The sequence below is a fragment of the Jatropha curcas genome, chromosome 2 (assembly GCF_041381405.1).
Source record: "Jatropha curcas cultivar XTBG-Jc1 chromosome 2, XTBG_Jcur_1.0, whole genome shotgun sequence".
NCBI classification, from domain to species: Eukaryota; Viridiplantae; Streptophyta; class Magnoliopsida; order Malpighiales; family Euphorbiaceae; genus Jatropha; species Jatropha curcas.
In genome coordinates, this window is record NC_143152.1 from 26,754,099 (window position 1) to 26,888,508 (window position 134,410).

At 31.9% G+C, this 134,410-nt stretch overlaps 16 protein-coding genes and 1 non-coding gene across 28 annotated transcripts; 7 read left to right on the forward strand and 10 right to left on the reverse strand.

Annotated features, from left to right (window-relative positions):
- Positions 1-3,916: 3,916 nt before the first annotated feature.
- On the reverse strand, positions 3,917-13,524 carry CPK13 (calcium-dependent protein kinase 13). The gene is made up of 7 exons (XM_012232452.4): positions 12,475-13,524; positions 11,087-11,230; positions 10,676-10,828; positions 7,527-7,642; positions 7,274-7,441; positions 4,503-4,733; positions 3,917-4,423 (listed from the first exon to the last, which is right to left on the reverse strand). The coding sequence occupies exons 1-7, from the start codon at positions 13,094-13,096 to the stop codon at positions 4,274-4,276; spliced, it is 1,584 nt and encodes a 527-aa protein (XP_012087842.1). The 5' UTR covers positions 13,097-13,524; the 3' UTR covers positions 3,917-4,273.
- A 13,511-nt stretch (positions 13,525-27,035) lies between these two features.
- Positions 27,036-29,560, forward strand: LOC149498497 (uncharacterized). The gene is made up of 3 exons (XM_089718347.1): positions 27,036-27,381; positions 28,576-29,397; positions 29,505-29,560. Exons 1-3 carry the CDS (start codon positions 27,375-27,377, stop codon positions 29,531-29,533), a joined length of 858 nt encoding a protein of 285 aa, XP_089574473.1. The 5' UTR covers positions 27,036-27,374; the 3' UTR covers positions 29,534-29,560.
- A 6,389-nt stretch (positions 29,561-35,949) lies between these two features.
- LOC105646582 (trihelix transcription factor GT-3b) lies at positions 35,950-39,266 on the forward strand. 4 transcript variants are annotated; one of them, XR_005176969.2, is made up of 3 exons: positions 35,950-36,563; positions 36,720-37,335; positions 38,280-39,266. XR_005176969.2 is itself a non-coding variant. In XM_037635519.2 (2 exons), exons 1-2 carry the CDS (start codon positions 36,288-36,290, stop codon positions 37,266-37,268), a joined length of 825 nt encoding a protein of 274 aa, XP_037491447.1. In that variant the 5' UTR covers positions 35,950-36,287; the 3' UTR covers positions 37,269-37,383. The 4 variants fall into 4 exon arrangements, 1 of the variants encoding a protein (XP_037491447.1); XR_005176967.2 differs by having other exon boundaries at positions 38,982-39,257; XR_005176966.2 differs by having other exon boundaries at positions 38,988-39,256.
- An 8,647-nt stretch (positions 39,267-47,913) lies between these two features.
- ACI1 (ALC-interacting protein 1) lies at positions 47,914-49,769 on the reverse strand. Its single transcript, XM_012232449.4, has 2 exons — positions 48,511-49,769; positions 47,914-48,413 (listed from the first exon to the last, which is right to left on the reverse strand). The coding sequence occupies exons 1-2, from the start codon at positions 49,448-49,450 to the stop codon at positions 48,106-48,108; spliced, it is 1,248 nt and encodes a 415-aa protein (XP_012087839.1). The 5' UTR covers positions 49,451-49,769; the 3' UTR covers positions 47,914-48,105.
- Positions 49,770-53,851: 4,082 nt separating this feature from the next.
- On the reverse strand, positions 53,852-56,091 carry LOC105646580 (omega-3 fatty acid desaturase, chloroplastic-like). Its single transcript, NM_001308817.1, is given in 8 exon segments — positions 53,852-54,034; positions 54,157-54,294; positions 54,528-54,608; positions 54,699-54,884; positions 55,060-55,152; positions 55,244-55,310; positions 55,394-55,483; positions 55,589-56,091. Coding segments are annotated over 8 exon segments (1,341 nt in total).
- Positions 56,092-57,807: 1,716 nt separating this feature from the next.
- Positions 57,808-62,144, forward strand: LOC105646579 (uncharacterized). The gene is made up of 6 exons (XM_089717800.1): positions 57,808-57,941; positions 58,183-58,857; positions 59,626-59,901; positions 59,994-60,082; positions 60,903-61,221; positions 61,708-62,144. Exons 1-6 carry the CDS (start codon positions 57,837-57,839, stop codon positions 61,816-61,818), a joined length of 1,575 nt encoding a protein of 524 aa, XP_089573926.1. The 5' UTR covers positions 57,808-57,836; the 3' UTR covers positions 61,819-62,144.
- Positions 62,145-62,897: 753 nt separating this feature from the next.
- LOC105646578 (uncharacterized) lies at positions 62,898-72,799 on the reverse strand. 3 transcript variants are annotated; one of them, XM_012232446.4, is made up of 24 exons: positions 72,449-72,799; positions 72,144-72,274; positions 71,963-72,047; positions 71,812-71,865; positions 71,560-71,651; positions 71,339-71,442; positions 70,659-70,734; positions 69,235-69,694; positions 67,674-68,012; positions 67,371-67,577; positions 67,192-67,290; positions 67,018-67,090; positions 66,159-66,289; positions 65,751-66,042; positions 65,400-65,641; positions 65,198-65,322; positions 64,928-65,042; positions 64,778-64,833; positions 64,596-64,689; positions 64,297-64,486; positions 64,147-64,218; positions 63,971-64,071; positions 63,813-63,875; positions 62,898-63,417 (listed from the first exon to the last, which is right to left on the reverse strand). In XM_012232446.4, the coding sequence occupies exons 1-24, from the start codon at positions 72,506-72,508 to the stop codon at positions 63,310-63,312; spliced, it is 3,369 nt and encodes a 1,122-aa protein (XP_012087836.1). In that variant the 5' UTR covers positions 72,509-72,799; the 3' UTR covers positions 62,898-63,309. The 3 variants fall into 3 exon arrangements, with proteins under 3 accessions (XP_012087836.1, XP_037491450.1, XP_037491449.1); XM_037635522.2 differs by having other exon boundaries at positions 71,537-71,651; positions 71,812-71,878; positions 72,449-72,798; XM_037635521.2 differs by lacking the exon at positions 72,449-72,799 and having other exon boundaries at positions 71,812-71,878; positions 72,144-72,179.
- Positions 72,800-74,389: 1,590 nt separating this feature from the next.
- Positions 74,390-81,579, forward strand: ACX4 (acyl-CoA oxidase 4). Of its 2 annotated transcripts, none has more exons than XM_020684328.3 (13): positions 74,390-74,408; positions 75,486-75,590; positions 75,842-75,948; positions 76,123-76,200; positions 76,313-76,436; positions 76,577-76,650; positions 76,746-76,805; positions 76,945-77,054; positions 78,594-78,753; positions 80,469-80,545; positions 80,633-80,804; positions 80,884-80,976; positions 81,232-81,579. In XM_020684328.3, exons 3-13 carry the CDS (start codon positions 75,898-75,900, stop codon positions 81,361-81,363), a joined length of 1,131 nt encoding a protein of 376 aa, XP_020539987.1. In that variant the 5' UTR covers positions 74,390-74,408; positions 75,486-75,590; positions 75,842-75,897; the 3' UTR covers positions 81,364-81,579. The 2 variants fall into 2 exon arrangements, with proteins under 2 accessions (XP_020539987.1, XP_012087835.1); XM_012232445.4 differs by lacking the exon at positions 74,390-74,408 and adding an exon at positions 74,565-74,739.
- Positions 81,580-81,853: 274 nt separating this feature from the next.
- LOC105646576 (protein RESPONSE TO ABA AND SALT 1) lies at positions 81,854-82,998 on the reverse strand. The gene has a single exon (XM_012232444.4). The coding sequence runs from the start codon at positions 82,846-82,848 to the stop codon at positions 82,150-82,152; it is 699 nt and encodes a 232-aa protein (XP_012087834.1). The 5' UTR covers positions 82,849-82,998; the 3' UTR covers positions 81,854-82,149.
- A 3,151-nt stretch (positions 82,999-86,149) lies between these two features.
- LOC105646575 (PHD finger-like domain-containing protein 5A) lies at positions 86,150-87,784 on the reverse strand. The gene is made up of 2 exons (XM_089718605.1): positions 87,632-87,784; positions 86,150-86,879 (listed from the first exon to the last, which is right to left on the reverse strand). Exon 2 carries the CDS (start codon positions 86,848-86,850, stop codon positions 86,518-86,520), a length of 333 nt encoding a protein of 110 aa, XP_089574731.1. The 5' UTR covers positions 86,851-86,879; positions 87,632-87,784; the 3' UTR covers positions 86,150-86,517.
- A 1,221-nt stretch (positions 87,785-89,005) lies between these two features.
- Positions 89,006-96,774, reverse strand: SAC8 (SAC domain-containing protein 8). Of its 3 annotated transcripts, none has more exons than XM_089718607.1 (20): positions 96,409-96,773; positions 96,098-96,172; positions 95,781-95,908; positions 95,577-95,668; positions 94,987-95,044; positions 94,335-94,391; positions 94,101-94,134; positions 93,865-93,945; positions 93,666-93,772; positions 93,052-93,138; positions 92,876-92,953; positions 92,566-92,630; positions 90,860-90,958; positions 90,646-90,745; positions 90,408-90,516; positions 90,245-90,312; positions 90,053-90,172; positions 89,856-89,942; positions 89,349-89,415; positions 89,006-89,256 (listed from the first exon to the last, which is right to left on the reverse strand). In XM_089718607.1, the coding sequence occupies exons 1-20, from the start codon at positions 96,563-96,565 to the stop codon at positions 89,129-89,131; spliced, it is 1,797 nt and encodes a 598-aa protein (XP_089574733.1). In that variant the 5' UTR covers positions 96,566-96,773; the 3' UTR covers positions 89,006-89,128. The 3 variants fall into 3 exon arrangements, 2 of the variants coding, with proteins under 2 accessions (XP_089574733.1, XP_089574732.1); XM_089718606.1 differs by having other exon boundaries at positions 90,053-90,146; positions 90,240-90,312; XR_016319798.1 differs by lacking the exons at positions 89,006-89,256; positions 89,349-89,415 and having other exon boundaries at positions 90,240-90,312; positions 96,409-96,774.
- Positions 96,775-98,817: 2,043 nt separating this feature from the next.
- TRNAV-UAC (transfer RNA valine (anticodon UAC)) lies at positions 98,818-98,890 on the reverse strand. The gene has a single exon. It is a non-coding gene; the product is annotated as a tRNA-Val (tRNA).
- A 1,546-nt stretch (positions 98,891-100,436) lies between these two features.
- Positions 100,437-102,631, reverse strand: CXIP2 (CAX-interacting protein 2). The gene is made up of 2 exons (XM_012232440.4): positions 102,170-102,631; positions 100,437-101,140 (listed from the first exon to the last, which is right to left on the reverse strand). Exons 1-2 carry the CDS (start codon positions 102,554-102,556, stop codon positions 100,637-100,639), a joined length of 891 nt encoding a protein of 296 aa, XP_012087830.1. The 5' UTR covers positions 102,557-102,631; the 3' UTR covers positions 100,437-100,636.
- Positions 102,632-107,169: 4,538 nt separating this feature from the next.
- On the forward strand, positions 107,170-110,056 carry TBL3 (trichome birefringence-like protein (DUF828)). Its single transcript, XM_012232439.4, has 6 exons — positions 107,170-107,440; positions 107,528-107,765; positions 108,208-108,379; positions 108,589-108,788; positions 108,867-109,025; positions 109,544-110,056. The coding sequence occupies exons 1-6, from the start codon at positions 107,263-107,265 to the stop codon at positions 109,875-109,877; spliced, it is 1,281 nt and encodes a 426-aa protein (XP_012087829.1). The 5' UTR covers positions 107,170-107,262; the 3' UTR covers positions 109,878-110,056.
- Positions 110,057-110,526: 470 nt separating this feature from the next.
- On the forward strand, positions 110,527-113,569 carry LOC105646570 (UvrABC system C protein). Of its 2 annotated transcripts, none has more exons than XM_012232437.4 (5): positions 110,527-110,679; positions 110,986-111,086; positions 112,938-112,999; positions 113,081-113,139; positions 113,222-113,569. In XM_012232437.4, exons 2-5 carry the CDS (start codon positions 111,010-111,012, stop codon positions 113,237-113,239), a joined length of 216 nt encoding a protein of 71 aa, XP_012087827.1. In that variant the 5' UTR covers positions 110,527-110,679; positions 110,986-111,009; the 3' UTR covers positions 113,240-113,569. The 2 variants fall into 2 exon arrangements, with proteins under 2 accessions (XP_012087827.1, XP_012087828.1); XM_012232438.4 differs by having other exon boundaries at positions 110,600-110,731.
- Positions 113,570-114,371: 802 nt separating this feature from the next.
- On the forward strand, positions 114,372-117,979 carry HCC1 (electron transport SCO1/SenC family protein). 3 transcript variants are annotated; one of them, XM_020684309.3, is made up of 7 exons: positions 114,372-114,576; positions 114,717-114,899; positions 115,005-115,095; positions 115,524-115,736; positions 116,362-116,451; positions 116,554-116,686; positions 117,639-117,979. In XM_020684309.3, the coding sequence occupies exons 1-7, from the start codon at positions 114,469-114,471 to the stop codon at positions 117,751-117,753; spliced, it is 933 nt and encodes a 310-aa protein (XP_020539968.1). In that variant the 5' UTR covers positions 114,372-114,468; the 3' UTR covers positions 117,754-117,979. The 3 variants fall into 3 exon arrangements, with proteins under 3 accessions (XP_020539968.1, XP_012087826.1, XP_020539969.1); XM_012232436.4 differs by having other exon boundaries at positions 114,378-114,612; XM_020684310.3 differs by having other exon boundaries at positions 114,416-114,576; positions 114,730-114,899.
- Positions 117,980-118,666: 687 nt separating this feature from the next.
- On the reverse strand, positions 118,667-128,066 carry FAC1 (AMP deaminase, putative / myoadenylate deaminase). Its single transcript, XM_012232435.4, has 20 exons — positions 127,511-128,066; positions 126,332-126,504; positions 125,890-126,097; positions 125,161-125,339; positions 125,021-125,072; positions 124,794-124,921; positions 124,516-124,695; positions 124,246-124,313; positions 124,001-124,143; positions 123,604-123,665; positions 122,838-122,951; positions 122,215-122,355; positions 121,391-121,543; positions 120,954-121,007; positions 120,767-120,877; positions 120,458-120,631; positions 120,298-120,378; positions 119,460-119,558; positions 119,202-119,327; positions 118,667-119,120 (listed from the first exon to the last, which is right to left on the reverse strand). The coding sequence occupies exons 1-19, from the start codon at positions 127,878-127,880 to the stop codon at positions 119,259-119,261; spliced, it is 2,559 nt and encodes an 852-aa protein (XP_012087825.1). The 5' UTR covers positions 127,881-128,066; the 3' UTR covers positions 118,667-119,120; positions 119,202-119,258.
- Positions 128,067-134,410: the final 6,344 nt, after the last annotated feature.

The following is a 134,410-nucleotide window of genomic DNA, read 5'->3' on the forward strand; positions in this document are numbered from 1 at the left end:
AATTTTTTTTTTTTTAACTCTCTCAAAAGGTTTTTTAACCGAGAGATTATCTGATTCAGGGGATATACATATATAAAGAAAAAATTAGATGAAAAATCGATTCCAGTAATCATATACGTGTTAAAATAAATTTTTACGAACTAAATATATCGTCTTTCCATTATTAAAATTTGTGAATTGATGTTAGATTTTTATAAGCATACCAATTAATATTTTTCTTTGATAAGAACGGAGAATTAGGCAGTCAAATATGTTGCTGTGATGAGGCTTTACCAATGCTTTTGGCGTTGGGTTGGCATTTGGTATTTTAAATTCCAAGATTTTGATTGTTTGGTTTGTTTTGTCTAAACTTCAAAGTTTTCCTCTTTTTTCAGATACAAGTTCGTGTTTGGTCAATTCTGTCTAATTGAAAAGCCAAACAAGCCCGTACCACACCCCGTGTTTCACTTGCTTTTTCCCAATTTCCTTCTCTTTACAGCACGTGCAGGGTTCACTATATCACATGCATTATTACTAAAAAAAAAAAGTATAGCTAGAAGTTTAATATCTTTCGCACCCTCAACGCAGAAATTTTTAGTTGTCCCACTCCATTACACGTTTCGCTTTTAAGATTGAATTTGTATTCTCATATTTACCGTAACATTAATATTTCTCAACAGAATTGATTGTTCAAAAATATAAATGTAAATTACATTTTAGTCAATTTGCAGGAAACTGAATAACATATAAAAGATTAATTACATTTTAGTCAATTACATTTTAATTATGGCATAGTAGGAAAATTAAAATAACATATAAAAGATTAATTATATTATTGAAGAAATTATTAAGGCTATTCTTGAAATAATTTCTAAAACCATAAGGCTATATTTAATAATGTCATAATATAATGTAATATTATCAAATGCACTTTTAATATAAATTTACACTAAAAATTTTTTTAATTACATTACCTTTTATTTAATTATAACTTATCAAACATATCATAAGGTTATAAAATCAAATTTCACAAGATTTAATTAAAAAAAAAAAGAAATAAAATCAATATAAATCTAGTCATGTTCCATTTGCGTGCTGAAATTTCATGTTGATGCCCCACCGACCAAACCCATTGGGATTTTTTTTTTTTTTTTTTTTTTTTTTTTTTTACTTTTCTTTTTCTTTTACCCCACAAAATGGCTTGCTTGTTTTCAATTAGCATATGAACAATGAGACATTGACCTTCCCACCATGGAAAGAATCATTTTTTGCCCTTTTGACCATATCTTCCATACAATGAGAACAAGGAGATTACTTTACTATTTACTAATACAAGTTTAATCAAAGTGGAAATCACCAAAAAAAAAGTCTCAATTGGTAAGTAATTAATTAATTAATTAATTTCACATGGGCTAAAGTATATATTTTGATTGAAGGTCAAAATTTATATCATACTAATTCAAATTTTAACTCAAAATAAGAATGAATGTTTCTAATTGAATTTTTCATCTATGATATGTTAAACTTAAAATATATAATTAGATCAATTGGGTTCCACCTAATCGTATTTGGAATAAATTATGAATATGACATTTACTTGTTTTTATTTTCCTAAAATACCTTTAGCATAATAATTTTTTAAGGTTAAGAGAATGAATTTTTATCATAAAATTTTAGAATTATTAATAATTTTATGAAATTTATTTGAAAAATCTAATAAAATTTTCACTCATTTTAGTAGCATTTGGCTTAGTTTTATTCCATTTCATATAATTAAATTCATAAAATTACCCTTGATGGGTGAGATGGAATGACAGAGATTTTTTCTTCTTTTAACTAGAGGTCTCGAGTTCGAATTTGTTCTGTTTCTCTTTTATGAAACTATCCGGCTAATAAGCTTTTGGACACCAGACAGTTAAAAAAAATCATAAAATTTTAATTTTTTTTTTCCATTTTAAATATAATAATTTTAATTTATAAGTAAATCCATATAATTTTGTGGAGTTTATTTATTCTAAACAAGGAGTTAATATCAAAATATATTAGGATATTTTTGCTAGAATAACTATTCTAAAGTGAAAATATGTGGTCGTGAGTCCTGTAAGATTCAACTTGTTGTCGGACTACTCTAAAAGCGGGGCTCACGTTGGCTGCGGTGTGCAAACAGGGCGGTTAGATTATGAATGAAATCGAACCATAAAACTGAATTTGTCTTCTCTTTAAACTGAAAATACACTTAAATTTTGTTTGAAATCGAAATGAACCATTTAGTTTGGTTCGATTATAGTTGTTCAGTTAATTCTAATCGATTTTAAGCGAAAATAATTTATTTTATATTGTCAAATGGGCAACCGAACTCAAAATTGTCTAAAATTTAAACCGAAACTAATCGAGTAATAAAAGAGGAAAAGGCCTAATAGCGGCGCCTAATAAGACGAACTCAAAAATTAGTGCAATGAGAGTGAAAGAGGGAAAGGCCTTCCTTTCAATTCAATCAATCAAATGACAAAAAATGCTCCTCTTCCTTCAAAATTAAGTGGCTTTAATGAAATGGAATTTGGGAAATCATCCCTAATTTTAGAAAATGCTAATCCGTCATCACGTGAGCACACACGCCAAACACAACAATGACATATTTATATATATATATACATATATATAATTGTTCAAAATAATGATAAAATGATGTGAAAATGCTAATCCATCGTCTCTATTTTTGTCTCCGTTGTGTTATTATATCTTTTTGTACTTTTTTCTGTCAATATATTACTATTTCATCCATGTATTTTGTCAAAATTAGGTAAAATGTCATTGTATTTATTGAATATTTTGCAAAAGGCAATGTTGTATATCATGGCAAAACACATATACAAAATCATAATTTTTCCTATTTTTAATAAAAATTATAGAAAAATGATCCTTATAACTCTAATAAACATAATTCTAAGCATTTCTTATAAATTCATGAGTATTATCCTAAACTAAAACATACAAAAGATTTGCATTTCAGGATTTTTGTATTTTAAAAAAAAAAAAATTAACACATAATGTGTTTCAAAGCTGAGTTATCACGTCATATTGGAAAAAATTATTTTTGGTGCGAATATATAGCTTTGAGACAACGTAAGGAAGTACGTGAGCAGTTCCCACATGGAAGTGGAAATCGTTGAGAGGCCGACATCGGAAGGTAATAATTGATGTTGGAGAGAGAGAACACAGACCTGTACTGTTGCCAAGGATTTGAACACGGATAATTGAGTTGAGGTGAAAGAAAGAAAGAAAATGAAGTTACATAACAGCAACTGGCCAACCTGTAATCGACTTGTGTGTCCCATCACTTTTTCTTTTTATTATTAATTCCGCAACCGATTGAATAGTAGACAACGTAGCTTCCTTAAAATATATGGCCAAGAGGAGTTGCAATCTTTTACTTCATCTTAAACTTAATAATTTGAACTTTATTTCATTATTTTAAGATAAAGAAAAATAATATATATTATTTTGGTACTATAGATTCTAAATTTCTGCAGTGTCACATAAAGGACAAATGGATTTTTCAATTAAAATAATTCGATACATGCTAAAACGACAAATAGTCATCTTTCGATTAAGTTTATTTAATTCATTCTTTTACATATTTAATCACCTAAAAAACATACATCAATTCAGTTACTTAAAATATCACATCCTGAAATTGAAAAAAATAATAATAATAATAATAATTTAAGCACTGAAGAGTTGAGCGAAAAAGAAAAAAAGAAAACAAATGTTGCAGATGTGCTAGTAGCGAACCCAATAACAAGTTAGACCCAACCCATGTACAAGCTATGGAAGCAAGACTTGTTCAGGTAAAACATCTACTCTATTTTGATTCAGAGTTTTGTTCATTCATTTATTTACTGAGAAGTGTGCGTTGGTTGAGGATGAGAGCGTCGAATTTGCAGCACAAAATGGAGCAATATGGCATTACTTCTTTCTTTGACGAGAATATACTACAGCCCTCCTATGGAGTTCAAAAACTCACATTGTCAACTGGAAACAATCATCTCACAAAAGGCTACAAAGACACTATTTTTACATAAATCAACATTTAGAGAAAGTGAGAGAGAGAGAGAGAGAGAGACAAGATGTTATCAGCCTCCAGAATGACGTAAGCTCTCACGCCAAAGGGATCCCACATAATCAAGAACCCCATCAAATAATCACAGAAGAAAGCAAGTCTAAGATGGACATTGACGGCTTAATACTTTCTTTTCATGGATAAATTAATGATTGCGAGCTCGTGTTTAGGCGTTTACTCACTCCCCAAGTTTAGCGAACCATCCTTCATTAACTTCATGCTTAGACTGTTAAATCTCCCTCTAGAGTAATGACGAGACGCCTTTCTCCAATCTGTTCCAGTTTTCATCATAGCAACAAATTCGTCGTAGCTGATTTTTCCGTCCTGCATGCATTCAAACAAGAATAATGTCAGATTTCAATCTGGCTGAATCAAAAGCCCGTGTATGCTATGGAAACTTCACCTTGTCTGTATCCACTTCATGGAAGATGTCATTTGCTACATCTGTACAATCATCTGCACCATCTTCCATCAAGGCATCTCGAAGCTCATCTGGTTCTATATAACCATTGCCATCCTTGTCAAAATAGGAAAATGCCTTGTGAATATGCTCATCATTGGCCATCCTTTGTAGATGAAGGGATATAGCAATGAATTCCCCAGAGTCTATCATACCTTTACCATTAGTATCTACCTGTTGTGAAACAATTTGACTATTCAAAACCAAAAGAAACTGACACTGAAATGATAAAAGATATTTTATTATTACCTTCCAAGACAAGACAAATGCACAGACAAGTGAACACATTTGTCACTGTAATTATATTTAGGCTTAACCACAAATTTATACACTAGATAAATTAGGCATGTAAATGAGCCGAGCTTTGGCTAGCTGTTGGCTCATCAAATAAGCTGAGCTGGGTGAGCTGGGCGAGCCCAAAATCATCAGGCTCCTAAAGAATATAGATATTTTATTATTATCTTTCAAGGCAAACACAAATATGAGCCAAGCTTGGACTAGCTCAGGCTCAGTCCATTAACAAATGAGCCAAACCGATTATCATCAGGGTTATGTAAAATTCACGAGTCTAAATGAGATTAATTAAGCTCAAAATTAATTTTAGATTGATTTACGTAATAAATTTAATAATTTAGACAGTATTAGATAGATTTTCATAATAAATTTAATAATTTACACATTATCCAAAAATTAAAATATATATGGAAAAAAATCAACTATTACTTAAAATTTTTTATAATAAATATGCAAACTTTAAATTATTTTTTTAACAAATCATTTTTGACCTGTATATTATTTATGCATAAAATTATAAGCAAAAATATCCATCATATACTTCAAATTAAATTATATGCCAGCTAGCTCATTATCTTATAAAACTAGCTGCTATCAACTATCAAGCCTACATGACCTAAATTTTGCTTAGCTCAGGCTTTAGTCATCTATTAAACGAGCTCAAGGGAGCTTTATTGAGCCAAGCTCCAAGTAGCTCATAACTAGCTTGAATCATTTGCAACCCCAGTCAGATTTCAGTTTTGACATGAATGTTTAAAATTATGGTCTCACATAATATAGAGTCTGATCCTTACTGTCCCTAAATTAACAATTGTTGTCCCTTTGGTTTGCTTAGAGGTGAGAACACATTGGCTAAAACTGAAAAATCGAACCAATCTAATTTGGTTTTTCAATTCAATTATTTGGGCTAACCAATTCGTTTCAATTTATGATTTGCAGCAACTTTAGTTACCAATTTTTGTTCAGTTGTAGAAAAAAAAAAAGCCGATTTTGCTAAGAAGGAACGAACCAGTTTGGTTTTAAAAATGTAATTCATTTTCAGTTTTATCGGTTTGGTTCAGTTAAGAAACTTCAGCAGCTTAAAGTTTTGCATGTGGGTGTAGCAATTAGACTTGCTAACTTTAAAATATTGGGGACCAAAGAGTATTTTAATGTAAACATCAAATATTTACAGCCACTGTTAGCCGAATAACAAAAAAACCCATGAGACAGCAACTTCTTTATTTTCTACCCTATTTTTCTTTTCCCTTCAAAAATATTTTTTCAGAAAGTATTTCAAAATCTTTTTCTGACTTGTATTTTGCTTTGCATTGATGTTAATCCGATTGGAGCGGATATTTGAAACAAAGGATTCATGTAGCCGACTCCAACTAATTCAAAATTAAAGCTTGGTTGTTGTATTTTTCTTCTCCACAAAAGAACATTAATTTCCTCCCCACTCCAGAAATAGAAAATAATAATAACAATAAACCACTTCCTTCCCAGCCCCCCTCTCTCTCTCTTGGAACTTATCCATACCTAACCACAAAGCTTACAAGCACATTGGTGAGTTGACAGAACTCTGCTGCATCCTAATCGAATCTCTAGAAAAATCTTAAAACGGGCACATAGTACCATCTTATTGCTGTTATATGCGGAGAGACAGAGAGGTTGGGTGAGGTGTGGCAAATGAACAAGTGAAAGTAAAGCAAGTTTACATGGGAAGAGTGTCAAACAGATATATTATCATCCAGGAGGAAAAATACAAAGGCCCATCAGGTGAAGCAATGACATTAAGGAAGTCTAGAAGTGGACTAAAAGGGTGGAAGTGGTTACATACAATTCTCACTTTTGAGAGTTCCCTATGTGATGATTTACAAGAAGATAGCACTAAGCAATCTTTACATAAATGCAAAAAGAATTCAGACAGGTTGAGAAGGGCAACAGAGCAATTTATATTGTTTTTCATTTTTACTGATGCTATTGAAGATTGATTGTTTTGTGAAAAAAAATAAAAATAAAAAACAGCTATTGCCACATGGATTCTTGTTCCTTAGACGTGACAAAAAATTAACAAAGAGCATCTATTCAAGCACATTTAAAGCTATGAGATTTCAGCTGCAACATTCTTGATATAATTTCTTAAGCCATTGGGTTAACTTGTAGAGTTGAATAGAGCATTTTGGGGAGGGATATCTGCAAGGAAAGACTGGTAGATGAATTGTTTCTAGGGCTACCGACCAAGAAAGAATTTAACTGGTTAGATAGTCAAGCTTTTGGTGCTCACATCATGTTTAAATTGTCAATGTCCAATGCCTAAGGTGTAGCTCTCAGTTACTTGCATAAACATCACAAATGGTCCAACAAAAACTTAAGATGTACTTGTTGCAACTATCCTTGTATTGTTGATTATAGTGAAAGCATAAAGCAAATCTACTCACAGATTCAATAAGCATTTGAACTTCAGATTCTGCAAGCTGCGAGTTAAAATTCCGGAGTCCAGCTTTCAATTCTTCAATTGAAACAATACCATCATTGTCAGTGTCCATCTTCCTGAACATCTCTTTGATATCTTCAACTTCTTCAATGGACAAGAAATCAGCAATAACCTACATGAAAGAGCCAACTGATTCATTTCTGAACATAAATATAACACGGAAATGAAGAGATGTAGTTTTTGGTTGAAAAACAAACCCTAAGGGCTTTTCTTTTGAATCTGTTCATCATTGAAAATTGCTTTAGTCTTGACTTGACAACATCACCAAGAGGAACATTTGGAGCCTTTTTAGCATTTTGGAGCCACGGGTGCTCTGCAGATGGAGTAATGAACATAATTAGCATTTATCATTCAAAAATAACCAAATTCATGACATACAGAGAACTTCAAAAGACCGAGCCTAGTGTTACGGTTTGTATGGCAAACTTGACATTTGCTATAATTTTCATTTCACAGGGTGAAAAGTTGAAAATTCACCTCGGAAATAAATTAGCAAGGAGTTTGACTAAGCTCCAAAATACAAGCCTGGATAGCATAACTAATAATTATGCACCGCACCACCTGTGGAACCTATGTTATCAGTAGTTATGTTTAAAACCAGTAAGCTTAATGAAACTTAAGCATTCACCTATGTTTCGTTTATATTCTAAAAACTCGTGACATAGTTGCTTGAAACACGTATAGGTCTGGGGTATATCATTTAGCTTATACAGAAGTATAATCTGACCTCACTAATGTATTAAATGAGAGACTTCTCTCCTTAAGCCATTAGGTTTCATTACCATTCATTTAAAAAGGTGTCTCACAAGGTCACATCCTAGATCCTCCATAAATAGTCCACAACTCCATATCTCTATAATACACATTCATTGTGGACCCAAAATACTGTTACAGGCCTCCATCTAATCTCTGACTGCCCTGTCAGAAGGCAATTTAATGTCCATAAATCTAGACATCTACACCTCAAGGTTGGCCCAAGCAGCAATTTTAACAATTTAGCCCTACCCATGTAACAAACTATCTTCCTTCATCCACTGAGCCTCATCATGTTTCCCTTAGAATGATGTTAATAAGTACTCTAAATCTTTCATATATAGCCATTATCTATGTCCAATGAAGTGAACAAAAATCCTATGACGAGGTGCAAGCTTAGTCAGTACACTAGTTAGGTTTGCAGCACAAATAAGTAAACCTAGGAGGACTTCTATTTTTCCAAGAGATTCCGTCTTTTAAGATCACTTGTATTTGATAGATGTTGAAAGACTACACCATCTAACTGAAACATTAGCATTTCCCAATCTATATACCAAATCATGCCCACAATTCTAAAACCATAATATTAGCAAATTTGTAGAGCAACTCTGTAATGTCACTTACCCATCAGAGCATATTGAAAATAAAAGTTTCATATAGCGAACTCCAACTAGTTTGGGACTAAGCCGTAGTTGTTGTTTGTTGTTGTCTCTAGTATCTATCATATGGGCACGACTCTTAGCAAAACAGTAAGGTTATTTTGATCTTTGAAATTGAAAGGTCTTGTTTCAAATCATAAAACAGTCTCTCTGCAAAATAGCAAGTGGAGGATTGCAAACTGGGAGCCTTGTCATCAAGGACAACCCAGAGTCTAGACATCTTTAGGCTTATTTCCTCCTAATAAAATTAGATCTATTGAGTGTTTACAAATTAATCAACTATATAGCATTCCTATGGCTAGTAATACAAGAAAATGTTCTCTATAATACATGTAATCTTTCTACTTTTAACAAAAAGAACATATAACACTTTTCTTTAGATAGAAGGTGAAATTTATCAAGAAAAAGGAAGATGAAATAAAATGAGGATAAAATGTCCTCCATGTAAAGGACGAAGGGAAACAGAAAAACTAGAGGGAAAGCCCAAGAAAACACTTAGTAGAGAACTGTTTTTATTGGTCACTTTAATACTGAAAAATAAGAGGAAAAAACTAGAAGATTAACGTAGCTTGAATCTCGAGTCCCCATTATATAAGAATTTTTTATACAAATTTGTTTTGTTGAAAAAAAAGGGACAAAGGAAAAGAAGGTTCTATGAAGAAAATGATAAAAAATTAAAAAGTGGGTTGGTAATCACATAAATCCTAAAATTTGCACCGAAGATTTAAACTTATGCCATTCTTTTAATTTATGCATTTTAATCGGGGATAGGATTTAAAATCATGTCACACGTTTCTATATTCAGTTGACACTAAATTGGTTAGTAACTGGATGAACAAGATAAATAGGATTTCAAGTATCCCACCTGAAGCTCTTGAAACCAATTCAATCCTCTCTCTCTCTCTTCCCCCCCCCCCCCCCCTCTCTTTTTCTCTCTCTTTTTTGTCTTCTCAAATTGCAAAACTTGTAGCCTGTTAAGGGGTTACGCAGATTCGAGCTGTCTCTGACCAAATAGTTAAAATCCTACTTAGACAACTTAGCCATAGCTATGCTAGCAAGCCAATTTAGTGTCAGCCAAACTAGATACACAACTAGTGACATGAGTTATACCCTTCGATGCAATTGTCAGCAGCAATTATTAAGAGTGGAATAAAACTGAAATTTTGTGAAAGTTCAGCACTTTGATCGGCCCGTATCTTCAATCACTTTGAATTATCCGTATCATATTCAGAATGTGCATTGCATGTTTTTCATGAGAATTTAAGTAAAAAACTTTTCCACATACGAGACCAAAAAGTATTCTTCAGTAACTTCCATCATGATAGGAGGATATCAGAAAAATTGACAAAAATGAAATACTGACATCTGAAAGATATCTGATTCTGAATATTGCTAACTGCTAAACTCTCAAACTCTGTGCGTGCAGCAAAGCTGCTATCCAAAAAATGCTGACTTCTCTCCACTTCAAAGAATAATATTATGAAAACATGTTTCACCAATTGTTAAAAAAAGAAAAAGCAAGATAATAAAGCAGTTCAATATATACAACATTTATCACAGACTAGATTCTCCAAAAAACAGAAAGAGTACTCACTAGAATCAGCCTTGTACGACTAATATGCTGGGTTAATGGGTTAGAAACTAAAAACATTTAACAGGATACTTACAAGAGTTCAGATATGTAATTTATCTTTTATTGCAAATTCACAATCACATGGCAGTATCTCAATCAGACTAAAAAATATACCAAAAAGGCAAGTCTTGAGACAATACCCAAAGACAGAATATATCCAATCAAAAACCACCTACCTATCAATAAGTACCCTGAAAGAAAAATGTAGCAGCAAAAGAAAAGGACGATTCCCAATTTTCTAACATGCAACTTGTTCATATTAAAAGATGATATCAAAGCAACATCAAACAGATGCAAGTACCTAGCACTTGCTTTGCAGTTAGTCGAAGCTTTGGATCTGGCTCCAACATTTGCTTGACTAGACTCTTAGCACTCTCAGAAATGTTTGGCCATGGATCCCGCTTGAAGTCTATAATCCCACGAAGAATGGCCTGTGCAACCCCTTGCTCTGACTCTGTAATTAAAATGCAGCTTAGCTAAATTGAAAGCAACTTAAGTTTCGAGAAAAAACTCACAAAATACATAATAAGTACAAAACAAAAAGGAAGAGTGGCAGGAAATACAATGACATAAGAGCGAAAAAGAATTTTTTAGAGAACAAATGTTGCAGGTAGACATGCCAGCACCCTTCTTTGCCCAATACACACACACACACACACACACACACACACACACACACACAACAAAAAAAAGGCATGAAGGATATAATTACCGGCCCAGAATGGGGGAACTCCACACAACAAAATGTAGAGAATGACCCCTGCGCTCCATATGTCAATTTCTGGTCCATAATTTCGCTTGAGCACCTCTGGAGCCATGTAATATGGACTACCAACAATTTCAGAGAACCTCTCACCTACAATATTCAGAAGACAGTAGGCTTGATCAGAATAACATTGTGAATATTCATACAAACAACCATAATCAATGAAAAATTATCAATGACTTAGACCACATGATCAATGCTTCATAACTTACTGACATTACAACTGAATTCTCGGAGTCCTGTTTCTTTCACATGAAACATTTTTCCAAAACTAATTAGGACAAGGAAAAGGTTCTACCCGGAACTGAGAGAAATAAGCCTTCATTTCCACAAGGATGTGGTAATTTTTTTTTACATGATTTCCGACATGAAATCATTTATGAGCTATGCAAAATGAGCTCCATATCCTGAATAACTTTAACATTGTATTTCGTAACATTTGAACTTTAGGCTCCATAGTGGCAACCTGCTCTCATCTCACACAGAATAATTAATCTGGTTGTTCATGGGAAATTTCAATAATATGCCTCAAACACTCTAACCAGACCTGGTGTCAAAAAGAATTGCAATCTAACAGTAATTATATTTCACATCTTTGAAGGAACTGCAGATTCATACATCTATGCCTATTGTAATGGAGTAGGTCAATTCAGAGTTTAAGTGCTTTGGGGCACTTTAATGTTAACGTCCATTGAGTCTTCAGAGTGCACTCACACTATCCTTTTTATGTAAGAACTAGTCAACCAATATTCAAAATGCTGCGGCATGGAAGCTGGATTTGTTTTTTCTTGATGATTTTTCTTCTATCTTCGCATATAATTTTGCAATTCAATTCATCAAAAAGCTAATTTGACATGTCTATGAGGTTCTACACCAACATACCTACGAACCCAATATTCTGAATAGAATAAAAGGTAGCATTTTCTTGGCATTGCAAAGGATATATAATGTATCGGTTTTCTTTTACTCCAATAACTTAACGAGGCAATTTCGTTAAAATCAAATAACTTCAGTATCTTACTTCTGTATACTTGTAACGTCAACTAATAACACAATCTTTATTTTTAGTTACCGTTCATCTACCGCACAGCCATCTTAACCCAATTTAATTATCCACGATTGCTCACAGATCTCAGTATATTGCTCATAAAAATTTTCCAGGTCAAAAAGTAAAGTTGAAAATGGAAATTTATCCATTTATCCACAAAAAGGAGAGTTGGAGGTAAACACATTACTTATCCTCCTTTTCTAGTACCAGACTCAGCAATTCTAATATTAAACATATCATCCCCCGATACTATCCAAAACTAAAACCTTAAAATTGGAGTTCTCACCTGGCTTGAAAAAAATAGACAAGCCAAAATCAATGGCCTTCAAAGGCGAATTCTCCTTCTTATTTGCAAACAGAAAATTCTCCGGCTTCAAATCTCTATGAATCACTCCGTGCTTGTGGCAGAGCTGCACAACCTCCACAATCGTCCGTGTGACTGCCGCAGCTGCTCTCTCCGTATAATGCCCTCTAGCCACAATCCTATCAAACAACTCACCTCCTTCACACAACTCCATCACCAAATGCACCGCATTGTCGTCCTCACAAGCTTCCTTCAAGCTCACAATGCTAGAATTCCTCGGCAAATGCTTCATTATCGCCACTTCGCGTCTCACATCTTCAATATCCACAGCAGTTCTCAGTTTCCGCTTCGAGATACTCTTACAAGCCAGTAACTCTCTACTATCCCTATCAATACAAAGATAAGTAACCCCAAACTCACCACGGCCAAGCTCCCGATCGACAAGATACTTCTCTTCAATATTCTCTTTAGGAACACCAGTAAGAACAGTAATCGGCGCCTTCTTAGCAGCTGCAGCATCTTTCTTGCTATGATCATGACTAGAGAAGTTGGATTTCACATCTTCTCTAGCAACGGCGGCCGGAGATCTACAGCAATTCCCCATTAACAAAAGCTATTTAGTAACAAAAAGCTCCGATTCAGTACGGATCTTGTAGAGAACGAAGGTTGAGTTTCACTTTCACATTCTACAAGCGAAACCAGAGGCCCTACCCCTAATTGTAGAGATAGAGAGAGAGAGAGAGAATGAAAAAAGGGTAATGCTGTGATATTAGTGAGGTGAGTACGGTGGCTTTTGCGAAAGAGTTCGTCTTTTGATATTTTTTAGTATTATATTTTATTATTTATTTAATTTTTTAAACAATTATAAATTTATCGTCGTCTTTGGTTCTGTGACTTTTGTCGGCTATTCGAGGTCGGAACGGGACGGTGCCACGGTGGTGTGGTGGGTAGCAACAGAGAGGATGGGTTATGGCTTCATACTACAGTGTAGACAGAGAGAGAGAGAGAGAGAGAGAGAGAGAGGATTTGTTTAATTGTTTGGAATTAGCATTTCCAAATCTTTATTTTAAGTTTTTAACGAGGTCCAGAATAAGCATAAATAATTAATTAATTAATAGTTTTTTCAGAACAAATGAGTATAATATTAAATTTTAAGTTTTCAATAAAGCCCCTCATTTTCTGTATATTTTATTTATTTTTTGATTGCTTGTTTTTCATTTAAATTAGGTCCTAAATGAAGATCAGAAGCTTATAATGTCAAAGTAACGACGTTTTATATGAAATTTACTTAACTAGTCTATGAATTTGAAAAATATATTCGTAAATAAAATTTTAATTAATAATCAAATCATATTATAAAATTTATTTTATTTCAAAAATTTATAAATTTCATTTTAAATATATTTTCCCTTACTAATTTATACTTACTCCTGCTAAGTTTATGGTTAGTTCACAAATTCTATTAATTTTACTATAGTTTAACCTCTAGATATCTAATTGATAATATTGAAAAGGTAAAATTTTTATCAATTGCGTTACCATAATATTTAGCAAACAGACCCAATTTAGATTTATAGTACAAAACAATATTTATATCAAGTGTAAACTTTCGAATTAATAAATAAATCTCAAATTTTTTTAAGAAAATCAATTATATCAACCAACCCGACAGGTGTTAGGCAGATGCTATTATTAATTGTATCTACATGAAAACATTATATATTAATAGTGTAGCAATAAGCTTATTCGATATTTTCTCTTTTCCAAAAAAAAAAAAAAATTACTTTCTATTTTCATGCAGATTAAAAAATAACAATTATTATAATTAAAGAACAATTTAATTTATATAACTTTTCTATTATGCCCATTTTAAATAATACCTGAGCAATTATTATATTGAAATAATAAATAAGAATTAATGATGATTAATGAAAATAAGATAAAATTTAATAAGGGTATGGTAAACAATTTAATAATTAATTATAATGCAAAAAAGAAAAGTGGACTATATTTTGAAACAAACCAAAAAGTAATGATGAATTATTTTTTTGGTACGGAACGAGTATATTTAATAGTATAATAATTAAGTTAATTTATTCTACTAGGAAATTTTATATATCATATATATATATATATATATATATATATATATATATATATATATGTATATATGTATAACCCAAATTAATAGTTTGCAATTAGATAATTTTTGTTTTACCATTAAAGTAAATTACAAGAGGAAAAATTGCATCATATTAATGGGTCACTCCTAATTTTTGTATTTTTTTTTGGCTAAATACCTTAACAAACGCTGTTGGTGGTATTTCTCAAATCGCATGATCATATTGTAAGTTTTTTTAATATTAAAATTTTAATATTTCTTCTTTTACATTTATTTTTCTATTAACTTGACGAAAAAAATATAAAAACTAGATAGAAAAAACCTAAAAGTATAATGAAGGTAAAACATAAGAAAAATTAATATATTTTAAAAAATACATATACCGATTAGTTGTATTTTATAAAGTATAGATATTATATTGTAATGTTTCCATTACATGCTTATGCAGCGAATTCCTATATACAATTGTCGAATCCTAATAAAGATAAACGGTAGAGATGTGAATGATTTGAATAATAGTAGAAAAAATATAAGTTTCGGAGAAATTTTTTAAAATTGATTAAGAATGGCGAGAACAAGAAATATATTTAAAAAATAGAAGAAAAGTGGAAAGAAATATAAAAAAGAAGGGTTTGCGAGAATTAAGAAGAGAAGATGCTACTTGTTGTCTCTTTTATTTGCAAGTATTTGAATTTAAGGTAGTCTTGTTGTTTGTCTCCTTTTGTGTTCGTTAGTTTAAACTTTAAAAGGCTAAGTGGGTCTCATTTGACACTCTACCAACCGTCTTCTTTTATTCTTTCTCTTCTATGTTGCTTGGATCAATTGAATTCTTGAGTAGTATTTGATTGGAGTGGGAATAATAATATCAACAACTTAAATATCATTTCTTTTGATAATTACTTATAAAAATAAATAGTGTTTTTCTTTTTTCTTTTTATTAGCAAACAGCGAAATAAATTATAAATTAGCCAGATTTTTATATTGAATAAAATTATCTAAATGATTTGTAAGATTGACGTTCAATAAATAATTTGCTATTCTAATGAGAATTTTTTTTGCTTCTTTTAAGAATTGTTCAGTAAAATTAGTTATTTTCCTAGCGTTTTATCTTATTTTACTAAGATTTTATAAAAAACATTAGAGGGAATAACATTTCATAATTCACTCAACATAGCCTAAAATTTTTAATTGTGTTTTAAATTTTGTGTGTTTTATGGTTGATGGTCACAAATAGCCAGCTTAAGGTTGGCTCAAAACACACTTAGAAAGGACAAAAGAGGAAAATAACATATTTTTATTATGTAGATAGTAGTTTCGAGTGTAGAATATCTTCCCAAGATCTTTGTCCCAATAAAATTATTAGGATCAAAGTATAGATCACATGTATTTACAATTTAAAACCATTTTGGTCATATAATTAATTGCAAGAAATCGATCACTGCCGTTTTTCTTTGATTGGCTGCTGCTTCAATTTATTACTTGCAAGGAATATATGGTTGGAGGATAATTTTTTTTTTTTTTAAAGTAGGTTGGAGGATAATTAATTGTACAAAAAAACATTTGCGGGGTTAATCACTTTATGTTATGGATTTGATTTTCCGTAATGTAAATTCTCCCAAACCAATCAATTTGCCTCTGAAGACAATTTGAGATTAATCAAGTTTGTAAACTGTTAAAAACGGACACGGACCTTGATATCTTATGCAAATATAAAAAAAATAATAAGGAAAATTAATAAAGAAATAATAAAAAAAAAACTTATTTCATTGTTCATTATTTTTAGAATAATTTAGTATAATCCCATTCTTATGAATAGAAGCTTTTTAGAATGATAATATTAGGATTTGGATGATTTTTGTAGTGCAAACAATTTAAATTTATTATTAATTTGAAAAAGTTTAACACAAGTCATTTATTTTGATAAGTATAGTTAGATTGTGTATCTAAAGCATTATGAATTATAAACTTGAACAATCAACTGGGCCGAATTTGGGCTTAGGTTCAAATATCTGAGCCTGGCCCATCATGTATAGTCGCAATTAAAATTAAAGTAAAATATTATTCATCATTCCTGAACTGACTTCAAGATTAAGATTTGGACACTAGGAAAAAAAATCCCCCAATTCGTTGCCAAATATTGATCGATTACTAATAAGTATAGTTAGAATGCGTATGATGATAAAACTTGACGGTAATTTATGAAAAAAAATTTTACTTGACTAGTAATTTTAACCAAAGAGCCAATCACCCTGAACCTGAATGGCTAAGGAGAGGAAAATGTTATGAGTTTTATCCTCCTTCCCAACATTAGGTTTAGGTTTTAATGTAATTTATATTTGAAATTATAATTTTATAAGTCTGCTTCAGCTACTGGATTATTTTAAGATTGCATTAGTAAAAAAAGAAAAAAAAATTACCCAAAGTAAAAAACACAATCCTAGAGGAATCATATAATTGTTAGCAGTTATGAGGCCAGGTAGGCTCCACTGAGGCCATGGGCCTTGTTGGCAGGCAATTTGTAGAACAAAAAGGTAAAGCAGGTGATGGGTATTCAGTTCCACTGAAATCAACCACATTATCATTGCCCTGTTGAAAATTATTTATTATCCATACAGAACCTGTATGAATGAACCATATCTCTTTTATAAGGATCAAAATTTTTCTGTTTTTAAATTTTTGTTTATTAATTTATTAGACAATTTTAAAGTTTATTTTGTTTGAATTGTCTAGAAAAATCTTGCTCTTATGTTTCAAATGTTGATGTTTCATTTGATTGTTTCTATTTCTTGAAATGATGCAGAGTGTAGAACAAAAAGTCCACTTGACCAACAACCTTATTTTTATGTCAAATCATTTGTTTTTATAAGATGTTTCAACCTTATAAAATTATTTTCAGCAATGTTTACTATTCTGCAAGACAATTAAAATTTTTATTATTTAGTAAGAAAACTTTTTTTTTTTTTTTTTTTTTTTGTCATCAAGATAAACTCACATCCACAAATTAAAATACAAGTTTAAAATATTCTATTTTTCTTTTCATTATTATTATTATTAAAAAAATGGGATATAAAAAAAAAAAAAAGAAAAAAGAAAGATGGAGGTGAAACTTTATTCCAGCTAGTGCCTTATGATAAAAAAACTCCAGGAAACAATTTCAACTTAATCCAATTTTAAAATCCCACTCCAATTCCCAAACAATAAGGGTAATTAAGCAAACGGTTAGTATGGTTGAAACTGAATCGGATCAAGATGAAAGATAAAAGTAAAAGTTGGTATCTGAATCGACTCGATTTGAATCGGTCGGTTAATTTGATCAATTTTGATCGGTATTTATCATATATCATTTCTATTTTAATTTTAGCCAATTAAATTCTATAAAACTGACTTGAACCAATAGTAACTTCAGTTCAAACTGATTAACCTGATAAAATTTGACTGAAATGAACTGTGAATCGTTTCATCAGTTTGGTCGATGGTTTTGCACACGCCTACTAAACATTCTAATTAAAATAAATAGTTGGAAATTCAAATTCTAAATACCTACTTTTAACTTTCATCCAAACAAAAATAGGTTTCAAAAACTTCTTTCCTTTCCTTTCAAAAAAATTCAAAGATGCACATCAAAGATGAATTTGGTATGCTTTGAGTCAAAGCAATGAGTTAAACCTAATTTTTGATTTTTTTTTTTTTTAATAATAACAACTTTGAAATAATAGATGGAAGCTTAAAATGTAAGATTGTATGGAAAAATGAGGATGAAATCAATTACATTTTGTTTTATTACTCAATGAAAACCATGTAAATAGGTGTAATATTATATTTATCTTCATCATTGAAAGACTGAATGGATTTCTATAATTCATTGATGCCTTGTCGAGAGAGAAATCCCTTCATAAGTGAATCATGTGGGTTAGTGTTTGACTCTTTGCTTTCCATAATTTTACTCTTATCAAATATCATATCATGTTTGCTATTTAGGTCATTGCTATTGGTTTTAGTTTGTACACTCCGTCGTCCCATGTGCTTGCCATCAAATTTTACTGTAACATCAAAAAATTAAAAAAAAAAAAAAATTACTATTTAACTTTTCAATTATATTTAAACACATTAGTCATATGTTTATTTTCAAATTTTAATTATATAATTTTCAATTTTTTTTTCTTCTGAGTACTGGGGAAAGGAATTTATTGAATTTGCAAAATGCAAAATATCAAAAGTTTACTGGCTCGATTAATTTAAATTTATACAGATATATCCGGTAAAAAAGGTAAAACACTATATTTTGAGTGTTTAAAGGGATTCTACGTATATTTGTTTGAAAAGTTCTGTTTGAGGCTCCTTTGCTACCCTAAGGCCCAGTTTTGGTAGCTCTTCTTGGGCTTATGTTTTGCATGGATATTCTTATTTGATTTTTCATTTTGACTGTACTGCTCCTAGCAATGCTGTAATCTTCTTGGCTGTATTTATTTATGAAGAATAACTTTTCTTAAAATATTTTTAAAGGAAATTTTACAGGCAAATTATTTTTGATTTTTATTGTCACATTGAAAGTTAATTTAAAAATATTAAAATTTAAATTTATAAAAGTATATAAATGTTTAGAATTCTATAGAAATTTTTATATTTTAAGAATTTATTGTTGGATGTGGCAAATAATACATAAAAATAACAAATTATAGTAATTGATGGTGACCAATGACATACCTGACTGTGATCGGCAACGATATTGATTAGCAGTGATTAGTAATAATAATTAGGGTTGCGCGAACTGAATCAAATCGATAAGACTGAAAATCAGATTATAAAGTTTTTTTGAACCGAACCAAAATTAAATTATGTATTGAATCAAATCAAAATTGACTTGTTGTTTGAGTGTGTGCTTTTTCCCATAATTTTAACTCTTACAAATTAAGTTTGCAATTTGGGCCTTGCTATTGGTTAGAAGCACAAAAGAAAAGTAATGTGCTTATTATCTTCAATTTGTACAGTAAATTGAAACGGCTTCTTCAAGGTTTGTTTGCTAACATCAAAGGCCCAGCTTTGGTTTTCCTAAGAAGAAAATAGAACTTAAAGAAGCCCATTTTCTTACTGACTTTATGGCCCTGTTAGACACAAGTGTTTGAAGTAGAATTTAGTGTTTTGATATGGTTGAAATACTATATTTTTAGTGTTTTGATATAGTTGAAACACTATATTAATTAATAATTATAGCGTTTGGTAATACAATATCTACCGTTTAGAGTTTGAAACAATATTTTATGGAAGGTTATCTTCATTAACGTTTAGCGTTTTATAATTTATTTATGACATCTATACACATCACTTATCTTTACTTTGTTTCCCGCTTTTATACTCTTTTTTATCATTTTATATTAAACTGTTATTTGAATACTATTGTTCTAAACCGCTATATAATCGTTAACCATTAATAATTAACCACTAATAAAACAGCTGACAGATGTGAAAATAACTGATAACTACTAGAACAGATAAATTTTTCGATCGGACCCTGTACGGTAAACAACAATCCTAGTACACATGCCAGTGGGTCAGAAGGTAATAAGAAATTGAAGATGCTAGTTTTAAAAAATTGTTAATTAATAATATTTTTTACTTAGTTAACAAATCAAAATATCTTCAAACCTTAATAAAATAAACTAGCTCTTTTTATTTTTTATTAGTACCGATTAAAGATTTTATATTGGTGAAATTTGAACTTTTTCTTTATTGATCAACAACCTTTGACCTCATTTAGAGAAGATAAATTAACTAATAATAATATGTCAAATGTCTAAAAAAGAAAAGTCAAGACAAAAAAAGAGTTGGGCAGCGAGAAGTGTCAAAGTGAAATGGTTATAAATTTTAATTGAAAAAAAAATTTATCTATCAAATATAATTTTTCTCCACTATTGTATTCGCTTTACTGCAAAACCAATATTTTTATAATCAGGTTTATTGGAAAAATAAATAAATAAATTATATCCTTAGTATGCTTCGTTGGCTTCATTATTCATTAATCTCAAACGAATTCATACTAAATCAAATTTAATTCTAAAATGTATTTTTGAATAAGTCGTATTTTGGAAATTTTGATAATTAAAAAAATTGGTTCAACTTATATTTCGTTTTCAAAATCACAATATATTTTAATGTCTGTTTGATATAAATTTATTTCTTTTTATTTTTAAAAATAGTCAATGACAAAAATTTTTAGAAAAATAAAAGAATGGATAGTTTTATGATGAAATTTTGATTTTTATTTTAATCCCTCCATCTCTTCATGTCATGCTAATACTTTTAACAGATAACCAATGGCTTAATAAGTAATTTTGCCCTGAACTTATGCGTTCAATTTTGTGGCATCATTAAATTTGCAGGGACCTGCTTGAAATTATCTATTTTAATAATAATTGTCTCTTGCTATGTTGATAAAACACGTGCACAAAAGTTTCAAACGTCTTATCAAGAGTGAGACTGTAAATATTGTCTACATGAACCGCAGAAAAAGAAAGGTTATTTATGTCTTTTGATGGCATTCTTGAAAAGACCAAAAATCCACAAAAAGTGAAACAAATTGTGCTTGTTGTCTATGGATAAAAGCGTCAAATCTGATTATTTGCCAGCAATTAGCTACTATGCTTGTTCTTTTGAGAATTTGTTTGTTTCCGAGAAAATATAGAGCAGGAAAAGCAAATGCAATGTTTATTTTCTAAAATATATCTCTAAACCAATTTTAAGAAGATAAAAATGTTCAAACAAAATCAAAAATTTCATTTAGAATTGTATCATTTTAAGTACATAATCAAATCTCAGAGTTAAGGTTACCACTTCAACCTCCATTATTATCGTTGCCGTTTCCATAAATACTGTTGTTGTCATTACCTCTGTTGTCTCAAGCTTGAAAAGCTTTGGATGAATGAGTAAAAAAAAGAAAGTTAAAAGAATGATTTTAGGGATTTAAAAAAGGAAAAGGGACAATAGCGAAATAATTGGGATTAAAGATACGAGAATTCTTTGGATATTGACTTGTAAAAGCAAAGCAATGAAGATGTGTCACAGTAGCCATTTTTTTGGGATCAAAACTCAACTCCTAAAACAAATAAATAAATAATCTTTGGTATTTTTTTTTTTCTCTGGTACTTAATATATCTTGAGTGATATGATATCATTTTATTCTTATTTGACACTTCGTCAACGCGCGTGTTTGAATTTCTTTTTTGTGCTGAACAAAAGGCATAATATTAACAAAAAATATAACTTCAATAATATTATAAATCCTCGCAAAATTAAAAGTATCACAAAATTAAATACGTAAACTTAAAAAGCAAATTCATCGATGCGCGTCTTTGAATTTCTTTATTGGCAATTTCCTCGGTCATAAGCCGCAACCATATGAAATGAACACAGAATAGACATCACATAAAAATTTTAATTGGGGTAATGAAAACATAGACAAAAACGCTGAATAGCAGTGTAAATCTATAATGATGATTATGGCCATGTGTCAAGTCTCTTGTTTAGGTAGCGTTCACGGTTCAACCTCCAAAGCGATCATGAATTTGCGATCACCAAGCAATTTGGGTCAATTTGGCATGGAAAATACATAATAATAATTGGTTGCAGGACTAAAGACAGAGTGATGGGTCATAAGTCATAAACGAGATCGGTCAAGGACAAAATGTTGACAATAATGTCAAGCCAGACAGTTCGTCTGCACATTTTGTCCGAGGAAACGGAAAACCGAAAACCTTTTCCGTTTTCACATATTTAGGCACATGATGCTTGTGTATGGCTTGGCATGGATTAAAACCGCAAGTAACCCCCCTTTTTTTTTTTTTTTTCTTTTTAAATTCTTTTACAAGTATTCTCACTCTTTTTTTTTTTTTTAAATACGCAACAACTTTTTAAAATCATAATTATGACCATAAATAATTCAAATTGAGTCAAGCTCAAATTTGTCTTGTTTAAAAGTAGTTAGACTCAAACTTAGCTCGATAACTATAAACTAATTGAGCTTGAATTGGTGAAATCAAAATAACATCGTTTCTTAATATAGGTTTAATTAATTTTGGCTAATTGAGGTAATTTGCAAGTTGGATGAGTTGAGCTTGAGCTCAGGTCATTTATCAAACGTGCTTGATAACTCAACTCGAGCTCGACTTGATAAGCTTATCAAACTAGTTCGAGCAATTCATGAACAGTTTGAATTATTTACAACTCTATTCATAACTGTGCTTTTCTATTTATGAATTCTTAACTTTGCACAAATCGTCATTTTCTTTTTTAATTGTAATAGTTTGAATATGTAATATATAGAATTTTGTGCTATTTTCAAATTAATTTTGTCAAACGTTTTTTTTTTTTCTATGTCAGAATTGAAATCAGCAAAATAGAAGGTACCTCTTATTATTGTTTTTTATGGATATTTTTTTTTATATATAGAATTTGAAGTTTTGAACCTAACTTTAGTATGGAAATTTCAAATCTTAACCATTAGGATGTTTCCCTAGAATTTCTATAACTTTAACGTAAGTTAAATAAATTTAAACGTCAGATATTATTAGGATTTATTTCCTATTTTGCTGAACGTAATATTATCTATAGTCAAACCATAAATGGTATACGTTTTGTCCTTATAAATTAACATTAAATGATTTATTTTGTTCTAAGGCACAACACAAAATTACTAATGATTGAATAAACTAAACAAAGAAAAAAAAATTGTACATATATAGCTACCTATTAAAAGATTATCTATCAAAAAAAAAAAAAAAATAATGAATAGGGTTTTAGTCTAGTAGTAAAGAGACTCTCGAAATTAAAAAAATAAGAGGTCTCAAATTTAATTTATCCTTTTATTAGATTATATTTCAATCATTTTTAATTATTATTATTTGATGAATTTATATATTATTTGAAAATTTTCAGTTTTTTTTTTATCGATAGACTAATTATTGATAAAAGAATTAAGTGTTACTTAGCTATTTCAAAATATATAACGCTTAGTCAAAAATTAGCATTGATTGTACATTTAAATTTCAAGATTTTCGTTCAGTAATCATTTATTCATTCCTTGTTCGGACAATGATAGTTATATCTTTTTATATCTAAAAATGTGTACATAAATACAAAGGGATATACAATTTACAATTTCTTATACTCTAATCTAGTCTTATACCTAATTTTCTGCTTCCACTTTAATAAATTGCAATTAGTTATATAAATTGCATTACTGTAATAATGTAAGACGTATATATTATATATCACTAGCAAGAAAGAAAGAAAAAAATGAATTTGATAAACAGCTTGAACTCATTTCATTCAATATCGAACCGACCTTTATAAGTCAAATCTCAATTAACTACAATTTGACTCATTTATTATTTATTTAAAAAAAAAAAAAGAAAAGAAAGATAACTCTTTGCTTATGATTCACGTGCTCATTTTCAAAAATTGATAAAAAATTAAGTTAATACATTAATTTTTTTTAATAAAGTCGTCATATTTTAGTCTATACAATCCATAGTTTAACCATACATCTAGATGAAAACGGGAAAATGCACACCCATGAGCATGGATATTTATACATAAATTTCCCAATTTAGCCTGTTGGTCTAATATTTTTACCATGCGAAGAAAAAACTTCAAAAAATTTTCCATCGTTTGGCGCCGTATCTTTGACATGTAGCATTTCTTTTATCATATGTCTTAATTCTGATGTCATTCCATAAAAAGTTAGGCGTTATGGTTTAATTGATTTTTTTTATTAATGTAAAAGATATAAAATTTTAAATTTAAATTCTCTCGACTTTAAATATTTTCACTAATTTACAACTACTTCATATTATGTAGCCAACAATATTATATCAATCCATTAGCCCTACTCATGAATAAAAAAGAGATAAACAATTTGACTACGATAAAAATATAATTATATAGTTAAATAGTTTATGTTATTATATATTACCAAAATTTCTTATCAACATTGTTAATATTTAGATTAAATCACTAAAAAAAATTCTAAACTTTCACAATTTTAGCAAATTTACCCAATATTTTTTATTTTATTAGTTATTACTTATTTTCCTTATCAATTATGACCTCTATCGAGAAACCTTTAGTTTGTTGCTTATTTGATCGTTAGTTGATCCCACAGTATGTTAGCTCACATCCACATAGTTATTATTTGGTCTTTCATCCTTATTTTTAGAATCTATAAGTTGGAAGATTGCGTTGTTAGAAAAAATATTCTCCTCATCCCCACCACAAGCTTGAAAGTAGTTTGGTATATGGTTTACAATAACAGAATCTTGATGGATCATCGATGAGTAACTCACATTGTTGCAATCTCAAGATTTGCCAAGCAGGTTTCTTAGTTCATGGAACGGTATCACTCAACTGCATCAAACCGGATTCTGAATGGGAACCATAATTGAAAATAAAAAATAAATATAGGATATAAAATTAAAAATATCGGCCAAATTTAAAAGAGACTCAAAATTTCATATCCTTGGACTTTCAGAAACGATTTTATCACGAGAAGCGTGCAACATGGCCTTTGTATAACCTAGCTGTGTTTTCTTCTCCCTCTCTCTTTTCTTTTCACATATTCTAGTGATTTCTAATTCATGCGGGAAGGGGCATCATCGGTATTCTCAATGAAATATAATTTTCTCCGTTGTAAAAAATTTATGTGCGAAAATTTCAATTTTATTTTATCCTATCAAAGAATTAATTAAATTAAATTTCTCAGTAAGAATAATTTAAAATATCATGTAAATTAACAATAAATTTATTTTATTTTATTTTCTTAAGAATTATTTTTATTAGAAACAACTAATAATAACATATATTCGTGTGATTTGACTATGAGACATAAATTCAATCTAATAAAAATTAAAATAATAAAATTATGTTCAATTGAATTTTTATAAAAAAAAAAAAAAATTCTGAAACAAAGAAAATTTGGAAATCTTTCCATCATAAGGTACACGCAATAGCGTGTTCGGCAGAAATAGTTAGGGGCCAAAAAATCATTTTACTTAATTATGGGGTAAAACTAAAATATATCAAACAAAGAAAGCATATAAATAGCAGCAAAGTGATATAATGATTTCAGGTGTTAATAATAATAATAATAATAATAATAATTTCAGGTGTCAATTGCGGATCTTGCTTTACTTCCAATGGAAACAAAGAATTCCCCCACAAGGTCAATGCCTTTTACCACTTTTCTTTCACATCGATTAAGGATTTTTCAATTTTTTTAAAATCAAGTCGGTTGATATTCTGGTTTATTTAGTTTTTAATAAATAAATAAAATTAGTAATTTTTTTCTTCTAAATGATACTTCTAGGGCACCCATAAAGGTGATGATATTGTTTTTTTAAGGCAAAATTGTTAAATTACACAATAGACAACTTCATATCATTTTTGGATTCATTCAAAATAATTATATATTGTACACAGATAATTGTTACATTTGCAATAATATCCTTATTGATTGTAAATGGCCAATAAGGGAAAGCGCACGTAAGGATCGAATACTCGAGCTCTTATTCAAAGGATTTAATCCCTTTCTACTCAGACTAATTATGTTTGTTATCCTTATTAATTGTTACAACATCATTATTTGTCTTTGTCAGATTAAAAAAAATATTTGTCTTTGTTATAATCTTATTTATACGAGAAAATCTTTCTTTTTTTTTTTTTTTACTTGATGTTATTAATGATCCTTTAAAGTAAAATTGCCTCAGCCAAAGAAATATAAAATATATAATTCACATGTGAATAGCTAAATTCACTCGATAATATCCACAATTCTATTTATAAAGTGCTTATGTACATGCAGCTTAATCCCATAGAATGGATATAGGTAATAACAATAACTTTTGTGGTCAAAATAGAGTAATCATTGACCGAAAACAAATTAGGATCACTTGTTTTATACGGTAAACCAAATCAATAAAATTCAATGAATCACCACTTATTGATCATAATTAATTAATTAATTAATGGGTATTATGTGATAATCAAATCAATTAATTGAACATGGATTGCATTGATGATGGAATAGATTAGGTATTAGGTAGAAAGGAAATTTTGGCATTTATTCAGGATGAAATTTTTTTGCACTCTAATTCTATAGAAATAAAAGTTTTAATTTTTAATTTCACCCGAACTTTTCGAGTAGTTGTAATTTCGTTCTAAATCGATTTTTGTACTATTGGCACCTTAAACTTATTAATTAGTTGCAATTACATCCTGATTTGAATTAATATCTAACTCATTATTTTTGCATCTGAAAATTGATTCAATTTTAAATTCAAATACTCAATCTTGATTTTATTTATTATATGAATATTTGGGTTTGAATTTATTATTTATTGTTTAAATACTTGGGTATGAAGTTCATGTTGGATTTAATTTTCTATTGTGGGCTTAATATGTAAAATTAAATATGTACAGCAGTCCAATTGTAAAGTCAATTTCAAATGTGGTCTTGATTGTGAATAATTGACTATTGAGGTATCAACTAATTATAGATATTAAGTGTAGAGACCATTATATAATTCCTATTTCGTTAAAGGACCGAAATAGGAATTGTACTAACCCTACAGGTATATAAAGGTCGTGGTCCCCAGAGGAGTTGAATACGATTCAGTTTTACGTTCCTTTCGTATTGCTTCCGCTAAATCGATTCTTCAATTCTCTGGAAGGCTGCAAACCTAATTCTATACATCAAGATCGACGAACAACGATGTCAGGTACGCAACCTTTTCTTATTCAATCTATTTTGTTGAATCTAGTGGTTTGCACGATCTAGGTTATTATTGTGGAATTATTTGAGATTAATTCTTAACAAGTGGTATCAGAGCCTTGTGCATAATTGCTAGATTTTAGATTGATTTTCGTATGTTTATTATTATTATTATTATTATTATTTGTTTACCCTACTGTTTACGGATTGAGGGTTTTGTTTAATAAAAAAAAAAAAATAAAAAAAAAGAAGTCGGCGGCACCTGTTATTTTCCTCCTTAATCGTTTTTGGTTTTTAGGGTTAGGGATGGAAAATAACGGTTAGGTCCCTGAAAAATTTTAGATTAGGTCCTTAATTTTTTATTTTTTCAGATTAGGCCCCTAATTTTTCTGTAACTTCAGATTAGGCCCCTAATTTCTGTAACTTCAGATTAGGCCCCCTAATTTTCTGTTTTTTTTTTCGTATAGACCCATAAACATATATTTAATTAAATTAGACCTCCGAACTTTATTTATTCAAATTTATTTAGTCCAATTTTATAACTTAGTCTCTAATTTAGTGACTTAAAGACTAGATTATATATATATATATATATATATATATATATATATATATATATATTTTTGGGCTAAATAATTTTAGATTATTAAATATTTAGACAATCAATTCATTTAATTGCAATTGTTTTGTTTTAATTACAATTAAATGATTTGATTTGTCGACTTGAGATTAAATTTTGGGAGTGATTAAGTCCCTATTGTGTTTGATATTTGTTAAAATAAATTGATTTGATCCATAAGTCACCAAAGTGACCTCTATTGCTTGAATTGATTTATTTTAGAATATTAGACAGGTGTATTAGAATTCGTTGCGGATAGTTAATCGGCCCAAAGGAAGGTTACTATCTGGTTGAGTTTTGAATACATGTTTGGCAATAAGTATGTGATAATTGTTTGATTATTTTCCATGACAATAATATATCGGCCCAAAGGAAGATTTATTATTTGTCAGGACTATGTTATCAATATTTGATTGCTGCGTTGAGATACTTATTACAAGTTAATGTTTTACATCCAAAGATGAGAATGTTAATGTTGTGTCTGTATCTTATTTCCATTTTTTGATCTCTACTTATGTGAATTGTTTCATTTGTGGATTGTGAGCTTATACTTGTCTATTTGTTTATTTTCTCTGATGTCAGCTAACATGTCATTTAATCCTGATTGTGTCCCTAAACTTGAGGGATCAAATTTTGAGTCTTGGAAATCAGACATTATGATCTTTCTGGGCTGTATGGATTTGGATCTTGCATTCAGGATGGACGAACCTGCTCCTCTTACTGATACGAGCACTGATGTTCAAAGGGTTCAGTATGAGAAGTGGGAGCGTTCTAATCGCTTAGGTCTGATGATCATGCAGAAAGGAGTCCCAGAACATGTTCGAGACTCTGTCTCAGCTGAAAAGAACAATGCTCAAAACTATCTTGCCGAGCTGGAGAGGGCTTATGTCAAGAATGACAAAGCCGAAGTGGGAACACTTTTAGGAAAATTAACCTCCATGAAGTTTGCTGGCAATGGTGGTGTTCGGGAGCATATTCTTAGCATGTCTCAGATTTCAAAGAGACTGAAGGCGCTGGGTATGGCTTTACCAGATGACCTTTTAGTCCATATGGTTATGAATTCTCTTCCTTCTCAGTATGGACAAATTAGGACTTCCTATAATTGTCAATCGAATAAATGGACTCTTAACGAGCTCATTTCTCATTGTGTTGATGAGGAGGAAAAGATGAATTCTAACAAAAGAGAGAGTGCTCATTTTGTTTCTTCAGCTGGGAAGGGCAAGAACAAGAAAAGAAAGAGGCCTTTTGCAAAGACTGTTGAAAAGGCTATTGAGAAACCTGCTGCTGCTACTGCTGTAGATCCAGTACAAAAGAAGCCTTATGTGCCAAAATGCTTCTTTTGTGGAAAGACGGATCACTTGAGAAAGGACTGTCCTAAATTTGCTATTTGGCTTGCAAAGAAGGGTAAGTGCCTTGTTTTAGTCTGTTGTGAAGTTAATTTAACTTTAGCTCCTAAAAACACTTATTGGATGGATTCTGGTGCTACCGCTCATATAAGTGTTTCATTGCAGGGCTGCCTCAACTACAGAAAGCCAACTGACGGTGAAAGATACGTCTATGTGGGAAATGGTGATCTGGTTGAAGTAGAGGCAATTGGACATTTTAGATTATGTTTAAGTACTGGTTATTTTTTGAATCTTATAGATACTTTTGTTATTCCCTCTTTTAGAAGGAATTTGATTTCTGTTTCCTTTTTGGACAAATCTGGTTTTCATTGTTCTTTTGGAGACAGTGTATTTACTTTATCTATGAATTCAAAAGTTTTGGGTACTGGTTGCTTGAATGAATGTGATAATCTATATATGTTAGACATTGATACTAGTTATCATGAATCCCTGCATGTTACTACAAGAGGTACCAAAAGAAAGTTGAATATTGATAACTCAACTGTACTTTGGCATAGACGTTTGGGTCATGTATCCAAATCAAGAATTGAGCGTCTTGTTTCTGATGGTATCTTAGATACACTTGATTACACAGGTTTGGATTCTTGTATTGAGTGTATTAAAGGAAAACAGACTAAACAAAAGAGACTAGATGCCATTCGGTCATCCAATGTTTTAGAACTGATTCATACAGATATTTGCGGTCCATTCCATATTGTAGCTAGAAATGGCCAAAGATATTTTATATCATTCATTGATGACTATTCTCGTTATGGTTACTTATATCTCATTCATGAAAAATCTGAGTCTTTGGACGTGTTCAAATCTTATAAAGCCGAAGTTGAAAATCAACTAGGAAAGAAGATTAAATCTGTTTGATCTGACCGTGGTGGTGAATATTATGGTAAATATGACGGTTCAGGCGAACAACGTCCAGGACCTTTTGCGCTCTTCCTACAGGAATGTGGAATTGTCCCTCAATATACAATGCCTGGTACACCCAACATGAATGGTGTATTTGAGAGACGTAATAGGACTCTTATGGATATGGTAAGGAGTATGATTAGTCATTCTACTTTACCAAAGTCTCTATGGGGTGAAGCATTAAAGACAGCAGCTTATCTTCTCAATAGGATTCCATCTAAAGCAGTTGCTAAAACACCTTATGAACTTTGGACTGGACGTAAGCCTAGTCTAAAGCATCTTCATGTTTGGGGATGTCCAGCTGAAGCAAGGCCTTACAAGCCGAATGAAACAAAACTGGACTCCAAAACTATCAGCAGCTACTTTGTTGGATATTCTGAGCGGTCTAGGGGTTACAAGTTTTATAATCCTACTTCCAGAACTTTTTTTGAAACGAGAATTGCAACATTTTTTGAGGATGTTGATTTTGGAGGGAGAAATAAAGAAAGAAACATTGTCTTTGAAGAGGAACCAAGTAAGGATGATTCGGTTCTCATTCCTTTTGTTGTTTCTGATAGCGTATAGACTCCAGTTGCTCCTATAGCTATTCAAGATCCAATTCAAGATAATACTATTCTTCCTCAAGAACAAATTCAACAACCTCAAGAATTAGAGCCTGTTCAAATGCCTTTGAGGAGATCTACTAGGGAGAGAAGAAGTGCTATTCCAGATGATTATATAGTGTTTCTTCAAGAACATGAGGATACTGTAGACATGATAGATGATGATCCAGTTAGTTTCTATCATGCCATGCAGAGTTCTGACTCTCATAAGTGGATTGAGGCAATGAACGAAGAGTATAAGTCTATGCAAGACAATCAAGTTTGGGATCTTGTTCAATTACCTGAAGGAAAGAAACCCATTGGTTGCAAATGGATATTTAAAACCAAAAGGGATTCTCAAGGTAATGTGGAAAGATATAAAGCACGTCTTGTAGCAAAAGGCTTTACTCAAAAGGAAGGGATTGACTATAAAGAAACCTTCTCTCCAGTTTCTTCGAAGGATTCTTTTAGGACAATCATGGCCTTAGTTGCAAATCTTGATCTTGAGCTTCATCAAATGGATGTTAAGACTGCGTTTCTCAATGGCGACATTGATGAAACAATATATATGGTGCAACCAGAAAATTTTGTAATTGGAGATCCAAAACATCTGGTATGCAAATTAAAGAAATCCATTTATGGACTCAAGCAAGCTTCTCGTCAATGGTACTTTAAGTTCAACCAAGTAATTGTCTCGTTTGACTTTGAGGCAAATGCTGTTGAAAATTGTGTGTACCATAAGTTCAGTGGGAGTAGGTTTATCTTTTTGGTCTTATATGTGGATGACATACTTCTTGCTACTAATTGTAAAGTCTTGCTGCATGAAACCAAAGTTTTTCTTTCAAAGCATTTTGAGATGAAAGATTTAGGTGAAGCTTCTTTTGTTTTAGGGATTCAGATACATCGAGACCGTTCTTGAGGTATTCTTGGATTATCACAAAAGAGCTATATTGATAAAGTGCTCAAGAGATTTAGTATGCAGAATTCTAGACCATTGGATACCCCTATTGCAAAAGGTGATAAATTTAGTAATCAACAGTGTCCAAAGAGTGAACTTGAAATTCAGGAAATGCAAAAGGTTCCTTATGCGTCAGCTGTAGGAAGTCTTATGTATGTTCAAGTTTGTACTCGTCCAGACATTTCTTTTATAGTTGGCATGTTAGGTAGATATCTCAGCAATCCAGGAATGGATCATTGGAAAGCAGCCAAAAGAGTCATGAGATATCTTCAGAGGACTAAGGGACATATGCTCACATATAGGAGATCAGATCAGCTTGAGATCATTGGGTATACTGATTCTGATTTCGCTGGATGCCAAGACAGTAGAAAATCCACATCTGGCTACATTTTTCTATTGGCTGGTGGTGCTATTTCTTGGAAGAGTGTGAAACAAACTCTAGTAGCAACCTCCACCATGGAAGCTGAATTTGTAGCATCTTATGAGGCATCCAATCAAGCTATTTGGTTGAGAAACCTTGTCACTGGGCTGCGTGTAGTAGGTGGAATAGAAAGACCACTGAAGTTGTATTGTGACAGCAGGTCAGCCGTTTTATTCTCCAACAACAACAGGAGCTCTTCTCGATCAAAACACATTGAGATTAAGTTCTTGGCTGTGAAGGAGAGGGTACAGAGTGGACAGATATCCTTAGAGCATATTGGAACAAACTCTATGATTGCGGATCCGCTTACAAAGGCAGTGATACCGAAAGTTTTCCATGAGCACACCGCTCATATGGGTATCGTTTTGTTTGAGACTGTCTAGTTTTAGTGGGAGTTTGCTCTTTATGTATACATTATGTTTTTTGAATGCTCTATTTTGTTTTGGATATGTTTTATTATGAAATTTTGTTGAGTACTCATTTTGGTTGATGGTTACACTCTGTATTATTATTATTGTTTTGTTTGATCTCACTTTTGTTGGTGACCAGTTGGAAACAGACATGATGATCACATTGCATGTAGTTTTCATGCTACACTTCTATAATGAATCTATGTCATTTAGGGATATTGGTAATGTAATTGATGATGAACTTAGTCATGAGATATATGGCGAATGTTTCTTCAGCTCTTTATCAATATAACTAATGGACGAGATTGTTTTTGGATACCTTGTATGACTGCGTTTGTTGAGCTCATTTTGGTGTATGTATTTTATTTAACATATGTTCGCCCAAGTGGGAGATTGTTGGATTTAATTTTCTATTGTGGGCTTAATATGTAAAATTAAATATGTACAGCAGTCCAATTGTAAAGTCAATTTCAAATGTGGTCTTGATTGTGAATAATTGACTATTGAGGTATCAACTAATTATAGATATTAAGTGTAGAGACCATTATATAATTCCTATTTCGTTAAAGGACCGAAATAGGAATTGTACTAACCCTACAGGTATATAAAGGTCGTGGTCCCCAGAGGAGTTGAATACGATTCAGTTTTACGTTCCTTTCGTATTGCTTCCGCTAAATCGATTCTTCAATTCTCTGGAAGGCTGCAAACCTAATTCTATACATCAAGATCGACGAACAACGATGTCAGGTACGCAACCTTTTCTTATTCAATCTATTTTGTTGAATCTAGTGGTTTGCACGATCTAGGTTATTATTGTGGAATTATTTGAGATTAATTGAATTGTACTAACCCTACAGGTATATAAAGGTCGTGGTCCCCAGAGGAGTTGAATACGATTCAGTTTTACGTTCCTTTCGTATTGCTTCCGCTAAATCGATTCTTCAATTCTCTGGAAGGCTGCAAACCTAATTCTATACATCAAGATCGACGAACAACGATGTCAGGTACGCAACCTTTTCTTATTCAATCTATTTTGTTGAATCTAGTGGTTTGCACGATCTAGGTTATTATTGTGGAATTATTTGAGATTAATTCTTAACAGTTCATTCTTTTATATTGTTTTAATCAAAATTCCAACTTTAATTTACTTCTAGGATGCAATTGCAATAAATTGACAAGTTTAAGGTGTTATAATTAACTTTTAGAATGCAATTGCACTCTAAAAATAAATTAGGGTGTAATTGTAAATAGGGATAATTGACAAGAGAGTCCGTTGAATAATAAAATTAACATTCAATATGGTAAGTACATATAAAATGAGAAATTAGAAACAAATTTTATTTTCTGTATCTAGAGGTGCGTTACGGGGTCAATTCTTTGGGCCAATAATGGGTCATAACAGATGGTGTGAACACAAAGAGAAGTGGGCCCATACATTATCAAACCGATCCTATCATCTACTTGTAATCTAATCTGCATGTATGCCACGTGGACTATGACTGCGGGCTTCCACACGTGGGACACCGCGTACACGGATTTCTTTTTTTTTTTTTATTGAACGTATTGTGGGGTGGTGGGGTTAAAAAATAAAAGAAAAGAATAGAAAGGAAATCTATCAGCCCACAGAAAGATAAATTAATTAATTAATTTAATTACTTAAAAAAAAGAAAAAAAAATAATCAGGTAAATCCAGTTTTTAGATTTTGGGAAATCCAAACCTTTATTTTTACTTTGCTTTGCAACGTACAGACTCGATTTGAGCTTTCTCCTGTTTTGTTTGTCCCGTCTACACGGTTCAAAAGGTACAACTCCACAAACAAAGTTGACATATCCCTTAATTACTAGATCCACCCTTCCACAAAAAATTAATAAAAAAAAAAAAGTTGACAATGACTGAACAAACAAATTTATATTATTCACATCATATATTAATTATGATATTTTAATTAATGCTAAGATTTATTTCGTTATTTTTAAAAGTTCAAAATCGGATAATTTTACATTTTTTTAAATACTAAAAAAGCACTTAAAAGAAAATGTTATCTCATTTTAAAATTCATAAATTATATTGGGAATCTATAGGACCTCATTATTGTAATTTTATTAATAAATACTACTCAATTTCTTAAAATATAAATTGTTTAGTTTAAGATTTTTGCATGGGTATAAAAAAAAAATAAATTCTCGTAAATTATAATAAAATTAAAAATAATTTAATCAAATTATCTTTTATCTCAAAATTAATTTATAAAGATAGATATTTTATCTAAGATAATAAAAATAACATTGAAATAATATTATTTATTACTCTTTAAAATACACAAAACAATAATCACCCTAAAACGAATATGGAGGGAATAGATTAGCTAAAAACTAATAAAATTTAGCTTATTTCATAGGATAAAGAGCTTCTTTTCTAATCAATCATGTGTGGTCTGGTTAGCATTCTCGTTTGTGTTGAGACCTTGAGACCTATTAATCACTAGAGATTTTATCAATTTGGTATTAAAAATTTAATATTTTTTTTAAATTAAAAAAAAAAACCTATAAGTATTGATATTGCAAATGGTAGATTTTGAGCCAAAATTAGAAATAAATTTAGTTTACGTAATATATAGATATACTGGGTGATAAAATTATACTTCCAATTAAAATTTAAAATCTACTCCATGCAATAATATAAAATGACAGCTCAGTCTCAGCATGCTTACATTAAATAAAGAATATCTATAAATTATTTTAAAACTACATATTTAATATTTTCAATTTTATTAAAAAATATTAATTTATTCCTGAATTACATTGGTCATTTATTATAATTCCAAAATTTAAATCATAATAAGATTAGGACACTTCAAAATAAAATAATTTTATATGTTTATTCAATATTTATTGGAGGTATAATAAACAGGGAGGATACGCAATAGACCTTTCACTTATATTTACTGAATTCTCCATATTTTTTACAATATGAAAATCAATCAGATCACACGAATTTATATTTCGATAACAAATAATAAAAAAAATAAACATTAATAAATGTAGCTTGCAGTGCAAGTTTTATATAACTGATTGCAGAGAATAAAGCCCCACCACTTCATAGATTTCCCGTAAGCCTGACGACAAGAGAACGCAATGGTAATGTGAACAAATAGAGACGACGCATAAAAAAAAAATAAAATAAAGGAAAATAAAAAAGAATTCTAGAGATAGAGAGAGAGAGAAGGAAATGAGTTTCCGCGTAGACAGATAAAGACTGGAAGGGACTGTACAGAAGAAAGAAAAAAAGAAAGAATGAGCGAAAGAAAGAAAGAAAGCTCTATTTTGATTTCGTTTTCTTCTACATCTGAAAGAATAACAAAAACGCTCTCTTTAACACCTCAGCTTCATAAAATATACCATAATATTACTTTTTTTTCTTTTTCGTTTCTTTAATTTCTTTCATATTGACGATTCACACTTCCTTTTCTGTTCACACCACCTTCGTATAAATCTTTCCTCTTCTTTCTCTCTCTATCTTTTTCCTTTCCCTTCTTCTGATCTGTTGATCGATCCCTTCTTTTTCTTATCTCTCTTTGCCTTACCTCAATTATTTCTCTTGTTGGTTGTATTTAAATGGAAGGACATCATCATCATCATCAACAACACCATCAACTTCAACATCAGCATCACATCAGTGTTAACGTTGACACTGATAGGTTTCCTCAATGGAGTGTTCAAGAAACAAAGGAGTTCTTGATGATCCGTGCAGAACTCGATCGAACTTTCATGGAGACTAAAAGAAATAAGCTCCTTTGGGAAGTAATTTCTAATAAAATGAAAGAAAAGGGTTATAATCGCAGCGCAGAGCAGTGCAAGTGCAAATGGAAAAACCTCGTTACTCGATACAAGGTAATTATTCGGTTTTAATTAATGATTTTCTTATAATTTCAAGAATCCTTTTCTCTTTATATAATATATATTATTGATTGAACTATGCATAATAAACAAAAGTAAAAAACCCTATATGTATTTTTTTTTTTAATTTGAAACTAAACTGTTTTTAAGGGATGTGAAACGATGGAACCTGAATCTTTACGACAACAATTTCCATTTTATAACGAGCTGCAAGCGATTTTCACTGCAAGAATGCAAAGAATGCTTTGGGTGGAATCAGAAGTAGGAGGAGCAGGTGGGTCTAAAAAGAAAGCGGTGCAGTTATCGTCAGACGAAGAGGATGATAACGAAGAAAGTGAGGGAGAGAAGGGAAGCATTAGAAAGAAGAAGAAGGGAAAAAGCATGGCAAATATTGGCAGTGGTAGTAGTAGTAGTGGAAATAGTAAAAATTTGAAGGAGATTTTAGAGGATTTCATGAAACAGCAAATGCAAATGGAAATGCAATGGAGAGAAGCATTTGAAGCGAGAGAAAACGAGAGGAGGATGAAAGAGATGGAGTGGAGACAAACTATGGAAGCATTAGAGAACGAGAGGATAATGATGGATAGGAGATGGAGAGAAAGAGAAGAGCAAAGAAGGATAAGAGAAGAAGCTAGGGCAGAGAAGAGAGATGCACTAATCACAGCACTTCTAAATAAGCTTAGAAGAGAAGAAATTTAAACATGTGTACGTTTTTTTAATTGTTTTGGAAGAAGAAAGAGGGGAAAGCTAGCTTTTGATAGAGGAGGTTTGTCTCTAGAACTCTCATTTTGGATATGTTAATGTTCTTTAATTATATATATATATATATATATGCTTTCATTATCATCTCTTTCTTTTCTTTTTTGCCCACTGGAAGAAATCATATATATTTCTTTATTTTGCTCTTGCTTTCACTATATGATCTTTCAATCATGAAATTTCTTTCATGATTATAAGCTAAAAGATAACTTTCTTATATAAATCATGAACAAACAATAGGGATTTTATTACTTATCAGAGTGGGAAGCAATAAGGTCATTGTGGTGCATACAGTTTTTTTTTTTAATGCTCCATTCTCCTTAATGGCTCTCAACTCCATTAGGATGGTGCATGTGTTGCAACTTTCACTTTGTCTCACATTTATATGCTTATAATAGTGTGCAGTAATTAATATGTAAATCAAACTCAACGAACTTCTAATTATTTCAAAATTGCTTTGTATATGTTGCTCGATGTTCAAAAATTCTTGTTTAGGCAGTTCATACCATCCATTATCACTTAATCAATGGGTGTTTTAGTTAAATAATGGTGTAATTAACAGCCCACAAGTACCACATGCATATCTTTTTGACCAAGAGATTAACCATTTCTTTAGAAATATTAATCTACGATGATGATAAATAATAATATCTTGTTTCTTGGTAAGGAAGTTTTCAAACCAAGACTGTGGTAAAAGTCAAAAAATGTGCATGACTAATGTGCTTCTGGAGATGGAGTGTCAGAGTTAGATATAGAATTGGTAGGCCATATATAGAAATATTGTTGGTGTTAAGTCTTTTTTTTTTTTTTTCCTTATTTTTGGTTCATCTTGATAGGTAGGAGGATATTCAAACCATTAATTAAGAAGTTGCATGGAAGATTAATTTGATATAATGGTGTAAAAAGTGTAGCCGTTGTTGAGCTAATGAGCTGCATTAATTTCTTAATTAGGTCAATATAATTTAAGATTTCCAACAACGTTGAATAGTATATATGTCGGTGACACAGCTTCAGAGGTGTGTATAGCTGCCAGAGGTTCCGTAAGAGGAAGATAAATGTTTGTTGATAGAACTGTTGCTTCAAACATATGATTTGTTTACTATAAGTTTGTTTTTTTTTTTTTTTTTTTTTTTTTGAGCATTACTATAAGTTTATTAATTGATGAACTATAAATTTTATACGTATATGATTATGTAACTCGTTGTTTATATTTTATTGAGTAATGTATGATTATTTCTTTTTTTGTTATTTTTTAAACAGTTACATTAAAGAAAAAGTGAGAAATGAAAAATTAGGAATATCTTAATTATATTGTAAGTTGAGGCAAGATACTATAGGTTATGACCAAAATAATATCTTGTAAGAAGGTATTTATCTTTGTAATGTAATTTATGAACATTTTAGAAAACTAATACAGGATATAAATAGATAGTTTTCAATGTATTGAAACCGTTAATCTGATTGTGAGTTTGAATATGGTATCTTTTTATACTATTGTTCAATGCAACGTTACTTTTTGACTTCTACTGAAACCACAGATCTGACTTGTAATTTCAATTTATTAGAAACTATGCACTTTGAGAACATTGTAGGATGTAATGCATTATTTTGAGAAATTGTTTTATTTCTATTATTCTGATACTAAACCTACAGCTACAGGGAGATGATTTTTTGTAGGAGAAGATGGAGATTGAGAAATGATTTTCTGTCCCCGACTTCACCTATGTCCCATTGCCACTCATCCTCCTCCATTTTCTTTTTATGCAATGTAATCAATGAAGTTAATCAGCCTCTTTCACTTGTTAAGACTAGCTAATTAACTTGTAACATGAAAAATTTTTGAAGTATTCAATACTCGTATTTAGTTGAGACTTTCTTAACCATGTATACTTTTTTTATCTACTGGAAAGTATATGTTTATATATTTTGTTCAGTTACCACAAAGTCTAATTTTATTATTGTTATTATTTGATTTATTTATCCATGAAATAGTATATGTGCTAGTTTATAAAAATTTATTTTAGCATATTGTTCAATTGTAATTATTTTAGCATATGTATGCTTATTGGAACTAAATATATTTTTTTCAGAAGCATTGATTTTTTTTTTTTTTTTTGGTATTTTTGGTATGTAAATTATTCATACATCAAACTATTTTAGTAAATATATTTGGAATAAATAAAGTTTTTATAGCATCTTTTTACTAAGGAAAAAGAGATAAAATAGTAATTAAACTAATAACTAACATGCAGTTCCATTAGCAGAATTGCATGAGTAATTATAGCATCGGGATTCAGGTGAGTTTTACATATATTATCAGGAGTTCAATGATTAAAGATTGAGGAGTCGTTACAATTGGGAGGACTAAATACGTACTATCTTAGGCTTGAGTATAGAAATACGTATCTAAAATAATAATAGTAATAAAGGTATGATAATTTCTTAAAATGACATCAAAAGTAGCTAAGCTTTTTCCTGAATTATTGCCCTAAATCCATATATCTTTGAATTGTTTTACACTGTTATATCATAAAACAGCTGGTTCAATTTCGAAACCATCCAAATGAGATCAGAGAATGAGTTGGCTATTTGTTGTCGTTGGATACCATTGGCTTCATCGCTTACCTCACCTTGATGCATTTTAAGTATCTACAAGTTCTTTCCTTTCATTTTTTTTTTTTATTATTTTCATTTTAAAATTAAATCTCAAATGTCTAAAAAAAATAGCTAAAAAAGATAAATCTACATATTTTTTTTCCTTTAACCACGAGGTGTGCATTTTTAATAAAGAGAATTAGTGAAAATAAAAATAAAGAGAAATAATTTTTAAATAATGATTGACGAACATGTGAGTAATGAATAGATTGAGATAAATGAGTATGAGTATATTATATAGCTATATATAGGCAGGCAACGAGCCTGAATGTATTTTTGGTGGTGGTGCTTAAACCAGCTCATCATTTACGCGTAAAGAAGCCAACTTGGTTGAACATTTTGATTTCCAGTTCATATCTACTACATGTGACCGACAGCCACCGCGCATATGACTCTGAGCTCGGATTTCAGATTAATTATTTTAAATTCAAAATTTCAAACGGAATTTCAAAATTTATATATTTATTCTTAAGTCTTAAATAATATTTAAGTAAAAATCCTTCTGATAGACTTCACTCTAAGACTATTGGCTGGTCAAAGCTATTTTTTTTAATGTTCTGTAACATAGTATTTAAATTAATTTTTAAATATTAAAGTAACATTTTATAAAATAATTATTAATCTTTGCAATGTTTATCTTTTTATAAAAAGCTACTTAAACAGATAAATACTATTAAAACAGTTAACAACTATCGAAATAGCTAATTTTACCGAATATGCTCTAATTAAATTTCGTTTCATGACACATTTTGTATTCTTTATCCTACGTACATGCATTACATGTTTCTGATTTAACTAATGAAAAAGAATATTTCTTTCACCTTAATTAGAAATACAAGAGGAGGGTTAATTTATATACATATATATATATATATATATATAAAGCAAAGCGTGTATCAAAGAGCAAGACTTAACCAGAAAGGAATTTCTGTCCGAAATGGGTATAGTGTCCTGCGTCAAACATTAAATAAGAGAGTAGATTTGGTCCATGTTCAAATGTTGGTGTTTGGTCAATTAAATGTTCTATGTTTTGCTAAACAGCTGAGCTGGAGCGTTCATGTCATTGGACACGTAAGTTACAGAGAATCCAGCCTTTGTACCTTCTTTTGGTACCCTATGTACGTATATTATGCTATAAAAAGTTAATTTCATTTCTCACGCTATGCATTTCGTCTCGAAACTTTGACTTCTAGTCGTAGGATACCCACATGGGAAGGATTTTTATATATTAATTGTATTATAAAAACTGCAATTGAAGCTGTAAATTAAGAATTTGCCTTTGGATTTGATTGTTTTAGTGTTAAGAAAAACTCCACCCAAACATGTGTATATATGACTTGGATTTATTTTTTTTTTTCCCCTTTTGAGTGACGGTGATAAAAAAAAAAAAAAAAAAAGAAAATCTTTTATTGTTATTTTGACCTTGCACTTAATCCTAACACCCCACTAAATAAAATATTTGACTTGCATTTTTCTTTTTAAATTAAAGTTCTAGTTTGGTTTAAAATGACTAACTTTTCGGGGAAAATATAATTTCCAAGAAGTACACTTTCAAGAAAATTATCTCTTATAAAATATAATTTGTATGTATTTAATGTGCAAATCAACTTTCTGGAAAGTGAATTGCTCTCAAATTACAAATGCAATGATATCCATAATATAAATTTGAGTGAACTTAGATAATAGATTAAATTAGTAAATTCATAGCATTTAACTAAGGAAGTGCAATTTCTCTATCCATACTTAAAGAACTTATTTTCCTTGTGTAAGAGAAGTTGGATGATCTACCTTTGAGAAAATAGAATTGATAATACAAATCAAATACAAACACTTTATATACTTCCCTGGTCTACTTACTCTAACCAAACATTACCAAAATTTGTAATTGGACATAAAAAAAGTACATTTAATTACATTAATGCATGCTTATAGTTTCAAAAATTACTTGGTCAAAAAGATTAGTTAAGATAAATAAAAGGGATCCAAGATGCAAACACTAATCCTTAATTGCTTTTGGTAGGTTGGAAGAGCAAAATAATTGAGTGGACCTACAAATACAAATTCATCATTACCATCAAAACTGAAATCGTTTGTTCCTTCCCAGCAGAAGCCACAATGAGACGTGTTTTTATTTATATTTATATTAATTAGTATTATGGAAATTATAGGCAACAGGCTGGGTCCTCTTTTGCGAGCGTTATTATGTCGATCGCTGAAAATAAATGGGCCTCAGGCCCTACAAATCAACCACTACGCAATTCTCATTAACCGTCACAAGTGACGCTAGCAGGATCACGATTTGGTGGGTCCCAGCCCATGGAAACGCGCTTTTTCTTCCTTTTCATTAGCGATATGGTAACAGCAAATTATTATGAAATCCTTCAAATTTAGGGATGAAAATGTTAGGAGTATTTAAGGATACTGTTCTGTTCCGCTGCGGTTCTTTAGAAAAAATATATAGTTATAAATTGATTTACATAATAAAATTATTATATGTACATTTACGGATATAAAAATAAATATAAATCTTTAAATACCCGTTATATTAAACGAGTTTGTTAATAAACATCCGTAAATATTCTATTTATTGATATTAGTTTACATATAAAGTACAAGCATGCACATTTCTCTTCCATGTCTTGCTAAGGCAGAACATGTTCTCACAACACACTATCAAAAAAAAAACTTGGCGCTCTCTCTCTCTCCAACTCTCTGTTCTTCTTCACATTTTGCTAAGGTAGATTCGTGGTACGGGGCTAAGAGGTTTAACTCCAGTTGTACTCTTGATATCGCTTCCGCTGCACTTCAATAGCTAGATATTTAATCAATCTTCTTTTATTTTCATGTATGGATATATAAAACTTGAACCGTGTGTTTTTAATTGCGTTGTTCTTTTATATTTGAATTATTTGTTTTTTTGCATTTTTTATTATTAAATCTACTTTAATTAAGAAAAAGTTAAAATAAAATTTAAATGGATGAATTTACTGGTTTAACAAAAATATAAGCCAAAGACTAGATAATTGAATATTGAAAGTTGATGTTTTTAATAGTATAATTATAGTTAAGGGCAGAGCACTATTGGGCTCCAAGTGAGCTGTGGCCACCGAAAAGTGAGTATTCAGCCAATTTTATTAATTTGAGTAATATTTTTAATCAAAGTATATTAGCTGAACTTTTTTTTATTTAACTGAACTTAATCAAACCGTTTTGGCTTAATTACTTTTGATAATTAACGAATCGAAATTAAAGAAAATGAAAATCTAATTAACTGATGGATTTAATTAAAATTTGTGATTAACCTACTTTAACCGAAATAAAAATTAATGAAAATTACTAATCACTACTTAATCAAAATAAAAAATTAAAATTTTTAAATTTTTAATTTTATTATCTGCTTAATAATTAAAATGGCATAGTTTTGAGAGTCGGTTAATTTTATTAACTTTTAGCCGAACCTTTAATCGAACATTCATTAACCGAATCGAATTGATTAAATTGATCGAATTAATCGAATTGATCAAATGGAATGCTCACCCCTAGCCACCTCGCCTCCAATATTCCATTCAATTTTTATTTATTTAACTTTCTGTTAACATAAATATGTAACTAATTCAATAAATATGATTTTTTAAAAGAATAAATATGATATTTTAGTTTTATATAATTGACCCCAAATTTTGAAGTAGAAATTTGCCTTATAAGCTTTTTTGTTAAATTCTAAAATTTTTTTAACCTTCTTATTGCAAATTTTTTTATAATCATTTATTTATAGAAAGAAATATTATAATCACCGCACTGACAGAATTTAAAAAAAAAAAAGAAAAAAATAAATTTGATATATGACTGAGTTTGTTTCTCTTTATACATTCCATTTTTTAAAAAAAAATAATATGAATCGTTTACTATTTCTTTAATATTATAATATTTTTTTCAGAATTTAAATTTTAGTTTAAAACAAAGGTATGGAATATGTAAGCAAATTTATTGATTCAGTTAGTTACGTTTTTTTTTTTTTTTTTTTGAAAGAATTGATTTAGTTAATTATATTTATTGATTTTCGCTACATTATTATCTTTTTAAATACTATTGTAGATTAAAACCCCTAGTTCCACCTTTGTATAACCCACTAAACTCTAGGAATTAAATAATAATTAATCCTTATATATATAAATGGGTACGTGGGAACGATAGCTGCTGACGTGGTATGATTTAGGTTTGGTTAATTTTGACCGTAATTGAATAAGAAACTATAGGAACTAGGAAGGAAGTTGCTGGTTATTCGGTAAACACAAAATAAAACACAAGTCAAAGGTTATTGGACTTGGTCGGTTGAATTAATTTTCTCTCTCTCTAACCTGCCCTATTGACATATTTCCCAATTTCCCATCTCTCATCATTTGTTTTTCCTTTTAATCTTTGAATAATCTGCAACCAAAAGTTGGAAATTATTAAATTGCACTCCTCGTAGCTTTTAATGTTATTTACTTTTGGATTTTCTATTAAGTATAGGGAATAGACTTACAGAAAAGAGTACTAAATTATCGTAAGTATTTTTTATTGGCTTTTATGAATTGAATAACATTGCGGTCTATGCAGCATGGAATAATTCTTCCCTTAACTCATCAAATTGGTAAAAGCAACTGTGGTCGAGAGGACTCAAACTCGAAATCTCCTATTTCTCATACAAGTGAAAAGACCAATCAGGTGCAAATTATTGGACGTTTCATATTATGTAATTGATTAGTTTATATCTCTAGGCAAAATGAAAAAAAAAAAAAAAAGGAAAAGTAACCAATTTGTTGACTAGCATGTGAAAAGTAACTATTTAAAAAAAATCCAAAATATTAATTTTTAAAATCATTTAAAAATGTCATAAATTCTTTCAGAATTATAAAGTTTACAATTAGGCAAATAAACCAATTAACAATGAGAAATAAATTAAAAATAAACTTTTAATATTTTTTAAAAGGTTTAATTTTTTGAGAAAATTTTAAAAATTTTCATGGTCATTTGAATAAGAAATTTTGAGGTTTCAAGAAAGAAGAGGCTCCAACTTTTGGTTTTATCAAGTTATTTTTTATTATTATTATTGTTTATGTAAATCAACTTCGGTTTTTTAGCTCGGTTTGTTAAGCTTGGATTTGGAGCCCATTAAGAAACATGAGGCCTTACTATCTCATATAGTAAGGCCTGGTGAGGCCCACAATATATTATTAATTTCATGTAGTCTGCAATTCCTCCGTCGGCCTTGTCAACCTAAAATAGGAGACAGATACTAAATAAGGTTTTCTTATGCCATGCGATAGAAGTAAAAGAAAAGTAGAAAAATTATCAAAAGTTTAAAAATAAGGTACAACCGTAATAAATCCTAAAATTCAAGATAGTATTACTTATTAGATCTCAAATATTTCGCATTTTATTTTAATTAAAGATTAAAAAAAGAATACCATGAAAAACTATTACAATTTATAGATATATATCTTTGAATTTTTCATTTTCAATAAAATGCTTTTGATTTACTCCTAAACTAGTTGAAGGTCTGCGCTTTACACAAGTTGATTGCTTTATTATTTTATATTATATTTTATAAATTGTATTTAATATATTATTAAAATATCTATTTTCCCACACATTGCATTATTAAATTAGCATATTACATAGATTTTAATAATTTAATTAATTATAAAATTTAATATCCTGATTAGGTAATTTGTATAGATAATTTAAACAATTTAAGCACCATAAATCATCGTAGATAAATCTATAAAATTTTTACGATTCAAATAATTTAATATGGATAATATATAGATAAATATTATTTATAATTTAATTATTACAAAGCATAGAAAATATAGAAACATTAAAAATTATTATATAATAATTCCAAGTAAAAATTTATTTTAGTTTAATTTAATATATATAACTTAAGTAGATTAAAAATAGAAAGTTTTACACAAAACAAAGTCTTTACTATTTTTATTTTTATTTTTATTTAAAAATTTTGAATTCAAAATTTTTAAAATTTTAAAAAACCTAATTTTTAGGTTTAAATTATATATATATATATATAAAAACCATAATATGCAGTTAAATAGTAAAAAAAAAAAAAAATTTCAGTAATTTTTTTTTAAAAAAAATAGAATGCTTATACTTATTGTTTTTTTTTATGAAAGAATGCTTATACTTCTAAATAATAAATAATAATTATATGAGAGTGATAAATAATAACCAAAAATATCAAAATCTTTAAAAATGTTATATTCCAAAATATAAAGATTAAGAAGATAAAATATTATTTTGTGAAAAAGTATAAAGTAAATAATTAATATTGACTCTATGTGTTCTCCTATTGTATTTTTAAATACAAAGGAAGATGATATGCAAATAATTAAAAAAACAGAGAAATTCATAAAAAGTTCCTTCAATAAATAGAAAAAGAAAAAGAATGAAAAAAAGAGATTGAAGAGTTAATCACCTCAGTCGGAAAAGATGGTGATATATCTAGATTAGAGAGTTAATATTGTCATACTTTTGCTATTTAAAATCTGAAAACAACAATAACATATATATCAAAAATAAATAAATAAATACAACATAATCAAAAAAACACAAAGAATTGAAAGCAAAATAATTGAAAGAGGCAATAAAAAAAAAAAAATAATAAAGCCATTGTGAAAGAAAATTTTTGAATACGGATATTTATATATAGAGATAAAAAACTCTAAAAATTTTTAAATTTTAAATTTTAAAAATTTAATAGTTACAAAGTGGTTTATATCTTGAGAAAGAAATTCTTAATATATATATATATATATATATATATATATATATATATATATATATATATATATATATATATATATATATATATATATATATATATATATATATATATGTGGGGTATTTTAGGAATGGTTATTCATGGCAATGTTACGAAATCCAACCCGAACTTTGATCTGAATGAAAAACCGGGTGGATGGATTATTGATTTAATTGGCCGGTCAATTGTATTAGTGGGCTAAAAAATATTGATAATATATATTTAATTAAATAATTACAATATAATAAAAAATAATTAAAAATATCAAAAGATCAGTCTGGATCAACCAGGTCTATGGATGTCATCTGGTTCAACAATAGATTAATTAGTTCAATCCAGCTCTTTTTCTTAAATGGTTCAAAAGTAAAATCGATTTGGTGTTAAATCCGGTTCTCCGAGTTAATCTGGGTGGGTTTGATAACTTGATTCTTAGTTCAATATACATTCTATTAATAATTATTATTTAAATAACTGAGAAGTTAATCACATGTTTGATGTTTACACTAGTTATCATTTTCCCATTTTTAACACTCTTTTCCATCTAATTAAGACAGAGTCTCTGCCATCATCCCAAGCTTCTTTCTACTTTAATAGACCTTGCTTTGACATTCCACTTCTTGCGCGTTTGACACGGAGTGTCTTATAATTTTAATACTCCAAAACAAAAGTTTCCTTGGTATATAAAAAACACACGTTCTCATTTTCTCAGTCTGACTCTGACCTTAAAAATCCTTTCTGCTTCCCTTGTGCAGACACTGCACTTATCCACCCCAAAGCGGCTAACTCCTTTCACATTGCATACTTTGTGTCTTATTTATTAAAAGTACCACTAAATCAGTTGGTATGGTTATGTAATTTTTAATTGTTTACTTCTCAAGTTTTATTCAGTAATATTAACTAGATGACTTACATGTGATCAGAGATTTTGTTAGAGAAAGAGAGGTGAGAGGTAATTGGAGTAGGGAGGGAAAGATTTACCTACACAATAAACTAATCACAAACAGTTGAACGATTATATTTTTTACCCAAAAAAATAAAATAATAATATTTTCTTAAAACTTTGTATTTTGATTGGTATGGTATATGAGTTCTTTCATACACCAGGTGTAGGTAAATATAAAAAATTTTATTAAAACAAAATAATATGTTGATATATGATTTTAGTAACCATTTGTAAAAAGTAACTGGTACAACTCAAATACACAAAAACAATAAAAGGACTCTGCTCAGTGTTACAGGATATACATTTTTTTTAACACTTTCTATCAATCACTGAAATAAGTAATTCAATTTCAATCTTCAATTATGGAATCCAACAAGTTCTTCTACTAATTGCTTTACAAGTACATCCAGAATTTGTTGCCCAAAATCCAGACACATCTCTTCAAAACTCTCCAACTGCAACACATTTTCTGAAACCCATTTTGACTCTTTCATATCTTCCTCTGTCAACTTGCACAGCTCTCTTACTACTTCTGTGTAATACTTGGTAGCATTATCACAAGTGTTTAATAAGCGAGCAGGATGTGAAAAACAGTACTCAAAGTCAGTCGCTTTGGGTGGAAATTTCTTCTCTGGGTTTGAATTTTGATGACCAATTGTACAATCTGCTTAGCAAAATTAATTAAGAATCAGAATTCAATTAGCTAAGAAAATTGAAGAAAAAGACTAAGCAGAGAACAGGAAATTTGGTAGAGTGAGTACCTGGTGATAAAGAAGTTTGATCATCATAAATAGGAAATTCGTCAAGATCAAGAACAGAAACTGGACTTGAATCATCTGAACTACACTCAGAATAACACTGTAAATCTTTCATTGCACGTTGTTTCTTGATTTTCTTCATTAGCTTCGATTCAACCAGCACCTCCTTCTGGTTGATTGGCTTTACTGCACATTTTGATTTTCCTTTGGGAACTCTACGATCTTTAACTTTTTTAGGCGAAACAAACCCAGAAGAAACTTGACCTCCTTTACAACTACCAGGTCTTGAAAACTGTTTATTATCGTGCATGACTTGCTTTCTTGGCTCATCCTTCAACTTAGAAATCTTCAAATTGTTGTTTCTTTGATTTTTCTTTTCCTTCCTTACATCTACTGCTCCTTTCTCTTCTTTCTTGTTGCTCTCTTCAAGACCCACTTCAGCTTTTCTAAATTTATTAGGTCGAGTTTTCTTGGTTTTCTCTATATTATCCAAATAAAGAAGAAAGAAGTCATTATTCTTCTGATTCTGTAATGTCGGTACGTCGCGAAACGACAGGGACGTTTTTACTCTACGATGATGAGCTTGTGATAAATCAAATTCAAACAAATAATCCATAAAATTCACTGACCGACTACGCGTAACAGTGTTTCCATTTGTTGGAATCCGATTAGTATCCGGTAAAGAATCTAAGCCCATCAACCTGGCTACTACTCCTGGACCTGGAGTAGCTGCAGCGGCTGAAGCTTCAACTTTGACTTTAAAGTTGACTTGGTCATGCTTTGATGCTTCATTTAGATTTTTGAACTCTGTTGCTGTATTATGAACATGATCTGTAATTTGATCTGAAGGGTGTGTTTGGAGGCTACCTTTGCAAAGAAGGAGGCGAGCTATGCTTGAAAAACAACCAGAAGGAGTTGCTGTTCTGCTGTTTGAGCTGGGCATTGCTTAGTTATTTGTTTAGTTGGGAAAGAGGGAAGGAGGGAGAGAAAGGGAGTGAGAAATTAAGAAGAAAGAGAGAGGTTTTGTATTAAAAGGATGATCTCTTTCTTTCTTTCTTTCTTTTTCAAATTTTATTTTATATAACGTGGCAAATCATCAGTAGAGGTATGGTGTAAAGAGAATTAATGATAGAGAGAGAGAGAGAGGCGGGCGCAGGATTTGGATTTGAATGCTATTTTTGTTGGGCAGTAGTGTTGAGTGGTAGAAGAAGAGCAAGAAGGTGGGTTGTTGCTTTCACACCAAGAAGGCGAGAAGGTTGAAAATTGAAAGATAATGTGATGCGATGCAATTTCCTTTTTAAAAAATAGCGTTACATGTCATTCAGTTACTATAAAGTACTATTCCGAAAACCAGGTTTGACCCATTGGTCCGACAAATCATATTTTTATTTATCTTAAATTTAATTTTATTAATTAATTCAAATTGATTGAATAGATTAGAGTTCTAGTGAAGTAATCAGCAAATGAATTACTGATAAATAGTATTCTAAAGTATTAATTAATAGTTTTAAAATAAAGTGCATAATAATATTTAAGGTATTAAGCAAAATCGAATTATAGATTGTTTGAAAAAGGATGTAACATAAATATTATTCCTAGTAAAAAAATGTTTTGTAACTTCCAACCATATAAAAAGATAAGGATTTTCTATATAAAAATAGAATCCTATATGCTTTTATGTGGGTTTAGACTTTAGACGGTGTTATAGAGCGTACGATAAAGTGCATTAAGACAAATATTACCTCATCAATAAAAAAAAAAAAAAAAAAACTTAAAATATTATTTCACGGGTGACAATCTATTTAGTGGTGGTTTAGTTTATAATTTTATAAAATAAAACAAATAAAAATAAAACAAATTGGAATTAAAAAAATTATTCCAACTTAAATTTATTAAAAATCTAGTAAAATAAAAATTACAGCGAAGAGTTAAAACTGAGTTTACAAAATAAATTTAATGAAATTAAGAATTTAAAAAATATACGTAAAAATATATACAGATTTAAGAATAGTAATAATTTTTAAAATTTAATTTAAAATTTTAAACGGAAGATTAAAAAAAAGGGACTAAGACAGAAAAATGTTTTGGATTTCGCAATTTATTTGTGTGTTTTTCGTACAATTGGGCATTGAAATTTCAACGAAAAGAAAGAAAATTGAATTTCGGGTTAGAGCCGCGTTTGTTGACTATTGAGTATTGCAATGTAACCCTTTTCTAAAGTGTGGGGCCTACCATGAAGATCACTCTCACCGACTCACCTGAACGTGACTTGCTGACCATATATTGCTTCATTTGCTTTCTTAAATTGGGCCACCCCGATATTTTTAAAAAAGCCCATAATCTATTAAAGGCTTGTTTGGGAAATTGGGCCACACACAAAGCAAGCTAGATTGAGTCCTTCTATCAATCCACTCATATAATCAGTTATAACCCAAAACCGAACCAGTTTGGCTTGATGTTTCCAAATTTCAGTCATTATTCTATTTTTAAAAGTGAAAACCGATTGGTTATCAATTTGGGTTCGGTTTTATATATCTAACCAAATTTATTTTTAAATCGAAAATAAATAAAATGATTTGATATAACATAATTTTTATATTATTTGATTTTGGATTTGATTATAATCTAAAAATATTCAATCACATCGAACTGATTTTTTTTCATACCCGAATGCTAACTAACCCTGCCCATGGATGTAATCAGAATCAGTGATCAATACTACAAGTGTAGTATATAATGTTACATCAACGTCACTCAATTTGATTATATTTAATTTTAAATTAAATACATTGCATTTTTTATTTAATTAAAATAAAAATAACAATTTAATGTCGTAAATTAACTCTTGAATTTGACAATAATTCGACAAATTGTAAATAATAATTTAATGTTTTTTTGGCTTCTTTTATTCCCCTTTAATTTTCAATTTTTAAATAAAAAGTTATCTAATTAATATTTTTATCTTATAAAATTTTAAAAATATCTCTAAAGGTTTTCAAAGTGTTTTAAAAAAGTTTTTGATGTTTTTTTTTTCTTAAACTACAAGAATACTCTCAACTATGCGTCTTATTGCAAAATCATTTTAAAATGATTTTTATAGTCAGAAAACTCCCATTTCGAAATTTAAATATATTGACACCTTAAATTTGAACTGAAACCTTAAATTAGATTGGAATAATATTATGATGGGACCCATTACTTGACCTTAGGTTAATAAACTTGAAGATGCAAAAGTCATCGTTTTGGTACAACTTCTCCTAAACCTATGAAAAAAAATTTAACTCATTGAAGGACTATTCTAAAATTCCAAATCATGTCTGCTTTCAAAATAATAATAAAAAAAAACCTTGCAAACGTTTATCTCATCAAAACGGAATCAAATGTCAATAAGATAATGATATGAGCACTCACTTGTGTTCAACTGACTTTTGATGCAGCACCAATATAGGTTTGCAAATCTAGTTCCTGATGCTCAAAATCTGAAACTTTCAATCTCTTTCTAGATGAGAAAGAGTTGTTAAATTCTTGAACAAGTGATGAAGAAGAAACTATGGTAAGATGACAAACTCTCTCGGAAAAGCAAAGTAACTTATGTAATCTCACTGTATTAGAATTGGACATTTATGCACAGATGAGAACTGCAGATAGAAATAAAAACAGAGAGATTATCAGCAAGTCGCTTATACAAGACTAAAACGATGAATTTTACGTCCTTGTGTTAACGAACCCAAAGTTAAACAATGGGTCCCACCATAATAGCAATTTATTCCAATTTGTGATCTCAACTCGAATTTAAGGTGCTAATAATGTATGGAAGTTTTAAAATGGTGGTGCCTAGATTATAAAGGTCATTTTCGAGTTTATTTATAATAAGATGCATAATTGAGAATATTTTTATAGTTTAAGGTTTTTTTTTTTTTTTTCAAGCTTTTAATGTTTTAGAAATTAATAAAATTAAAAGAATAATAAGACATAGTTTTCAGAGTATCCAACACATATGTAAATATTCTAAGGGTGTTAGAAATCTGACACATGAAACATTTTAAAATCTCCATACAATCTACGTAAAGGCGACTCGATCAATTAATGAGTCCTAAGATTAAAATCTTAATACTGATATTATATTAAAGGGTTGGATAATACGAATTTTTAAAAATTTAAATTTAAAATTTCCACAATTAAAATATTTTATTTTATTTAAATTTCATCATGGTTCAAATAAAAACGGGTATGCAAATTGAAAAATAGATCTCAATATGAGGTGGCGTACAGCTAAAGCAGTAAAGAGGAAAATTTATGCTTTTTCCGGATTCATTGTGGCCATCAAAATTTGATTATATCTTCTGATCCATGTGATGTAACTTTCATTGTATTGTGAATGGATGGCTCGAACTCTTATCATTTTGGCACTTTCTCTGTACTGTTGCTTGCCACAATTTTGCACTTGCGAGGCCCCGTATCTTCTTTACCACATCAGAGAGAAAACGACACAACATCAGAACAAAACTACATAATAGCATATTACCGTTTGTTGACATGATTTTGATGGAACTCCAGGAAAAAAATGTGATTTGATGGTTGATTTTTTTGAATGATTAATCGTTAATGATAAGTTGATGTTTACAATTAAAAGTTTTTTGTTCGGCCTATTGCTATTTCAGTCATAAAAAATATGATTTTAAAATATTTTTTTTTAAGTGAAAAATATTGAAAGTTCACTAGTCCAACTCATCCTATCTGGTCTCTTGATAGTTGATTTTAAAATATATTAATTAAAGATTATTAACATTTTCCTTTAAAATAAGTCTTTATTTGGTTAGTTAAAACACTGACTATGAAGGAATTTAGTCTCATAGCTATAAAATCTAATGAGACATGAATAAATTTAAAAAATATGAATTTTTTTGAAAGAAAAAAAATAGGTATAATACTAAAAATGCAAAAAGAGGAAGAAATATGAATAAATTGTTAGGCTTTTACCTCAATTTTCTTCAGCAATGAATAAATTGACCAATATATTATGTAATTAGCTGAAGAGATGATTTCCTCTTCAAGAACAAATGATAGGATACAATTTTTCCCTCAAAATTACAGCACTAATGTAAAAAAAAAAAAAAAACCCAATCTATATCTTCTACCTTGACTAAAAATGCAGCTACAACAATTTTATGCAGGCATCATAATCACCCTCTAGTGAAAAATAATTTTCCTGTGATGAGCACTGTGGAATATAATGATATCAACTGACCTTGGCCATTTTTTCACAATACAAAGATCAAACAACCCGTTGAAGCTACGTGAAGAAACCAACTGTGAAGAGCCCAAGGCTGTATCGAAACGCGTCCTACTCTGATGTCGAGCCGCTAAGTTGCCGATCAGTCTGGTAGTAAACTACATCTCCAGTATCACTAACATAGTGATCTTTCCTTAAGCTTCTTACCAAACTTCCAATTAGGTGAAAAGGTAAAGGCCCTGATTTCTCTGGCTCCCGGTAGTATTTGCCAAGCACAGGTTTGGCTGCCTCAGTCTAGATAAAATATCAAAGAACAAAAAATTAGAGAAACATTAGGGAGCTCACTTTAGATACTAAGAGATTGCTCCTCACAATTGCATATGCAAGTTTGCTTAGTAGATTAAAGAAATACTCACTGCTTCAATTAAGTGATAATGAGGGATTTGAGGAAATAAGTGGTGAATAACATGGGTTCCAATGTCATGATGGATATTATTAATCCATCCATAATCACGATCAAGTGTCGTCAGTCCTCCCCTTAAATAACTCCATTCCTGTCAAATTTGATTTCAAATCACAACTTCATTGCCAAACAAGACAGTCTCCATTGACAACTTTTTGACAGTGTAATTACTATTTTACAAAAGATTCAATATTGAACACCAATTCTCGACATAGACATGACATTGGTTCTATTAACTTTTCAAATCTTTGAATTTAAAGGTAGCGTCAAAACTTGAAATATGATGACACAAGAAAAGGGAAACATTAACAAAGAAATGCTTACGTTTCCGCGGTACCAAGGAAGTTTCTCTTCATGACCATGGTGATGCAAGTACGTTACAAAGTCCAGCCACATAACAAAACCCTAATAGCAAAGCAAAGTCAAGTTAAGACTTTCACTTTTTATGATGTCAAAAATATATGTCCAAAAGTTAGAAAAAAAATTAAAACTTACCCAATATGGGATTCCATACAGCTTAAGCAATTGAATAGGACCCATTACAAAAGATAAGCCCACAAGCAAAGCAGCCATCGCAGTCCAGCATATGGTGGAAGTAATCACATCCTTCCTTTCATTCGGCAAGAACAAGTCACTGTCTGGATGAAAGTGCGAACCAGTTTTTCCCGGGCTTCTATTCCACTGGAACATAGAAGAACTTATCAGCAATGAACTACTATGAACACTTCTGAGACGTGATACCCAACAAAACACAGAATAGTCATGTCAGGGTATCAGCATCACGTCTAATGTTCTTCTCTGCTAGACAATTGAACTTCTTTAAATAAAATTGTTTAACAGGATATCAAAGACTTACAAGATAGAAAGGATAGGCAAGCATTGGAAAAGGAACAGTGAAGCGCAATTTTCTTGTAATGTTGTCCAAATTCCTAAATATTTTCTCAGGCAGCTGCAATTCAAAACAGTAACTAATTAAGCTTGATGGCCTATAATCATCAATTCTGAATAAAAAATCCATAAAAATTGGATAAATCACTAACCGGATGCCATGATTCATCATTCTCAACGTGTCCATGGTTTTGATGATGAGTCCTATGGCTAATTCTCCTGTAAATTACTAACCAAATTAATTAAATCCTAAAAATTACAAATACAAGAAAATACATTGAAAAACATGCAACATATATTACCATCCATGATAAGGTACAAGAATTGAAGAATGAAGAAGGTGCCCAACAACACTATTTAGCTTGGGATTGTTCGAAAAGCTTCCATGCCCACTACAGCATCAATCCAAACACCAAGAGAAAGCAAATTAGCAACAGAATTCAGCAAGAAAACAAGCCAAATAGAAACCAGATCTGCAAAAGGAAGAGAGTGATTACCAATCATGGCCAAGAACAAACAGAGCCCAAAACATTGTTCCCTGAGCAGCCCAATACAGAGGCCAAACCACCCAATTGTTAAGATAAGCTGCAGCTGCAGCTAAACCAAAAACCACAGCGACATCTCTAACTACATAGCTCATTGACTTCCATGGGTCCTTAACCCAACAATGCTTTGGTATAGCTGCCCTAATATCGGACAATTTAAACGGTGGCGGCGCTCCTGGATCAAATTTACCTTCTTTTTCTTCTATAATCCCAATAGCACCCTTTATTTCTTCATTTCCCTTCTCTTCCTCTCCTACTCTATATGGAGCACTCACTTTAACCCTCCAACTTCTCTCTCCAAAAGAAAAGGGTTGTCTTAGATCTGTAACTGTCTTGCTTGTCTGCAAAAATCTGGGTTTTGATGAATTGGTGCGCAAAACGGCACCGGTTCTGGGTCTGGCGAAGAATTGAGGAAGCGGCTTTAAGCCACATTCTGATAAGACCCAACTCGCCATCGAAGTTACAAAGAGAAATTCTTTCCGGGTCTCTCTTAACCTTACCCGCAAAAGCAGAGAGAAACGAGAAAAAGATAATACAAGGGTATATAAACCTCTATTGCTGGTTGAACAAGAACCTCACGTTTTTGCCTTTACTTTCTTATAGTTCTCTATCGTCTGTAGGAATCAGTGGACGAAACATAAACACTCCAGTTACTTGGGCGCTTGCGACAGTTGGAATAAGAAAGGCCGAAAAAAGTAAAATACGAGTGCAAGTTGGTCTACGTTCTGTTTGGTTGGCGAGAAAGTTTACCACCGGCAGCGAGTTGAGGTTTGACCTATTCAAGGATGGATTTTGATTGGTGATTAATTTGTCATGTTTAATACAGGGGTCGGTGAGGACACGCATTTGATGACGACCCGCCCCTTTATCAGACGGAATTACCTTTTTTTTTCTTCTTTAATATAATTCGAACAAACAGAATTCTTTTCCAAAAAAGAAATTTCTTACCACATTCCTTACTTTATCTCCAGCAGTTAGGCATGGTTCATTGAATTAGAATCCCGGTTCAATTTTTTTTCTTTTATAAACTATGGTATCAGAATCCTGTTACTATAAAATATCTAATTCGGCTCGAGATTTAATCATAATTAAAACTCTTCGTCCCTAAATCCATATGTTCAATTTTAAGTGCATAGGTTTTGATTATATTTTTATTTTTGGCAATTTTAACATGATTTCGATGGATCACCGATTCTCGTCATAATTTCACTATATACATATTAATTTTTTCACAAAAATAATAGAATTTTATTTTTAAATTTATGTATTTTTTCTTGAAAAAAGTAAGCAAGTATAAAAAAAATTCATAAATTTTATTTTAAAATGAATTTAGAATGATAAAAAATAAAATTCATTAGTTTTATAAATATTTCAAATAATCTAATTTTAGACTAAGTAAAAAAAATTTAGAAGCAAAATAATATTATTAAGTTCCCATTTGTATCAAAAAATACAACACTTTTTTTTACCATTTTTATTTTTTAAAAAAATTTTAACTTTTAAGTTAAATGTATCATATAATAACAAATTTATTTAGACTTGTAGAAGTACATAAAATATACTAAGTAATTATAAATTAAAATAAAAATATAATTTTCAATTTGAACCGGATCAAACTTGCCAACTTAGATTCAAAATTTTAAGCTGACGATATTGATCCGATTCTGATTCTTATTATTATGGATTGATTTCGATTCGGTTCCAATTCGTAAGACCATGATTTAAATATAGAAAATTGATTATTTATGAACTAATTGAGTTGTGTTTATTAAGTCATTGAACTTTATTTGTCAATATTAAATTTCTAAATATTAAATATCTTTATTAAAACTAAATTTTATTTAATACCCCTTGGGCTCGTTAATTTTTATCTTTATTTGACTTGCACACAGTTTTGAAAATTTTGAGTAATGTAATTAAGGTATAATTTTTTCTTTGTTTTTTCTTAATGCACCCTTATGTTAAATTTCAATGATCCATGTTATTGAAATAAGGGAAAATTATTATTTAGTCCCTCAAATTTTATATAATTATCCAATTAATTTTAAGTTTTCGCAAATATCTAACTAGTCCCTCAGGTTTAAAAGATCCTTCCATCCGAAAAGTTGATTTTTTTTCCATTAATTGAAGACTAAAAACTAAAACACTTCTCCCTAGTTCACGTGGACCAATATGACCTTCCAAGCGAGGGAGAGGATTAATGTGTCCTCTCAGGAGCCAAAATCCAGAAACAGCACTAAAATATCAGAATACTGGGTTTTACTCGAGCCAGTGCTATGGCCACTCTGTTCCTCAAATGAATCAGGTATTATAAATGAGCTACAAAAACACACCCTCTGTTTGAGGGTAATATGGGTTTCGGTCTGTTTGGTCACCAAGAAATGAAGAAAAATGAAAATGATGATTTCAGTTCTAATTAGCTAAAATTTTAAACTAGACTAATTTAAACAAAATGGGTTTTGGATTTTGTGACTTGAAAGTGGATTTGGTTTGTCTCAACTTTTTAGATAGGCTAATGGGTCTAAGTGTCTCCTCTGTCTTTGCAGTACCATTGTCAAGCGATGCAAGAACAGATGCTGAAACAACAGTGTCCTTCTATTTGGGGCAAACAGCAAGTGAATGAGGAAGAGAACGAGGAGGATGATGATAATCAAGGTTTCTATATGGAAAATCACAGGAATGGAAATACAATTATGAATACAAGGAGCATTCATAAGCTTTACCGTAATGGAATTGGGGGAAGTACTCCCAGTAATGTGAGCGGAAGCGGTTCTGGTGGGAGTGCTGGCAGTGGTTTTAGAATTAGAATACCTACCGAAGTGAGTATAGCTCAACCAGGACCCAAGTTTTATGCCAAAGTTGATCAGAAGTACACTGGAAACCCTAATTTGAGTTCTAACTCGAATTCTAAGCCTAATTTTGGAGTTGGGACTGGGTCTGGATCCGGGTTGGGGAGTAGTAGGGTTTTAAGGGGTTCAGATGAAATTGGGAAGAAGAGGGAGAGAGAACCGATGGAGGAGATGGTGGCGGCAGTCAAGGTGTTAGGAGATGGTTTTGTGAGAATGGAGCAGATGAAGATGGAAATGGCAAGGGAGATAGAGACCATGAGAATGGAGATGGAGACGAAACGCACGAAGATGATTCTGGAGTCGCAACAGCATATTGTAGAGGCTTTTGCAAAGGCTTTCTCGGAGAAGAAGAAGCCCAAGAGAAAAAATCCGGTACACGTCAGTCAGCCAGATAGAAAAAAATCAACTTTTAAGATAGAAGGACCTTTTAATTAGACGGAGTTAAACTTGAGGGACTAATTAAATATTTGTGCAAAACTTGATATTAGTTGGATAATTATGTAAAATATGAGGGACTAAATAATAATTTTTCCTTGAAATAATTCAAATTATAGTCATATTTGATTAAATATAGTTTTATTAGAAGTAGTAGTGGAGATATAATCTTTTCATAGAGGGACCAAAATATTTTTTTCATTTCATGCGATGAATAAAAATAAATATCATTATAAATATTATGCACATCAAGATATAACCCAGTGGTAAATACATATATAACCTGATAATAATTTTAAGTTTAAATTCCCCTCCCCAGTACTCAAGAATTTAAATATGGTCAAAAAATTTTTAACTAAAAGTATAAATGACAACAAAATAATAAAAGATAAACTTTTTTTTTAATAAAAGTATAAATGACAACAAAATAATAGAAATATTTAGTATAGATAATAATTTTCAATAGGAAAGAAATAATTTTCTAAAATTTACATATTAAAAATTATAATAGGAATAACTATTGGTATTTAAAATTTTAAGTATGTTATTATAATTTTAAAATTTGATAAATTCAATTTCATAATATTTTTAAATTTTTTTATTTTTCGAATGAAAATATATATAAATAAATGTATTTCGTAATTTGGAGGTTTATACTGTACAAACTTCTAAGATTTTGGACTAATTTGAACTTTTCCCCTCCAGTGCAAGCACTCGATTTTACATACTCTTTTGCCGTCTCCCTGGCCCTGGCCCTGGCTTTCTTCTTCTCTGCGACTGGTAGTGTTATTGATGAAAATGGATCGATCTCAATTTCTGCTCTTAGGGTTACCAATCTTTCTATTTTTCACCGATATTGTAAATCTCTTTACGATACAACCACCTCCAAAACCTGCTCTAAATGATTATAACATCATCCAAACAGAGCCTAATCAAGTTCTCCAACAACAACAGCAAAAACCCCTTCAATTTCCTATACAGGTATTTCTTCAATTTCTCATTTTCTCTTCTCTGTTTGTTTTTTTAGTCTTAAATTCGAAGAAAATATATTGAATTCGGTTGTTAAAACGCAGAAATCACCGTCAATGGCAATTGGTGGATTAGGTGACACTGGCACTGGCAGCACTGTTAATATTGATTTCTGTGCTTCCTGTTCTTATAGGTATCTCTTGTTTTAATTCCAAATTTCTGTCGATATTGAAATTTTGTTTTGCTTTTTTTTTTTTTTTGAGGTATTTGGGTTATAAACAAGACTTGAGGTGTAAGTTTTGTAGAATTCATTTGAAATTCCATCAATTTGGATGGAATTTGGTTCAGTCATGATCAATGCCACAGAATTGAAACTGTAGAATTGCAATGAACATTTTTTTTGTAATATATAAACATTCAAAAATGGGAGTTCATTCGAATTCCACAATTTTGTGGAATTCATTTATACGAAGGAAGGGGGGACAAACTGAGACAAACTATATTGGGTAGCTCTAGTTTTTTGATTGGTATGCCTGCTTGAAAGAGTGTTTTGGTTCAATTTCAGGCACGATCATTATAAGATAAAATTTTAAATTATATGAATAGAAGTTTCTACAAAGTCACTATTGGTAGATTTTAGTAGAATTTTAGCAAAATTTTTAGCATGATAATAAGTAAAAGTCTTTTAATTTAGTTCTATAAATAATAATAATTTACTAATACTATAAGTTTCTATAAAATTTTGGTAATGGTAATCTTATTGCTCTTAAATGCAATTTTGGTGATGGTGATCTCTAGGTATACATATTGATTGTTTCTTAATTTATTACATTGAAGTTAAAATGAAAAGGCAATGTTAATTTAGATAAGGAAATGTAGAAAGCGACTTTTCCATAAAAAATAGAAATGAATTTTTGGTAAAATTATTTTGTTTATTGAAGCAAATACATTTCCTTGTTGTTGTATTAATATTTGTTTTCTTAACTTTCAAAGTTTTGATTTTAATTTGGCAGAGGAACTGCTATAACTATGAAAAACATGCTGGAAACACAATTTCCTGGGATTAATATTGTTTTGGCAAATTATCCTCCCTCACTTCCAAAGCGCTTACTGAGCAAAGTGGTTCCAGTTTTTCAATTCGGAATCATTGGACTAATCATGGGAGGTGAACAAATCTTTCCAAAGTTAGGATTTGCAGTTCCACCTTCTTGGTATTACTCTCTGCGTGCAAACAGATTTGGAAGTATTGCAAGCACTTGGCTTTTTGGAAACTTTATTCAGTCCTTCCTCCAGAGTTCTGGTGCATTTGAAGTATATTGCAATGGTGAATTGGTAAGATTTATATCTTTTTGTTCTGCCTTAAGTTCTGAGATGTTGCTTTGAAGTTTGAATGACTCCTGTAGCTTTTGACATTTAGGTTGTTATTACTTGTTGGGACAACTTGAGTCATGCACATCTGTATGCATAATAATGACTTAATTTCACTTGTGGTCATCATAGGCATTAGTCAATTTTGTACAGTTACTGTTTTTTAATTTGATTTCATTCTCTATTACTTGATTTTGGTTTTGTTAGAATTTAGGCAGAATTTCATATGCTAAGCCAGTATAATCTAGTCCAATAAAAGGAACAGGCAGATGATTTTCTTACTCAGTAAACAACCAATTGAATAATACATATTACATAAATTTTAGGAATGGTAATGTTGGTCTTATTAAACTGAAACCTAAATTTGATGCAAATTGAAGTTCAATGTCTCGTACTGTAATTCAGTAATAATTTCAGTGACTCATTATTGTTTCTCACTGGGCACTGTAGGTTTTCTCGAAGCTAATGGAAAACAGGTTCCCTGGCGAAATTGAATTGAGGGATCTTGTTGGCAGAAGACTTGCTAATACAAGAATCGTTCATGGCGATGGAGATATCTGATCCTAGTACCCTGACAGGTCAATACAAGCTAGACTTTTCACATACAAATTGTTGTAAGCAACGGCCTTCTTTTTCTTGTTTGTAACTTCTGCAGTTGTGCTTTCGTTCATTCTCAAGGGAGACATTACATGGTCTTAGGATCCTTCAGTTTTCCTGAAATTCTCTGGCTATTTCTTTTTAACTCTTTAACTCAGTTTTATGTTTTAGATATTAGGCAGCCTCCCATATTTGCTATTGAAATATGTTGCTAATAACAATATTTACTTCTGAAAACACTTAGCTATTTGCCAATAACACAAGGAAGAATTTGAGGGTAGTTTCTAAAATTTTGTGGCCTTGTTTGTTTCGCAGAGTGTAGTAGTAAGAAAAAGAATAACTATATACCTACCATCGCTCTGCAAAATTTATGTTTTAAGTTTGAAACATATCTATCTACACATAGTAGACTACTACATATATATATATATAACTTCAACCAAAAATTTAAGATCATAGGGAAAAGTTATTCTGCATTTACACTTGAAACAAAGTTGGGAATAGCTAGCTATTCTATGAGTAACTATTTTGTTGTGAATCGAATGAGGTTCATGTTGTATATACATAACCACAACTCTTCTTGAATCTCCTTTACTTATTTTTATAATTTGATTTCATTGTATTTGAACTCTTAAAACTTAACGTTCATTCTATTCATATGTAAATACATTAATGTTGGACAATCCAAATAATGAATTTTAATCAAATCAAATCCAAGTTCAAATTGCCAACACAACACCAACTTAGTTAGAATGTTACTTTTGTAGATGCTTAAATTTGCTTTAAAAAAAATTTCCACTTTCAAGAATGGTACTATCAATTTGACTATTGACTTCTGGAGTTTAATTATATATTCATGAAGCTCACAAGGTTCATTATTAAAAAAAAAAAAAAAAAAAACAAACATTTAATTGCTTGTAATAATTTTTCACTATCCAGGAAAAATAGAAATAACTCAACAATTTCAATAGTGTAATTTTGGGATATTGATTTGCGGTCTATCCGTAGGCTGGATTACCAGCTTCATTAATCATTCAATCAACTGGAGAATTTCCCGTTTCATATCAGATCAACAGAGCAGAACAGAAGAAAATAAAAAATACAATGCTCTCATTTTGTTCTAAAGCCTGAAACAAAAACCTGTGTACAAGGAATGTGGAAAAAAAGAAAAAAAAATGCAACCAGCTTTATTTACAAACATTTCACCTAATTACACCCTCTCCTCCCAAAACATAATAATAATAAGTAAACTGTGGTTTACATTATCTGCTTTACGTCAAAGATGAAGTATATGTTGAAAGCTCAAGCTCTAAAGTCTTAGTTATCAGCTATAATGCCAATTGTATGTGAGACCAAAAATAGAAGTACCTGGGATGAGAACTCCCCGATGCCTGAATAGGTCTTTCGAGTAAATGAATAAAAAACGTAATCAAACCAAACCAGACTGTCCCTTGTTCATATTTGCCACCACTTTCGATTCTCCATTGCCTTAACGAGCTCATTTGCCATTGACGCAAAGTCTTCAGCACCATTTTGCAATTCTGCAGTGCGTCTGCTAATTCTCTGGTGCATGGATTAAAAGCCATCTTAGAAGCCATTCAAGACCATCAGTGAGCATTTAACGGACATAGAAGAACAGACTAAGATGCATTTACTAAGTTTTGAATGGAAATGTAACAAATATAGCCTACAGAGAGTCTCTATATAAGGCAGTACAATTTTAATATATAATTTGTTCAGTATATGCTTCATGGATAACGATAATATAGTACAAGGGAAAACTCAAATTTACATAATTGATAGGATTATCATATTTTCTCTCATCATCATCGATCAGCAAAATGTAGGTAGAATAGCTGCGAAACTAGATGTTCATGAGTAGCTCTAACAAAGTAAATGTGGTTGTCTCTATTATATAAAAATACTAGTAAGTTCTACAATAATCCTAATTATCGTACCTCCAGTTTTTCCTGTCTCTCTACAAGCTTGTTTCTTGCATGTGCAGCAACTGATGAGGCATCCTGAAAGCAATTACCACATCAAATAAGGTAATCTATTGAAGCAGATATTACTATGGAGAATAGAAGCTGATTACTAAAACTATCTGTGACATTACCCCAGCTTTTCTATATTGAGCTATAATTTCTTCGGGTGTCCTAAGTCTGGGTTTTATATCATCAGCCTTGCCTAGTAACTGTTCCCTTTCTGTAACCTTTTCTGTAGTTGTGAAAATCATATTGTTAATAATCAATACGTTAACATATACATTTAATATCGAAAAGTATAAACTACCTTTCTTTGTCTTTTTCACTTCCTGTGATGAAGTTTCCATGACTAGAGGAGATTCATCTATCTCAATATCATCTGCACTTACAGGAAAGAGTTCAGTGAGACAATTAACTAAGAGAAAACAATGTGGTGAAGATAGAAATGGAATATAACCTATATCAAGTTCCACAGCTTCCTGAGTATCTTTAATAACTGGAGATGAGTCTGAGAAAGGAGACTTTGAGAAAATGCCCTCTAGATGACTAAAATTAGATTGAGGTGTTGGAGTAATTTCTGTAGTCTGTTCTATTTTCCCTTGTTTTAAGCCTTTGACAATACCACCTAGAATACCAGGTTTAGTACCCTGTGACAAAGCATATAAGCTTCAGCAAAGAAACAAGAAAGAAAAAAGAAGGGAAAGAAATATAATACATATATCTGAAACAGTAAAAACTTGCGCCATTAATTTGAACCTGCTTTTTCTTCTGATTTGAAGACATACTGATAGCAGCATCAGCAGCAGCAGCAAGGACCTTATCATGAAGACAAGGAAAAGTGTCCAGTACCCTAGAAAAGCACTGCAGTTAGATTCGAATTTATGCTATAATACTTTTGTTATAGCATTTGAGCATTGGCTAAACATGGATTAAGATACCTGAGACCATTTTCACTAGAAGGTAGCGAGATGAAGGCCAACTCACAGCCATTTGCCTGCAGAATCCTCACAATGAGAAAAAAACCATCTAATTGAAGCATCCAGAGTATCCAGCAACTAACAATTTCAAAAATCATAAACAAATGATACCAAAGAAATCTGCTCATTGTCAGAACTCATCATCTTCTCCATGTTTGCTTTGTAGTTCCACCTAAGAATTGACATTAAGGAGCTTTCTTTAACCAGTTTAAGATCTGGAAAAGATCTGCAGAGACAGGTATCACTAATATCAAAAGAAGTTGACAATAGTATGCTAGCATGGTGTGTTTTCAAAAAACAGGAAAAAAAAAAAATTCAGTTGAGAGGGTAATTTATGCTACATAGTCAAGATTCTTTTATTAATTATCTTATGCTTACTACCTGATTTCAATCACACCAGTCTGAAACAACAAGAATAGTCCAGAAACTTTGCCATCTTTTTTAAATGCTGAAGTCCAACAGCAAGGCTTCACATGTTTCACTTTAAAAATGGACTTATTGCTTCCCTAAACAATAATTAAAACATTTAGCTTGTGAACAGAGTTTGCTGTTGGAATGATAAAAAAAAAGGCAACAGAGCTACCTGAATCACATTCTTTGTTGAGTACAAACGCATTGAATCCTCACAAGAAAGCAAAATGAGTGAATCCATTAGTGCTTCCCTGGTGAGTGCAATAGCTGAAGAGGATTGATGTTTGCCGCTATCTGAGCCAATCCCAGTTGAAGAAGTTTTACCCATAGTTTGATTCTTGTTGGTACCCAAATCCTTGCTAGCCTCCTCTGGATGCTTTCCATTGGTGGAGCCAGAGGCTGAAGTATTATCCACTGTGATAAATAAAATAATGTTTCCAGAGTTCAAGAATTAGCAACCACAGCCAGAGATTAGGTAAGGAAAATGTCTTCCTATTGGTTTCTAATTTCACATTATACTTGCCTATAACAGACATGGAAATTGCAATTGATTTCTTCTTTGGGCGCCATTGATAGTAGCTGATTGTACCACCGCTCCCACTGTTAATAATGTTAAGAACTGCATCTTTGGTTAAGAAAAACATGAGTTCCTCTGCAGGGTTCACTAGAACATTAGGTTCTGAATGCTTTGGACCTTTTACAAGGTCACCAGTTTCACAATTTATCGAAGTCACTGAAATTATGGGGGAACTGGAGCTAGATACACAGTCTGTGAAGAATAGAACTGATAATGAACTCATGTCTAGGACCGCCACCTGAAGCATAAATATCAAATCCATCTGAACAAGAAAGCTAAAAGTATGGAATGATAGCCTAAGTTGGCACAAAAGAGTTCGAAGACAAAGAACAAATGAAAAGACATGATACTCACCCTGCCACATTCAAAAGTCACAGCAAGTTTAGCTCCAGAATTTGTAAACGCTAGCACATGAATTGGTGAATTAAGAAGAGAAAGAACAGCTCTACAATGGGGTCGTCCTTTCACTTTTGGTAAATTGTGAACTATAAGGCAAATAGATATGTAAGATTGAGAAAGTAAAGGGTCTAAAACGAGTCAAAAAAAGCCAAGATAAATGTAAGACAGCGATCAAGTGCTAATTTTTGCAGTGAATGGACATGCAGTATTTTCATTGTCACTTAGATGAACTGATTAAATCATTGTGAAGTAATGTTGCTTGTCTACTATCTGTATTGAAATTACAGTCTGGATACATGGAAATAAATGAAGCACAAGATTGCAAATCGTGGTTTACTTAACCACCAATCATATTCTCTTGTTTCCAAGAGCTCCTTGGTTGACAATAACAAAAATCTAAGTTAATAATACTTTACTTTTTTTTTTTTTTTTTTTTTTGAACTGTTATATATTTAGTCTTAATTCAATATTTTCATACACAAGCTTCGTTCTTTGCATAGAATCTTTTTAAAGAGAGGATGCTATAAAGTCGACCACTTGGATTCTCAGCCGTCTAACAATTTTCTCCAGTTCAAACTAAAACAGTGAATTCTGAAATTTTCACATCAGCTATGATAATAGAATATCTGCAATGCAAGTCTTCTGTTTGAAAAATTTACCAATATACTTGAGAGAACAAGTATTCTATTTAATTGATCAGGATCGAGAATGCAAAATTACGCCCAAACCAAACTTGAACCTCCAAAATTTCCATGTGCTATAAAAGATAATGAATTGTAACAAAAGCAAATTGGTTGCTTGTCCTCTGTATTACCTTCACATTTACTCTCCGTCACAAAGTGCAAACTTTTCTCATCTGAGCTGCCATCGAGGTTATAAATTTGAACCTACATGTCAATATCATATGACAAGGTCATAAAATACTTGATAGGGAAATGTGGTGGAGAGAGAAAAAAGGGGGTGGGGGCACTGGAGAAACATTTCTCACCAGTCCATGTTCATTGCCAACAGCTAAATTTAAGGTGAGGGAACAAAAGTCCAAACTTGATACTGGAGCATTAAAGCCTACAACTTCTACACCTTCCACCTGCCAATCATATAAGGTTACTAATTGCACAGTCAAAGTAGCAGCTGATTAAACTTTGGTGAAGGAACCTGACGGTCTACCTTGCCTTCTAGAATGCAAATAAGTGATAGGACATTATATGAGGCATTCCAAACTCGCACAGATCCATCTTGATAACCTGCTATATAGACTCTTTCAACACCAGTATGTTCAGTAGAAGACAAATGAGCAGGCACACCCCCAGTCAAGAGCCAGTTTGTATCGACAGTCTGGGCATCTGTAGTGCCTTGTTTTTTAACTGAGGCTATCTGAGCATTGCAGGTGAAACAATATAATCATATCAAAATCACACAGCACTGAATGATATCAATTAAAAGTAAAAACATTTATTTAGGAGCTAATACCTCAGACAGAAATTTTGATGAATTTGCACCCATGGCCAATGCAGATAGTTTTGACACAGTTATGGGTGGATTACCCATAGGTACAACTGAAGGAAAATTCACAGCTAAGACAGATGATTTCCTCTCTTGCTGAGATAGCAAGGCAGACAAGCTAGTATCATCACAAAGATGCACTTGTCCTGGATTTGTGAGTACAAAAAGAGCTGGTTTGTTATTACCCCCTGTTAACCCAGCATGTGGTAACAAAATCATGTCAGCGAAAGACCCAGTAAGTGTGAGGTCAGCACGAGCTGTACACCTTAATGTCTCCATCCTAGGGGACCATTCTAGAGTCAGAACCTGCAGCAACCAGATCATGTATTACAGCAACTGCTTAAGTTTAATCAATAAAAAAGAAACGAAAAATATTTCAAACACCAATTCAACAATGCAAAAGCTACATTACTTGGATGACAATTACGCAGAAAAGCAAATATTAGTAAAACCAGTTAACACATAATATGTCATTTTTCATTATGTAGACCATTAAATGATCCAAACTCCAATTCTTGGAATGACAGAGAATTCCATATGAAACTTTCTGTGAAAGTTGGACCTGCATAATTTGTTAACATATTCTATTTTACCTGTTTCTTTCTATGTAAATAAGGCTTTCCTCTTTCATGGTACACATGATCTCCTAATTGAAAACATTATATTATTAAAAACATCCCCAAGAGAAGGATAGTTCCAATGTGCTGGCTGGGTTCTTTTCAGGAGAGCAAAGGTGTTAGTATTACCATCAGGATTGTTATGGCAAAATGATGAGCCACAAACCAACCTTTTAGACGTTATTTATACAGTTTCCAGCTGTTATAGCTTCATGAATTGCTTTGATTTTACTATCGATGAATTTTACTTTATGATTTATATCAATGCAGAAAAGCCCTTAATTTGCAACCTAAAGCTGTTATATGATCAATGAAAGTGGCTTAATGGTTGAAAATTTTTAAAACTTATGTGTTCAGAGGAACTAGGTGGATTAGAGCAAGCTGCCAGAAAAAAAGATAGAATGAGATGTCCAGTGGCCTAGGAAGTAGGAACAATACTCTTTTTCAATAATACTTAATGTCTGTCTAACAACCAAAAAGACCAAAATTTTCAAACAAAATTCACCTAGAGTTCTATGTCAAATAATTAGAAATGAAAACCTCTTTCACTTAACTCATTAACTGCTCATCAGTTAACTACAATCCGAAAGTGAAATGACAGATAACTCTGTGTTTGGAATATATTGTTATGTTTTTTTTTTTTTTTTTTTATTTTTTTTATTTTTACTTTAACAAAATAATGCTACAATGGCTAAACCCAACCTGCAAAAGATCCTTCATTGGAAAATAGCATCCAAGGTATTCTCTATCCTTGAGAGCCATATTGCCTTTGCCAATACCACTAATTGTTTGTTAAGGCATGCATTTGACTCTTTTAAGATTTTCACAAGACAAAAAGGAGATGGCAACAAACAGACAAATGGTAGTGTACCAAACAATAAAAAGTGCTGAATAACTTTGGAATAACTCACCGTTAGAACTTCTTCAGATCCTATTCCGTCACCACCATAGATGAAGAGTTGACCATCACAACCATTACTGGATCTATTGCTTGCAGACCAGTGTAAAACTATAACAGGTAGTCTCCTCTCAGCAGGTGATAATTGCAGCTTAACGACATTGCCGCTCAAGGATTCATTTTGTTGACCTTTACCAGAGGAAGCAGTTGATGTTTTCCAAAACAAGATATCTCCATCTACATATCCAATAGCAAGAATGGACCCATTGGACGATGCCCAGCAAAGAGCAGTTATCTCTTTCTCTTGTAAGTGATTATAAAACATATTGTCTTGTGGATCAGCATCAAGCCCATTTTGGGAATCAGCATTCCCATCCTTCAACTGGAGATCCTTACCACCTCCAACAAAAAGAACCCGACCTTCAGAAACATCCCAGAGAATTATCAGTCCATTCTCATATGCAATCAGCACCCTGCAAAAGAATTATAGTGTCAAATATCAAGTAGTGTTAAACAGAAAAACCTATATATTTTTACACTGTGATAAGCATAATCTGATTATTCAATATCTAACTAATTGACAATTTTGCAATAAAACAAGTTAAACAAAATGAAAGGCTAGATCTCCATTTGGAAAGCAGCAAAGGATATTCATTGATTTTTATGCACAAAGGCATGGTGACTCATTTTTTGTACAGGCATTCAGGTTAGCATCCTTGAGCCTTATAAAATTAGCACTAGTAGTATGCATGTCGTTTCTTTCTTGTGATTAATTCCCTACAGTTCCCGTGTCACTTTAGGCACTTTGAAATGTCAGCAAGTCCAGAATGGCCTTTAGTGGGGTGGAGGATATCAAATTGTTTACCTCAAACTTAAATTGAAGACACAGAATTTAGTTTTCAGCACTCATACAACTGCAAATAGAATATCTTCATGCGAGAAACACAACAGCCACAATTATAATTACAGAAGAAAGATGGCAAAGAAAGAGTGAGAGCAAAGGTTTTTTCCATCAAAACACCTCATTACTAAGAGACCATTGTTCCACTAGAACTAAATTGTCAGAAATAGAAATTGGTCATTACATTGCCAAAATGTTTGCATCACTATTAGCGATTATATAATGAGAGATTTGTTAAGAACAAGAAGAAATGTTACTTCGTGCATGGTTCCTTTTCATGCATATTCAGACAAATAAATAATATAACAAACTAAAGAACCATAGTCTGAATTATGCAAAATGATCAATATGGTTACTAATTATAATATTCCAAGTTAATAAGTCACAACTAATATACAAAAGACCGGAAAAAAAAAAAAAAAAAAAAAAAGGAAACAGGAAAGGTAATCAAGCGAAATTGATGAAGAAGCCAGGACTTTAATCTGACTTCCAAAAGGTAGAATGCCAACGAGACCATATGAGAAATTGTGTCACACCTATTTCCAGAAGAACAAGGTTGAGGAAGAACTCCAACAACTGGTTGGTGATCAGGTGATGGAAACCCAGCTGCTTCTGTGAAATATTGAAATAAAGTAAAGTATAAGCTGTAGCGAAATATACCAGCCATGAAGCTAAAAAGCTAAAAGTTCAATATAATTTGATCTCAACACAATGTGAAAAATGAGTAGTTGCCAAGACAGGATTTCTTACTACAACTATGTTAGAATTAGCACTCAATGGAAGAAAAGAAAAAATGTAAGTTTTCTGGTTAGAAGCCTCTTCTAAAATGTATATGTGATCCAGAAATCTAGGCCAGACATATTATATGTGTTTTCATCATGAGATGAATAGTTTATGCCATTCTAAATGTAAGAACAATTTCCAAAAACATGTTGATAGAAATATGTTATATTCATTCTCATAGCAAATGTAGATCATCCTTGTGCATATATGATCAAATAGTGACCCATAATGAGAAAATATTTATTGAAACGGGATGCACAAAAACAAAGTACAAGGGAAAGAAGCCAGCAAAAAAAATACATGAGAATATAAAACATGTAAAAATATAAGAGAAAAGTAACAATTCATTTTGGTAAACATATAACCCAAAAACACAATGTGAAAAAAGAATGCCAAGAGAAAAGGCAAATCAGCAATTGAGATAAGAAATTACCATTTAAATGGTTTGAAGATATGCTATATGGCAACCGTAAAAGTTTACCATCTTCAACATCATACTTCAGCACTGACATCAAACCATATTCATCTCCAATATACCTGTGCGAAATACAAATACAGGGCAGCACTCATCAAGCAATACTTCCATTTCCAACCAAGGAGCAGCAAATTAAACGCACACTTGATGTAATACTTGATATTTAGTCAATGCTATACATGAGGTAGGTGCTGCTGATTATAGAAAATGCAGTTATATTGGATTCCCATTGTAAGCAACATGCTAGGCATCTGTTCTCCAGATTCCAAACCTGCCACAGTTAGCCATACATTTTAATTACTGCACAAACTATTTCCACTTTTAAGTTGATACCCAATTTTTCCAGGCATCAAGACCTTAAAAAATAACACCAATTAAAGAAAAATGGTGAAGATGAAGCAGAAACTGCACAGCTGGTAAAGGAAAAGTACCTCAATATCATTCTCATTTGAAATGGTGACTAAAAAACCCTTGTTTTGCAGAAACTGCCAAAAGATACTAAGCATGAATTCAGAATTTCCAGTTAAAAACAGACAGAACATTTTTTTAATAAATTACAAAAATAAAGGGAACAAGAACAACCTCTATGCTCTTAAAAGGCAATTGCTTTGGGGATATGAGAAGAGCTTCAATTCTATCACCACCAATCACTTTAATTCTCCCGTCCCTACAAACGAACAGTGGAAAACAATCGAAATTCATGTAAGTCAAGTGTATTCTACAAGTTTGATGTGCAAATAAAGAAAGAGACGATTTAACTCACAGTGTTCCAATTGCCAACAAGCGCTGAATGGAGTCAAAAGCAAGAAGGGACGCCGTAGACGGGATACCATAGTGAACAGCGACTTGCAAATCCAAGTCCGTCGATGCCAAATTGCCACGTTGCACATCGAGCTGACTCAAAAGAAAGTAGAAGAAGATAAAAACAATATTTTTCCTTTGGACGATACTAATGACTAATAAGCACTGGTTTGTACTAGTACTGCAAATTTGTCGACTTCTTTTTAAACAAGAGAAATGAAACCCTAATCCAAGTCATAATCAAATAAAAAGCGATTATGTTTATACCTCCTGGCGGTGGTGGTGGTGGTGCACAGCCTTCTGTATCAATCGCTTCGCGGCAATCATGGCGACCCAGGACGATGAGCAAAATGCGAATTTGAATTGGTTTTATTTGAAATTTTTTTAAAAAAAAGAATTGTAATATAAAAATTGAAAGAAGTTAATTGCTTCTTCGTTGTAGTGATTATACCGATGCTACATTGCTTGACCAGCGCTGCTCTACCAGTCAATGGGACAAGCATTCCATAGCTTTCCGGCACTTCTTTTTTAATTGGTATATTTGTTAGATACTTAGTCTACCTCATAGGGATTGTAGCTCAGGTGGTTGAGTGTATTCTGAACATGCGAAAGATATGGAGATCGATATCTCGCTTGGCTGCTTCTCAGTTTCAATATATAAGTTTTTTCATTAAAAAAAATGTGAAAAAATCTAGGATTTATGCAGGTAATAGAAAATATCAAATACGACATATATATTAGTGTTAATCATTTTCTAATTATAGTATTTTTATAAATAAAAATATAACAAACAATGTATATAAAATCAAGATTTTAAAAGTATAATTTTTTTAATTAAAAAAATTCATATATTAACCAAATTAGATGAACTGATTGCATTCCTCCACCCTTTAATTAGTCAAAGGAAAGCAAATCCAAGTGTGATTGGCCTTTTAAGCGGTTTAAGGAGAGCAGATCCGAGTGTTATCGGAAAGGAGGAAATAAAATCAAGTTTAATTCATGTTGCAGAGTGAAATTAAATCATGCAGTTATAATTAAAATAAAAACAGCTAAATATATAATTTCACTTTTAAATTTTACAAATTTGATTATATGATATTCAGAATTTTGTGCATGGGCACTTCAGCTTATAAATTTTGATAACATTACATATTTTTTTATACTGATAATAATATTTTGATAAATAGTTAGCATATTTTCTAGACAATAATAGTATATTTTTTAACTATGTAATAAGTGTTTTCAATATTGAATTGTCTAAGATAATTTTATTTTCCATTTCATTTGTCTTCTTAAAAAAATCGTACAAAATGGATCGAACTTGTGTTTTTACAAGTGTTATTTTTTTTATAATATTCGGTAATATAACGTATGAATTAATTTTTAAATATTAAAATAATATTTTATAAAAAATTAATTTATGCATCATTTAATTTTTAATTTTTAATATCGTATAAAAAAACTACCCCAACTAACCAGAAAAATGCTACTAAAGAAAAAAAAAAATTATCAAAATAATTAATTTTAATTGTCAAAAAAAAACCTATAATTGAGCGCTTAAATTTAAAAAATATTTACAACCAAGTAGACACCATTGAGTTGGCCACCAGAATGATTTAAGGAAGCGGGGTCCACTTTTTGGTCTAATCAAATGTCCACATGGACAAAATCTTTTCGGCGAATAAGTGATCACCCGTATAAATAATTGAGGCGGTTTGCAACACCAATTTTCGTAAACACGAGAATATAAATTCAATCGTTATCATCAGGAAGAGAAAAAACAACTCTACGCTGTTCAGCTCTGGAGGATTAAACCAAGGAGTACTAAAAAAAACCTCACTCCCCACCCTATCACGTGACCTGTACATTAAATTTCTAAAAGTACAATATTGCCCATTCATCTATCCCTCGTGTTCTTTCCTTTTCTGTATCACTCCACCTTAATTCAACAATTTAACATGTTGTGAATAAAAATTAAAAACTTAAATCACATTTCCAATTACAAAAGAAACCAAAACATCAAAGTATATAAGTTTTCGAATTCTCACTCTTCCAATACCAAAATTTTATACTACTGTAAAACTTATTTGATTTTGTCAATTTCTTATTTTAGATATTAAAGATTTGATCGAAAATTTATGGTAATTTATAGTAAAATCTTCATGATGGACTTTCCCAATTTTCTTTGATTGCGATGCATTGGGGTTTATCAAACCTAACGGGTAAGGTAAATGTCAGTTAAACATTTAGCGGGAAGCTTTGACCAGAGGCCGGTTCGACGCGATATTATATTTTTATTATTATTACAGTTTTGTTTATGCCGGGCATGAATCTGTGTGCCGTTCTTATCCTGTAACAATCACATCTCACCATGACTTTTCAGTTGGAAGTTTCTTTCCTTTTTTAATTCGTCGTTACATCTTAATGATCCAATTCAATAAAACTACTGTCTGCCTTTCTTCTTCCATTAAACTCTGCACATTGGGTCTTTGTAAATAAACCCTAAAGCAATCATCCCCGATCTTCAATCATGACAATCCACTCTTCTAAAAATCGAGGTTTTCCCCCTTTTCATTTCCATAATGTTCATCGCTAATTATCGATTTTAAACTTCGAGTATGCTTTTGCTTTATATTCAATTTCCTCGTTAAGGAGGAATGATCCTTTGATTATTTAATTGTTTGGTACTGGGTATGTGTTATTGAAACGATGAATTTACCGTTTGTGTTAATCAAGCTTAAGTTTGAAAAGCTTAGAAGTGAAACTTGAAGGCCTGTGGCTGCTTCTTTCTTGTGATAGGTGTGAATATTATTATGGTAGAGATAAAGATCTGTGGATGTGAAATTAAATGTTGTGGAAGCTTTTTAGGCTTAGGATTGTATAGATGCTCGCAATTAGTTTGAGAGAATCTGCAAAGCTAGCTCAAAATACGGATAAAAAGATAGTTAACACGCTTTAATCAATTGTATGAATGTCTTTGGAAGGGGCATTAACGAGATGTTTCAATTCTATGGAGATAAGGATATTTTTTAAAATCCCTTTTTTTACCGTTCAAAAATTTTCTGCTGAGGAATTACTTGCTTCTATTTATTAGGTTTGTTGCACAGTATGTACGTTTAAAAAGACTTAACATTTTTCCTTTTTGTTACTACTTCATTTTTGTTCTTGATGCTCTTTTAATTATCCTGGAACTCCTCTTTATCGTATCCTGTTCTTTTTATTAACTTTGTGATTGAATTTTGCACATGATTGGAAGTAAGATTCTCTTGTTGTCCATTAAGTATGTGTGTCATTTTTTTCGCAGCTGATCTTGAAGAAAGTGCAAAGAGTTCTTATTTTAACTTGCCACCGTTAGATGTTTCCGTTGCATTTCCTCAAGCAACTCCAGCATCCATATTTCCTCCTTGCAGTAAGAACATAGATAATTAGATATGTATTTTTAATGTAATACGATAATCTTGGGCTTTAATAACATGCTAACATTCTGTAGTTTCCATAAGCAATTCATGCATCAATAGAGCACTGGATTGATTTCAGTTTTTCTACACGAATTATCTCGCCACTGAGTCTAAATCTGATACAATTCTGTAACAATTACTTTTAAAGAGAATTCATGCTATTTTGCTCGCTTATTTTTAAATTTGTCTTGAAAAAATGCAGCATCCGACTATTTCCAATTTTCTGACCTCCTGACTTCCGAGGAGCATGCTGTTAGAATGAAAGTAAGAGAATGTATGGAAAAGGAAGTAGCTCCTATAATGGCAGAGGTATGTTTCGAACAATACCCCCAAATTTTCATTAGCAATATGAGTCGCTAAGTTCTTTTGTGTATGTGACAGCTAAGGTGTTGTATTGTTATTTCATTTTGATTATCGTTTATGGATTACATGGAGATATTTTCAGAAATAAAGCAATTGTTATGTAATTTATATTTTCCTTAGTACTGGGAGAAGGCAAGTTTTCCCTTTCATGTTATTCCCAAGCTTGGTTCCCTGCGCATTGCTGGTGGCACAATCAAGGTATCTTTTCATATTTTGCTTTTTTTAGTTCTATGTCTATATATATAGTTTTGTTTCTTCCCAAAGGTGGAAACCACATGGAATTGGATGATTAAACAGTTCTCAATCCCAGGGTTACGGTTGTCCTGGTATGTCGCTCGCTGGAAGTGCTATTGCTACAGCAGAAGTTGCTAGAGTTGATGCGAGCTGTTCTACCTTCATTTTGGTGCATTCATCTCTGGCAATGCTCACCATAGGTGAAATTGAGATTGCATTTTCCTCGCTTCTTGTTATCATCATAGTTTCTTGGATTTTGTTTCCAGTGACAGTGTTCCTCTTAAATCAAAATGCTGATAAAATATTACCTGATCTAAGTTCTCTGAACTGTCAATATCAGCACTTTGTGGATCAGAGGTCCAAAAGCAGAAATATTTACCTTCTCTGGCTCAGTTAAGTACTATAGCTTGTTGGGTAAGTGGCTTCCTTTGGCTTATGGGTAGTGTTTGTATTTGGTATTTGTTTTTGGTACATTCAACTTACATAGGTATGCTTTCCTTCTTCTTAAGGCTTTGACTGAGCCTGACTATGGAAGTGATGCAAGCGCCTTGAAAACTACAGCGAACAAGGTTTGAGCTATTGATTTTATATGTCTTTACCTTTTCAAATACTTATTTTGTATTCTTTTCTATAGCGTAGAATTTCATGCTACTATAGTGTTGAATTTCATGCTACATGTTTTTCTCCCTTTTGTATTGGGATGATCAGGTGGAAGGAGGTTGGGTACTTGAAGGCCAAAAGCGCTGGATAGGAAACAGTACCTTTGCAGATTTGTTGGTTATATTTGCTAGGAATACCTCAACAAATCAGATCAATGGGTATGTCAGTTACTATACCAAAGTGTGTCCTATGATTAGCATGACAATTATTTGTTGATATTATGCCTATGTCTGGGCTCTATTTCACTTAATTGGCTTAAAGATTCGCAGGAAACCAAAGTCGTTATAGATGTGCAGTAATTAAATCAGATATGAATGCATGTTCACCAAAGAATGTCAGTGGATGTATGCAGATGCCTGATTTTTCACATGTAGATTCCAAATTGTGTCTTTTGGACACTACATATCTGTGCAAATAAACTACACTTTGTCCTTGTCCATGACATTCTTTGACTTCCTTTTGATGAATGCATATGCACTATAACATAATAAAAATTATATGAGGTGCAGGTACAAGTTAATAAAATGTATCCTAGTTAAGATTACTAGGTCTTTAGGGATACCTAGATTGGCTGCTATATGAGTAGTGACTTGCGGAGGCCCACTATCCACATGCATTTTTTTGTGCTGTTACAGGATATGAATAATATGAATAAAGGCTAGTATGGTTTAGCTGTTCATACTAGCTGACAACTGATAGTTGATAAAAGCTGGTGGCTGGTGAACATTGGTGTTTAGTAAAATTTTGGTATTAGTTGTTATTAAAATGTAAATAACCATTAAGGGTGTAGTCGTTTTTATATAATATGTTGTCTAATATATATATATATATATATATATATATATATATATTTATTCTTAAGGTGAAAAATTAATTTTTAATTTAATGTGCTATACAAATAAAAAATATTAATTAATTATTTTTTAAAAATAATATTCAATAGAAATTTATTGATCTTTATATAAATATAATGATAAAAAATATTAATTTGAAAAAGAATAAGTTTATTAGTAATTATTTTTATGAGGTTAAGGAAGTTCAAATATATTATAAATGTAAATCAGCTACCAGCTAATATAAAAAAGTTTCGAAATGTAAATGATGAAATTAACAGCTAATTGGGACTATCAACTTTCTGCCACTGATCTAAATCATTACAAAACACCTAAAACCTAATTGTTAGGTATGAATTGGCTATCTTCTGCATCAATCAGCTGAACCAAGTATCCTCTAATTAATGCTAATGGATAAAGATCTCTTGTTTCCCAAACCTTGTGTCTCTATTTAGCCTGTAAATGAGTATGCTAACTGAACTCTTGGTGTCAGCTTGATAAATATAGTGCCAGTTGTGCTTGGTTCAAAGCCGATTTTAGCTGATATCTGGCAATCCGAGCTTGTCTTGAACGAGCTTGCTGACTTTTCAAGGAATTGATACTGTAAAAACTGAGAATTTATGGTGGCTCGGAATATGTAAAATAACTTTTGTTTCTAGTCTCTAGGTTTGATATGTTGAGGCCATGTAGTTTTATTTGCTATGTAAGTTAGGCCATTTATAGTGCTACTCCATATGCCGGGATTATAATTCCATATTTTGTTGTTGTCCTCCTTTTGCTTTTGTTTGCAGAACAGTACAATGAACAATTCTCATCTTTGTTGGCAGTATTCTTTACATAAGTTACTTTTGCTATTTGTTTCAGATTTATTGTAAAGAAGGATGCCCCAGGATTAACAGTTACAAAAATAGAAAATAAAATTGGCTTGAGAATCGTCCAGAATGGAGATATTTTGTTGAAACGAGTTTTTGTCCCTGATGAAGACAGGTTACCTGGTGTCAACTCCTTTCAAGATACAAGTAAGGTACAACTGATATGATTTCTTACTTTGATTGCGGCCTTAATTTTTTATGTATTTTTTGCATTTTTTTGGTCTATCATCAAATTCCTAGTTGGCAATAAGGCTGTAAACGAATCAATCTCAATCGAGCATTTTGAAGCTCGAGCTCGTTTATGTTTGCTTGAGTTCGACCTCGAATTTAGGCTCGATAAAAATTCTAGTTTAGGCCTGTATTTGGGCTGATTCAGAGCTCGAGCTCGATAATAGCTAATCAATCTTATTACTATTTTTAATAATTATTTTATTATCCATAAATATTACTAATAAATAAGAAATACCATAATTACAATACTATTAGAACTATTTGTTATAATAAATATTTTATATATATATATATATATATATATATATATATATATATATATATAAGTATATTTTATGTGATTATAATACCAATTATCATAGTTGTAACTGGTATTCTAATATATAATTATATTAGAATAATATTTATAATTGTAATGCTAGTTATCATTATCAATACAAAAGAAAGCTATTTCCTTATCTATGTAGTTTTGGCATAAGAACATGTTTTCTTTTTTAGAATATTATCAACAATAAAATCATAATTTCATCTCGTTGTATTTTTGTAACCACTAACTTAAAATCATATCATAATTTAGCAATTTTTTAATACAATAATTTTTGAAATGGTTATTAATAAAATAGAATAAGTAGAAATAAATTCGTAAACGAGCTCCTTCACTAGCCTATTAAATGAGCAAGGTCATGAGTCTAATAAATGAACCTATTAAATGAGCTCGTTCACGAGTTTGTTCGCTAGTCTTATGAATGAGACAGCTCACAAGACTTATCAAGCCGAACTACCTCATGTTCAAGATTGATTCATTTATTAAATGAGTCTAAAATTTTTTTGAGTTCAGTTCATTTATTAATTGAACTCAAACTGAGCCCCGCTTTTATTGAACTGAGCCTCGAATCATTTGTGAATAGCTTGATTTATTTAGAGCCCTAGTTGGAATAATCCACTTATGTGCTGTTTATGTTGAAGGAATGGAGAACTTTTTAAAGTTTTTACAATTGCAAATCCGCACACTTGTCATTTGCCTGAATAGAATGCAATGCAATTTAGCCAAATGGCTACCAAGCTTGCTTGCTGTGTAGGAAAGATGCCACCATTGATGCTTCTTCAACTTTCATTTCAAAACTACAATGTCAATCTGGCATTAATAACACATTCGACCAGATGAACCTCTAATACCATCATATTTATATCACATAAATGATCTTATTATGACTCAATAGCGGCTCCTGCCATCATATTCACATCACCCAAATGATACTATTGAGATTCAAACCACCCAAGTTCGCGTGGAAATTTTAATCTCTCCTCTACTATCGGCCTGTAACGAAAGTAGGCATAACTTGGAAATTGCTTTGCCTTCAAAATGTCACCCAGCATTGCATTTGACATGGCTCCTGCATACATTTTTAAGATGGATTTGTGTAAGTCCTCTGTGGCACTTGTCTTGTATATGGTTTGCTCTTTAGATAAAGAAAAAAAAAAAAAAAATCAAATTCTCATAATCAAGCTTGAATGGTCAGTTTGGTGAACTATGTACTAATGGTGAAACATGATATGCTTATGTTGTAAGAAGTTTTGAATTATTGTTATTTGGGGAAAGTGTCAGCACTTCTCTGATTACTGATATTCAAACCAGGTTCTAGCTGTTTCACGTGTAATGGTTGCCTGGCAGCCTATTGGCATATCAATGGGAATCTATGACATGTGTCACAGGTATTATGGTATGTCCATAGCTCTGTTGCATTTCACTTTAGTGTTCATTCTCTGAGCATCCTTTTCTTCATTTTAACTGATTTACAGGTATCTAAAAGAGAGGAAACAGTTTGGAGCACCGTTGGCTGCTTTCCAAATAAACCAACAGAAACTAGTTCACATGCTTGGCAACGTTCAAGCAATGATACTCGTAGGGTGGCGCCTTTGCAAGCTGTATGAAAAGGGTAAAATGACTCCTGGACATGCAAGCATGGCAAAGGTATGATCTAATATACAGAATGTTGCAGTAAATTTACTCTTTTATTGTCTATTTGTCATGATATTGTTTTTATCTTTAGGCATGGATCACTTTGAGAGCAAGGGAGACAGCTTCTATTGGACGAGAGTTGCTTGGTGGCAATGGAATATTGTCTGATTTTCTAGTTGCCAAGGTTTTCATGCTCTCTTCTTTCTTGAAACATTAATTCTTATTTATTAGACATGATAAATTGGTGAGATTAGTATGATCTGCATATAAAAGGGAAAAGAACTTGCCTCATAGTTTACGAGATCTGTGTTTTATACTTAGTTCCATAAATGTTCAGCAACAAACCTAATTGACTGCCTCTTTGTTAGCACGAGGCTGATGCTTTGTTCTATCCATATTCACAAACTTAACATTTTTGTTTATCACGGTAATGTCGCAGGCATTCTGTGATTTGGAACCCATCTACACATATGAAGGCACATATGACATAAACACTTTGGTAACTGGTAGAGAAGTCACCGGGATTGCCAGTTTTAAGCCAGCAGCAGTGAGCAAGCAAAGCCGCCTCTGAATTACAAACAAGGTTCTGCTTTTGTGCTACAAAGGTCTTTTGCCATTCAAGAAAGCAACTTAATGATCCATAAAAAGGGAAATCATAGAATAGAATATTACAATATAGAACATGACATGTGAAATAAGTTAACGAAATTCTGCTCATGGCCTTGGTTTGGAATTACCAGCTAGGGGACCTAAAAGAATTGATTTCTAGAACTTTGGATTATATTCATGGCAGGAAATTGTAGCTGGTTCAGAGTTAATAGATATACTGGAATTCGCTAATTTTTTATAGCTCGTTGAACTAAGGTAGCTCTATCTGAATACAGAGTTAGTTGACTGAATTGATGGCTTCGGATAAGAACTGGTTCTGCGAACCAATAATTTGGTTTGGTGCGTAATTGAAACTACTGTTGATTTCAGTTCAGTTCTGCCGAGTAGGTACCAGTCTGATTTTAGTTTGAATCAGACCGATGGGTGGCTTTAACATACACGAGACGGACCTCTTCCATCTTCTATAACCTTTTTTTTTTTTTAATTTTTTATTTATAGCGAAGGTGGCGTTAGGGTCGAGTACAGACTATAAGCACAGGACAAGCACACGCTACTAATTTATCTATAAGGTAACCGTTAGCCTCTAATCAAACCTCTGTTAATTTATCTGTAAGGTAACCGTTAACCTCTAATCAAACCTCAATGGCTTTACCCACGAGCTCGAAAAATATCAACATTATGAAGACAACGAAGCTTCACTGACCATTGTTGCTACCCTATCTCTCTCGAACATATTGCAATTTCATTGTCAACATCTGTGACGTTGCCTTTGTAAACCCAAATTTCTAATTCTAAGATGAAGTTGAGTTGCTGCACTCAAAAACTTCACATTCTGTACTGGATTCAGTATCTCCACCACTTTAGTCACCGTATTTGTTCTCAATAGATCCGCTGTCGCCACCAGCGACTCCATCGCCGAACCAATCGTCGATTTATATGATACTTCGTCTTCTTCCCACCTCCCCCTCCCTTGCCGTCTCGCCAAATCCAGCAACGGCGGCGACGCTACACTCTCGTGAATTCTCGCTAACTCATCTGTCAATATTCTCTCACTCGCTGTAGTCTCCTCATTTAACCTACTCATCCGTTGACTCTGATCTTCAGATAAATCGTTGACCGAACCATTAACTATTTGGAAAGTCAGTGCCGGTTTGAAACCGGCGATCCAGAGAAGGGTACGCTGAAATGGAGTGAACCAAGGCGGAGAAAAGACAAGAAAGACATTTCGTTGAGCCATCCGAGACTTCTCTTCATAGTACTGTTCATAATGAGATAGAACTCTGGCAATAAGATCTTTTAGATCCTCATCGCGAGATTCGTGATAATGTTGCTCAACAGAAAGAAGTTCGTCGAGATAGTGCTCCTGCCGTACAAGCCATCCTTCAAAAAATTCCTCGAACGACCCAGCATTGGCGTCACCTCTTCCTTTTCCTGATCCGTGAGGCATAAAATTACCAGAAGAACCAGCCGGTAAAAAGAAGAGAAGCCGAAAAGAAAGGAAGATAAATGATCTGGTATGTGTGACCTTGCTCCGCTCTGTTATTATATAGTGAATGGTTTTTCTTTTTCTTTTTTTAAAGAAAAGAAACAAATTGAAACTTCGTAGTTAAGGAATACAAAAAGAACTCTGAATGGTGTTGGAAAAAAAATATCTAAAATATTTTTTCATGAATTGATTCCATGTATCCAATTCTTTCATATACTAGGTATAGAGAAGTCGGATTTTATCATGATACTTAAATTATCTACCTTAGCACGCAAGTAAAGGATAAAAGGAGTCGGTCAAGTGGAAGTTAGAAGTAGACAAGGAAGGTAGAGATTCTTGTAGAAAAACCATTATCCCTAGGAAAGACAGTTATTAAACACCGAGTCAAGAACGGTGGAGTTTGTTTGAAATGTAGACTGTGGTTAGGAAATGGATATTATTTTTTTTATCAACAGCGGTTAGGGTTTGGTCTCCAAATAACAGCGTGGCAGTAGCGCCACGTCTCGGAACTGCAAAATGGCTCAAGAATAGAAAGCCAAGTTGAACTGGGAAACGTCAGTTTTGTTTCTTTCTTATTTTATTTTCTGTGGAATTGCAAAATGGCTCAAAAAAAATAAGTCAAGTTGGGTTGGAAGACGTCAGTTTTTTTTGTTTGTTTCGTTCTTATCTTACGTGGCATTAAAGTTTCCATTACGAGGAAGTAAGGAATACCTAGTAGCTGATATCCAACTTCAATTATTGGCCGAGTACCAGAAGTTTCTAGATATTAGCTACAAAGAATTAGTGGACCGCAAGTTTAAACATGCCAATCACTTGCTTGCGGCGGCAAGGAAATTGATAATAGCACTTGCCCAGGAAGCATTAGATATAAAACCATTTTTAGCTGTATTCAAAATGACCTTAACCCCTCAGGAATCCCAAAATGATATTTTTATTAAAATTGTATCCTAATTTCAATTTGGTCAAAACTCAAAATTAGATAATAAAAAATAATATATTTGACACACACTGTAGCTTGAGTTACTTAAGTGGTGAGCACAAAACGCATCGTTTAAGTCCCACAAGTTAGCAACCTCTCTCGCCTCTCTCCTCCGTTGCAATTTGAGACAACTAGAGGCGCCTTTCTTCGTATCTTCGTTCCGATAATCCAATCTCAAGCTCAAGAATGGTCTCAAACCCGACTCGAACTTGTTGCTACTGAGATGCCCAACAAGAAGCCTCCATCTCCTTCTCCTTCCCGATCTAAATTTTTTCCACTCGCTCTTCTAAGAAACCGCCGTCTGATTCTCCCACTAGACAAAGGGAAAAACTCTCAATTGGCTCGAGTTAGAGAAATAATTGAATTAATGGCCTATCGAGAGAAAGGAGATTACATTTCCAACACCGAACCCTGTCCATTAGCGCCAGGGATTCCAATTTGGCCATCGATCTTGTCTTCTCTTCTGCAATCTATAAGTTTATCTCTTACTTTGAGATTATTAGTTTTAATCATTTTGTTTTGTTTAATTGTTTTAGTTCATTAATTGGTTTATTTTGGTTGAATATATTATTTTTTATTATCTAATTTTTACCAAATTAAAATTAAGATGCAATTTTAATAAAAATGTCATTTTGGAGTATACGAGGGATTAAGATCATTTTAGGGTACAATTGATGCATTTTAGGGTACAATTGATACAAATTGTGAAGTCGAAGATTAAAATCATTTTGTGATATAATCAATACAAATTATAAAGTTTAGGATATATCAGATGGTTTATCCTATTTTTATTTTCACTTAAGTTTTTTCACATATTATTCAACAAATAATTTAATAATTTAAAATATAATAAAATATCATTTGATTTAAGTTATTTTTTTCCTCATTAATTACTCCCATATCAACAATTAGTTTTAAAAAAATTGTAAAAATAGTTGAAATTGTAAAAATAATTATTGTGTAATGATAAAATTAAAAAAATGATGCTATTGAATTTCCTCAAAGTAACAGATTTAGACCAATGAAATTCTTAAGAATTGCATATTAAATTGGACGAAGAAAGTAACATTGTTGGATTCAAAGCAAAGCAAACCCGCACGAGCCATGTTATTTTTAGTCAAATTCCTATCGCTTGAAGCAGGGATGTGCAGAAAAATGTTTCAAATACAACTTTGAATGAGCCAAGCCCAGCTCTGGTTGTGAGGTCAGATCAGAAGTAGTCAAACTTGCAAATAATCATAAATGAGCCAAATTTGAATTTGACTTCAAAATCTATTAAATTGAAATAATTTTATATGGATGTATATTTAATTTTAACTTATCGAGCTTAACTCTGAATAATGACCCGTGAGTTTGACTCGATAAAGTCAGCCCAAAATTAAATAAAATACCTAATTAAACTAAATTTAACTTGATATATTATCTTATGAATCTAATTTACTCAAACCATTCGCTTCAAATATTTTGATTTGATTTCGATGAATATTTTTCAAATCGAAGGTGTTAATAACATATTACCAACAAAATGCTCATTTACATCCTGACTAAAAACATTACCCCTTGGAATTGATACTGAGAATGAGAACAGAACAATCCGAAAAGACAGCTTTATTGAGCATGAAACTCAAGCTACTGCTAGTTTACACCAGTTATAATGTGATGTTCCACAGCTAGTAATGTCAAAACAGGCAGCCCCGCTCGGTCTCAAAACAGACCGAGTCAAAAAGCCTGTTAAAAAAATGAACTTTCAATGTTCAAGCTCGACTCGGCCCGCAGCACACTTGAGGACGGGGGCGAACATATCCATTTTAAAAAAAATAGGAAATCTGATGTACTTTTATTATAGAAAATCAGGCCCACTATTGTGAAAATCTCTCCTCTTTCTTTAAAGTTCTGCCTGCAGTAATGTAATTTTCTCTGACCTCCTAAAGCGGGCAGTCCATAGATCCATCTAGTTCGGCCCGCACGGGCCTGCTCTCAAAACGTGCCAGGAAAAAATGTCCATCTTGAAAATGATCCTCAATTCTCTTGTTCAGATCTGAAAAAAATATTAGGCAACCCCGAGCCATCTGCGGAGTTAGACCTGTTTTAACAGTACTCTAACCCAAGCAAGACTTCAGATTGCTTTTGCCCTTAAATAATAGGGGAAAGAAACAACTTTCAATCACTGAATCAGAGAGCTGAAGTCAGCCCATGAAAATAATCTTCAAAATGCACAATTAATGATTCAAAGGTAGCTGCTAAATTGCCAACATTGAGTGAAGTCACAATTCACAACTCAAATGCGACATAAATAAGAAGCTGATCTAATGCACAAAAGTACAAATGTAATTCATCTGATCCAGATGAGGACATCTGAATTGCGGAGATGACCTTGCTCACAAGAACATCATAAATCATCTAAAACAAGACAAGTGCCTTCCAACAAAATTGAAAGCCTAAGCTTACCCCACATCATAAAATGACAAATACTCTACATCCCAAGTTGCTAACACAAGGAACCAAATAAATTACCAATTCTGGGATCTGATCGATGTAAGACATGAACTCTGAGCCTGTCCTTGCAAATCAAAATCTCAGTTGAAAAAATTAAAATTAGAAATAGGCATTTGTTAATTTTACCATGCCAAAAACATTACTATCCCTGCTTGTCATCTTTTCTTAAAGCCGTACTTCTTCCGTTCATAGAATAAATCTGTTTTTGCACTTCCTAAATTGACAATTTTTGGGCACCCATCTCGGTCTTTCTCCTGTTGAGTACATTCTTTGCAATAATAAGCATCAGAAATACCCACTCCTCCACAGATAACACATCGACCTTGGAAAGATCCATAGTTACAATCATCACAGACTCGAACTAGCGTACATGGACGCACATAAGAGTCACAAATTACGCACTTTCCATCACATTTCTCACATAACCGTCCAATAGCAATCCCTGCTTGCTTCCGGCACATGATTAAGTCAGGATGATGCTTTGCCATTCTCTCTGAACTTCCACACTACAAATTCTCTGCATGCATCATACATTTACTTGTAAGAACATGAAACTAATTTGATTTTAGTGATTGAGTTTACAAATAACAAACTAATCATGAGTTGGCATTCTAGCCAATAACTCAATAATGAAGCCAAAAATTGATTACTCAAAATTTCTAATGATTAACGACATACAAAACCCTGAAAAATAAAATTTTCTAGACCGATGACGCTATTCTTTCCATTTCTACTTTGCTACCAAAATCAAATTTTCTCAATAAATTACAATTGTGATCACAAGTTTCATTGCAAAGAATAATCAGCGAAGTACTGACAAGTGCACTATAACACATACAATATACCCATGGAAGATTAAGAACAAGTCAGAAGCTGTTAGTCCATGTTTCCAATTACAAGTTAAATTAAAATTTGAATAGCTGAAACAAAAGCCTAATCAATAACCAAATCAAGTTGAGCCTATAATTCGTCTATATCTCGTAGGAAAGATTTTTAATTTCACCGAGTTAAACAACGAGTCAAACCAACCTAGACAGCTTAATTTCATAATTTTCTACTAGCGCATTAGCGTCGTTTTGAACTTTTTCACCCTTTTGAAGCTGAAGACGACAACAATTAGTGCTTGTTAGTGAAATATCTTCCGGGAAAACAAACAAGAGATAAATCTTCACTACATAGGATTTTGAGAAAGTAGTAAATGCAGTACTTGTTAAACTAGAAACACGAATAAAACAATAAAATTTCATCTTTAAGATGGTAAATACTTACAATGGCTAGAACTCGAACCTGATCTTCGTTGGTTATCTTCTTCCGATTATTGTTTTTTCCAATTTTTTGGTACTGTTCGTTCTTCTGAGTCAAACGAGCCGCCCACTTTCTCCTGTCAGAGAAGGGAAACGTTATACTCATACACGAGCATTGTATTTAAATACAATTACCTTTCTGTCCTTTTTTTTGAAAAAAAAAAATGGATTGGGAGTTCTTTTTTTTCAAGATGAGATTTTTTTTTTTTTTTTTTTTTTGTTTTTTGAAAGGGTTCACGATGAGATTTGAATAGCCAAGAAACTAAAAAATAATTAATGGAGTAGTATTAGTCAGTTCGTCCCAAATTATAATGACAGTTTCTTTTTTTCTTGTTTGGATGCCCTAAAATATTCTATTTACATTTTAAAAATATATTTTTTTTTTTACTTTTTCATAAGATTCCTATATAATAATTCGTAAAAATAATTAATATTAATTAAATATACTAGATCGTAGGAAAAGTATTAATTTTTAATACATTAACTATTTATTCTATTTTGAAAATTTTAAAAAATTATTAATATACAATCTTTAGTTCGTATTAAATTAGTTTACTTGAAAAACATTTGAGACTATAAAATTAAAACAATTATTTTTATTATAAAATACAATATAATTAAATTTGAGATCGCTAATAATATCTTCTATTGAGATAAAAATATTTTTGTAAAATAGAAATGAATTATATTGATAATATAATTTTGTTCAATGTGTAGTGCATTACAGGAGAAATATAAGTGACATGATAATTATAAAAACAATATATATATAAGATTTATATATTACTCCTTCCATTTTATTTTGTTCACATAGTTTGATAAAACAGACATATTAAGAATTTAATCAACAAAAGTTATTTTTAATCTTTAACTCGTTAAGATATGAATAAAAATCCTTCATTTAATGAAAAATCATAAAAGTTATAATGAAAAAAATAATTATTTACATGTATAAATTGAAAAATTTAACAAACATTTTAAAACATTTAAAAAAGAAATAACAAACAAATAAAATGCGACGAAGTAAGTATTAGTTTTCAGGAAATAATCTTTATTTAGTTGGGTAAGTAGATTTATATGTTATTGTATCGACTTTATTCATTAAACTCCTATGATCAATAAATATTTTTCATAATTAAGCAAATGCAAATTTTGTAGAGCGAGTAAATGAGCATTTTATTCCGTAAGACAGCTATGTATTGTATTCCCTGTTATTTAATCCCACGAGCCAAATAAGTCCAAAAAGGAGATCATATGCTGTATTAGCGATATTGTTTTACATGTACATGCTGATTATCTTTATATGTTTTCTTCTTGGATAATTGACACGTCATTCAGATAAAGGAATGATTATTTATGACTAATTTTTATTGGCACGAAGAAAAATGATCATCATTTCTAATAGTGATATATAATATATGTATCTTACAAGTCTCTCAAGTGCAATTAGTGATTATTACACTTATAATAGGCTACACAAGCGAGGCCTAGAACAGAACTGCCTTCCATTAGCTTTGACAATAGCCATTGCTCCAGCAGCCACTCCAGCCCACAGCACAGTAGACACATACTGCTGCGCATTTCGCCCCACTGTTAAACAAATAGGATCAAATATCATCTCTTGTTGGAATAATAAAGAAAAACTCCGGAACAACAAAACCAAAACAACAGTATAGTAATACCTTGTTGAGCAGTCAAGGAAGTCAGTGTTAACCCTCCAATAAGCAAAGCTGACGCGACTGGGAGATACTGCAATATTTCATTTTGTCAATCAGATCCCTTGTCTGGTAAAAACAAAATATGCCTACATAAACCATAACCAGGTCCGAAAGTGAATTTTTGGTTCAAAGTTCAGAAGAATCAGAACCCAGCTCAGAACTGCCAGTTCAGTCCGATTCCAAACCGGCCAGAAGCAATGCAGCAAAACTCTTAATAAATTATTATTATTTTTTTGCCGGAATTGGACCGTGGCTAGGTCTATCTACAAGCATGTAAAATAGAATGCAGAATTGGAAAACAGGATAAGTAGGCAAGCAACAAAAAGTTCAAAGAAAACTACCACCAAATTGATAAAGAGTTAAAAAAGAGTGAAGGGCTCTTTTCTATTAATACAATCTGAAAAGGAGTTCTGTTAAAGAATATCAGGACATGCATGCTTAAATACAAAAAATAGAAAGATATTTGCATACAGAGAATGATTCGAATCCATTAAGCTGGAACGGTGAAGGACCATTTCTGTTGACAGTGTAGTGGCCACTTATAAGATCCAATGCGTCCTGAAAACATGTGAAATTTATTTAAGCAAGTTTCAAGGATGTATAGCAAGAGCCTGGCTCTCTTCAAGTGAATAACAGTACTAAATTAAAAACATAAAGGGGTAGCTTGCCTGCCGAACTCCATCTTGAAAATTATTCAAATAATATCTTGAAATAGCACTTAATCCATCTTTGATTATTCCGCCTAAAGTCTGTCTTCCATATCTGCAGAAATGACAACATATCCAAAACTACACAAATAGAACATTAATTGAACAAAAAGTAATTGCTAGAACATTGCTTTTTGTTTCAACTTACCGAACCAGGTCCCCTTTCAAGGCATGAGTTCCAGTATATTCAAGGCTTAGCTCATCACCTTGCTCGGCCCACACTGATGACAGTTACAATTAAGGGAAATAAAACAAATTATCTAGGCATAGAAAATCACCATAGAAAGATTGCAGCAGTAAGAAGGAAGTTATATACATGTTCTGAACTTTCCATAATCCTCAGTAAACATAGAAATGCACTCATTAGAAGCAAGTACTCCTGTTCTTTGCAATTGTGCAGTTAAAGACTTCTGAGCTAGGAAACTCTGAAACATAAGAGCTTTGTATAAATAGAAAACACAGCATATCTCACGTAAAATTAGCATATATCATGAAACAAGAATAGTAGCACTACAATAAAAGAAAAACAACCGTGCTAATACTACTATACCAACCTGGGTAACATTTGTACGATCAAGGCAGTCAATGCAGTTGGATCTAATAATTCCTTTCTGCTCATCTAGTATGTTTCCTTCTACGTCTATGATCAAATATCTGCTCAGCTGGAAGAGTAATGATTAAAAAGCAGTATTATGGATAGCTAGGATACTGGATCATGGCATTTTTAATAATAAGAATCCATGTATACAATTCATTTGCTATTATTACCCTTGACTTCTGAAATCCTCCGAGATTTGATCATAAAGAATGTGTAGATTATCAAAGTTTGATTTGCCACAAATGTTATGAAAGTCAAATGACACATATCTGCAATGAACATGAGAAATATATTGTCAAATCCCAAATTACATTTTCTTATATGTACAAATTTTGAAGAAGAGGAATGCTAGTATGCTACAGTAACAAATCAGAAAATGCAATCCAGAATATCCTACACCATTTGAGAAGAGGAAAGCAAATCAGAAAGAATGGGCACAACAATATGACCAAAATAGGCATAAACATGGTTCCAAAACCATTGGTTCCCGGGACTGAACTGCTTTGAGGGGCTTTTAAGACGGTTTTGGAACCATCAGTTTCTATTCCGTTCCGGTTTGGAGCCAACATTAGATAATTATTTTCAAGCTTTTTAGTTCTTGTTTTCAATTTTGTAGCTTGAATAAATAATAATAATAAATAGTACTATTGAAAAATACTAAACCAATTCAATAAGAAGTTTTGAATTTTATTTTAAAACATTATAATAAAATAAAAAACAATATTAGGAATTTCTTTAGAAATATTTTTTTTCAAAGTTGCAAACTGGACCCACCAGTTTTAAACCAAAATCGTTAGTTTTGGTTTCAAAATATGAAGAGCCGAAACTGAACCATAAACACATGGTTTCGTTTACGGTTTGAGACAGGGAACAGTTGACTACATTTTGATGTTGGCTTTAACCAGTTTGGTTTCAGTTCGATTCCAATTTGAAATTGAACCGTGGTCATGCCTAGATCAAAACAATGTAATCAGAAGTCATAAGCACTCCTGTTTGCTTAGCTTCAACAAAATAACTGCAAAACAAATAACTTCTTGCAAACTTCTGATTGCAGTCCTACATAGACTTCTACTGAGCAATTAAAATACATTTTCTTGCTTCATTAGGCACTTCCCAACAAAACAAATTTCCATCTTTTCTTCTCCCTTAAAACAATATAAATGTTTTTGTGCTAGGCAGTCTAGTTGGTAGAGTTTCTTAACATTGTACTGGGGAACTAAGATCCAAGTTACTTTCAGTTAATGAATTTGACTTTTAAAGGAAGTGATGGTAAAGCATTAAGCAAAAGAAGGAGAAAAAGAATTTGCAAAGCCATTGTTAAAGTTTTTGCTTAGTTCAACAATGAAGCCCACATGCCCAATTAAGATATTGCATGTACATAGACATCCAATCACAAATGTCAAGGCATCTTCTTCTCAAAGCACCAGGTCCTACATACCACTTACAAGCCCTATCACAAGCTGGTGGTCAACTTTTTCAAGCATAAAATCATAATAATTCATTTTAATTTTGTTTTAAAATTTTAATTGTAATTCCACATTTTGTCCTGAAAACACAAGTCCAATAAATTTGTCGATGATTATGCTCACAACAAAAGTTGTTACTAAATAACACAAAAGCAGTCAATAGACCTCTTTAGGTTAATAGAACCGAACGCTTGGTTATGTTACTTATAATCAAACCATTTCAAAAATGAGCCATGAAGAAAAATGCCTTGCAAGCAGCCAACAGTTACATGACTCAATAACCATCAATGAAAACAATGACAAAGTGAAAATGGTGACAGATTTCTGTATAGGTAATCTCATAGGAAACAGTAAAAATTAAAAACTCAATCACAGACAAAATATCCACATATAGAAGTGCAGAGTTTCACCTCACATTTGGAAGCTTCTGCATTTCTGCAGCATATGCTGAGCTTAATTTCCCTTCATCACCATGCTGCAATGGTAAACAAAGCAAATAGCAAATTTCTATAAATGTTGGATATTCTAAATGAAATGAGCCTTGCATGATTATAAGCACATGTGGACAAAGGCCACCTGTGTAATCTCATTAGCTTTTAAAAGAAACAGTTTATAATCTTGTTCACCTGGCCAAATAATCTACCTTCTTAGACTACATCATTACTAGACTATGCTAAAATTTGAGCACTGGAGTGAACAAGGTCAGGGGGAAGGCCTTACTTTATCAGTTAAGTCAACCACCATTGTGTCTCCATACCGTTGGTGAAGATCATGGAAATGGCGCTCCACAACTTTTGACTTAAGGAGAACAAAAGAATACAGAGGCATAAATAGGAAAATACCATGACAAATCGAAAGAAAAAAGAGCTCTATTATGCTTTATGGTACACACATACCGTTTCCTCGTGATTAATAATTCTAAGACGTGGTTTATAACTCAAGTCAACAATTTGTTCCCAAAGAAGAGGAATTGAACCACGAACCTGAAAAAAGTCAAAGAAATACTTATCATACACATTGAAACAAATATGTCTTCCCTGCATTAGAGGATCAAATGAGACTGTGGAAAAAGCTATGACATGATGAGTCAAGATACTCTAGTCAGGGTTTGAGTGTTGAGATAGATTTACAAGGATACATAATCATTCTTCAACTTAAATCTATTCCATATGATAGAAAGAGGTATAAAAATGGACATGTTCGGTTTACTTGCACAACAAAGAAACTGAAATATACAACATATGCAGCAAGTTGAAAGAAAAATATTCATTCATCTTTATCCTTTCTATTCAATAAATTTAGAAAGAGGGCATTTTGCGGACTGATAAAACAATTCTGACTGGACATGCATTCACTACCTTAAGCATATACATTAATAAATTATTGTGTCTATTTTACTGATGCTACAATTTTGAAGCAGAAGAATGGAGAAGGTAAAGATCCTCCATTTCAAGATATAGTTATATTAAAGTGCACAACCAATCTCGAAACTTTAAAAGACAGAATATACCTGCAATAACGAGGACTTGAAACCTTCAAGTTCCAGCAGTTGCTCAGTTTCAATAAAATTAGCAGCATCTCCTTCAAGGTTAGCTCCTCTTCTCCACATTCTTGTTCCTAGGCCACCATATTACGATAGTTAAGAATATATACCGCTTGCATACAGCCACATGGGCAACCTAGTATTGTTAAACCCTGTAAAATTTTACCTAGACGCCGAGTGCACCTTCTTGAAACTAATGTAATAGTTGTAGTTGTCTCATTCAGCTTTAGTTGTGCAGCTCCAAAGCGTGAATTGTGGTTAAATGAGAACAGAAGAAAGAATCTTTGAAATGGGATATAATTAATGTGATTCAGTGTTTTTACTCTCCTTTAACATATAATAGATGTGCAGACAGAAATAAATTTAAATAATTGGCATAAGATATCAGAGACTTCAGGATATTTCCTTGCAACAGAGGAATGATGAACTCATCAAGCTGCCAAAATAAAAATGATTGGATAAGAAAAAGGAAAATGATCTATTGATCCTATTGAAGAATTGACTAGAATATTCTTGCTTAATTTGGAAAAAAACTCTATTCTACCTTTTGCTTCTTTGCAAACAAGAAATGCATTTTCAAAAATGTTTGCAGAAGCTCTGTTTTTTGTTGCTTTTCTAATTAAGTAGAGTATCTACCTTGCACTCAATGAGTTCATCCAATAGATTTTTGTTCCAAACAAATCTAGGGTCAGCCTGAAATGCAGAATTGTGGAAGTTCAACAACCATAACAAATGATGAATAACTGCAGATGGTTGCAATTGAAGACGAATAACAAAAAATGAAATGATCAGAAGTATTTTCATTGTTCCTTATCCCGTTGAAAATCCTCAGCTAAGCTGATGGTGCAAATGAATGGAAAGAATTTACAACAAACATAAAAAATTTTACTAAGAATGTAGACATATAATTTAATTCATCATATTTATATTTCGTAAGAACCTGCTAGAGCTTATTCTATTCTCAGTTTAACAAAGTACGTATTCTATAAACATTAAAGTTTAGAAACCAGTATGTAATATATAATCTTTTATAGAATAATAACTGATTCAAATAGAATCAAATGCTAAATTAACATAAATCACCAGTCTACCATGAATCTTTCAAAACAACAGAAATAAAGCAACTCAAATTGACTGACAGAAAAAGTTGACACCCATTACTACAGCAGTAAGTGTCACCCCATTAAGCACATCATCAAAATAAATAAATCACATTATTTGGGTGTCAATTGCGCAAGATATTATCTTCAGATAATGATTTAACAATATAATTAATGTGGATACTAACCTGCTTCCAGATTGGTTTAGCCATCCACCCATCTGTTAATTTACATCTTCTCTGTAAACTGGAACACAAAATAAATGAATATTACTAAAATTAGATTGGAATCCAATTTGAAATTTTGACTTGGGATTTCATTAGTGGTGGGTTATTTTGGTTTGCGAACACCACTGAATAAATAAATTTTAAGGACATATATGTGATTGTTTGTTGAGTCCAATTTGAGTTTATGTCACCATTTATGTAATGGATTTGCGATGAGAATGTCTATTAGATTCTGTATAAATAGAATAGATTCTCTCTCCGTCTTTAACTCAAATGTTGGTTAGTCCCAGTAAAAGCCACCCCCATGAAAGAGGTGAAAAGAAAATGAGTGGAAGATCTAGTCTATGACTTCCTAATACGGATTCTTGTACTTGAGTTTTGTTTATGTAGTTCTATTCTCAAACTAGCACCATGTTTACTTCCACTCATTATTTATTCCGCTATATCAATTAAATTGTGTTTTAAATTCATGCACTAGATAGATTAACTTATCTTATACAACATAGTCAAGAGCATGGTGAAAGGTAGTAAACAGGAACAGAAGAGATTACTTCAATGTTATATCTGTTTCATATGAATAGTACAAGCCAGGACTCGATTCCACCGTCTTCAACAGATTCATAAAGTAAGCCTCATCTCTTTTCTGAATTATAAATAACAATAATCATCATCAACAAGATCTTAGGGGGAAAAACCATTATCCAAAATTTCAAAAGATGAGCCTTTGAACAAATGCAGAAGAAGCAAAACCTTACTTCTTGAGAAGTCGAAAATCTTAATGCTTCGTTGCAGGACAAAAACTTCATAGACATTATCCTAAAAACTGGAAAACCAAGAAAATTTCCAACTTCCTTCCGAGAAGTTATTACAAGTATATATGTACCTGCATCAATAATATAAGCGAAACTTGATATAAAAAAACCTCTGACGGCCATGAGAAAAGCTTATAGATTCACAGTAGTTAGTAAAATCCAGTCCATGATACAGTAAAAATTACTGTGCTTCAATCTAATCACGCACATAACCATTAACAGGATCACGTTTTGGTTTACAATTTAAAAAGAGCGCTTACCTGCAATAAGTCTAATTGTACCAGCAACCCCATAGATTGTCGATGTTTTGGACGGACTTCCATTAGCAGTCTCATCTAAGAAATTAACAAAAAAAACAAATAAAGATTTCTATTCTACATATAAAAATGTGAACAAAATATATAATTAGTCCTATCAGCTAGTTTAGGCCAAGTAAAGGTGAAGCCACTTAATGAAATAAAAATGTAACTGTCTAATTAACAGTTGACCGTTTTCACTCAAATTCAATAGCCATTAGCACGGAGCTCAAAACTCAAAAATCCGAATTCTCACAAAATTTCAAATCTCTTACCATTGATTGACTCTATGTTGCCATCTCTTCGGTCAATCGAGAAGCCTTTATCAGGAGACTCTAAAGATTTGATCACGTACTTGTCTTGAAACTCCTGCAACTCCAATCGATCATAAAGCTTGAATCTAACAGAAGAAGAAGAAGAGACAATCTCCATAATCACAAAAATGAAAGAGAATGCTATAAATCGTTGCTTGATGTGTTAGAGAATCGGAAAAGAAAAATTTTAAAAAGTTTCATGGGAACTGAAGATTGGTCATGAAAAAAAAAAACAGCTATTCCGCCCAACAGAGACCGTCTCTTCTTTTGGGGCTTTATGATACGTCTGCAGAAGAGTTGAAATGAGCTGTGTATCGCTTGATATCATTCCCGACTTTATTCAAAGTAATTTATTTATAAACTCAATATTGTTTCTATTTAATTAATAACATTTTTTTAATGTAATATATTAAAAGTTATTTTATTCGGTAAAAAATCATATTAAAATTTAGTTATTTTAAAATTTATAAAATACTAGTTTGTTGTTTTTTTCAACTTATTTAAGAGATTTAGAATTTGAATTTATAAATATTAATTTTATTCATAAAAAATAATTCAATTTCAAATATGTTTGATTTTTTTTTAACGAATAAATTTTAATTGAAATTTTGGTTTGAATTGTTTTATAATCTTAGCAAAAATGAAATATTTTTAAATTAAATGATATTAAAAACTTAATTAGTACAATTTTAAATGAACTCACAGCTCGATAAAATAAAGATATAATTAAGTTTAACTTCAATTTGAATTTAATTTGATAACCGTAAAAAAATCGAGCTCAAATTTTATTAAATAAAAAAATTCAAATGATGTAATTTTGATATGGATTTAATTAAATTTTATGAAACTAATTTGTGAATTGAAATATGAGCTCCATTCAATAAAATTAGCTTGTAAGCTACTAATTCAAATTTAAATTAAAATTACTTATCGAATAAGTTCAATCGAGATTTTATTAAATCGAGCATGTGCAAGTTCACGAGTGACTCATTTTATTTATAGTATTATCAAAGTATTTATATGGAATTTCAAGTTGGACCCACAATGACTATCTTAATGATTATTGTTACAGTTACTATATTTATAGCTACAATTATAAATGTCCGGTAGCTGGTAAGGGATAACTAGATGACAATATTATTTTAGTAATTCCAAGTCCAACACGCCACATTAATTAGGCAACTATTGAGCCCTTGCTCCTGAAAAGCCAAAAAGCTACTATCGGGCAACGTGTAAATAATGCATTTGCAGTCGAAAAGTACAGAGAAAATTATTCTAAATATAATAAAAGCGAATTTTATAAAATTCAGAGGCTTTTAATAATTTCAAATAGCATCAAAGTTTTTTAATTACTTTATAATCACGTGGGAGAAATCATAAAAAAAATTTTAATTGTGGAAATCCCTTAATTTTTAAACACATCAAACTTATGTGCTCATTTTTTAATAGATATTAATTCTAGTCCAAACATCTTCTAAACAAAAATTTCAGTCGAGAAAAAGGTATAACTATTATTTAAAAAAAATGTAGTGATTATTGAGAATATACATATTTATTTGCTAAAAAATAAAAATTTAAGGTTGAAATACATTCTTATAACAGTATAAGGATATACTAAGTCTTTAAATCATTTAAAAGTTAAATGTAAAATTTATACTTAAAAAATTCAAATTTATACTAAATCTCAAGTTTGATTTTTCAATGAGTGTTTGTCTTTTTTAATTTTATTTTTGAGATTTGTGAAAATTTAGGATTATACGTAGAGTTCACATTTTCTTTTAGGAGAATTTAATTTTTGTTACTTTTGAGATACGTGGAAGTTAGAATTATAGGTAAAGTCCACAACTTGGACTTCATTTTTGAATTTAGTTTTTATTTCTCAATATATGATTTCAACTTCGTTTTTATTTGCTTCTGCATATATTTATACTGATTTCTAGATTTGCTTGAAGAGGAAAAAAGAAAGTGGGGACAAAAATGTCATTTTATATGCATTTAATGTGTAAAATAGCAAAAACCTAACGAAAGTGCAATATAATATAAAGAATTTAAAATGAAAGGGTATAACAATTTATTTGTAAAGAGATAAGGGTAAAGTAGTTGTTTTATACAATATATAGGGGCACGTCTAGAATTTTTCCTTATATAAATCTAAACTTTATTAAATATAGGTTTCAACTTTCGAAAAAAAAAAGCACGAGATCATTAATGGTAAATAGCCTCCTTCCCGATCTTCAAAAAACAAAAAATCTCCATTATATGATGTATTAGATAAACATGCGCATCTTCAGAAAAGAAAAATTCAATTTGATTAAAAAAAATTAAACCACCTAATTAATTAGGTGTACGACGTGTGATAAACTCCTTAATTGTTACTGCCCAGGATCGAACTGGGGACCTTTAGTGTGTAAGACCAACGTGATAACCACTACACCACAGCAACAAGATGTTTGTAACGTTCTCAATTTATTGAAATTCCAAATTATTTATTTTTGTAGTCTTTGTAACCATCATCATCAGCCTAATGTAACTGAATGGGCGCTTTTATTTGTTTTATTACTATATTTGCCGCCTCTGTTCCATTAATTTGGACTTTTTTTTTTTAACTTTTCGAATGTAGTAAGACAAAATAATTGAATCACCTTAGTTTTTTAAAAAATAAGATTAATTTAGACCTTTTAACTTTACAAAAATATTACCAAAAAACAATTAAACTCCTCTATTATAACTAGGGACCCTTCGCATGTAAGACTAACGTAATAACCACTGCACAGCAACAAGATGTTTACTGGTTTGGAATACTCTACCTTTTTCAAAAGTTCAAATTAAGCATTTTTATAACCTTTGTTTTACCCTCATCATTAGCCTAAGATATGCGTGTGCATTTTTATTTGATTTATTACTGTACTTATCGCCTTTGGTCCATTATTTTTTTTACTTTTTCAAAGTATTAGAAAATGATAATTGAATCACCTTAATTTAAAAAAAAATAATAGGAGAATTATTGGAACCCTAGTCACTATGAAAGTGTATGAGAGTCTTCACCACTGGATTATAGTCCAATCCCCTAAGACTGATATACCAGACAGAGATAAAATTGAAAGAAAATATTAATGTTAGATTGATTTTCTAAAAGCGTCATTTAAGTAAAATTAAAAAGAGAAAAAAAGCAGTTGCAGATAAAAAAGTATCTATGGGTTGTGACTCAGTTGGCAACGCAAGCTGAGTACGTGAGAAGAGCTCTCGAATCCTTAGTAAGAGGAGCCAAAAACCGATAGTTTGCAAAAAAAAAAAAAAAAAAAAAAAAAATCCAGAAAGTGTCAGAACTAATGCAACAAATATATTACTATTTATTTAGGTTCTCTTGGATATATATCAAATATTGGCAAAATGCTTAAATTCGCTCCTATACATTAAAAAAAAAAATGTGTGACACTTCAAACTTTCCTAAAATTAAGAATTTAGTATCATTGTATACCTCTAAACAGTAGCAATATTAGTTTTTTTTTTTTAGTATTTTTGGTTGTTATATGTAAAATATTAATTTAATACGTGGATAGCACGACTTTTAAACTTCATATTTTCATCTATCCAATAAGTATTCTTTCTAATTTTATAAATTGGAGTGCTTAATAAAATAATCTTACCAGTTGAAATATTTAATATATGCAATTTTAAAAGTTAAATCGTTTAATTTGTTAAAATAAAAATTAAGGATTACAAAAGATTTGTTATGTAAAGTATAAGCATAAATTTACCATCAAATATTGTGTTCAAATTCCTCTATGCTCTGGATAGTTTCTTGAGTGATATTGTAATTTCAATCTATATTACTTGATAAACTTGTTTAATGAACTTTTGAACTATTTTTTACAATAGTGTAGACTATAGTAATTAATTTTAAAATCAAGACTCATGAATTATAAAAGAAGGCAATAAAAAAAAGAAGAAGTTGAAATCCTTGAAATTCATAGCGAGCTTAGTGAAGGTGAAATGAAAAGGCATAAGGAGAGTCTTATTTCTATATTTGTATTATTTAAAAAAACTTCCATTTAAGTAAAAAAAACACCCGATGCAAGAAAGATAAACATACAAAGAACGACATTTTCTTGATTCTCCTGTCACCTTACTTAGCAATTTTGTTATAACACGCTTCCCCATTTAGAAAATGTAGGTATTGAAAAATCAACTACTTTTTCAGTAATCCACCAAGCTCACCCTTCTCATGCATGGAGGTCAAGATATCACATCCTCCAACCAACTCGCCATTGACAAAAATTTGAGGGAATGTAGGCCAGTTGCTATACTTCTTTAATGTCTCCCTTAACCCATTATTGTATTCTTCATCAAGAACGTCTACACTCTCATAATCTACTCCTTCACTTTCAAGAATCCCAATTACCCTTTGAGAGAATCCACATAATGGGGCGCTTCGTGATCCCTTGATAAAGGCAACCACCTTGTTCTCCTTCACCAACCGTTCAATGAGTTCCTCCAATGGAACTGTTAACTGGACATTACGTCCAGGTGTTAGCCGGAGATCAGCCTTCTTCTTTGGTGGCTGCCTGATCCATGTGGCATTGCCTGATTCATTGCCTGGTGGAACCTTTCCAGTGGCTTTTATATGTTCCTCCATCCAAGATTTCCAAGCTTCAGTGAGAGTTGTCCTGTCGGGTTCATCTACTACACCAACCTACAAGAAAATTTACATTAAAAATTACCAGTCTGCAAGAAAATTTAGGGAATTACTTTAGTTGGAGCAAAAACGAGATGGATGGAGATTGGCTATCCCATTTTCTCAATATTTTCAACAATCAAGTTGTGCGTCATTAGAAGACAGCTTAAATATCAAATATCGACTGTTCACATTTCCATATTGTATACCAAAGCTCCAACATGAAAAGCATTCAATAATATATTTCCTCCAATTGGCTAGCAAATAAAGCTCACTCCAACATGCCAAAACAACTCGAATTTTATTCATTTCACAAGGTTTAACATTGTCACTTAGGGCATTCCAAGGTGAGTTCATTACAGGAACTAAGGATGCAAACACTAACATTCAGTGTTTTTAGGTTTTGCCAAACTCAAGCTTACTCAAGCTAATCAAAACATGGATGCAAAAAATGGATATATGCCATCAACAATATATTTCTTCCCTATTTGGTGTATATTTTAGCAGTCTTATAAGGAAAGGCTAGAGGTATACAGAGGTGTTTGTTTTGCTCAATACATTATAATCTGTATTCCTTAATCTTTTATTCATCCACACCACAAAAAAGTTCCTACCATGTATTAAACTCTAGTTCAGTGTAAGATAATCAAATACATTTCGAGTTAAAAATTCAAAGCATTGAACCAATAAACCAATGTAGGCTTCATTACAAAAGAAAAGACCTTAATTTCCTTCCAATCCCAGACTTTCTTTCTATCCCCAGCTATCTTTTACACTTTGAAATAGGCAATTCCAGTAATTGCAATTAAGATCAGCTCACAAAAATTCAGCTAATTACAATGTAAAATCAACACAGCAACAGAGAAATCAAACACAAATATCAACAAATTGCTATTTTAACATCAGTAATTTAATCTTTCTGCATTATATTGGTTATCTGCATTTTCCGTTCAATTAACAATGAAACCTTATGCCAGGAAGCTAAAAGACGGTACACCTAATAAAACTGAAAGGAAAAAAAAAAAAAAAAAAAAAAGAAAAAAGTACCTTAACAGAGGAGCAAAGCTCCGGCACCGACTTCAAGTGAGAGAGCACGCTAGCTCCAATATTCCGGGATATGCCAATAAATTGAAGATGATCGTTCTTATCAAAGATGGCGTATACGCCCGATTCTGAAGGCAATTTCTTTGAGAACTCATCCGCCGTTAAAGGCACGGGTACTAACTCCGTCGCCGTTAGGCTTTTGATGGCTTCAGCGATAATTAGAGAGCGAGGCTTAACATTGTGGTAGGGTTTTAAGGAGATGGAAAGGAAGGGGATTGAAGGCTTAGAGTATGAATAGAATAGTAGGTTGGTGGTATTTAGGGGAGAATATGACGAAAGTAAGCGAAGAGAAGGACAGGTTTGTAGTGGAGAGAGGCTGATGGTAGCCATTGAAGGAAATGAGGAACAGAGAGTTTCGTTGAGAACAGTGGTCAGAACTGAGAGGAGAAAAACTGACGCCGACGGTGGGATTATTGTAACATTTGGATAAAAATGTAATTTGCTATAGTTGGCTTGGTTTAGTTAGACCAGTATGTCGGCCCAACCCAACCCAACAATGCAGCAAGCGTGGATGGTATTCTCATTTTTAAAAAATTTTCAAATAACTAATTACTTTGTTATCTATTCTTTTACTTTTAATTTGCAAAAGCATGATGAAATTGTTAATCACAAATATTAATACATATTATTAAACTCATTATAGTTTTAATTATGGATAAGTCTAATCATTTTCTGTAAAACCATATAATCCATTGTAATTAAGGAACCTTATTGATGAGGGACACTAACGAATAAATTGTTTCGTTATGGCAGTTAATGTGTTAATCAAGAGTGTCTCCTTCTTAAGGTCAATGACCCTACATTCGAAGACAACCTGTGTTTAGATGATAAACATAATTATTTTACTAATAATAATTAATCTAAATAAAGATTGGGATTTCTTTTCTTCTTTCTAAATTAAGAGGAAGGAAAATAATTTTGAGTCCCTCATACTTTTAGAAACACAGCATATATAGTTAATAGCTATTGACCCAAGAAGAACAAAGAATAGAATTTCTATTTATAATTGATAATTTTTTAGCCATATATATCCTCATCATAAATAATAATATTTCATATTTAAAATAAAGAATTTGAATCTCATTTGCTATAACATGAACTGATGGTGATTGGTACATCTATCGGTGTACACTTATACAAACTCAATTAGATATTTATAGTTAAACAATACTCTTTTCCTTCTAAAAAAATAGAAAATGAACTATTTTTTATAAAGATTAAGAAAATAACAATTATTATGGTTAAAAGACAATTTTATTCATGTAACTTTTCTATTATGTCATTTTAAATAACACATGAGGAATTATTATATTAGAATAATAAGTAAAAATTATTGAGGGTTATGAAAATAAAATTAGATTTAATAAATGTATAATAGACAATTTAAAGATTAATTAAAATGCAAAAAAAAAAAAAAAAAGTGGACTATATTATGGGACAAACCAAAAAAAAAAAAAGATGGATTATCTTTTTGGGACAGAGGGAGTAATATTTAATTCAAAGATACTGAATTGTGAATTAAATTAAAATATCTATTTTAAGCTTTTAATTTTACATTTATTTATGGATTTTAATTATTACTCAATAATAACACTGTATTGTATATAAAAGAAAACACCAATTAACTTTAGTTCAGTGGCATAGAAGTCTTCCTTTGATTAAACTAAAGACTGATCCTAATTAATTAATAAAAAAAAATGTGTATATAAATAAGTATATACATGTCAATCAGGTGTGGTTTAATTGATCTTCCTATCTCTTATAGTCTTATTAAATTTCTTCCGTATATTATAAAATAAAAATTATATTCAAAGAGTTATATTAAAATTTTCATGTATAAAATTAATTTCTCTATTTTCCTTTGAACTTCTTTAGATGTTAAATTTATATAAAATTAAAATTTTTAATCGAATTTAACAATAGCTTTCAACCATATAATCTATGTGAGACATTTTTAGTTAGTTAATGAGTATGAAAGATGAATAATAGAAAAGGTCAGTAATCAAGTTTGAAAATTTATAAAATAAATTGTACGTCGTGATTAAATTTGTGCAATAAATTGAGAAATGTTCCATTTCTATACAATTCCAAAAAGAAAATGATTAACAAAATAAGATACTAAAGAAAAAAAAAAAAAGAAAAAGAAAAAGAAAAAGAAAAAAGCTCTAATAGCTAGTAATAGCAAGTGGCTCCACGATTGGTACATGAAGTCTTCCTATTTCTTTCTGAAAAAAAGAAACCAACCTTCATCATATTAGGCTAAATCCCGTTTTCAAGCGACAGCATCCTCCCTCCACGCCTCCACATTACTCAATCTAAGGTTTTTACCTATGACATAATTATGGGTAGCGGTACCATATTTCATTAATTGATCATCAAAGATGTGCCAATTTAACCAATTAAATCCACTCCTTTACATGGCAATTTAGGATATGCAATTTGGCTCTTCAAATGGCACATTTTTCTTCTGTGCTATGATTTTGATCGATTGACTTTCTCCATTTTTCCCAACATTTTGTAGGTTGTCATATCCATATCATGGACATAATAATCTTAGCGGGACCAAAATGTTTTTTTTTTTTTTTTTTTTTTTTTACCTTTTTTCCTTTGTTTTTGAATTTTATACTTAAGTTACATGATGTCATAATATGCTTGTTTTTATCATATATTTTATACTTTTAGAGTAGGGATGATTAGTTTATTCATCTTATCCAAATATGTGTTCGGATCTTATCTAAACGAAATAAATAAAAACCATCCCATTTGAAAATGAGATGAGAATAGATTTAAAACATAACACTGATGTCAAGTTAAAAGTGTCATAGCCCTTAGTAATACATTTTTAAAAACAAATTATTTTTTTTGCATATCTAGTTATAATATAGTTACAAGTATATATATTATCTAACCATAAATTTATATAATAGTACTTCAACATAAGGAGAAACCAGGACTTGAATTGAGTTGGAAAACAAGAAGTTTGAACCCATTTCATACTCAATTCAATGGTATTGGGGTAAAATTTTTACATCTAAGTAAAATTGTTACCTTGATTTATTAGATTTCAATTGGAAGAATTGACTTAGTTGATGAATGGATTTGTTCTCAATTTTGTTGATTCTGATTTTATTTTTTAGAAAAATGATTTAAAATTTTTGCAACTCTTAATTCTAATATGGATAATTTGCATTTTGCAATGTTGGAAAATGTAATCAATATAATATATGAAAATTAATTAATGATCTATTATATGGTTAAAACAAGGTATCCGGACCCTATCACTAAGGACCGCTTAATCAGGCTAAGGGTTTAGTTACAGTTAAGGCTCTTCGCCCTCTCCCTGCATGTGTGTTTAGTAGGGATTGAACCCAAGAACTTTTCTCACATACCAACTGAGCCACAGTCTGTAGGTAAACATATATTAACATTATTTCTTTCCTAACTAGTATCTCTTAATAAGGTCAAAATGCTACTTCTCACCAAATCAATAGCTTTTTTTTTATCTTTTTTTTTTTAGAATCAGGGAGAATATCGCATATGTATTTACTATTAAACTATTTAAACCACCAGGATATTTATTATACATAATATGTCGATTAGTTAATAGTATGCAATATGATTGGTGGTTTCTATTAACTCTACAGTACCGAAGTATCCTAACTTTCCATGCATAATTAGTAGTAGGTCCTACTGAACCTTTCTGTTCTTGTATTGGGTTCTTATCAGTAAGACAGTAACTCAGTAAGACACCCAAACATTTGACTTTATGAATGCTAGTTTTTAAAACTGAACCTTCATCAATAGAAGTTAAGAAGTAAACTTAATTTGCCAGTTGATCATAACCTTAAAGTACTGTAGCAACTGCCAAACAGGTCAATGCTCAGTATATATATGGCATATGTCTGCTAGTAGTTCTTTTTTTTTTTTTTTCCAGAGTACACTATGTTATAATATTGGATATCAAAGAGGGCATTTCCAATAGTGTTGCTGTCTCTGTCCCTATTTTTAGCAAATAATATATACAAAATATGTAATCTATAGACAGGTTTACCATAAAATTATATAGTATTGGTACCCTGTACCCACCACCACCACCAAAAGGTCTGGGCGTTGGGAATTTACAAGACTGTTGGGATGTCACTTTTAATCACATTGCTAGCAGAAAAGGGGGAAAAAACAAAAAAAGGAAAGTGCAATCATATTCATAACCTAAATTTTAAAATTTTTTTCCCTATGTTATGATGCTTGATTTCATAATATTACTTTACAAATATTAAACTATAAAAGATAAGGGATTAATTAATTTAAATTAATTATATAATTTTCACTTTATTGTGTTCACTTCTCTCTTTGATTCATTTAAAATCAAATAATTCGAATAAGATAACAGCAAATATTGGAGTGATTCCTGCCTTTACCATAAAATTTCTTTCTTTTTTTTTTTTTTAAATTTACGCTTTAAAAGTTTTTCTTTAGTCTCTCAATTTTAGATCTTGGCTCCCCCGTGACATCAAAGTTAGAGATTCGTAAAAAACATTAAAATACTTGTACTACAAAGGCAATGTCCTACATGGTTATATATGTAAAATCTGGCAAGGAAAAGGTGCTCTATACAAAAATACATGAAAAGAAGTCAAAAGGGGGAGCGAACAGAAAGAAATAGAGAGTTTGGACACTTCTGCAACAAGTAATCTTTCCTACCTAATGAACAATAATAAATGGGTATTATAAGATAGTAATAGTTAATACAGTGGTTAGGAAAAGATCTATAGCTTCCATAAATGGAGAAGACACGAGGAGCCCAAGATGTATGCCTTCCAACTCATTCCTAACCTCCAATATCACACTAAATACTTTTAAAGCTGCAAAAATAAAAAAAATAAAAAACCTATTATTGGCTTTACCTTTACTCCTACTCAATCTCCCATAAAAATAACCACAAAGGCTCATAGAAATTAATAAACCTAAAACAAAACCGGTCCTCATCAATTCTGTTGCCCAATAATAGTAATTTTCCCTTCTCTGCAGTTTTAACAATGAGCTTAGCTTCTTCTCCATCTGCTACAATGAAGCCTCCAAGAGGAAAGCTACCTTTGTCTATCATCACCTTAATTATTTGTGGTTTTGCATTTCTCGCTCTATTATATTCAGACGCTTCCAGGTCTTTTTTCAAGTTTAAATCCTGTCCTAGGAGAAATGCTGTTAAAAAGTCAAGTAAGGAACATTTTTTTTTCCGGTTTGTTAATTTTTCTTCCTGTTCAGATCTTACAATTTATGTTTTAATCTTTCATTGTTCAACAGAGAATAAAACTGCAGGAGATAATCTTAAAAGTTTCGAAATGGATGATAGATTCGAGTTCGACCCAGAAGAGTGCAGTGTTAATACTGGGAAGTGGGTCTTTAACAAATCATACAAGCCTTTGTATACAGACAGAAGCTGCCCTTATTTAGATTTACAAGTTTCTTGTGTTAAAAATGGCCGGCGAGATTCCGATTACCGCGGCTGGGAATGGCATCCGGGTGACTGTACTTTGCCAAGGTGGAGAAAATACGTGACAAATTAAACTAATTTCACTATTTGGAAGTGGATTACTACTAAATTATATATAATCTTATAATTTAGTACTAAATAATTAAATTAAGCACTATATTTTTCTTTTGATATTTGTGGTAAGGGATATTCTTAAAACAAAGTTTCTTGCTCCATGATTTTAAAATCACACTCACCATAGTGTATTGAGAATTATTTTCTAGCCATTTCAAATTTTAATACTATATATTATTAAATTTATATCCGTAAACTTATGCCACAATTAATCTTATATGGTTTAATGCGAACTCGCCTTTAAACAAACTATTTGAATATGGATCAATACAAAATCATATATAATCTTATAATTTAGAACTAATTTTAGTATTAACTACATATCTATATAAGTTTATTAGTTTAACATGTGTATTTGATGATCAATCATGTGTAGATTTAGTGCTGAGCTTGCCCTTAAGAAACTCAGAGGGAAGAGATTGTTGTTCGTAGGGGATTCATTACAAAGGGGACAATGGCAATCATTCGTTTGTATGGTGGAATGGTTAATATCCGAAGACAAGAAATCCATGAAACGGGGTCGCTCTCATTCTGTCTTTAGAGCCAAGGTACCAACTCCACTATTTTGGATGTCTTTCCAAGCAACTTAGTTGTACAGGATAAATAATTGCTAAGCAAACTTTATAATGATCATGCATGTTTAGGTAAATTATTAAAATGATGTTTCAGGAATAATTTTGATCAAAGCGGACACTTGAAACAAAGAATTTATATAATCGACGCTGACACTAACCAATTTAGTTGTTGTTTGCTTCAGGAATATGATGCGACCATTGAATTCTACTGGGCACCATATCTTATAGAGTCAAATACTGATCTCAACATCATAGTAGATCCAAAGAAGAGAATAATGAAAGTGGATTCAATCGAAAAGCATGCCAAACACTGGGGAGGAGTGGATATTTTAGTGTTTAATACTTATGTTTGGTGGATGAGTGGTCTAAGGCTCAAAACACTGTAATTAAGTTCTTTGAACCTATTGAATTTTTTATCTTTTTTTACTAAGTAATAAATAATATTAATGATTATGTGCAGATGGGGTTCATTTGATAACGGAGAAGAAGGGTATGTAGAATTAGATACACCAGTTGCTTACAAAGTAGGTTTGAAGACTTGGGCAAATTGGGTCGACTCAAATATTAATCCCAACAAGACACGTGTCTTCTTTACTACTATGTCCCCTACACACACAAGGTTCCTTTCTTTCTTTAAACTTTGCAAAAACTTAACTCAATTTTACAATTCGGTTTACTTCTCATAGTATTTTCAATTTTTGTAAAATTTTATGTTAAAAATATTTTTCTAGAAAATTCGTTCAATTTTTCTCTTGTAACCTTCTTTTAATCTATTAGTTTCATTAAAATAGTTCGTTAAATTTAAACGTGTCTTACCACTTAAGTCACTCTTTGTGAGAGTCAAATTTAAGCTTTTAATATTATATAAAAACGAAAAGAAACTTTATATTATTGTCTCCAAGCTTTTTAAAATTATTATCATTTATCACCTTAATAGTTAGTTTTCATTTCAGCATCCAAAATTTTAAAAAATCCTCTAGTTTTATTTGTTTTCTAAACTATTTGTTAGTACTTTTCCTCTAGTTATCATTTACCATTGGCTGTGAGATTGCAAGTTTGAACCTAATTGATATCTAACAATGGTATCTCTTCCCTTGACAAGTCTCCGATATTAACATCTCGATCGTTTCACTACAGAAGCGAAGATTGGAACAATACAGAAGGGATAAAATGCTTCAACGAAACAAAGCCAGTAATGAAGAAAAAGCATTGGGGAAGTGGCTCTGATAAGAAAATGATGAGTGTGGTGGCTAGTACAGTGGCTAACATGAAAGTTCCTGTTACAGTTTTGAACATAACACAGTTATCGGAGTATCGCATTGACGCTCACACATCGGTATATACAGAGACAGGAGGTAAGGTATTGACAGATGAAGAAAAGGCCGATCCATTACACCATGCAGATTGCATACACTGGTGTTTGCCTGGAGTTCCGGATACTTGGAACCGAATATTTCTTGCCTATTTGTAGCTGTAACTGAAAGCAAATGGAAAGAGTTCATGGGTTTAAATTTATTTGATCAATTGTACACATTTATATAGCATCTCTTTTGGGAATTTTTCTTTGTTTTGTGTCAACGAAATTCTTTTAATTGAGTGACAAATATATGTAAAATGAGGGTACTTCAAAATTTTTTATTCCTTTTTCTAGTAATATTGTTAAATCAAAACTCATTTTTACTTCTGAAATTACCCAATAAAAAAAAATTAAATGATAAATTTGAGGATTTTTTTTCTGTAGCTCTATGATGAGGTTATCAATTTCGGTAAAATTTTTAATAAAATCCAATTAATTGATTTTTTTAATTAATCAAATTAAAGCTAACAATATATTTAACTGAATTAAATTGGCCAAATTAAATTTTATATTAATCATGTCGAACTAAATTGATGTATTTAATCAACTTGCACAATTCAAGCGAATCTACCGAGCCATTTACCATCACTCAATTACTAACACTTAATATTTATTTTTTAATTTAATTAATTTAGTTAGTTCAGTTAGATTAAATTTTAAATTTATTTTCTGACTTGAAAATAAATTTTCAATTCACTAAATTAAATTAGCCTAATTAATCAAATTAACGGAAGTGTTTGCAGCCACTTATAAGACATACAGAACTTAACTCATGGGCCTTAGTCTCATCGAAGGGTCATAAATAGGGTCACCTAAAGACTCGATTTCGCCTTTTATTTAAGAACTAGGTTGGCTTTTCGTCCCTCAAGTTTTATAACGTCTCCGGTAGCTTCCAGAACGTGCAATCCTTTTGCAGGTAAAAAATTCATCTAAAAGTTTCACAATAATATCGTATTCGATTAATCAACGTAAGTATGTTTGCAGCTTTTCAATCTGTTCTGAAACGCCCAATTTTGCTCTATCATTTAGGTGGAATTTGTAGATACTTCAATTTTGATAATCTCTAGGGTTAAAAATCCTGATTTTATTTCTTTCTTTCTATCATGATTCGATTTTTTCGGGTCCTGTTTGTCTCCTGTAGATGATAAAACCACTTCAATTTCTGTTTCTTATGATCCAACTTGGTACTGATTGATTTTTGTTTAATTAAACTATTTGGTAGCGGTGATAATCGAATATACGGACGATGGCGGGTGGAAATTTCATGCACAGAGTGATTTCTTATGTCGCCAATGAAATTATTGTCAATGGTCTTGCAAATAGGTATTTTTCTATTCCATTTCCTACATATATGGGTTCAATCTTTCTCTTTTGCTGCACATGGTACGCTTCTTTCTCTGACTGTTGGGGATCATGAGTTCCTCATTGGTTCGTTCATTTGAAGCAACAGTGTCTCATGTCTTCATTTGTATTTTCCACAGTGTAACATGTTATACACTGTGGTATTTTGAAGTCGGAGGAGATTTTTTTTTTTTTTTTTCCTGCAAGAGCAATTTTTTTGTCATCTAGATGGGAAATGAAAAATCTTCTGTGATTATGATGCCTTACTATGAGCATCAGATGCTTGATTTTAAATTACCTCTGTTATTCGTTTCTCTTATTCTGTTCTGTATATCTTCCAGGACCATTATTGTAGTTTGTGAAGTTAAATTGATGAGTCAAACTCTGTTTTCTGAGCTCTAATGACTTGTGGATTTCGGTCATTTAAAGCTTCTGTTTTAGGCTGTTGGGAATAGGCCATACCCAGACAGTTTGCTCCCTGAAGCGAAAATGTCTCAAAGCTTCCAAGTCATTGTCCATGCAGTTGTTGCGCTGCAGGGTTGGAAGTTTGAGAAATTTTCGTCATATGTTGAGCCCTATGTTTTTGTTTCATATATTAATTTTATTTCTTTTAGTCCTTCAAAGGAATTGAACTGATTATTTGTTTGAATGGTGTGATATGGTGACATTACATTAGTGTCTCTCCTCTTTGTAAATGTTACCAGATTTTTCTAGGTATATCATTAGTCGATTGAACAATTGATTATCAAGCAGTCATACTTCAGTTTTAGTCTTCAGTTTGTATTATTGACTTTTGAACTAATAAATAACACCTACACGTGTAGTCTATTTAATTATCAGCTTGGTGGATATTACTTGAACTTGAATGTTGGAGCAATACTTAATCATTGCCTAAAATGACTCTGTAGGCAGCCCTGTTGAATATTGCTGTGATAGGCTTTTCACCTGATCATCGGTTGACTTTTTCAAGAGCTGTGCCCTTGTGTTTTCAACCTCTGCCTTTATTAACATTCGGACCTCCAGTATAAATTGATCTTAATGCTTTTTATTAATCAGCTCAACCTTGTCGAATTCGACAGTTAGCACTTCTTTTATAGCTGTTGGCTAAACGATCTTATATATTTCTTTTCTCATCTTATTTCAAGTAAATTGAATCACTAAAATTTCTATGTTGAATTTGATCTATTGGACTGAGACAACATGGGCCTGTTGTTCTTCGATTTAAGATGGTCAATATTACATCCTCAACGCTTACTCCTTGAATTCTATCTAATATTTGTATATTTGCCTTTTAGGTGTTATGTTTAAACTTCAACAACAAAATAAACACGACTTGTTGAAATGTATGTTTTTTTTTTTTTTTATCCATATAATCCAACTTATAGGACGTACTTTATCTGCATGGTGAATGCTGTTACTTGATCAATGGATCTGTATCTCTTCACTTCATCACTGTCTTCTATCATTTTGCTAATGGTGAATTTGTAGGCCTTTTGAGATTGGATAGATGATTCCAAAAAATTAACCATCTAATGGGGCTGAGGCTTCTTTTTTTTTTTTTTTTTTTCTCTCTCTCTTCTTTCCTCTTATTACTTTGAAAATCAGCAAACTCGATGGAGGATAATAAGTGTGGTGTTGACTCACTCAATATCATTTTGTTTGAATTTTGATTCTTAAGCCAAAGTACAATTTACATAGAGTTGTTTATACCAGAATCTTTGTAATTAGCATGTGTGCCTTTTGGCAGTTTAAGCAAATGGTTGAAAAAAAGTATTGGTAGATTACTTTATGTCAGTGAGCTTTATTAATTTTGTTCTTTCAATTTTGTTGTAGTCCTGCATTTCAGAGGTTTGCAGTGAGAACGTCTAGAAAGATTGAGGATATTTCAAACATCGGTATGTCCTCTCTGGAGCTTCATTTTGGCTAGCCAATGTGCTTTTGAATTGATGTTGATTTGTATTGGCCTGTTAATGCAGCTGAGAAAAAGAAGCGAGAACTTGCAGAGCAGATAAAAGATCTCTCCAAGAACATGGACGTGAGATGCCATCATCTTTTTAATTTCAGATAGTTTCATTCTCAAGTATTTTGCTGGTAATTGCACGTGATACTTTTTGCAGTCATTCAAGAACCAGTGATATACTAAGATGGTGGCCGTTGGCTTTGGTACGGTGTCTAGCCCCGCTATGATGATGATATTAGAGAGATTTTTGCAATTAAGAGGATGTCGCAGAGATGCAAGTTGTGTATTTGATGACTTGGTGTAATAAATAAGCATTTAGTGGCAATTAGAGCTTGGCCTGGTTAATATGAAGTTTAGCGGTGCATTGTATTGAGATTCTTATTCCTTGGTGGGATGTTAGATTCTATCAACCTCTTATATAGGAAGAATGCAAAATGTCTGTACATTGACCAACGGAGTGATTATCAACTCTAAAGCAGATGTCTTATTGCTGATTTGGGTAGCATTTATCGAGTCTGAATCTCTGTTTTGGCTAAGTACTTAGAAACAAACAGAAGCAGTATCTTCAACTTCAATTGATAATAATAATCGCGATAACACTCGAAAACCCATAAACAATAACAAAGAATAGTAATGATAGAACTCTGTGTTAGACGGCCCATTTATTTAGTTGGAATTTAATAGTATAAAAATCATATTCAGCATATTCGGTTTAGTTTGAATTTAATTATTCCAAATCAAATACGCAATTTTTTCTCATCAAACCGAACAGGTCACCAAATTTGATCGGAATGAATTGATTTAATTCAGTTTTTAATTAGAGACCGAGTATTCCTGGACCATTGCCATTGTCAATTCGGGTGATAAACAAGAAAAGTTGCTAATGAGTTCTTCAGGTTCAAGTGGCAAAGTATGTCGATCAAGCTTGAAGATGGTAATAAACCAGATTAACATATCGACGATTAGACAAAGTATATGTCGGTTACTTATATTTTTGGTACTTAAATTTTTTATTTTACTTTTTGAATTTTGAATTTTTTATTTTAGTGCGAATAAAAAAAATATAATTAAGTGTATTTTACGGATTATTTTACTGAAAAATTAAATTGGATCACTTATTCAATTTTATTAAACATAAACATACATTCAATTTATTTTGTTTTTTTTTTTTTTTGAACTGTTTATTATTATTTCTTCGTTAAATATACTACCTAAAAAAATTATGGAACAATTTCGTTTTACAAATAAAGATTCAGGAAAATGGCAGATTGACATTGATTAAAGCCCAGGCCTGGCCCACAGTTTTTGATGCCGAGATCCAACGGCGCAAAGCAGCAAACTTAAACCCCTTCGATAGGGTTTATTCAGGACGGAAACGCAGTGCAGCATCCTCACAGTTCATCAATGGCGTCTGCCCTATGGAGAAATGCCAATATTCTCCGCAGTGCTAATCGGATTATATCATCTCGGTGTCTCGGCCAATGCAGATCGGCGATGCCACCACCATCGGCGGTAATTGAGAATCACAGTTCCACTCTCCTTCGCTCGGTTCGTTTTATCATATTTTCTTCTAGTTCAATCGTTTAGGGTTCTTTCAATTTTCAGTTTCACTTTGGTTAATATCTTCCTTTCTTTTAAATTCTTTTAATTAGGTCATACCTGTAGGTGTAGGAGCCCAATCTCTGCGCGTCTATCAAAGATTTTTCTTTAGTACAAATGGAGCTCCTGTAAGCTCGGAAATTTCAACAAAAGCTGAAAAAACTAAATCTGATGGAGGTGACAAGTCCGGCGATTCGCAGCAGAGCAGCGATGCTGGAAAATCTGTACGCGGAGGGGTAAATCTCTCTCTCTCTCTCTCTCTCTCTCTCTCTCTCTCTCTCTCTCTTATTTCATATCTATTGCTTGGGTTCATTTATGAGTCGAGATTCTCGTTTTTTCAGCCTGTTTCGTGGTTGAGTTTTCTGTTGTTGGTGGCCACTGGAGCCGGAATAATTTCTTACTACGACAATGAGAAGAAGCGGCATATTGAAGGTAGACTTCTAACGGTGAGTTGGATGTTTGTAAAATGATCTGTTTTCTTTTAGGTAGATTGATCTGTCGAGTAAAGCTATTATCTTTGCTACCAAGCTTATTATTTTTCCTTTTTTTTCACAATATAGTAGAAGTGATAGATTGGTCAAAGAATTATAGTCTCTGGTCAGTCTAACTTGTCGCATACACATTAAATACCTCTTGGTTGCATAACTTAATTTTTGTTATTTTTCATGTTTACTTTGAGGAGAAAAAGAAAACTTTTAAGCCAGTACTTGAGCTGCTTGCCATGCCTATCGGATTTGTTTTATGGAAGTTTGCCTTCACTGTTTTGAATGACGCAATAAAGTATCCATTTTAAATTCTGCTCTTCGAGTAATATTGCATGTTTCTCATTTTCATGTTCTGATTAATTCTTATATTTGCAGAAATAAACAAAGCTTCTGAAGCTGTAAAAGAAGGACCATCTGTCGGGAAAGCAGCCATTGGTGGCCCATTTAATCTCATCAACCATGATGGGAAGAATGTGACGGAAAAAGATTTTATGGGGAAATGGACGTTAATATATTTTGGATTTACTCACTGCCCTGATATTTGCCCAGATGAGCTGCAAAAGCTTGCTGCTGCAGTTGATAAAATAAGTGAGTCACTGATTTCTTCATTTCCTGATGTATAATTAAAGATTAGACCGCCAGACATGAGTTTTGTCCTGTAGAGCAACTTATAATCTGATAATTAATGCTGATACTCTTGCCTTCTGATTTTGGGAGAGCACAGAAGCTGTATTCCGGCATTTGAGCATGTGTTAAGTAATTGTACTCAAAACTGATAGGTCTGAATTAATCTTGCTGGTACTATTAGAGCACTTTTGATTTGATTTCATGGTACATTAAATTCGTGGGCTGGTATATGTTTGCCAAATACATGGCTACCTAAGCCATGGCATATAGCCAAGATGAATACTTCCTATACCACTTCTTCTGTCATGGTTACTGGATCTGAAGGGTGATTGAGGGGTTAATTAACTTGCCATAGTGTATCAATCTTATTTAGGGGTTTTTAAACCTTGTTTCCAGTCTTGCTCAAAGCAATTTCCTTTTGCAACCGGGATCAGATTTTAATAGTCAAAAACTTATTCAAGGCCATCAATTGCAAATTTTTAGCATCGTGTTTTGATTTAAATGTGTGCATAGAGTTGCATTCTTTACAACCCTCTATTGAATGATGCTATATTGATGATTTCTTTTATTGTTTCCTTGTTTGTAGAGGAAAAGGCAGGTTTTGAAATTGTACCTCTATTCATCTCTGTAGATCCTGAGAGAGATACCGTTGAACAAGTGCGTGAATATGTCAAAGGTTCTTAACTTATTTCTATGGCATGCTGTTAATTTATTTCTCTTATTATACTTGTACTGTTATAATTGTGTTCATATGGTATGATTCTTTTTTCTGTTCCAGAATTTCATCCAAAATTAATTGGGTTAACCGGCGACCCAGATGAGATAAGGAAAGCTGCCCGTGCATATCGTGTCTATTATATGAAGACAGCAGAGGAAGATTCAGATTACCTGGTTGATCATTCTATAGTCATGTATGTATCTATTATTGGCATTTAATACTACATATACATGTGTCCTCACTTCTGTAAAATTAGGCCAATTAAAATAGGCAATTGCAATTTTTTTTATTTGAACGTAATAATATTCCAGAAAAGATTTTTCAAATTTATATGGATATTTGAAAAATAATTAAAACTAATTCATACTGTTTCCTTTATAAAATTCCACTCGTTTTTGCATGATTTATAATTGAGCACATGCACACCTTTTTTCTCATCACAATCACATTGTTGGCACCACCACATGCCTTCATCATCATCAGAGCCTTTTCCAGTGCTTTTAGGCTTGCACCACCTTATTCTTACTATTGACACTACCTACCACCTACTGTTACTGCCCCCACCAGCACCTTCGATGGCCCGAAACTACCAATAGCATTTATCACGAGCTGTTGCTATTGTTGCCATCTACACCTCCCTGCAACTGCAGCCACCATTGCTCATTACTTCCATCTCACTTTGACATTGACCATGACAATAACCATTATAATTGAAGGAAAAATATAACCATAGTGCAAATATAATTCTCGAATTGGTGATAAAATGTAGTGGAGTACAAAGGTGAGAAGTTATAAGTTCTCTTGTTTATCAATTGAACATGCACAAAGAAATGTGAAACGAATAATTTGTTTCTAAAAATTGTACAATATGCTAATTTCCCATGGGGGTTTCATCCGAGGAGTTGTTAAATGGATTCTATGTCATGTTTTCAATAACATTTTATTCTTGAATTTCCCACCTCCATTTTCCTTCTCACATGTTTGAGTATTTTAATGCTGTGCTTTTGTTGATTTGCGTTTATAAACTGCTTAGTGAAATTGGTTACTGTATTTGTTGGATAAACTTCAGATCAAAATGATCTTTTGAATTTACGGCCATCGTTTTTCCACTTTTGTTTTCTAACGATATCAATGATCTTGTGCAGGTACTTGATGGGTCCTGATATGCAATTTGTCAAGTTCTTTGGGAAGAACAATGATGTTGATTCACTCACAGACGGTATTATTAAAGAGAGAAAACAGTACAAAGCGAAAAAGTAGAAGCATACACTTAATTAATTCTATTGTGTCTCTTCTTGCTCGGAGCACTTCCATTTTTTTGGTTACGCGGAGAATTGATGATTATACCATTTTTTGTGGTCTGACAATTGTTTCCATGGTGTTTCAAAGTGCACCAATACATTGAATCAAACTGCTATTATACTACATGTTATGTTGAGATATTTAACGAAAATAATATGCTTCGAATTTAATGGAGTTTTTCCAAGATTCTTCGTTACTGTCCATTTCTCTGTCCCTCTCTCTCAGGATAAGAGATCAGATTTTATTTACTTGTCAATGGTTTAACTATGACGCATTTGACTGCAACACCCCGTTTCCGACCCCTGGTACTCCCTATTTTTTCATTTGCTCCTAAAAGCATGCTAATTTCGGACTACAAAAAGGAGAGCTAAGCAAATGCCTAGTCTTTTATTTTTTGAGATTTGAGTTTTGAAATACTTTCATGGGTTGGATCATGCTTAATCTCACTCATTGTCTCTAATCTCACTGTTAAGCACATTGAACATCAATTTATATAACAATAAAATTTCTAATATTATATCCTACAGACTTAAAAGGAAGAAATAAAAGTCAAGATACAAATATTGATCGAATTGATAAGAGATAAAAGCGCGAGAAGAAATTTATAATACTTTAATATACTTAAAAATGAAAAGGATGCACCAACCAGCACCTGATCTACGACATACCAGATGAAGGCGTATATATACACAATATTAGCAGTTTACAGATTACAAAATCCAGACTAGAGCAGCTACTAAATTTTATGTAGTAAAATGAAAGCAATGAGAAAATTTCTTTCACCCTCACGGGAAGCACTATAATGTAGGATCAATTTCTCATAATGTGAAAATTAAAAAAGGATCAACTAAAAAATTTCTCCGCTAAAACGGGCACAAATTCAAAATTTTTACTCATACTTATGACCAGCCAGATTCACATTAAATACTATGAAATTCAATCAAAATTTGATGAAGCTTTCATCTGAAATACAAAACTGCATCGATTACATCTCTCTTGCGGCTGTGAATTTCATTGTCCATTATATTCCAACCAAACATAATTCTATCCTATGCTAGTATAATATTATTTCTATCTTAAGCTACATCTAACACGATCACATTTAGTTATTTTAGTTAGTCGACGGTTAGCATCTTGCTAAACCAGATGTTATCTGAGATGCTGAAGATCCAGAAGTCAGCAATTTTATCAGGTACAAGACTTGTGCTCCAACAATGTAACTTCCATATCTTGGCATCGATTCAACCATGCCATTTTAGTTAGCATGATCAGGAGTATACTGCCCTTCTCAAAATTCTAACGAGCAAGTAGAAGTTCTTCCCTTCCTAAAATGAAGGAAAAGCCAAGTTTATAAAGACAAATTTCAGATAAACGGTCATCAAGTAAAAAAATATGATTCAGAGCACCTTTAGAGTTGCATATAATCTCATCTAAGGATGGATTAACAGCAATTCTTCACTAATTTATTTCTCCACTTCCTCGGGGATAATGGCCTTTCCAAGATACACCTGTTGCATCTCCTCTCTCCATATCTGCAAGAGGCATGGGTTAATCTGACATCATTAGGCAGGGCAAACTCTTGATGTCACATGCATTCTAAGGGTCATTTCAAGAGAAAATAGAAGCTTTGGACAAGCTAATGATGAAAAAGTACAGTTCTTTACCGTATCACGAAACTCCACGCGGATATGAGGCACATTTGTCCTGTGAATGTCATTTCCATCTGGACCTCTCCTGTAGTACTCTTTCCCAATCCAGTGCGACTGAAACAGAAATGCAATAAGGCAACTTTACATGAACCAAAAACAACACAAGGATTTAAAAATTACAAAATCATATAGCATCCAAAATAGTTGAACTGCAGTAAATTTTGCTCCAGAAAGTTAAAATCACCAGATGCTAGTAATGTTCAAAGCACTGATTGTCAGATGTATTCACTTTAGTAGAATTAGTTACGTAGTGATATTCCTATAATACCGATAGACAATTTAATACGGAGAAAAATCCTAATCAGCACATACTATCATTTCCTTTTTCCCAATTTCGGACATCAGTTCATGAATGTAGGGTTCAGCATTTACTCATTTTGGTTCAAATTGACTCAAATCAATACAAACCAAATGGACCAATTTTTTTTAGACGTAATCTGAACATAACCAGTTCGATTCGATTTGATTTTAACTATTTTGGGGCAAATTTGAGCTTATTTTTCAAGTTCAATAACAACTTAACCAAACCCAAAAAGAAAATTGTTTTTTCCAAACTGTGCTCCGCCCAACATGAAAATGTTTCTTTTGTTAAACTAAAAAATTATTTTCATGTATATTTTCATCATATTCTCTCTTGAATGGGCACCGACAGCTATTTGGACTTGGCAGTACTAGGACAATAGGAATATAATCAATTTATTGCCAGCTCCAACATTCCCATCCACATCCTCGTTACTGACCCACGTGGGCCAACACGTCAGCATCTTTTATCAAGCTAGGACAAAGTATATACCTTTAAAGCATGTGAGAAGCCTGACTGGTAGACTGAATTCCGTGCTATCTCACACAGATCACATGAACTTAACTTCCATACCTGTTGGGGAAATATTTTAATATATTTTGACCATAAGAACTGAAAATTTTCCGCTTCAAATGAGTAAAAGAGAGCTCACAGAAGCAGCTATGCTATACTCTTCCACCAAAGGTTCTTTTGTCAGGTGGATTTGCAGTGGATCATCTGTTGAAAGGGAAACATTGAGACCCCGTAGGAAAAACATGGGAAATGGATTCCGATGATAGTCCAAAAATAAGGAATTGTTGCTCAGAGGGGACATTGCCAGACCAATCTGATAAAAGACATGCCACGATTGCCATTTAGATATCACAACTAATGAAGTCAGAAATAACTACCTGCCAAACACCCCCCCCCCCCTCCTCTTTTTGCCAACCTAAAATGTATATTTTTCAGAAAAAGAAATTACCTGTGCTAGATAGTACAAATACTGAAGTACGGGAGATTTTCTCAAATTGATACCGTGAGCAATGTTATGAGCCGTAAGAAATGTTGCAGCAAGATGGTCAATGTCACCAGCCTGGTAATGACATATGCATGAGATGCACGCAAAAAACCTATATGTAGAATATTTAGAATGAAGCTTCCATTAATACCTCTCCAGAATGTGGTCGGAATTTGATGGTTGTCATGCCCTTTGATTCACGAAGCTGGAAAATAAAATTGTAACAGGTCAGTAAATCATACATCGTGAAACAGTAGCATCTGGCAATGATCTCATTCATGGATAATAGAATTTTAGAACCACCAGCCCCACCCACACCCCCCCCCCCCCCCCCAAAAAAAAAAAAAAAAAAAAAAAAAAAACAACAACAAATGATACATTGGGTCATGCCATGTTTCCATTAGTCTCCATACTGAATTATGACATTCAAAATCTAAGAGCTGAAAATGTTTCATATATCTCATTCTCATGAGGGGAAAAATAACAATAATGGGAAAAAGGACAACTTTTCAAGAAAAAGACTTAGAAAAATGAGGGTGAATGGGCTTTGACAAGCATCCAAAAAGAACACTAAATTGCAGCAATCACCTTGTTTAATGTGTACAGGTTGGCATAACAGTAATACACATAATATGAAAATGCAGGATTGAACACATTTGTCCACTGAGCTGGTGTAGGCATGTGCTTTGTGGGGCGTCTTTCAGGCTTGCTTTCATCATCAACCAAATCCAATCCAACAACCTGAGAATGAAAAAAAAGCCAAGTCAGACATCATTCACTTGGATGACGGCCACAGTTATCTTTGGAATCCAATTAAGTTCCTGTGCCCATGAATTATATGTATATGTGGGGTAGGGGGCGGGGGGAGAGGGCAGAGTGAAAATAAAGGACAAAAATGTAAACATCCCTGAGACCTAAATTATTTTATGCGTTGCTAGTATGTACTTGATCCACAGAATTCACCTAGTTCACTTTTTTCTTATCCATAATAGGTCAATTCCTTCACAATCCTGCCAGACATTGCCAGTTCAACTTAACAGCTAATATAGTATGGCAGATTTCCAATTGACTTCCTGATCTTCATCAACAATTCTTCTAAAATAGCATTGATCTTTAATTGATGGGGAAATGGCTGATTACTAGTTTCAAAAATAAGTATCAGAACTTATTGAACAGATGAAGATGCACAGCAGAAAAAGACAAAGAAGTAATTGAACAGATGAAGCAAAAAAAAAAAAAAATGCAAAACAAGTTTTTTCGGATATGCAATTGATCTTCACATATAACTATTGTTCTTAATGACATAAAATGGTATGTAATGCGTATCTACACGAAATTGAAAATCCATATCTTCTACACTTTAGGAAGTTTAGAAAAAGAATAGAAGATCCCACAAGCCAAGAATGGCAAACCTGCTTCAAGAAAACGTGCAACTGAGGATGAGAATCTGGATCCACAGTAACCTCAAAGAGTGGAATAAAGATATTGTCCAGAATGTTCTGAAATGATGTCACAATACCCATTTCCTTGTACACATTGTAAAGTCTTGGCAGCTGCAAAGAGAACCAGATATTACACGATAGGAACTCAGTGATAATAAACTCAACAATTGTTTCTTCTGTGGAAGTAAAAAAGGTGACAACATTTAAAAAGCCAAATAATTGACCAAAATATATTTAGATATCTCAGCATTTCTTAGTTGAGATTGGGCTCCTAAATAGTCGAGAATCACCATCCTCAAAGAAAGTCCACTTTAAGAAATAAAAAAAATGCAGTTTCTTGAAGTTGACAATGGGCAAATGTGGGTTTCCAGAGGGCACAGATTTTAATCATATCAGTAAGGAACTAGATATAATTTCACAACATAAAACAGATGCACATGAATTTACGTTAATTAAATCTTAATCATTAATGTACAAGCATGTCCACTTATACAGAGAAAATTTAATGAGTAGGGAAAGAAATTTGTTTTGACAAATGTATGACAACACACACAACTTTCATAAGAGGAATTCAGACAGATTGTTGCTGGTACCTGAATTAACCAAACAACATTCTCACTGTACAATTCATTATTCACTATCCAGCTGGCCAATTGGTCCCATTCACTTTGCTTCCGACCATATATAGATATTCGATATTCAGCCATCTGTAACCACAAAAATCACGTATTAGACAAAATTTCAACACCTACAAGATCTTCTAAAACTCTGCAACACTTGCATAATGCAGTTTAGATAAAGCAGTTGATGATCTTCATAAACAGAATGCAGTTACATGCAACCGTGACTGGCCAAAAAGTTGAACAGCATAAGCTTCACATTAGTTCCCAGACAGTACATGAAGGTTAATAAAGAACATTTGAGTTTGATCAAGAATAATATCCCCAGAAACTATGCAGAACACATCGCACAAATTTTCAAAATTTCATATTAAATTATGTAACGTGCTAGTTGACTGACTATTAATAACCAGATTAAGTTAACAGTGTCTGACATGATAGTATTAACATTAGCAAGCTCTCAAATTTAAAAACAAATAGAACCACAACAATATCTTTGGATAAGTTTCTGTGCCAAAAATAGTCTAATAATCATTTAAGAATTTTAACCCCCTGCTCTTGGTCATAGAAAAACCAAAAAAGAGGAAAAGAAAAACATATCCAACTAAAGATTCTATTTTCTAACTGACTAACTTAAGCACTCTTAAGAGTTAAATAATGAATCCAAGACCATGGCTATGAAACGAAATAGAATCATGCTGTGCATAAAAATTCATCTATAAACAGATCAAGGAAACACCTGATATTTACTTGAAGAAAGATCAGAGAACACCTGCTTGGTCAGCTCAGCAAGGAAACGACCTGCTTACCCACAGACAAGATAAGATGATCACAGAATGTGTACAACAAAATAAGAACATCAGCTTGCATGTTAGTAAGAGTAAACAAAATAAAAAAATCTTATTACAATATAAAAAAATAAAGAAAATCTAATGAGAGAAGCATGCATGTAAAGCAGGAATAAATTCTCAATTCTTGTGAAGATCCAGTACCAGCAATCTGAAACAATCACCAACCCAAAAAAAAAAAAAAAAAAAAATCCTAGAACTCATAAGAAATCTCTAATTATTAAGGCTGACTTCAGCACCTAACCTTCTAACCCAGTGTAAAGAACAAATTAAGAAAACATGACGTACCTTGGATAAGATTATCCTGCTTCAGAAAAATCTCCCTGAGCCTACTCTGGCCACATGGATTGTACTTAAGGTTGAACTTATCAAAACGGTGAAACGTGCTCTTGTCAGCATGAACATCCAAAAGGTCAACACTAAGGTCATACCTGCTCAGACATATGCATATAACTAAATGCTGCATCCAAACCAATATAAAATTGAAAAAAAAAAAAAATTACCCAGTTAAACACAGGCTATCAAACACTTACCCTGTCAAATCCAAGCTCTCAAAAACTTCCTTCAAAGTCAAGTATGTCCCATCCCGAAATATCACAACCTTAAAAATGACAGATAAACTTCAATACATCAAAAGATATTTCATGCACTTTTCACCAAATACAGACTACACTAGTACTTTATTTTATGTGGCTGTACAGGCAAGAAATTTATTTGCAGAATATTAGTCGACTCAAAGAATTATTAGCTGCAGACTCAGCTCCCAATGCATAAGCAGACTAGCAGAGAGTTCAATGTCTTACCTCATCAGGCTCTTTCCTCAATTTTGACTTTATAAACCTTAAAAGATGTTTCTGGTTCATGCATGCTGAATGATGAACATGTGTGTCAACTTTCCTCACATTATAAAAGTCACGATGAGGAGCACTTTTCTGAGCAAGGAACTCCCTATCCGCATTAAGCATCAAATGAAGATTGAACTTCTGAACAATTTAAAAAAAAAAATACAAAGGTAAGTCGTTTATCACTAAGAAACAGGCTTGCAATTAAGCTGCTGCCACAAAAATAAAAGCATATATACTTGTTCTAGAAGATTCAGCCGATGATGGCATAAAGTTCTGATATTCCCAGCTGCAATAACTCGAAGTATGTGATGCAAATCGGTGAAGAAGGTTGTTGCATCAGCAACAGGAAAGAGCTCTTCCTTGGCTGGGAAAAAATAATAAGGAAAAGTAAGGTTACATAGACATCCCAATAATAGAACATAGTGAACAAGACAGAAAAACGGAGATTGAATTCTTGGCTTACAATCGTTATCTGGATACACGTGAATAACCCCATCTTGCATCTCAAAATAATGCTGCAAAAACATTGAACGTGCAAATGAAGAATAAGAAATCCTAGGTAATAGTTTCATAAAGTACCAGAAGCAAATGAGTAGGACTCACATCAGACTTCCCCTCTGGAGCATAGAAGAATGGTTCTGGATTAGGCTTTGGTGTACTGGGGTCAGAAATAACTTCTTTCTCCCATGGAGCGATAGCTTCCTTAAACACATATCTTTTTCGCATTTCAAGGCATTCTTGAAGAACTATATAGGACTCCACTTCATCAGGAGACGGCACCTCTGTTTAAAATCACACATTAACTAAAGGGTATGAGAAGAAAAGTAGTTGTTAAAATCTCTATCTGAAACCACAAAAAATATGCACGAAAAAAGAAAAAAAAAAAAAAAAGAGACCCATAGTAAAAATTAACTGAGCATTGAAATCCTAATAGGAACTTATCCAATTGCAAACTAAGAGGAACATACTGTTCAAATGAGTAGCACCGCCACAAATAAATTAACAGAAGCAAAGATAATTTTATGAGGGTACAATATGAATATCATATTCACAGAAACAAATTCCAAACTATTCTCTTTAACATAATTGATAATATTCATTTTCCACTTTAAAAAGCAAAGGTTCTCCTTCCCATAGTTGAACTTTATCACTATATTTGTTACATTTGTCATCTTGAACTGAGTTATCACATAGAAACTGTTTGATAACTGGGCCGCTGCAATAAAGTACATGAAACAGACAGAGATGAAACCTTAAAATGTTTGCTGCTTCATATTTAGCACATGTATGCAAGCAGCAATAATTCAAAGCAAGTAGAGACAGAATAAGTACCAGTAGGGCTTATTTTAAGCCGAGCAAACGTTTCTTGTTCCGGCTCTTTTCTTAGAATATCTGCAGCAATAGGATCAGGTTGAACACCATGCAAGTCACCAGATACACTATGGGACCGAATCATGCTTGAAGCAGGCATAGGCATTTGCTCTCCATTGGCATTAATATTTGCTGGTAAATTTTCAAATAGGCCTTTAACCTCAGGGCCCTGGACATGAGAGAGTTAAAAATAATGTCTGTAAATCCTCCAAAAAGTGCAGAACATAATTAAAAGGTCACCAAAAAATCTTGACAAAAGGAGGACTGAGTACTTTTGTGCATTTGTTTGTGTGAATGTGTATGAGAGAAAAGACAGAGAGATTTTCTCAATAAGAGGTAGACCAAGAGATGTGCTCATTTTTAGAAGTAAGGAATGCGCAACAATAAGCGCATAATAACTCACAGCATTTCCATTAGTGTGCAGATACGTAGCGTCTAGCTTAGAGTTGTCGGTCATATTATCTTCTTCATCTGATCCATCCATGCTCTCAAAGGCGCTAGCACTAGCAACAGGAGATTTTGGAGATGTTGGTCTAAGAAGACTTCCAGTTCTCCTGGCCTGGCCTGCAGCTTTCCCTGAAACAGAATGATACTCCATTTAATCAGAAAAACAGGACTCCAATCTCTCATTCTAAAAGAAGAAGGAGAAAGAAGAAAGCAAAGAAGGAAATAATTAACAGAATTCCAAGTCATTATGCTAGATTTTATGCCCTTCTCCATAGCAACAAGCACACAAGGTATTAGAATTCATTAACAGGAACAAAGAAGCTCAACTCCAACCTAATCCAGCTATTGGTGGAACACACTAAAATTAGGTGGATAAAGAAAGTAACAAGGATTCAGAAGTACTTCAATTGGTAATTGGGATGAGTTGTGTTCTCAACATCTATATTTTCCTGGCTTTGGATTCTGAAATCTTTTTTGTTAGATGAAGATGCTCTAAACAAAAAAGACTAGTTCTATCCTGATAACTTCTAGTAGAGGATTAGCCACATTCTGTCTATTTTCGCAGCCTAGATTTAAAGGTTGCTTTGTTTTTTACTTGGCTCAAAATGGTATAAAGCCCTCTCTTTTGTGAAAAATTCTAATTTTTAAAATTGTCACTTCCTCGCAACAAAAAGGTAAAGGAAGAATTGAAAGCTGTCAATATCTGCAATGCAACAGTTTTTACAGAATTGGTAGACAGGTGGAAGATTTTGACTGGATACTAGATAAATTTGCTTGCTTCTCCATAACATGATCATTGAGGTTCCAATTCATTTATACCAGGAAGCATATTACCAACAAATTTTCCATAAACTAGAAATCCAAATACTCACATAAACTATATCAGCACAAAAATGCAGTTTTATATTTTTTATATCAAAACAAGATCAGCAAGCAAAAATTATATTTTATATTTATACAAATAGCAATTAAGAATATATTTCGATAAGTAAACTCTCTGGGTTATTAAATATTTCTTTAAACCATTTGACATAAATGTTACTACATAGTTATATAATCTATAAAGAATTAAAAATAACACAGTCGTAAATTCAAGCCAGTTGTATCTCCAGCAAAAAGTCGGATAAGGCCATACCTTGAGGTAGCGTATGTAGCCTCGGTAATCCTGGAGGAATACCGTCTACGTGCAGCGGGCCATTCCGCTTCTGCTCACCGTCGACTCCACCATCGCCACCAGATATGGCCATCACATCCGGCAACGAATTAGAGACACGGCGGTAGTAGCCGTTTCCCTTCCTCCGACTATGGCTACGGCGCTTCTTCAAATGCTGCGGAGAGTCTCCGTCCGAGTTATCGTCCCTTTCCCTATCTCTTTCTCTCTCCACAGTCTTGGCAAACTCCAGCAACTGAGTTAGGGTTTTCCGGTGCATATAATACGCGGATACTGCCACCAGCGAGGCTCCAACCAGAGCCGCCATGGCTAAATGAATCGAATAGCTATCCATCAGTTTGTCTCTCTTTCTCTTTATCTCTTGTAACTGATTAAAAAAACGCTGCCCAACAGTAGAGCTGAAGCGAGAACTGAAGGAGCTCTGTTTATTTCGAAACAAATGCGTCTTCTTTCAATATTTATAGGCTAAACAGAGAACAGGACATATTCATTCTCTCTCCTCCTCCTCTATCGCCATCACAGTATTACAAGTTTACAATAACCTGATTGAAGTATAATAATATTACAGATTTACAACAACCTCATTTATATTTTTCATATAATATAATTTCTCTTTAATAATTTCTAATAATTTATTAATTCAAACTCAAATCAAAATTGATTCTATTTTTACTTCTCAGAAAAATTGATTTTATTTCTATTTTAAAATTAATAATTAACTTTATTAAATATTTAATGATAATGGGATCGAGTATTTCAAATATGTATTTTAGATAAGTTTGAGTATAAAAATGAAAATCTGATGAATTTAAAAAACATAGTATTTCTAAAATTTTAAGGAATGTATTATTTTAATTAAAGTAATAATTTTTATGAGATATTAAAATTTTACTTTTCCTAAATAAATAGATGTTTATGTTGTATCAATTTCGAAATTGTTTATTTTATAAAATGAAAATATATTATTTATTTTATCCTAATTTTACTCTTATTTATATATTTTTACGAATTTTTATCTTATGCTAAATCATAAAAAAATTTATTTTTCTAGAAATTGATGTATTCAATAATTTTTTTTAATTTTTATAAAAAGTCAAGAAACATTACAATTAGGAAGTAATATAATAAAATATAATATAAAATAATACAATATAGTGTATTTTTAAATATCTCAAAAGTGTATTTGCAATTTACCTTTTTAAAATTTTTTTTAATAAAGTTTTTTAAAAAGATGACTTTCTGTGCTATTTTTTTAATGTAGTGGAGGTGGCCAAACAAATGTGGTTTCAGTGGCAATGGTACTACTGGTGCGATTGCTTTGTAGTTTGTACCACCGCCGCTTCTGCCAATTTTAATCATTGTTTATGTTGCTTTTTGATTTACTCCTACTAATTTGACTAATTAATTGATTTTAATTAATTAAGTTGAAGGTGAGAGAGGGTGGGCCCAGGGTGATATTGGTGGGGTACGTACGTGGGGACTGAGGAGGGGATTCGTGTAAAGAGAGGAGTGGATGGTGATTCACTTTCGTTATCCGTATATGCCAATTATGCCAACAAGTCGAAGGTGTAACTTACGCACGTGTTAAATCGTTGATTGAGTTCCTGTTTCCCTTTTATTTCAGGTGTTCCGCGTTAAGCACAGCAATTACAATATTACAGTTCTTATTTATTTTTTTAATTCGCAGCTGATAATTAAACAGTAATTTTTGCATATTTATAATATTATGATATATAATTATTATTATTTTTGTTAAAGATTGATTCAAATAATAATCTGTTCAGTTTAGATATTTGCTATTAGTTCTCCTATTTTATCTGATAGTTTGTTAAGGTCAAGTCATGTTACTGTTAGTGTCATATTTGTCTACTATTATTGTTTAAAGTATGGCTATAAATAAGCCTTCAACTCTCTGTGTTTAATCATCCAATAAAGTGTGGTTTTCTTCATTTTCTTTCTATCATTTATTGTATTTCAGTTTCAGTTTCTTTCACTTTGTTTAGCTTGATACAACTGCAGATATCAAGTTCTTGTTTTTATCCAACATTGTGGTATCAGAGCCTGGTTCAGGTTCTTGTCTGGATAGTGTGAGTTTCAATAGAGTGAAAGAGAGAAACACGTGAGGGAGTGAAATACAATAGGAACTTAGGTCATGGCTGTAAATGGCGTCTCCTCTTCCACACAGCCACTCATACCCATTTTTGATGGAGAAAAGTATGAGTTTTGGAGCATCAAAATGAAGACACTCTTCAAATCCCAAGATGTTTGGGAATTAGTTGAAAAAGGTTTTGCAGCTACTGATGCTGATGAAGCAAGACTCAAAGAGAACAGAAAAAAAGATAACAAAGCTTTATTCAGCATTCAACAAGCTGTTCATTATTCAATTTTCTCACGGATTGCAGCAGCAAATACTTCCAAAGAAGCATGGGAGATATTGCAGAAAGAATATCAAGGAAATAAATCCTTGACGGTCAAACTTCAAACACTACGCCGTGAATTTGAGAATTTATTGATGACCGAAGATGAGACGATACAAGGTTTCATGTCTAGAGTGTCCACAATTGTGAATCAGTTGAGATCATATGGTGAAAAAATTATTGATCAAACTGTGGTTGAGAAACTTCTAAGGAGTTTAACTTCTAGATTTGACCATGTAGCTGTTGCTATAGAAGAATCCAAGGACTTGTCTACTCTGTCCTTTGATGATCTAAAAGGGTCATTGCAATCTCATGAAGCAAGAATGAACAGCAGATCTTCGGTGAAAACAGAAGATAAGCAGGTTAAAGCTTCCTCATCATTCGGTGACTCAAGAACTGCTGGTAGAGGAAAAGAACATAATAGAGGAGGACGCAGCGGTAGAGGCAGTAGCAGAGGAAGAGGAAGAGGCAAAGGAAGATCTTATGAGCATGATGATTATAAAGAAAGTGGTGAACAGAGGCATTACAGCAGCAATGTTCAATGTTATCATTGCAAAGGTTATGGCCATGTGAAAGCAGATTGTTGGAAGCTGAAAAAGAAAGAAAAGGCAAGTTATGCAGAAGTTGAGGCAGAAGAAAAATTATTCATGGCCCAAGAGGTCGAGCAGGATGTGCAGGTGAAAGTGCCAACTGAGGTGTGGTTCATTAACAGTGGTTGCTCACACCACATGTCGGGTGAAAAGGCTGCATTCACATCACTCAATGAAAACTTCAAGAAGGAAGTAAAGGTTGGTAATGACGCCAAGATAAAAGTGGAAGGAATCGGCTCTATTGCAGTCCGGTCAAACGGTAATGTGAAATTACTAGATGATGTTTATTTTGCACCTAGTTTGACAAATAATTTGCTGTGCGTTGGTCAATTAATGAACAAGGGGTATTTAGTTTTATTTGATAATAATTGTTGCGAGATTAAAGATAAAAAATCTGGCAAAATTATTATTAGTGTTCCTATGGCTCAAAATAATTTGTTTCCCCTTGATGTGTCTGGAGGTGAAAGTTGTGCTTTAGTTGCTGGCAATGAACTTAATGACTCTACCTTGTGGCACCTGAGGTATGGTCATCTAAATGTGGAAGGGTTAAAATTGTTGAGTAAAAAGGAAATGGTTTATGGGTTGCCTAGAATTGGCCAAATTGGTTTATGTGAAGGTTGTATCTACGGAAAGCAGAGCAGAAAATCATTTCCTGTTGGAAAGTCTTGGAGAGCATCTGAATGTCTTGAATTAGTACATGCAGATTTGTGTGGACCCATGCAAACAAAATCTATTGGAGGGAGTCAATATTTTTTGTTGTTTACTGATGACTGTAGTCGTTTCAGCTGGGTGTATTTTCAGGTTACCAAGTCAGAAACTTTCCAAAATTTTTAGAAGTTCAAAGTTTTAGTTGAAAAGCAAAGCAGCCGAACCATCAAAACTCTTCGCACAGACCGGGGAGGAGATTTCTTATCTGCTGATTTTGATTCATTTTGTGAAAATAATGGCATTCGGAGGGAATTGACAGCTCCTTACACACCAGAGCAGAATGGCATTGTTGAGCGGAAAAATCGCACTATTGTTGAAATGGCGAGAAGTTTATTGCAGGCCAAAAATCTTCCAAACAATTTATGGGCAGAAGCAGTAGCTACATCAGCTTATTTGTTGAATATATCTCCTACCAAAGCTGTTTGGAACAGTACACCTTATGAGGTTTGGTCAGGTATGAAGCCTTCTGTTAGCCACCTGAAAATTTTTGGTTGTATTGCCTATACCTTAATTAACCAACAAAAACGACAAAAATTAGATGGCAAGTCTGAAAAGTGTATTTTTGTTGGTTATTCGTCACAAACCAAAGCTTATAGGTTGTACAATCCTATTAGTGGCAAAATTATTATCAGCAGAAATGTTATATTTGATGAATTAGCCAACTGGAGATGGAATGAAAGTCAAGCAAAAATAACACCAACTGCTGAAATTCCTATTGACGATGAGGATTTGGTGGAAAAAGAGATACATATTGTCTCAAGTTCCTCTCAATCAGTGACTAGGCCAAGGCGACAAATTCAACCATCTTCACGTTTAAGGAATTTTGAGGTGTTTCAAGATGATGCCATCACTGCAGAAGGAGATTTAGTTCAATTTGCAATGTTTGCAAATGTTGATCCATCATCATTTGAAGAAGCAGCAGATAGTGAAGAATGGCGTACCGCAATGAAAGCAGAAATGTCATCTATTGAGAAAAATTGCACATGGGATTTGGTTAATTTACCTGATGGAAAAGATGCAATTGGGTTGAAATGGGTTTTCAAAACAAAGTACCAAGCTGATGGGAGCATTCAAAAGCATAAAGCTCGACTTGTAGCTAAGGGATATTGTCAACAACAAGGTATTGATTACGAAGAAACCTTTTCCCCTGTTGTGCGCTTTGAAACTGTAAGAATTGTTTTAGCATTGGCTACACAGCTGAAGTGGCAGGTTTATCAATTTGATGTTAAGTCCGCCTTCTTAAACGATGACCTGAAAGAAGAAGTTTATGTATCACAACCAGAAGGGTTCGTAATCAAAGGGAAGGAAAGTAAGGTATACAAGTTAAAAAAAGCTCTCTACGGGCTTAAACAAGCGCCGCGAGCCTGGTACAGTAAAATTGACTCTTATTTTCTAAATTCTAGCTTTGTTAGAAGTGAAAATGAGCCAACCCTTTATCTAAAAAAACAAGAGAAAGATTTGCTTTTAGTATGTTTGTATGTAGATGATATGATTTACATGGGATCATCATCTTCTCTTATTTTTGAGTTTAAAGAAAATATGATGAAAGCTTTTGAGATGACAGATTTGGGGATGATTCGTTACTTTCTTGGCATGGAGATTACACAAACAGCAGATGGGATTTTTATATCTCAAAAGAAGTATGCAATTGATCTTCTTCGAAGATTTTATATGCTAAACTGTAACTCCACCACAACGCCAATGAATATTAATGAGAAGTTTCAAGTCAATGATGGTTCAGAATCTGCAGATGGGAAATTATACAGAAGCTTAGTAGGTGGACTGATTTATTTATGTCACACAAGGCCAGATTTAGCCTTCTCTGTTGGAGTTGTTTCCAGGTTTATGCACAGTCCTTCAACGCAACATCTTGGAGCAGCAAGAAGAATTCTGCGATATGTTGCTGGAACTTTAAATTTTGGACTTTGGTATACATCTAGCTCAGAATTCAAGTTAAAAGGATTTACGGATAGCGATTGGGCTAATTCTGTGGAAGATAGAAGAAGCATTTCAGGTTAGGTTTTCATGCTTGGATCATGTATAGTGTCTTGGAGCTCAAAAAAACAACCAACGGCAGCCTTATCGTCGTCTGAAGCAGAATACATGGCTGCAACCGCCTCAGCTTGTCAAGCAGTTTGGCTTCGAAGGATATTGAAGGATTTGAATCAAGAACAAGAGGGAGCAACTGAGATTTTTTCTGATAATAAATCCACTATTTTCATGGCAAAAAATCCAGGTTTACATGGGAGGACTAAACACATAGACACTCGTCATCACTTCATTCAAGAATTGGTCGCAAGTGAGCAAATTAGTTTGACTTATTACAGCACTGAAAAGCAACTTGCTGATGTTCTGACTAAAGCTCTTCCACTTAAGAAACATTTGTTCTTCTGTTCCAGCATTGGAGTGTGTGATTTTGAATCAAGGGGGTGTGTTAAAGATTGATTCAAATAATAATCTGTTCAGTTTAGATATTTGCTATTAGTTCTCCTATTTTATCTGATAGTTTGTTAAGGTCAAGTCATGTTACTATTAGTGCCATATTTGTCTACTATTATTGTTTAAAGTATGGCTATAAATAAGCCTTCAACTCTCTGTGTTTAATCATCCAATAAAGTGTGGTTTTCTTCATTTTCTTTCTATCATTTATTGTATTTCAGTTTCAGTTTCTTTCACTTTGTTTAGCTTGATACAACTGCAGATATCAAGTTCTTGTTTTTATCTAACAATTTTAATTATTATAATAATAAATATATAGATATATGTTGAAATAAGGAGGGAAATATTGAGATGCCAAAAATAGCCTACTAATTTTATAGATTGATAAAAATATATATTAAAATTTTAATTTTATTAATTGAAAAATAAAGATAATTTAATTGGTTATATTAGTTTTATATTTAAATTTAAATTATATTAAATAAAATAATAAATTATATGAGCTGCAATTTATGGGTTTGGGTGTGGCTAGGGCTCCACCTACTTTCTTCCCTGCTCAATGGTTCTAGCAAGAGGAATATGAACTTGGATTCACCCTTCCTCCGCATGTATAGTATATAATCTACATATTAAATATGATAAAATATAATATTTTTTAAAATTTTAATTTAATGTTTAAAAAAATAAAAATAATTTAATTTTGATTAGTT

Coding starts and splice junctions, on each gene's coding strand:
- CPK13 (XM_012232452.4), bottom strand. CDS start 13,096: ATGGGGAATTGCTGTAGATCTCCGGCCGCCGTTGCTAGAGAAGATGTG. Junction 10,829..11,086: donor AGTTCCCCCATTCTGGGCCG/GTAATTATATCC, acceptor TTTTAATTACAG/AGTCAGAGCAAGGGGTTGCA. Junction 4,424..4,502: donor ATGAAGTGGATACAGACAAG/GTGAAGTTTCCA, acceptor GAATGCATGCAG/GACGGAAAAATCAGCTACGA.
- LOC149498497 (XM_089718347.1), top strand. Junction 29,398..29,504: donor TATTTGGCTTGCAAAGAAGG/GTAAGTGCCTTG, acceptor GTTTCATTGCAG/GGCTGCCTCAACTACAGAAA.
- LOC105646582 (XM_037635519.2), top strand. CDS start 36,288: ATGGAAGGACATCATCATCATCATCAACAACACCATCAACTTCAACAT. Junction 36,564..36,719: donor ACCTCGTTACTCGATACAAG/GTAATTATTCGG, acceptor ACTGTTTTTAAG/GGATGTGAAACGATGGAACC.
- ACI1 (XM_012232449.4), bottom strand. CDS start 49,450: ATGCCCAGCTCAAACAGCAGAACAGCAACTCCTTCTGGTTGTTTTTCA. Junction 48,414..48,510: donor TCAAACTTCTTTATCACCAG/GTACTCACTCTA, acceptor TTTGCTAAGCAG/ATTGTACAATTGGTCATCAA.
- LOC105646579 (XM_089717800.1), top strand. CDS start 57,837: ATGTGTCCTCTCAGGAGCCAAAATCCAGAAACAGCACTAAAATATCAG. Junction 57,942..58,182: donor CTGTTCCTCAAATGAATCAG/GTATTATAAATG, acceptor CTGTCTTTGCAG/TACCATTGTCAAGCGATGCA. Junction 58,858..59,625: donor AGCCCAAGAGAAAAAATCCG/GTACACGTCAGT, acceptor TTTCCCCTCCAG/TGCAAGCACTCGATTTTACA.
- LOC105646578 (XM_012232446.4), bottom strand. CDS start 72,508: ATGATTGCCGCGAAGCGATTGATACAGAAGGCTGTGCACCACCACCAC. Junction 72,048..72,143: donor TTGTTGGCAATTGGAACACT/GTGAGTTAAATC, acceptor GTTCGTTTGTAG/GGACGGGAGAATTAAAGTGA. Junction 71,866..71,962: donor TGCCTTTTAAGAGCATAGAG/GTTGTTCTTGTT, acceptor ATCTTTTGGCAG/TTTCTGCAAAACAAGGGTTT.
- ACX4 (XM_012232445.4), top strand. CDS start 74,712: ATGACAATCCACTCTTCTAAAAATCGAG. Junction 80,805..80,883: donor GACATGCAAGCATGGCAAAG/GTATGATCTAAT, acceptor TTTTATCTTTAG/GCATGGATCACTTTGAGAGC. Junction 80,977..81,231: donor CTGATTTTCTAGTTGCCAAG/GTTTTCATGCTC, acceptor GTAATGTCGCAG/GCATTCTGTGATTTGGAACC.
- LOC105646576 (XM_012232444.4), bottom strand. CDS start 82,848: ATGCCTCACGGATCAGGAAAAGGAAGAGGTGACGCCAATGCTGGGTCG.
- LOC105646575 (XM_089718605.1), bottom strand. CDS start 86,850: ATGGCAAAGCATCATCCTGACTTAATCATGTGCCGGAAGCAAGCAGGG.
- SAC8 (XM_089718607.1), bottom strand. CDS start 96,565: ATGGAGATTGTCTCTTCTTCTTCTTCTGTTAGATTCAAGCTTTATGAT. Junction 93,946..94,100: donor CATTCCTCTGTTGCAAGGAA/ATATCCTGAAGT, acceptor ACCACAATTCAC/GCTTTGGAGCTGCACAACTA. Junction 90,746..90,859: donor GAGGATTTCAGAAGTCAAGG/GTAATAATAGCA, acceptor CCAGCTGAGCAG/ATATTTGATCATAGACGTAG.
- CXIP2 (XM_012232440.4), bottom strand. CDS start 102,556: ATGGCTACCATCAGCCTCTCTCCACTACAAACCTGTCCTTCTCTTCGC. Junction 101,141..102,169: donor AGCTTTGCTCCTCTGTTAAG/GTACTTTTTTCT, acceptor ATTTTCTTGTAG/GTTGGTGTAGTAGATGAACC.
- TBL3 (XM_012232439.4), top strand. CDS start 107,263: ATGAGCTTAGCTTCTTCTCCATCTGCTACAATGAAGCCTCCAAGAGGA. Junction 107,441..107,527: donor AAATGCTGTTAAAAAGTCAA/GTAAGGAACATT, acceptor ATTGTTCAACAG/AGAATAAAACTGCAGGAGAT. Junction 107,766..108,207: donor GGTGACTGTACTTTGCCAAG/GTGGAGAAAATA, acceptor AATCATGTGTAG/ATTTAGTGCTGAGCTTGCCC.
- LOC105646570 (XM_012232437.4), top strand. CDS start 111,010: ATGGCGGGTGGAAATTTCATGCACAGAGTGATTTCTTATGTCGCCAAT. Junction 111,087..112,937: donor GTCAATGGTCTTGCAAATAG/GTATTTTTCTAT, acceptor ATTTTGTTGTAG/TCCTGCATTTCAGAGGTTTG. Junction 113,000..113,080: donor TGAGGATATTTCAAACATCG/GTATGTCCTCTC, acceptor CTGTTAATGCAG/CTGAGAAAAAGAAGCGAGAA.
- HCC1 (XM_012232436.4), top strand. CDS start 114,469: ATGGCGTCTGCCCTATGGAGAAATGCCAATATTCTCCGCAGTGCTAAT. Junction 114,613..114,716: donor GTTCCACTCTCCTTCGCTCG/GTTCGTTTTATC, acceptor TCTTTTAATTAG/GTCATACCTGTAGGTGTAGG. Junction 114,900..115,004: donor GAAAATCTGTACGCGGAGGG/GTAAATCTCTCT, acceptor TCGTTTTTTCAG/CCTGTTTCGTGGTTGAGTTT.
- FAC1 (XM_012232435.4), bottom strand. CDS start 127,880: ATGGATAGCTATTCGATTCATTTAGCCATGGCGGCTCTGGTTGGAGCC. Junction 126,505..127,510: donor GCTACATACGCTACCTCAAG/GTATGGCCTTAT, acceptor ATTCTGTTTCAG/GGAAAGCTGCAGGCCAGGCC. Junction 122,356..122,837: donor ATGTTGTTTGGTTAATTCAG/GTACCAGCAACA, acceptor TTCTCTTTGCAG/CTGCCAAGACTTTACAATGT.